At 46.4% G+C, this 137839-nt stretch overlaps 1 protein-coding gene across 2 annotated transcripts; it reads left to right on the forward strand.

The window, feature by feature from the left end:
- The first annotated feature begins 5360 nt into the window (after nucleotides 1-5360).
- LOC144093833 (homeotic protein ultrabithorax-like) lies at nucleotides 5361-121303 on the forward strand. Of its 2 annotated transcripts, none has more exons than XM_077627550.1 (3): nucleotides 5361-6044; nucleotides 44519-44587; nucleotides 116028-121303. In XM_077627550.1, the coding sequence occupies exons 1-3, from the start codon at nucleotides 5510-5512 to the stop codon at nucleotides 116324-116326; spliced, it is 903 nt and encodes a 300-aa protein (XP_077483676.1). In that variant the 5' UTR covers nucleotides 5361-5509; the 3' UTR covers nucleotides 116327-121303. The 2 variants fall into 2 exon arrangements, with proteins under 2 accessions (XP_077483676.1, XP_077483677.1); XM_077627551.1 differs by having other exon boundaries at nucleotides 44519-44539.
- The last annotated feature ends 16536 nt before the right edge of the window (nucleotides 121304-137839 follow it).

The raw sequence follows: 137839 nt of genomic DNA on the forward strand, positions 1-137839 counted from the left end.
AAATTATGTCCTACCCGCTATGCCACTATTTACTTAGATTTGGATTCCGGCTGGCGAAGTTTCGTTGCGAAAGAATTGAATATGAGCTCTGTCATGATCGCTTTGCCGCGGTACCCATGCTGTTAAAGTTTAAACAATAAATAAATATAAAACAGAAATGGGAGATAATAAAATTGCGGCCTATCACAGCCAGGGCCTCCAACCTGCAATAGAATGGGTCAAGCTAGGGTATTTAGTTGTTTTCATGCATTAAAGGATGGCCACTCAAATATATATTTTACCGAAACACCCAAGCCTTCGGGTCATAGCTCATAAGCGCTACACTTATTGATATAGTTATCATAGTACTTGTGGAATGGTTCACAACTTATGTCAACCACATCCAGCACAAATCAGTCTGCAGCCTGCTGTCAAGCGCTAATTTGTTTGTCCGTATTACATCAATCGTACGTCAAACACCATAGGCAACTCCTTACTACCAGAGAATCACAACCGAAGCTCTGAAATGGACATATCCTTATTCAGTGCAAGCTGAGGTGTTCACAGTGCAGAATATTTTTTTGTTTTGTTTTCAAAGGGGAGCATTCGGTTGTATAGCGCTGATCACATCTGAAATGGAGAATTTTACTTCGTAGAAATTTTTTATTAAGCCCAAGTAAAATGCGCTGCTAGAAGCAGAATAATAATTGCACCTTGAGGCATAAAACTATGTTAGTCAAGAGTAGATAGGCATAACAACGGATATTACCATAACTTTTTTTTTTTTTTTGCTGTGGTTTGAAAGTACTACGACGAGACGGGAAAACAAGCTCTCCGACAAGGGATACCTGGGAACTCTTATTGTTTCAGACAGACAACTGCGAAAAGGACACCGTTTTGTGCTTGGTTCACGCGTGTGTACAGCCTATTTAAACCGGTTGCATTTACGTTAGCAGAGAAACCTTGCTGCATATCCGTTGCTCGTCAAATATAAGATTAGGCCAGGCTTCTTGTACCATGTTAGTCTGCGGCGAAATACAAAAGGAAGTGGCACTCGCATTACAAGAGTTTGCATTCTAAACAAGGCCATCCTCCACAACAACCGCGTCTGCCCAGAAGAGCTTCCATTTGTTTGAATTCGTAATGAAGCCTTCCAAGGTGCCTTCAATGTGTCCCGTAAATGTACATGAGCTTTTGTGCTACATTGTACAAGTTGTACGTCTTATTATTAGTTGTAAGATGATATTTCAAAACCGGCCAGTCAACAATGCTTCCTTTAGCGATATAGATCTCCTGTAATGTGACCGCGATAGGACATTCCGTGCACGCTACGCACTCCCTTTTTCTGCTTGAAGGGCTCAACACTAGCTTCAACTCTTCCTCAGCTTGACGCTAATTTGAATGCGCATAGTTCTAGACATGAAATTTTCTATCAAGATATGTGCATGTATTATGCGTACTGGGTGCGCAGTAGAACTAGGAGGAAGGACGGTTCGGCAGGATACTGGCAAGCTATCTCAGGAGACGAAAGATCTGATTAAGAAACGTCAAAGCATGAGGGCGTCTAATCTTACAGACAGAATATAGCATAGCTATCGAAGTTAATAAATAAGCGCATGGTAGCCGACATAAGGAAGTTTAATATGGAGAGAATAGAGCATGCTCTAAAGAACGGAGGTAGCCTAAAAGCGTTGAAGAGGAAACTAGGCATAGGTAAAAACCAGATGTATGCGTTAAGAGACAAGGAGGGCAATGTGATTAGCAGTATGGATAAGGTAGTTAAAGTAGCCGAAGAGTTCTAAACTAATCTGTACAGTAGCCAATGTAACCAGAACGTTAATGATAGAGAATGTGGCGCACAGCAATGCGTCATCCCGCCAGTAACGAAAGAAAAAATAAAGAAAGCCTTAGGAGCAATGCAAAGGGGAAAAGCAGCTGGGGAGTATCAGGTAACAGCAGATCTGTTGGAAGACAGAGGGGAGATTCTGCTAGAAAAACTAGCCACCCTGTATACGCAATGCCTTATGACCTCGACCGTACCAGAACCTTGGAAGAACGCAAATATAATCTTATTTCATAAGAAAGGAGACCCCAAGGACTTGAAAAACAACAGACCGATCAGCTTACTGTCTGTTGCCTAGAAGGTATTTACTAAGGTAACCGCTAATAGAGTCAGGGCAACCTTAGACTTTAATCGACCGAATGATCACGCAGGCTTTCGTAAAGGGTATTCCGCAATAGATCATAATCACACTATCAATCAGGTGATAGAGAAATTCGCAGAATATAACCAACCTCTATATATAGCCTTCATCGATTACGAGAAAGCATTCGACTCAGTGGAAACCTCAGCAGTGATACAGACAGTGCAGAATCAGGATGTAGATGAGCATAATGTAAAAATACGAGAAGATATATGTAGGAAATGTACAGTTACCATAGTCCTCCATAAATTCAGCAATAAAATTCTAATAAGGAAGGGCGTCAGGCAAGGAGACACGATCTCGCAAATGCAATTCACCGCCGAGGCCTGGTTGGGAACAGTTGGGGATAAGAGTTAATAGAGAATACCTAAATAATCAGCGATTCACTCAAGAGATGAACTGGAAACCATGATCAATGAGTTAGACAGACAGAGCAGTACGGTGGGTCTAAAAATTAACATGCAGAAAACGAAAGTATGTTCAGCAGTCTAGCAAAGGAACAGCAGTTCACAATTGGCAACGAGGTGCTGGAAGTGTAAACTTAGGGCAGGTAGTGACAGGTGATCCGGATCATGAGGGGGAAATAACTCGAAGGGTAAGATTGGGGTGGAGCGCATATGACAGCTTGTCTCAGATCATGAATGGCAGTTTACCAATATCCTCTGAAGAGAAAAGCATAAAAGAGCTGTATCTTACCGGTACTCACCTGCGGGGCAGAAAATTGGGGGCTAAGGAAAAGGGTTCAGCTTAAGTTAAGCACAACACAGCGAGCCACGGAAAGGAAAATTATAGGTTTAACGTTAAGAGACCGGAAGCGGACAGAGTGGGTGAGGGAACAAACGCGGGTTAATGACATCCTAGTCGAAATCAGAGGAAGAAATTGGCTTGGGCACGGCATGTATTGCGAAGGCAAGATAACCGCTGGCCCTTAAGGGTAACGGAGTGAATTCCAAGAGAAAGTAACCGTAGCAGGGAGCGGCAGAAGGTTAGGTGGGCGGATGAGATTAGGAAGTTTGCAGGCATAGGGTGGGCGCAGCTGGCAAACGACAGGGTTAATAGGAGAGACATGGGAGAGGCCTTTGCCCTGCAGTGGTTGTAGTCAGGCTGATGATGATTGTGTGTATTTCTGCCTTAATTGAGGAAATCTTTAAAGAAAAAAGTGACTTTCTCTGCAAGTTTGATTACCAACTTATTTTTTCATTACCTCCTTGTTTTACTTCTTGCCCTTTGGGTACTTGTCAGAGGCTTCCGCTTAAATGCGTGCATTTGGTTTATCCGTTAAGTCAGTTTACGTGTCTGCAGTACACCATGACAGCGTACAAAACGTTCACGTCTGCTTCGGAAAGGAAAAGAAATGAAATGGTTGTCCACTTGCGTGCATATGTCTCTTTTCTATAGTATATTAATGCCAGCACCTATGCAATGTGATCAAACCAAAAGCCAGTCCTAAAATATTTCTGCTCCTGCATTAAGGTAACTTTCCATATTTTTTTCACTTATAAGCAAATTTGGCTCGTTCATTAAGCGTTAAAAGCCAGAACACCAGCTAGCTCTCAGGTGGCTCCGATGGACATCATATCTGCCTACAATGACTCACCTTTCGAAGCTTGGTGAATGTTCGGTGCAGCCGCCTGTAACGAGCATCAGCACTACGTCCCCTTGACGTTTCGTCCACTGACTTCACATATCTTCTGTGACTAAGTCGAGGACCGGTTTTGTGCATGTACGAACTTCTATCACCACCTCACTATTCGAGCTTACTGCTGCAGTTGCACGTTTTGTTTGACGTTTGTAAACGTGACTTCTTGTCGCATGCATATTTAGGCCAGATTATTCCGCTCAAAGTCGTATAACCTCATGATGCGCAGTGTTCCAGTTCTGCTCAGAAAAAAAAAAAGTGCCCTCTTTAAAGCTAGGCATTGCCATTTTCCTTCACGCGTGTATTAAGCAGTGATTTTGCATCACTTTTATCTGTCGGAGTATTGCAACTGCCATATGCAAGCGTATAGAGAAGCGAAAATGTGGATGGGTGTGTTTCGCTATATGTTTATGAAGCCAAATTACTGCAAGAAGTCCAATAATGGCTGTATAATTAGGTTTGTTAAATAACGTAATCAGACTCAAAGGTCTATATTATTAGGCATTCTTAACGTACATTTGCCAATGACTTCGTTTTATTCTTGCTTCGATTTGACACAGCTGAAGAAAGATTTTACAGTACTCTTTTCTTAATTTATTTATTTATAATTTATTCAGATATCTACAGCACCCGGAAGAAACAGGCATTATTGTAGGGGGGGGGGGGGGGGGGCATTATTATTTCGACGTACAGGGAGCTGCTTCGGCTGTTACGCTGCATCTGCCCGCAGCTTCGTACAGTCCTTCAGTAAAGCGCGTAATTCCTCCTAAACTAAACATACTTAGCCTGCTCCCAAACAGGATTTCAGGCGCTCCTGCAAAAAAATCACCGTGAGGAAATGAATCCTGCATTCTGAAGCGAATGTTTAATCGTATTTGTGCTCGACCCTCGGAGATGTACTTACCATCCCGAACTTTCCAACTGAGCCGCCCAGAAGCTCACTCTTTATTCCATTACCATCACAGGGGAGTAAAATATGGGGTCCTTGTAATATTAGACGTATCGTGATTTCCTACAACACATACGATACCGGAGCGTCCCGGGAACAACACGACCAAGAGTGCAGTGCACCCAGCTTCGCGGCGGCCACTTTTAATTCGCCGCCGAGACGTTTAGCCGGGCTGGGAAGAGGCATCGAAATGAAGCCCACCAGTGACTGATCAGAGGCCGGCGAAGCGAGCAGTAGTAAATCACCGCGCAAAGCGGCGCGAAGAAGGCAGCAGCAGCACGGCTTCAAGGTCGACGCGCACGCACCGGCTTCTGCGGCGAAGAAGCCGCGCGGAGAGAGAGCCAGTTGCGCGTGCACGGCAGTGGAAGAAAAGAGAAGCAAAACCACGGCGGCGGCAAACTCGCACGCAGCAGCAGCCGGCGTCGGGCGCCGCGTGGAAGCCCGCCAAAGGGAGCGGGTGGGGGCCACGCCGTTGTCACTCAGGTGGCGGCGAGTTGCGCCGCGTTGCCGCGGGGAGGCGCCCGCAGCGGCGGGTGCGCGAGGGCGAGGAGGCGGCCGAGGGGCGTGGGGGCGCCCTGATTGGCCACGGCGGCCAACCTTCCGGGGGCGCAAAGCTGGAGTCTCGGCGAGCGCCCGGCCATGGGCGATTTTAATCCAACACCTTGACGAGGAGCGTAAAAAAAGACAAATTGCCCAATTTCCCCCCATGTCGGAAGACGCAGCGAGGGCGGCTGCCAGATGATGAACTCGTACTTCGAGCAGAGCGGCTTCTACAACGGCCAGGGGGGCAGCGCGGCGGAACAGGCCTACCGGTTCCCGCAGGGCCTGCTCGTGCCGCCGTACCCGCAGTCCACGGCCGCTGCGGCCGCCGCCGCCGCCGCGGTCGCGGCCCGCGCCGCGTCTTCGCACGACGCCGCCGCCGCCGCTGCTGCCGGCGCCGCAGCACCCGCCTCGTACGACGCCGGATCGGCAGCCGCGGCCGCAGCCGCCGCTGCCTGCAAGCTTTACCCGAGCGACGCCGGCGGAGCCTTCAAGACCGAGTGCCTGGTCAAGGACCAGAATGGCTTCGGCAGCGCCGTCAAGGACATGGCCGCTTCGTGGCCCTCCACCTCACTGTCTCGCGCCACCGACCCTATGCGGCCCTTCGACGCGACGGCCGCAGCGCCCAGGGTCTCGGACGCCTGGACCTCCTGCTGCCAGAGCACCACCGCTGCCGCCGCTGCCGTAGCGCAAGCGCCCACCAATGCGTTCTACCCGTGGATGGCCATCGCAGGTTGGTGCGCTCCACACGTTTGCTTACGCTGCGCAAAGAAGACGTCCAGTCGTTGCTTCTCATTACACGAGCTATTCGTCTAGGAACATCGCGTCAATAGCAAAGCGACGTCTTTCAATCGTCGTATGAATAGCGCGTGGCCGATGTCGTTTTAAGCGCGGCTTATTGCTGTACGTTCAGTCGCATGTGACGTGTGAGGCTGTTTTGTTTATCAGTCCGTTCACCACTTTCACAAGCTCCGGTTAACGTATAAATATGTCGAAGATTTCCACGTATACTGTGATTTCAATCTCTGCACGTTTCGACTTCAGGACACCCATAAAGCGTGGCGTTTTGTTATTTCTCGCAGCTGTTTCGTTCGCCATTGACGTCGGGTGTTGAGAGCAGTGCGTAAAAATCAGGTTATTCAACTCGCTTACTTTTTTATTCTTTTCTTGCCGTTTCCCGTTTTCGAAGTTAATACAGACGTTTAATTGTGTTTTTTAACCCTATTCGAAAGTTACTGAAAGTGTAGTCGCATGTTGTTTTAACAGGCAAGTCGCATTGGTGTCTCGTAGAGTTCCTCTTGAATCGCTGTGAGCACATGCACTGTTGGAACCATCGGAACCGATTTAGTTCTTTAGATGAATAAGTACTCTTCAGTAACCATTAAAAAGAGTTTGGTTAGGGTTACGTGCGGTACCATGTAGAACAAGAGGAGGAGGAAAGACTTTAATGGAACAGGAGAGTATGTGGAATAGAAGAAGCAGCAGCCCAACTGGAGTCTAAAAGCTCAGATTGTGAATATGTACTGATATACGTACCTAACCATGGATAAAAAGCGTCTTACGGGCGTCCGCAAATAGAGTACCTTAGAGGGCAAGTGGGAGCTTGTAACTTACACAGGGGCGACCTTAATTCGGAACCTTCCCTAACTCAAGCTGCGTACCGTCCTGTAGCGACCAAACGCATCCTCTCATTCACATGTGTGGTCTGCGGCCCACTTCTGTCGCTGCTGTACAAAGAAAGGCAGTGATGTGAACACTAACGAGTACGTCACGCCCTCTCGCGCCGCTGTTTGCACATGCTTGTGAACGCCCGTTGAGTACAGCCGGCTTTGTTAACTCCCGAAGAAGAGTCCCCCATCTTCATCATGACCTTTCCAGCGAGCGGTTCAACGCCGCCGTTCGCAAACACATATACACGCCCGACCGAGAGGCGGTCTCTCTCCTGAATGGTGCCACACCGCGGGACTGTGAAAAGTGGCGGTCTCTCCGAAAGACCGCCGCCACTTTGTGCGTCGGAGGGGGGGAAGCACCATCAGTGCGGTGGACGTCCGGGCCACACAGGAACTGCTGTACCAGAAGCGCAGCAGAGGCGGGACCCCTAAGCGGGGAAGTCAGAGGGGAGGAGGGGGGGGGGGGTATAACCTCGAGGGGGCCATGGACTGGAGGAAGAGGAGGGTGGGCGACTATTGTGAAGGTCTGCCAAAGAGGGCCCTTCAATCGAAAACTGCCGCCGGCTTCGACAGACGGGAGTAGCTCACCGCTTGCTGCAAGCAAGGCGTCGTCAGGGGTCACCACCAAAGCCGCTCTTAAACCCGTCTCTCTGTATGCGTGGTGGCCATGATGGGTAGTTCAGTGTTCGAAGGAGATGGCTTATGGGGCCGTTTGCAAATTTGCGAACGGTTTACGAGACCATCGGCCCTCTTTTGACTTCCTGTCGTCGACGCAGCCAGTAGCGATGGGCGCCCCATGAGTTGAGCCGTGCCACTCGATGTGTGATAATGCGTGCAGGCCACACCGCGTGCACACACTGGTTCTCGAACTGTGACGTATAGCGATTGGGACGCTTGGGCGCCCCCATCGGCCATAGGAGTTGGCAGTTAGGGCCGCGTTTTTCAAGCTTTGTTCGTGCGGGTTCCCTACGTGTGTATTTGTATAGATGTGGTGATCGGTCCCGTGACAGCCGTTTCCCCCTCATCGTTGTGGTTGGGCTAAGCGGAAGCCAGTAGATAAAAAAAAGGCCTGCGTCTCCCTCGTCCATACAGGAAAGCGCGAGTGAATACAAATAAGCGATTCAATCAAAATTGTCACTATGCTTCTTTTAATAAAACAATGACTTCTCAGTTTTCTTTTCACGATGCCTGATTAAATAGCAGTGTTTGTCTTTCTTTCATACGCTTCTAAATCGGCTATAAGTTTATCACGGTGGGGTGCGCTTCTCCAAACGGGCATGCTCAGTTTACGCCGCATAATGGGCGACTAGTATCTATCCAGAATTGCACCGGATATTGTTATGCTGCGAACATAAATTATGAATGATTTGTGACTCGTCGGTAGTGGAAGAGCAGCGGCGTTATTACGGAAGTTCATAATAGGCCGCTTGCGATGCACATAATGTGAGCAGTGCAAGTCGAGCTGCCTTGTGTACGAGCGGGTGCATTTCTAGAATCCGCAGTAAAAAGTATGTTCGCTTCCTTTGCAACGATATATGTGCTTCTGTTTCGTTCGTGCTCTGCGTTGTCGTTGGCGTCTTCTTGTTCGACATTTTCTGCGATCATTCGATATGGCCAGTTGCGCTTCCTCTCCTCTCCATCCCTGGTGCTCTTGCGATACTTGCCTCGCTAATTTATGGCGCTTGTATAGGGAGTACCAAAACAAAGTGTAGTAAGGGCTTAAGTCGTCTAGACGCGCTCGAGATCACGGAGGATTAATCGAACTCTAAGATGACGTCACCGTGATTCGGGACAAATTTGTCGGCGTCATGTTATTATAGAAAGTGTAGAGAAGCATGAAACCATGCGTGCAGACCTATACGAAGAGGCGGGACTTGTTTTAGCGAAAAAAAAATTTAAAAAGAAGCGCAGGTAAGAAGGATAGCTGGCAGTCCTCAAGAGGCAGTGCAGGCTTCGAGGCACTCACCTATCACGGGTAATAAAAGTCGTTCGAGTTGCATAATCTCTTTCGGCGGCGACCCTCACGCGTTACGGCCGTACCCGGTCCCCTACATTTTTCAAGTGTATCACTTTCTCTCGAATTTCTCGCTCTCTCGAGCCGTGGGAGTATTTCAGATATTTCCCCAAGTTAGCAGAGCCCGTCTCTTCTTTCCCTGTGTGCGTGTTTCGGTGAAGAAAAAAATTGAAAACGAAAAAAAAAAAAACATACTGCCGCGTGCGGCTCGGAATACGAATGGCGACGCCGCCGAAGAGTTCACGTGGCTTGCCCGATCGTGTTATCGGAGCAGAAGCGAGGAGGAGCGGGACTGTAATCAGTGGGCTTTGACATGTGAAGTTTCGCTGGCTCGAATTGCGCGATGGCGAAACGAGCCCGTGGTGATTTCTTCCCCCCCCCCCCCCCCCCCCCCCCCCTTATATATCTTTATGTATATCGCCCGTGACGCCTCGTCACTGTCGGGCTCTTATAAATCGCTCTACTACCCTGAAGAAAACGGGTTTTTCGCGCACGGAACGCTGAGATAACTGCGGCGGTCCGGCGGCTGTTATTGGCTGCGTTTTCAGCACTAAGCAGCGCCAATATCGATCGATAATGAGGCTCGACGGAAGTGAACCTTGAGTTGAGGTCTGATGCGACTAAAGTGAGTTGCGTACCCTGGGCAAATGGCAGCATGTATATGGCAGGGTTGTATACATATACAATATCATGTAAGCGAATGATTATATTCGAGGAGGTTTTAAATTGACCATACACGGACGTTAAAAATGAAAATAGCTCCACATGTGGAAATATAAGGAGCGCATGTATGCTTGGGCCTTGTGTCTGAGCGTTCGCGGTACCTGGATAAGTTTTCTGCGCTATGCGCGTTTTTTGTGCAAACACGGCCGCAGACAGTCTCAGCAACGGAAGTGTTGCTCGTTCGATGCCCGTTATTGCTTCTTTCTCTGAGCCCGTGTGCGCCGGTGGAAGAAATTTGCAGTCGTATAGGAGAAAAAGTGAGCTGTTAATGCTCTAACAGAGCCATGTCGAGGCATCGAAGTACTTGAGAGATGTTATTCTTTTGCGGAAGCATTCATGCAGTCTGAAATATGATGCGTGCGTCCAAGTCTAGCTTACTGAGCTCTCGCAAAAAAAAAATACGATTTTTAATGAGAAGAAACTAACCATATGAGCAACACGTAACCAGTATGTCAAGAAAGTATGTCATAGACCAGTATGTCAAGAAAGGAAAATTAGCTCTGTTTTACGTCATGAAAATAAAACCGAGACTGCTCATTACAGATGCCTACATTGGGCGCTCAAGTATTTCTGTTTGGAAAGTGCTTTTGAAACCATGAAACGCTTGCAACAGCTTGGGTGTGCAATATAGTTTTTATAAGCCTTATATTGAGTTGGAACCACAATACAGCCTACAATTGTCGTACTTATGAAGCCAGAGACCATACACTGCAGTTGGATTCACAATACGGTGCATGCGTATGCTCGGTACGGTTCCATTGGCTGGCGCCGACGCGCTCACCAATCACAACAGCCGCAGAAACAATACGCGATCCTTCAACCAATAAAGTGCGAACGTTAAGGAAGTTGAGACGTGCGGGAACGGAATTTGTTTTTTACACATGTAGTACGATGATTTGCAAAATACACTCTAAAGTCTGCGTTTCTCCCCTTAATAACACGAGCGATGGCGCCAGTAGAAGGAATCCGGAGCCCCTGGTGGCGGAAGGCGGAACTAGGAGGCGTTCCCTTTAGAAACGCGCGCATAAATTTCCCGTGAGGCGTGGACAGTATCGCGTCACGAATATAACAAATGCCCAGTTACTCTGCAATGTCACACGCTCTCGTTGTTTCGTTTGAAAACAGACGTTAACGAAAAACGCGCGATTTTAGCCGCTTTCGCACATGCGGATATCTTTTGTAACCGAAGCAGGCAATAAATGGGCCTTTTTTAACGCAGCAGTGGAGGAGGGATTGAAGGCTGGAAACTGGCTTTTGGGTGTGCGTCGAAACGTTATGCGATGGTTTTTGCACTTTATGCAGCGCTGTTGCGCCCTATTATGCTTTATCGAAAAAAAAAAAAGCAACACGTCATAAAGCACAGATACTACCGCATAACGTTCCGCCGCGCAGCCGAAACACAGAACTCGGCCATCAAGGAAGCTTGCGGGCGGCGTCAAACCAAATAAATGCGCAGTATATCTAAGCATGATGTCACCTTGCATTCGGACAGCAGTCTCTGGAGTCCGTTATTCACTTCAGTTAAGAGTTGCATAAGTTCAGAAGTGCTTAAAAGAGGTGCCATTAAGCTAAAGAGCCATGCTTTGGAGAGAGACAGGAGCTATAGGAAGTGCGCAGTATACAAGGTGCTTCTTGTTTTCAATTAACCAAAATGTCGTTCCACTCGCTTGTGCTTGGCGGGGACAGCGTTAGCTTATTTTACCGCCCTAGAGTCAAACCGCTTGACAAAGACCCCCCCCTCTCCCAACCGTATATGGAGCACCCTGTTTTGTTCTCCCTGAAGTCAAGCACAGACGCCAACTCGCTGTTTCTGTCTCTCTCTCTCTCTCTCTCTTCATCTTTCCTTTCTGTCTCTCTCGTTGCACATTCTCGCGTCGCTGAGCTCCTAAATCAGGGCGATGCGCCCGCAGCTTTGAAGACACACCAGGTTCGCAAGAACGTCTGTGGCCCGGGTCGTCGTCTGCGGCGTGTTCTGTGTATTGCGAGTCACTTCTTGACTCTTTGCATGCAGCAGGCGCTTCGGGCTGAGTACGCGCTGTGCTACGTGCGAACTCTATTATAGGAGTTGCAAAGTGTGTACGCGCTCGTATAGCATGTCTGGTTCACGATGAGTGTCACTTAAACGGGACAGGTTCTTTACGAGGACTTGGCGTAGATGACTTTTCTGTCTTTCGTTACTGACTTGCTGACGCTGGCCTGCTTTTTGTTCGCGAATGTGCACGTGCAGGCTTATTTGTATGTAATGTTTGGGCTAATCTTCCCGTGGTCGGACTGTAGCATGTTCGAGCAGCGCTTGTGTTTGTCCCAGATTGCGTCATCTAGTGTCTGCAAGTACAGTTGTGAGCAGTGGGACAGGGAACAAATTTTGAGCATTATTTTAATAATAATTACTCCATCATTATGAGCGAGAAGTGTTTTTTTTTTCATCCGTCGATTAGTTTTGCCCTTAGCGTATAATATCCAACAATCATTCCCAGATTTAGTGCAAAATAACGAGAAAGTTCCCAATACTGCGCAAAATGTTTTTCCCTCATGACTGTATCCTATTTTCAAATGAATGGTATGGCTAGAACGTTTTTTCTTTCTTTTCTTAGGGAGATGCCCAGTGATGGTGTTGTGGAACTCATATAGCCTTCAGCATCTTGTTAAGCGCTAAGACAAAGTGCACATTCGTACTTCTTGCGCGCGCCTTTTCTTCCAACTATAATGCTGTCATTTTCCTTTCTTGTGTTAATTCACTCTACGCACCTCCTTCCCTTGCTTTAGGCGATTAAGTTAGCACTGTCAGGGCAGTTAACGGCTGCAAATTTGTGACAAAAACATATGCTGGCAGCGCTATTATTAATATGTGTCGATAGTTCCAGTTATCAGCCGGATGGAACCAACGGATTCCGAAGGTAGCTTTAAGTGTTAAGCATAATCAGCGCACTATATGTTAATTTAACGAGTGGGAATGATTGCGAAGCGCGTTGTACAAGCGACCAAAGAAAATTTGTTTTGTTTTAAGGCAGTTTTATTGCATCTGGACGAGGAAAGAAGGTTTTTCTCCAAACAGAAACTTACGATAAGGCACAACGTAGAGAAAATTGGCGCAGCTTGTTAAGCACAGTAGGCACTTGCGATGAATAACATTATTTGAACGAGTAACAGGGGCATCATTTCAATGAAAGCATGGGGGCCACGCCCGCACAGGGCGATAAACGTAACGCAATATATTATATCTAATAACATGGTAGTCTCCTCGTCAGTTGATCTTCAAAGGTCGGAGCTAAATAAGTCTAAAATTCGACAAAGACGCGGTTTGGATGTTGTGTTTTAGAACTATGATGAGTATTATATACATAGGTCTTAAAAAGTTAGCGTTTTTGGTTTGTATTCTGAAGCACGTATACAATTATGTGTACTTCATGAGTGGCGTTATACGCGGGACAAAATGTATTTATACTAGGTTTAATCGCTGTACCCGTTGCGGAGAGATGATTAAGCCACGCATTACAAAGACGGAACACGCGATTTAACTGAGTACGTAGAACTTAGAGTTGTCAAGCTCCTCTCAGTCATGTTAAAGTTTCGGCGGAACGCAGCAGTTATGAATGTCCTGCGTCTTTTTTGAAGAACTCTCTGCACAGCTGCAAGCGCTGCTGCAGTTGTGTGCAGCTCCCACGCGTGCTGTACCATGATGACAAGGACGCGGACAGCTGAGGTGGGGGCTGGAGACAAGCGATTGAAAAAAAAAAGCATGAACCGGAACTGCGTAGCGTAAAGGAAGAGTCGAGTGTGCCGTGGCTTCCTACTTTGTATTTGACTTTTTTTTTTAAGGCAGATATTCGACCGTAGACGTGTTGTACAAAGGCGTAGCTCTTTTCTGTCCCGTGCAGCGAGTCATAAAGTGTACGGTGCTTTTTTGCAGCGCACTGAATCTTGTTAACTTTGTGTGATGAGATCAGGGGCACAAAGCACAGCGTTAACGCTTGGAAAAAAATAAATGAGAAAGAAGGGGCTGAGCGGTCAAGTTGGACTCCTGTTGACCACTATAGGGAAGTGGTCGCAGTTCAGGGCACTTTTGTCTTGGTCTGGTTTTCAGTGTATGAAAACGCTTTATTCCTTACAAATACTAGCTTATATATTACTGCTGTGTTGAAATTGAGAGAGGCAAAAGCTTTAATGCCAGGAACATGCGAAAAGGTACCACCTCTTGCATTGTGCACATCAAAGCCTGGATTCTGGGTTCTGAACGAAAGGCCTTTTATTCTTTACAACGGAGAAGCTATGAAAGGGCGATTAATGGTTCTCGGTATTCATTGTTGATAATAGAAATATATTGTTTGTTCTGCAGTGAATTTCCTCTTTCGGGGCGTTCTTGGAATAGGGCACACTAAACTGCATCAGCTTCACAATAAGGGGAGAAAACTGCGGAAAACTCCTTTCTTGAAACACTGCATCTTTATACCCCGGCTGATAGCGTTTGTGAGGCTTCGTAGCGTTGAGAGGTGATTGTAAATACACTCATTATATAAACTCCACTTCTCGTAGGACGCTGTATCATACGACTGAATCATAACGTGGTAATTCCCTGCTAAAACCTGCTATAGCGGAGTTCGTCCGCAAGCTTTAATTAAACCTCAAGCGTGCGTCTCGCGTTGTTGGACTCTGCCTTTGTTTTTGAGCCGACCGGAAACGCTGAAACGCTTGCTTGTGTTCTGAGCAACCAACTGTTTTCAGTGGTGCCTTGGGACATGGTCCAATCCTTTCCAAATAATTAAGCCTCACATTCAGTAACGGCTGTGAAATATCAGCTTTACCATTTTTGTCTCACATTACGTGGCCTCCTACAAGAAACAACTGCAAAGACAAGGGCTGGCAGAGGCGTGGGGTCAGAGCGGCCAGAATTTGAAAGAGGAAGATCAAGGGTACGAATAGGAAACACAAGAAACTAAAATACATAAAGGACTGAGCGCTTTATAGCAGCCTGCGTGGTGCGTACAGAACTCCCCACTGCATGCGAAGAGTTGTCCACGCGCACGGAGCCACCAGCTTATAGCTGCCCCTCAGGGGATCTCGGCGGGCGACATTTCGTAACCTGTTCAAATTATCGAACGCGGCAGATATCGCGTTTCTGACGCCTGCGGACGCCCCGTAGGGAAACAATAAGAAAATACTGAAGATGCAACTGACACAGCGACAGCGTGCGTGCCTCGCAGCGATTCGAGCTGAGTAGCCCGACAAAAAAAGAATCATGCCGGCGTCGTTAGCATGCAAAACGAAGCGGCCGCAGCAGGCAGCTTTGATAGCGGATGGAGCCCCCCACAGCGAGCAACACCTGCACGCACGCGACGCTCAGCGTGCTACAACGATGCGCGCACTGCAGCTCGAGCTTCCAGGTGTTCCACGCTAAGGGCTCAGTAGATAGATGCAGTGCCTTGGACACTGCCAGAGTGAACAGCCATAGCGAGCTTTCGGTGCAGAGAAATGTTTAAGCCGCGATTGCCGTGAAATTGCATGGTACGCACGAAGGTATTAAACAGTAAGTAAACTAAACTTCCCGACTTGCACCCTTCTTCAGTGCTGAGAAAGTGACAGCCATAGTTTATCGTTTATGGGGGTTTAAAGTCATAAAGCGACCCAGGATATGAGGGATGCCGTAGTGAAGGGATTCGGAAATTTCGACCACGTGGAGTTCTTTAACGTGCACTGGATAGCGATAGCGACATCGCAGCGGTGGCGCAGTGGTTTGAGCATTCGGATTCTGTGCGCGAGGTGCGGTGTTCGATTCCCAGCGCCGCCGGTACCTAGCAGTGATGCAATGTGTACTAGCGTTCCCCTGGCACGTTGATCGGCTCATTTGGGCTGAAATGCTTGGAAAATGGGTCTATGAACCTTCCTTGTTTACACACACACACAAAAATACATTGTGCCATGGCGCTATTTGGTGATGCTGCCCTTGTGCCATTAAAATCCGCTATCATCATTATCATTATTATGACGGCAACAGGTATATCCCCCCCCCCCCCCAATCTCTTTCCTTCCACTCTTACCGCAGAGCTGTGTCACGTGGCAGCAAATGGCAAACGCTTATTAACCACTGCACACACCAGTCTTCAATTCTCATCATTGGTCAACAGGTGATCACGCTATCACGGAGTTCTGACACCGTCGAGGCCATGCAAAAAAGCCCTCCATACGACACATGCTGCCAGAGGAAAGTTCCTCCCGTCTATATTGCTGGCAGGAGCCCCGGAATCACATTCGTCTTATCGAGTTAAAATGTTGCTGAGTACTGCTTCTGTGCCGCTCGCATGAGTACACGACATAGCACGGACGTGGGGCTCGCCTTTGGTGCCGTAGGATCCAACGAAAAAACATGATTCGGACGGGTTGGTCGCGTTTCCCTGATGTGCTCGCATGGCGGGTATACTGTTCCTGTGTATTCTTCGTCTAGTCCCCGTTTGTTCGCGCTGTTTTTTTTGCATTATGTATCACCAACTCGCCCGCTTATCTATCCTGTTGGGTATACTGTGACGCACTTGCTCGAGTTTCTACTTGCTCATACTGGAGCTGGTGGTCGCGCCCCATCTCAGGGACGTGCTGATCATGATGGCGATGGTTGCTGCTGCGATTCTGCGATATTTTGGCAAGCAAACTCTGTGAACTTGTTTTTTTTTTTTACCTGGTTGTGGAACAGTTGATATGTCATTTTTCCTGCGGTGAAACACACGAAAGAAGTTATAATTTTCGAAACTCTCAAAATTCTTGCACTGTGTGCTGTTTTCACGGCAGTACTCGGGTGCTGGGGTCGCAAGCTCAGGACTGAAGAAGGAATAAAATAGAAGATCTACGGAGACCTGTGATGTTGTATTGTCCTTAAAAGAAAGCTGTTTAGTGTGTAGACAAGACGTTCAATACGTTGTTCCTTAGTGTCGCTGGCGCTTGTAACAATGTAAGAGGTGCAAACAAAGTGTCCTGCTTTGTATTATAAGAGTGATAGCCGTAGTATCGTTTAGTAGTAAATGCTTTTCAGGGAGGTGTAATAAGGGCGATTGCAGAGGGCTTGGTGCATTCAACTTCACAGAGTTCCTTTTAAGTTCCTATCTTTTTGTATAGGTCTGAAATTTGACTCGTCGTCACAACGGATTAGAACACACGAACCGGAGGCTAAGGACTTACTTTGAGCTAGTTTATTTTCTTTCCGGTTTGTTATTTTTTTTCCTGCATGCCTTTGTAAACATGGGGCTGCCACCCAGAGTTTACCGTCAAAGGCCAACTTTCGTTTCCAGGTTCACCTAATGATTGACAACATTGCAGCTATCTTTTGCCACTAGTCCACAAAGGGTCAACTTATACTCTATATCCCTCCGCCTACCGCATGCTCGCTTCACTCATATTGCCAAGAGAGGAGGATTGGCAGTTTTTCCAATGATCATATAATTATGTTTTGTATTCTATTTACGTGTTTTTTTTCCTTTCTTTTTACTTACGTATTGCTCGCCCATTGCGTCATCCAATCCTAGGCGCGGTGATACAGAATAGTCCGCGAAAACCCGGTAGCCAGTGGTCCTTCAAATGACGCAGAATGACGCCATACCTTTCCACGGATTCCATTCACGACGGCATTCGACGAGGCGCGAAGTCGCGCGGCCGCAATATAATCGACGCGGAATGCGCGTTAAGCCCGCCCAAGAGCTTTATAACGCGGCGTGGATGAGGAGCATATAATATAAGTGCGGCGAATGCCGCTTCGCTACAGCCCTCTGGAGAGAGAGAGAGAGAGAGAAAGAGCGCGGTGTTACTTTACTTGACTGCCCGAACGATGCGGCGGCGCAACTTAGAAAGCTCAGAAACCTTGTTTACTGCCTCCCTTGTAGCAGCCTCAGAGACGGGGCGACGGCGCAAGAAAGAGCACGGCCTTCTTTGTGAGTCGGCGCATGGAAAGGCAGTCGTTCATAACGCTTGCCCGGATTAGGATGAACGCGCCGCAGATACGGCGTCGATCTGCATACGCACACAGACACGCGACAGTCTTTTCCTTGTGCCGCGGCAGCCTATAGCCGCGCATCATAATGGCGGACGCTTCCCGCATACGTGAAATGAACGTCGTGTCCTCACGCGGATTACGACTGAGTGAAAAGCGAAGAGGGCGAGGAGAAAGGCGGAGGGGGATGACTGCGTGCGGAGTATTGGTGGGGAGGGGGATGGGGGACTGGCTAAAGGACGGTCTAGGCTTGGCTTGGCTTGGCTGGGTGGGTGCAGCGGCGGCGCATCTTCTTTTCCGCGGCTTGAAAGACTGAATTTGAATACTGAAACTGCGCAATCCCGCCTGGAGTAACAGGCTAAACGTATTCTTTCTTCTTTATTTAGGGTGGGCATCTATATGATACTGCGCGCTATAGGGTCCGGTACTGATGCCTGTAATAGGCGAATGTGCGCGAGCACGCGAGGCTGTGTTACCAGGCTATAGTGTATAGGCACGCTTGGAGGAATATACATGTATGTGCACTGAATGAAAGCAAAGGGAAAAGGCGGGCAGGGGGGAGAGGGTGGGAGGGAGAGGAGGAGTGCGCTGGTTAAGGAAGAGAAGGCGGGAGAGGGTAGGGACGAGGATGGGGAGATTCTTCTTCGGAACTTCTTGACCTCGCGTGACCTTTCCATAAATCAGGTCGCGACGTGGACGAGGATGTGGGTTCTCGGTGCGCCGGGGCTGTAGTAGGGTCCATCGCTTCGGTGGTGGCCCCTTGATTCAGACCGGATTCGCTCGGGCTCCTCTTCTGCTGCTTCTTCCATCTCCGGAGGAGCGGCAGGATAGAAAGAGGGCAAAGGAAGAAGCGGGTAGGGGGGGGGGGGGGGGGGGGGGGGTCCTTTGTGGCGCTGACGCTGTGCCGTCGCGAACAGTGCCAACAACTGTTATGGGCCCTGCATGGAGCTCCGACGGTGGCATCAGAACGGTGGCCTCTTGTTTTCCGCGGGGATGCCTTCTTGTCCGTAGCTTATTCGCTTTTTTTTATGTACGCACGCACAGACACGTCGAACGAGACTTTCTTTTGCGCGGGAAACAGCGCCGTCATGCGGACTGGGCGCGCAGGCCTGCTGGCCGCATGCAACGCATGCCGGCAACTCTGCTTATACACGCTTCTGGTATGCAAGCGATGTGCTGTTTTCGCGGCGTCGGCGGTTGCGTCCGGCTCGGCGGAGGCGAGCTTTTATGCCCTGCAAATCGGTTTACAGCTTGGTCGGAAGTTGTTTACACTGTGTTACTAACTTGCACTGCGGTGAAGCTTTTCCGAGTAACTAACTGCCCACGCTTGAATGAAGCCTTCGCTTTATTTTGATGGCAATGCTTTTGCGCGACCGTTGCAAAGTGGGCTCTTAGTTCGCCTGTGGGTAACAGTATTGAGCTGCAGTAGGGCACTTCTTCGTGTGACGAAGTGGGTAGCCGTAGCAACCAAGGTGGTTACGCACTGCTCTGTGGCGCGGTACTGTTTTGTGCCTGTCGCTTCTACGGTAGATGTTCAGGAGGGGTACAAAAGTAACCAGGAGTCAAAAAAGGGCACGTTTCAGCCCCCCCCCCCCCCCCCCCTCGACCCTCGTTAGTTTTAAAGCGTCCGCTAGGCCGATGATCACCGCGCATGCTTTGAATGTATTGCAATTTTCGAAACCCCTATAGCGCATGCTGCATAGGTTCAATCTATACGTACATCGCAATCGACATTCATACGTACTAGTGTGGTCAAAAGTTTCCGGGACTTGAGTTCCAGGAAAAACGTTTATTGTAGCTCTACCTCGCTACCCAGTCGCCTGATATTGTGAAAAGAGGAAGGAGCATTTAGGCCTTCAATGCCTTCATACAATACCAGTTGACTGGGTGTAGCGAGGTGGAGCTACAATAAGCGTTTTTCCTGGAACTCGCGTCCCGGAAACTTTTGTCCCGAGTAGTACATCTCTACGTTCATGCCCTTTGTGACATTGAAGATGCGGAAACTGTGTAGGCAAGCGGTTGCGTAGTCTTAGGATCAACAGCTGATACTACTCCTGCACCATAATGTGCGATCGTATACGCATGTACACTGCATGGCTACGAGAGTTGTGCCGGCAACGCAGTCTGGGCTGACCGACTACGCTCATACCGCGCACGACTACACGTAATACACCTACTGCGCGGTCCTGCCGACGCTGCGATTTATGCAGGTTGGCATATGAGAATCTCGTATCGACTGTGCGCACTGAGCGAGTCTTGGTGCGGTAGACGTCTCGCTCAAAACCACCGCCCGAGATTCGGCTCCGGGCGCAGCTGCCCCTCTATCAACGTGGGCAGCAGCAGCAGCAGCAGGAGGCATCCGCACGCTGTGCTGTGTATACGCCTGGCGGTGCTGTGACTCTGCGCGTATCACCGACGCGCACACGCAATCTCTGGCGCGCAGTTTGGGCGTCGAAAGGGCTGCGTTCGTTGTAGCTGCGTTCTTTCCGGGAGGCAATTTACGACGATGAGCGCGCGCTGTTCCGCGGAGGGCGTGGCCCCGCGTGTCTGCGCGCGCCCTCGGTGGCCCTCGCCGGACCTAGCTCTGTACACTCGTACGTCTTTCGCGACTATATAGTGAGGGGGAGGTAAAAGATGGGCTTTCGCTGCTCCGCCCTCCTCTACGTGCATGGTTTCTTCGCGTACGCGTACCTTATATAAACTTTCCTACTTTTGTCGTGGTCACTTTTGGCCACGCGTATTAAAGGCCGAAACAACAAGGAAGGGAACACTTTACTGGCGTACAGTCACCGATTGCACCTCAAGTATGAGTGACGAACATAATTTCTGTTGTTTACGAATGCTATTTTCCTAGACACGCGACCGCTTTATTGCTTTTTCAAGTTCAATGCCAAAGTATTATTATTGTTATTATTGTTATTATCCTTATACTATGGATGCCGAAGTAGGTAAGTAGGTAGGTAGGCCTCAGACGTTGCTGGCACATACCCACTGCGAGGGAGTGGCCAACACACAGGCGGTTAATTGCTGGATACAGGAAATTTTTGACGGGAAAAGGAGTGGTAATAAGTATGGTAGGCTGATGGATTGGAAGATGGAAGGAAAGGGGTCCTGTTAACTTGGAGATCGAAGACGGGACAATGGCTTAACGTGCATAATAGCATTCAATGCCTGTAAAAATGTATTTGGTTACAGTGAGCACGAACTGTGTCTTCTTCTTTATATTGGTCGCACTTGTGCACGTGCATATATATTAAGAGTGTTTGTGCTTGGGATTTTTCATGTACGGCCGTTTCTTCCTGATCATATTCAGCGTGCGTGGCGGGCGAATATTGTTATTCTGAAACCGGACACGACTTCAGGAGGCGGTGAGTGCGAGCCAGTCACCTCTGGAGCTAAACTCTAAATGGGAAGGCGTAAAATCGGAATAAGCTGTCCCCTTGCGCATTCCCTTTAAGATAGTGCGCTAAAGGACAACTTATTCCCACTTTACTTCCTTATAGGTGTATAACTCGAACAGTAAAATGGACAGCACTGAGCTTAGTATGCAGGTTCGGGCAGAAAGTTCATGGATTTAGTGCGGATCTGCAAAAATCAATTTCTTCATCGACCATGCAGGAACGCCAGCCCAGAATGGTTTGATCGGCGCCTTGTGCATCACTGCTTGTACTTTCGCAGTTGATTTCACACAGCCCTTTAAAAACGTATCGTATCACGTATTGTTCTCAAACATTTGACAGCGTTCTAACGATTGTAGCTCGATCGCAGAGCGGCGCGGTTCAATTTATGTGGTGTTGGCAGAGTCGTTCGAGCAGTCACGGCGTGTTCTGCGCGCTTCGAGCTTTCGCGAACGTATATTTGGATGCTATACTGCGCGTAGCACATAAGCAACTCACCTCTGAAAACGAGGATAAAGTGAAATTCTGAACAAAGGAAAGGGCGTTCTTGTTGCCTTTCTCATAGTATAGTTAGCCTTTCATTATAGCCAACTAGGTTCGGGTATAGTGTCACGTACGCCGTGCCTAACTTAGCGATAGTACGGTCAACTGATAGGCGCGAGAACATGTAGTTCAGAGCAGCGCCTTTGCGTGCGTTCTCGTTAATTTTCCCTGCGACCGAGGCATGCCACACTGTTTAATTTATCCACGCCTGAGAAAGTGAATTTGGCCAACGGCATGAAGCGTATTAAAATGCAAGGCTAAACTCTCTTGTGGCTCTGTGTACACCCGGGAAAGTGTCCAACTTATAAAGGGACGGCAGAGTTATATAGCGTTTCGGGTCGCGTTGAGCCCACAACTTTTTGCGGCGTTAATCTGCACCCTCGAGTTCGTTTAATTAAACGCTCGCTGCGGAGCACCGTAAATTTCCGGGGATGGAGCGCAATTCAGCTCTTGAATCTCCCTCGCGGCACGTGGTTCGGCTTTATTTTGTATTTGCCTAAATTATGCGCAAGTCTCCGGACTACTCTGCCGCAGAAACGTTCTTAAGTATCCTGCAACTACATCATGTAAGCTACCTTATTATGCTTCTGCAAGGTTTAGATTAAAGCACGTAATTTTTGACGCTCTCTGTTTTCGTATGCACGCTATGTGCGGAAGACCGTCTTCCTTGAGCCCTCAAATCTTTCAGTATAGTGCTACTGCTTACTTTGCCTCTTACACATGCCATACAGTTTCACTATAGTAGGATACAACTCAAGAACGAAGCGGCTTTTCCCCGTCGAAGGACCCCCTTCCAGCCAATGTCGTCCGCCTATCCTCATGACCGTGTGACAACGCAGGGAGAGGACTATCCCCAACCATAGAAGGAGGCGACTGTCCCCTTTCATCTGCCACTCCCTGCATTATCACACTAACAGGCCTATGAAATTCGGTCTTCGCCATTGGCTGAACGGGCGTCCTTTGACGGGGAAAAGCTGCTTCGTTCTTGAGTTGTATCCGACTATAGCTGAAGACCATTGGCGGATTTTGTAGAGAGGAGGTGAGGAGGGCTACGTCCTTTCCCTCCCCCACCGAGAAAAATATTGTCTTTGTGAAAGCATCTGTGACATTTTTTTTTATTTTGTCGTTGTCGAACAGTGCCTAGTGCACACACCACCTGCAGCTTCTTAACACCGTACCGCGCCTGGAAGAGTTCCCCTTCCATGCCATGCTCTGGGGATCCCTATATGGACAAATGATGGTGCCATAACCAAGCACCGCTAACGTGTTTCGCACCACCTTGAAGCCCTAAACATGCGGAATGGTTCACTAACAATGCGTGCACCGGGTGAGCGGCTTATTAAAGGACGTTCACCACCTCAGGTTGCGCGTGCAATATGACGATTTTATGTCAGTACTTGCCTTACAATACCAGTGGAAAGTTGGAAACATGAAAACAGAAGGCAAAGGTCATATAGCGTTTTTATCTCTTTTACCGTAAATCACCCCCCCCCCCCCCCCCCCCCACACACACACACTGTTTTTTTAAACCCAAGTGAAGACTATGCTATGTGAAACACGTAACTGATATCAAAGAAAGTTTCCTAGATCTGGTTACGTCCTAAGTTCATCTCACGGCGTACTAATATCGTCTGATGACGTGCTGATTTTATTGGAAATGAATAGAATGAAACTGACCAGTGTCCAGTGCGTTTCGAAATAGCAGACACACGTTGTTATGCGCATTTGACTGCACGAGAATAATTTGCGAAGAACTCTCGCTTTTCGATTGTTTCCTCTCATGCATTCACTTGCAGGAATGATTCATAGACACGTACAGCCTATCTATCGTGAAGTACAGCAGCGACTTTAGCTCGCAACAGTACAAGCATTTCAGGAATGAAGAGCGCTATCATGCTAATGCAGTTCCCTCTGACGGCGGTTGATAAAAGTTTTCTGTAATACAGCGAAGAAGTGCAAATTTATCCATATCATTAACCAATATGAACAATCCTGAACTTGCAAAGTTAAGTGCTGGCGGGCCTGTATGACTCCAAATGTAACCACCTTCGCAATTCTCTTTTGAAGAGATGGCGGTCGTTGGCGGTACCACGCTTCCTATAGTCGGTTACAACTCAAGAAAGCAGTGGCTTTTCCCTAAGGATCCCATTCAAGCCAATGGCGTCGGCCGATTCTCATGAGTCTGCCAGCGTGACAATGCAGGTAGCGGCCGATGAAAGAAGATAGTGACTTCCCTCCATATTTGGGGATAGACCCTCCTTGCGTTGTCATGTCATTCCCTGCATTATCACGCAAGCTGGTTCGTGAGCATCAGCCGACGTCATTGGCTGGAAGTTGGACCTTTGTCGGTGAAAAGCCGCATCTTTCTAGAGCTGTATTGGGCTGAAGTAAACGTAAAAGTGACGTCATTGTTATTTTCTCCGTTTTGTAGGACTCTCTATAAACGCGTTAAGTGCCGTCACGTGCCACTATGTCAAATGTTTTTTTTTATTTCTTTTTGCAGGCAGTGAAGATAGGGCAGGCTTACAGCTCTTTAACGCCTGAGCATCTCGCGCAACTAAATAACAACAAAAAATAAATCATATTCGTGAGAACTGTGTCCGTAATGTCGAGCTGCTCTTAAAAGGGGGCGCAACTTTTTTGACCGACGCCTCTCCTCGTCAAGGCGCTTCGGCGGGTGCTTATCCGGCAACGCGCAGTCGTGTCGGCGGCCATAAACGGCCCACTGGGTGGCGCTGGTGTCGCCATAACGCACTTCCCGCGCTGCCGCGTGGCGCCCCGGGTTCCGACGGCCGTCCTGCGCTGCGAGGCCCTGCGCTTGAACGGCCGCCCCATTTGGCTTATCTCAACAGCGTTTCCGTCTCGCTGTCTCGGCCGCCAAATGGGGCCGTTTTCGACGGAGCGTTACACGGGAGCCCATACAACCTGGCACTAACGCGGCAAAGCGCTTCCTGCCTCGCTTGCTGGAAGGGTTGGGGTGGGCGCGCTCGACCACGGCTCGCCTGCCGTCGAATAACACGCATCCGAACATGTTCTGTGCTCTGTGGATTGCGCTGTGCGGGCAGCAGTGCTGGTGCGAGAAGTATATCGTGTGTCACTGAGATTTAATGAGTCATTGAACTGTTCGTCATTTGGTATAAATTAGATGGGCATTTGAACCGTGCCAGAAATTAGATGGTGTTGTCAGTAGACATTGTTGCTGTATCTCCATCGTACGCGTAACTTAACCCGAATATGAGTTGGCTGTATTCAGTGGATTTCGTCCCATGGTCGGCAGCGCTGATGAAAGGCACTCTTTAGTATATATACTTCATACACTATCTGCTGACTGACTAGCGAGGTGGAGCTGCAATAAAAAGTTTTTCCAAAGTATTTTCGCATACTTGTCGCTGAAATTAACAATTTACTGAGTGACTCCTCTTCGGTGTAGATATCGATGACGACTACGTCACAATGCAAAAGGTGCAAGTCGTTAGAGAGTGAGGGGCTTTCGTGGTATTCATCCGTAACCTGTCGTTATGTGTCAAGGCCCGACTGTAAGTTGACGTCCCTTCTCTCGAGACAAGAAGTAAAATGATGCCACGGCTGTATGCCGCTGGCGGGAACTTTCACGTGGGGAAAGGCAACCATTTCAAAGCAAGGTTAATTCGTTGTTGTCCGAAATGAGTGCTTGGACAGACGGAGAGGGGAGGCAGCCGCTATCTCCGATGCGTTATTCCCCGCGGTTTAATACACTGATGCATGCGAGAGCGCAGAGAAAGTATTCTGGTGAGTTATAATAAGACGCCGATGATTCCTACTTATGACGGAAGAGAAAGTAATATACAGCGGCTGTAGTTTTTACCCCGCATAAGTCCACAAGAACGAAAAACACCCGATTGAACTTCGAGGAACGGAGCCACTTATGTGCTGGAAAATGTTGCGACAGATAGTGAACCATGTTGCGTTAGGAGCTCTAGGAACGTCATGGTGTATGAACTTGCGTCTTGCCAGCGGATGTATACGAAGGGCTCTTCCGGCTTCTGCCCAGAACCAAAATCGAGTTAGTATCTGCTTCTGCTATATAATTCAGTATTGAAAATAGGTGGCTTGGATTTCTACAGCATAAACGTTCGTTCATAAATTACACACTCCCTCCTTTATGCATACCGCGCAACGTCCATCGCGCGATTAAACACGCGTCTGCCTCTTCAAACTCACTGACGCGCACATGCGCCCTTAACTCGCTCCCGCCCTTCAGTCTTGTTCTCAACCAACCGGTGAAAGTCGCCTTAAGCTCGCAAGCATCCGCGGCACCGATCAATCTCTCCTCGTTCCTTATATAAGGACAGGGCCTGCCCTCCCGGTTAGCGGGGTGCCCGCCGTCTCTCGCACTCGACGTTGCATGCAACCCATCTTCCACGGTTGGCGTTCGCCCCGCGCTCTCTGGACGGGGCGGCGCGCTCTCTCTCACTGGTTGCGCTCTCTGTTTTGTTCGCATCATCCATCCCGTCGCTGCGCGGCCTCCTCGGGCGGTGGCTGCATTCTTCGCTTAATTGGTAAAGCGGCGTGGATAAGAACGGCCCAGTGACGGATGGCCGCCGCGCCCTCCTCTCCCTGCCCACACAGCGCTTGCTGGTTTCGCATTAGATGCGCGCCCCTGCCGGAGCGGGACGGACTCTCTATCGAGAAAGGGAGAAGGACGTCGGGAAGGAGAAAAGCGGGCGCTGATGCTATCTCTCTCTCTCTCTCTCTCTCTCTCACTCCTCTGTCTCTGTCTGTGTGCAGCGCGAATCACGAGGGACCCCGGCGAACAATGTATTAAAAAACGCGCATAAATCGCCGAAGCTCGTTGGTTCCTGTCATCCTGGAGGGCTTGTACCAGTGCTACCCTGGGTGCCCTTTCTGTTTTGCTTCTTTTTTTGCTATAAGCTGCAGCGGCCGCCGCCGAGCTCTCAAGCATTCTTCACGCTGCGATGACAACCCCTTTGCTCGTTCCCTCTTCTTTTTAACGCCCCCTTTCTCTCTCTCTCTCTTCCACTTTGAAGCATCATTGTGCACTTCGCTCTCGTTCACATGCATCGAACGAACGCGAATATGAATTTTTATTTCTTTTTTTCGATTCTCTTTGTGTGCTGGCACATGTTAGTAAATGCCTCCCCTCGGCCATGCCAACGGATACAGCAGGTCTGTGGATGAAGCCCGTGCATAATGCATTTACGGCACGCACATCTGCAATCGCACCGAGATAACTTAGACCTCCGGGTCGGTTCTTTTATCTTTGCTTTTCACTGAGAGCGTGGTGCTGGTGCACGTGTGTGTGGAAGCCCTACCAGACAGCTCATGCACGTGGTTCTCACTCTTGATGATAAGCGTTTCTGGGAATCGACGCGTGCATTCTTTTCTTTCCCTGCTTGTCCGGCTGCCCTAGTGAGGAGCGATCAGGGGGCGAAGAGGGAGTTGACCAGGAACGCCACGGGAGAGGAAGCGAGGACGGACGCAGCCGTTAGAACGCGCGACGCGGGTCGTTACGGCGAGCGATAAGCATCTCAACGGCGGAGTCCTCGTGTTGCGACACCTCGTTATACGGCCTCTCGGCGCCGATACCGAATCGCGATTCTTCCTTTTTTTCACTCTCATTTTTTTTTTACTCACGCAGAGCGGCGTTTTGTATGCGCCGTCGGAAACTCGACCCTGCCACGCTAGCTGCAGCGCTTTGCTGGTTTAGATCGGCGAAAAGGCTTTCTCTCTTCCAGCGTGTTTCGCTTTGTGCCACGTCAGGTGCGGTTTAGTCAGATGAACGATTAGGGCGGTTCGCTAAGGTCTCAAGAACGAAGATTTAGGTTTGGTACAAGGTGCTGCTGATCCCTCCAAGGTGTTTCACATTCCACGGCTCACACTACGGATTGCAGTTCGACGCGTATTAAATGAATAAAAGCAACTGCCTCCGCCGCACCACTGCTGGATCGCGGATGGCGTTCACTACAAGGCAACACTTTCGTACAAAGCTGCTGGGGTAGCTTCTGGCCTCGTTTTGAAGCACGTGCTGTTATTTCCTTCAGACGCCTCACGCCAGTTACGTAATAAGTTGGGGATTTAAGGTGCATGCCGTAGTTTACCGGTAGGGTGTAAGAAGGGAGAGTAGAAGGTGGGTTGGTGAGGTACGCGTATTTCTCATGCATTTTATTTATCAAGGTCGGAATTCAGTGGACACAAGGGGATAGACGGGGCGTATGAAGGTCTTGTTTCAGTAACAACCTGCTTCAGTAACTGTATTTATTGTCTTCTGCGCATGTTGGCCTGAGCGAATTGAACGCTGCTGTCTAAGGGAGCGACTCGAGTGGATTGTGAGAGGCTGCTATACTTTCCAAATGTCTACTGCGAGCAATAGTTGCCTCTGCATGAAAGTATCCTTCCAGCTTACACAAACCTGACTCAGAACTACGTGCTCCCATAAGCGAGCTAGGACGCTATTCGAGACAAAACTGACTCTGTCCTCCATATCGTTGGAACAGTGTAGGGGCCTTATGCCAGCTGAGAGAGCTTCGCGCGATCACGTCCGATTCGCTCCGTCTTGAGAACGCGACGACGGAGAAAACGAATCAAAGCAAAAGCAACAGCCGCACAAGAAAATAGTCCGGCTTTCCCTGCTGACCAGGCGTCACGTCCAAGCGGTTTATTCCTTCCACTGCCTCGCAGCGGCGCGCTGAATCGGCAACTTGGCGACGTGTTCGTGCGGAATTAACGCAAGGAGAAACTGTTCCGAGCTAAAAACCCCTCCAGCAGCCCCGAGAGCCCAAAATAAGCAAGAAATAAGTTCGAAACAGGGGGAGCTAGTGTAGCACAAAGGGAGCGTCGGCGCTCTCGAGAGCGATGCGGGGAACGAGGAGTGGGGGGAGGGAAATAAGAACGAGGCGGGCTCAACTGCGTCCCATTCCGCAGAGTCTCCTCCCGAAGGAGTCATTTTGGGAAGCCTAAATAGATTTTTTCCCCTCCACAATGGTCATCCCTGCGGGCCGGAACGGCCAGATCGGCAGCGAAGCCACTCATCATTCGAGAAAACGGGCTCCGGGTTCGAATGCACGCCGTTCAAAGAGAGAGAGAGAGAGAGAGAGCTCTCTATGGACCTCCTGCATGTTTGTAAACAAACGAGGTGGCGCTGCAGTCGCTAGCGAGCTCGTGGTAGGCAAAAGGTCGGGGAATGGCGTCGCGGATAGGTGTTGTGCGCGGGTTTTCAAGGCTTGTAGGCGCGTTTCCAGTTTCTGCGAATCATAGCAATGGTCGATGCTTCCAACTTATTAATTTGTCGAAGTACACGAGCTCGCGTTGTCCACGTGCGGCCTATAAAGAGAAATAGTTTGCCACTGTATATTGTATATATGGTTAGTAGTAAACATGTAGAAAGCGTTCCTGCCGTTTATTTATGCGCTAGGCATTGAATAAAACAAGTTTTGACACTTTGCACTAGCCGGAATGATTTTACTTCGGGACAGTAGTGAGGGGAAGTGCTGGCGTTGTTTCGTCGGAGCGAGACATGCGCTCATCGTCTGCTGACATACGTACGTGTCGCGCTGTGCGAAAAGTGGGGACAGCGTCGTGTCCCCGATCTCCTGTCTCGCTTAGCACTGTTTTTAGCCGCATGACCACGCACCAGCCAGGCCGACTTGTCCTCTTGTTAAGCTGATCGATTTGGTGAAAATTTTTGATTTCTAGAATTTTTTTCTTTCCTAGCCCTGAAGTCTAGTTTCGTGACAAAAAATTATAGCAAAATATTGAGTACAAATTTATAAATTACGCTTTTTAGAAGTGTGGTCGTCAAAAATTGTGAGGTAATTTCTTTGATTTCAGTGCCGCATTTCTTTGACCAAAGCGATAGCGAAGATGCCATAAACTTTAAGGTTCGTTTTGTGACCTCTCACATTTTCTGCGACTGGATCGCTCACCTTCGTAATTCGCATGAAAATCAAATGATTCCATTTGTCGCAAACTATTCCTGAGACGTTGAGGAGCGTAATAAACCTCTCGATTTTTTTCCCTACACGTGCAGTACTGTGTTAGTTATTTCTTGTAAGAAACGTTTTCATGTAACTATGCATGCATAAGTACTGATCATATAGAAAAAGAACTAATCGCGTCATCATACAGAACAGGGCTTTATGCACATGCTGGCATAAAAAAACTGCGCACTATCTACTCAATTATTTGAGACCTAGCTTGGGGGACTTGACGACGGTGTTAATTATAATACCCAGAACTGCACAAGGTATAGCTATAAATAAAAGGAATAACTGAAACTAGCGTAGGAATTTCATATTTGCACCAAGTTTACTTACATATCGCATGCATGAATAACGAAAACACTTTTCATGCCGCGTCCCCTCTCAATCTCGCCACGTGTCTGTTAGTTGCACGCTTGCGGCTGCTTCTTTCCAAACAAGCTTCGCGATCATGTATTACCTCATGAAACATGACACATGCATGATGCAATGAAAAAGCATATGGCGTTTAGCACACTTAAGGTACGCTATTCTAAGCACACCAACGCGACCGCGCAAGATTGACACAACTTACCAGACTTCTTTCTACTCGAATGAAATAATTACGTCGTCATATCAAGAAACAGTTTCAAGTAACTATTAAATGTCACAAAACGCGCCATTTAACCATGGTGTGCTATTAACAAAAAAAACGCATTCCTTGGGGGCGAGTGAACCTGTCGGCGCCCCGTGCACTCCGGCTCAAGGTGATAAGTACGTGTGCAGCTACATATGTCTTTTTTTTTTCCTTGAGAAATTATCAGCCTACTATCCTGAAGTTCAGGTGAATGAACGCAGTAACTTGCATGCTATTAAGTGCATTGAGTGGCAGTGCCTATCGACTCCCAGACTTTGCGCTTTACTACCGTGGCCCAATGCCTGTTAGCCAGTTTCCGAATGCGGCATTTATGCGCGAGAAACCTATCGAGGCTAATTTAATATTTTTTATGCTACTACGCGGATCCAGCAGTGACGCAGCTGGTCAATATATGCTGCTTCTGCAGTGCACAGGCTTGAAGCAGCCGCCGATAACTGCGGCAGCTGCGGTAGGCACGGGCAAGCGGAACCTGTTTTGCCTACCATGCGAAAGTCGCTGCTAACATCAGCGCCACCGCATCTTCGTGACGTCGCGGGGTGAAGGAGGTCCATAGATACAGAAAGGTTTCGCGACCGCACGTCCTGCAGGCAGGCGACCGTGAACGGCCGTAAGGATAGACAGATAGAGCGAGCGAAGAAAAAGCGTCGGGCGAACGACACTCTTCAATCGAAGCCGCGCACTTTTCGAGCCGTTTTCTTCCCCCATTATTTATTTACGTTTGCTCCTCTTTTAGGTCCTTAATTTCTTTCCACTTGGAATCCCGCGCACAGAAAATCGCCTTCTGCACTCTTAATACCCGCCAGGGGTGGAGTTGAGGGCAAGGAGGAGTGGGAGGAGGGTCCGCAGTTTTTCCCAGCCATAGCGCCAGCCGTTCGTCATTGTTGGTCACAGCTGTCACTGACTTGCGCGGCGGCCCGCGCGTGCAGAAACAGGGCGCAACCATTTCCTCTTCCCTTCCGCTGGGCGGCGATCCTTCTTTCTTCCCTTCTTCGCCCTGCCTTCCTTCCAGCCCCGTCCTCTGTTTTCCCAGCCTTAGATTAGCCTCCGCTGCTGCTGGCTTCCTTTCCTTCCTTTTTTCTTCCTTTTCTCGCGCCAGCCTTTCCGCGCGCCCCCTTCTTTTTCCCTCCGGCGTGCTCTATTTCTCTGTTCCGCTTCCCTCGAGGCACCCCCGCCCGGGTCGGGGCTTGGGAACGCTCCCTCCCTCCCTATTCCTTGCTTTTCCTTTCTTTCCCGCGCCCGTCTTCTTCTGGGGTCGGTGTTGCGCTCCGGGGCTTGGTAAGAAACGGGAGAAAATGGGGAACTACGGCGGCGGGGAACGAGAAGTGGAAGGAACAGCAAAATCGATAACGCCCACGAACAATAGCAGCACGTACGTGCTTTAAGGGACTTTGCCGGGGCTCGATGGGTGCCACTGAGAAGCGTGCGGCGGCGGCGGCGAAGGGACCAGGGGGAAAAGAAAGGAGCCCCCGCGCACAAGAAAACAGCCCGGGCCCTGCCGGCTTCTCCTGAATGGCGGATGCCCGGGGGAAAGAGAGCGGGCCGCCTTCTCTTCGAAGGGAGGGTAGAAGCGGGAAGAGGGGAAGAACGCCAACCATTTTCAGGCTCGAAACAAGCGGCCAATGGGGTAACGTCGTTGGGCGAAATGTTTCCAGACTATGGCCGACGTTAAGATGGCGATGGCGAAATCGGAGGAGAGAAGCAGAAGAGGAGAAAAAAGGGAGGGGGTTTCGTTCTCGGCACAACAAAAGAAACTCTCCGAGGCCTCTGACGTTCGCGCAACGTCTACGCGCGCAAGTCCTCGTTACTGCGCTAGCCCCCGGTTTGCCCGCCGGGCTTATATACCCGGTGTCCTGCGCCGCACGACATTTTCGTTTGCCCTGGCTCCGCTCTGTGATGAAACTTCGCTCGGAGTTTAAGCGCAGCTTTCTGATATACCTAAGTGCCTCGGGGCCGTGCGGCCGGATGATGATGACCTCAGTGGTCCGACATTTTACAGGTTATCATGTCAGAGTCATTCTTATCGTTCTTTACGAGTGAACCACAACGGTGCTGTTCTATTATGAACTAGCGCCAATCCGATGTGGTCGTCTGTTACTTTACAGGCTATAACTGAACGAGCTGGGATATTATGTGGGACTCATTTTTAATCCTCTTCGCCTGCTGGCCTACAGAAGGTCTGCTTTCAAACGGTGTTGTCAACCTCCTCTTTGACTGGCATACACCTGGCATGCGAGAATCATATTGAACGGCAATAATGTTTGCGCCTTTTTTTTGCGCAGGAGGCTGCAGGCGCAATTTTTAGGCGGAATGTATGGTCTTGTCGCTTGCAGTTGCGTTCTGAACTTAAAGGAACCCCCTGTAATGTGTTTCAACCGGCTGGCCAAATGCGCAAATTTTCTGCTGTCATTCTTTGCACGAAATTAACAGGCCACAAAATTCAATGCGTTCTCCGTACGATTTCGGATTTCAGCAGACACTGATTCGCGTAAGGAATTCAACGGTTTGCAAACTGGTGAGCAGTACAGAAACGGATTAAAGGCATTGATGTATATGGGGTTCCGTACAGCTATACGAAGCTGCGTTTCGAGCAACGCGCTTGATACAGGAGCAGATCCTATCGTGTTGCGAGTCCTTCCTTCTGAAGAATGGCGCATGGCGTTCGACCCCTGCGTTCTTCTCAGCCATATGCGGAACCTCTCTATCGCAACACCTGCGTGGCGCCATTGTGTATACGCATGACTATTTCACCGAGTTCAGACCGGCCTCGCGAGTTAAGCGTCGGCTTTATGGGCAGCATGGAGGGAAGCGATAGCTCATCTCTGGAAGGTCTCCTTGTTTCCGGTATCTGAACGGCATTTTCTGCTCCCATCTGCGCGTTTCAGGCGTGTTATATATCCATCAGAACTGCGTGGTTTCCATAAAGGCGTACCATGATATTGGAACGTCATCTCTGCACGAACATCAGATTGATTTACTCTCACAATTGTTCCCGGTTTGCACGGTCCGTGCAGATTGTGCGATAGCTCGGGAAGGTAAACGGCAAATGGCATCTGTTGCGCCATCTAGTTGCGAGTGTACACAGAGCTCCGGTGCGATGTGTGAGAGTGCATCGAGCGACCGTAAGTAGCAATTCGCGCACCTAGAAATGATACGAGAGCGGTCAGAAATGCAACGCCGCGAAGTGCATCATATAAACTGTCCCCATCGTGATGTAGGTAAAGTCCATCGGCTGAAAATTTCATGAGCGCCTGCATGTTAACTACTGAACACTAATAGCATAAGTAAATGTGCTCCACGTGTTCAGATGTGGACAGAATGAGAGAGGAAAGCAGCGTTTATATTTATTAGTTTTAATGCTTACTTTATTATGTGTGCTCAATTAATAACACTGTTTGCCTGCTGCAGTCGATACAGGAGATCATCTGTGAACATGCATGTTTCATTAGCTGCGCCTGTGTGATTCTTACTCTGCTCGCTTGGAAATTCGTCTAGAAGCATGTAATTATTTTGAGCCCATTAGTTGGGCTGTATAGCTTTGAAAGGGCAAAAGTAGATACAACAAGCAGGAATACTTGGCTAGCAAAAGGAAGCACTGCTAGCACGGAAAGAACAGTATGACATGCGTGTGGCCAGTAGCGCTCTTGGTGACACGCAAATGCAGATGGATTCAGCAGATGATCCTTCCCTTGTTTTCGTAAACCTAATGTCCCCTATCACATCTGTGTGGTGGCCGGTTTCATATGTGGCCTGCGAAATTTATACTGTTTTGGTTTTCATATTACTGTCTGGTCACATCTTGTATAAATGTGGCTGAAATTTGACTTGGGATACGACGCCGTAACACTTTCTCATAAGTTGAAGCCGATTAATTATTTAGAATGCCTTTGTTGTCGAAGCGCACTTGCAGTCATTTCAGTATGGCAGTGCAAAACAGGCATGATGCAGAGAGGATAGCAGACGTCACCGTGGATTCTTAAAAGTGATTGGTTCGTACTTGAAGCCAGCGCACAAAACTTGGGGCACCCTTCAGATCTCACCATAATCTATGTTACGATCTCCACATTAAGAATTTTAGCACTTTTAATTTCGCATGAGAGGTTACCTTTGCTTGTATTTCTCCAGTCGCTGTAACGTTTGAGCTCCGAGCATTCTTCTAAAGTGAGTGCGGTAAATAATTCATAAAACTTGTGATTAAACTAGCAACGTCAGACAAGGCCATTTCGGTTTTAGATTCGATGTCTTAAGTTATACGCTCCGTCATATCACATATCACACGCATCACAGGAACATATGTTTGTAATAGAATAATTTGGCGCTTAGTACCATGCTCATCAATGATGTCTATGTTAGTGAGCTCCTTGCAGTTGCACATAAGGTGGCCACGTATAGCCGCAGGTTGCACATCTGGTCACCGGTTGACACAGCAGGCGCGTAGTATACAGGCAGTCAGCACTGCACTAACACTGCTTTATCGCTTCTACGTGTCGCAAAATAATATGTGCATGTCATGATGGCAGTGTCTGCGAGCAGTCTTTGAATGAACAGTACTGGATGCGCACCTATATGGAGTGGACTAAGCTTCATCGGGAAAAATAATAATAAATCTGAAATACACACAAGTATATAACCCTTGAAACGTATTTTGCAGAAATAATTGATATATCTTTAGTCCTCCGTGTGACAAAGTTGACACAGCTCAGCTAACTTTTGTAGCCTGTTAATGAGCATTTTGATTGATCCTCCGCTGTACTGAACTGCATTTCACATGCGTGCCCTTCCTTAGATACGTTATTGATATTTCTGACTCCCTGAAGCGAAGGATGTCGTCATGCATGCTTTCCGCATTTCCGTTGCACTGAAGTTGTAATGATTTTGCTTGTACACAGATGAGTCGCTGTTATTAGTTTTAAATCCGCTGCGGTGGCTTAGTGTCCATCGCGTTCGGCTGCTGAGCCGAAGAACGCGGTATTAAATCCCTAGCGCGGCAGCTGTATTTCTATGGAGATAATAATAATTGTTTTTTTGGGGAAAGGAAATGGCGCAGTATCTGTCTCATATATCGTTGGACACCTGAACCGCGCCGTAAGGGAAGGATAAAGGAGGGAGTGAAAGAAGAAAGGAAGAGAGAGGTGCCGTAGTGGAGGGCTCCGGAATAATTTCGACCTGCTGGGGATCTTTAACGTGCACTGACATCGCACAGCACACGGGTGCCTTAGCGTTTTTCCTCCATAAAAACGCAGCCGCCGCGGTCGGGTTCGAGCCCGGGAACTCCGGATCAGTAGTCGAGCGCCCTAACCACTGAGCCACCGCGGCGGGGCACATTTCTATGCAGATGAATCGCAAAATACGTTATAAATGATCCTAGGTGTTTGGTCGCACTCATTCAGCAGCCATTCGCTACAACAAGCCTCACAATGAGTGCACTGTGCAGCGTATGAAGGTAAAAACGCACTAAATAGTTTAGAACCGTTGGAACGCCGAACTCGGAACATGTTACACGAATTTTAACGTTGCAAAGCTGCACATGGGGTATGAGAGACGCCGTAGTGGAGGGCTCTGGATTAATTTATACCACCTGTGATTCTTCAATGTGCACTCACATCGCGCAGCTCTAAGGCGCATTTTGCGATTCATCTCCATAGAAATGCAAAATGCGCATTGTTAATTTTCTCGACTTTAAGGGGGCCCTCAAATCGCCGTGAGAAGCAAGCGTCGTCGAGGACAAATAATGTAGAACTCGCCCAGCTCGCCATTTTGCTGCAGTACTTTTCTGCTGCAACGGGCTCTGTCAAATCTGTTAATGATTTCTCTCATAAAGAACTTCAGTTCGTCCAACATGCATGGCGGCGTTACGGCGCACTGCTTCTGTGGTCAGCCTCGCAAGATGGCGCTTGTCTTTAAATTACGCAATTCACCCACACTTCTTTGCCGATGATGGCAACTTCCTACGACGCAAATAGTCTTTCGTTGCTAGAGTGGGTAAATGAATACACAAGATATGTGGGTGTAATCGCTGGCTGGTTTTCGAAACCATCCGGCATGAGAGCGGAGCTGTAGACCAATGCCGCTCGCGTTGAAGACTTCCGTAGACAGGGTGAACAAAAAGAGCAATTTTTTTCCCGCCTAGCCCTAAAGACATAAGCAGCACAAAGTGATTTTTCGGACTGTTTGCGCAGAAAACAAGCGAGCTAAAAACGTCGCCACTCCCTGCCGCTTCAGCTTTAACTGGTAAAGCTGGGGCCCTTTGGTATTTATGTGTAGCCATTAATGTCATTAATCGCATGATATATAACTATCTGCATAGATTTCAAAATGGTATTTACTGGTGGTAAACGAGAAGAACGAGGTCGCATTTTTCTATGCACTGTTTTCCCGCAGTAGGCGCTCCTTTTGGACTCAGTTTGTTCGCAAACAGCGGGAACAAAGCGTGTAATGAATTTATGCAATGGCACTACATGATACGATTCTTTTTATCCTGTTCTATTCGATTCTTACCATGTAGAACTTTCTTAGCGGCTGATCCCAGTGAGAGCGACAGCGCGGAGCAGTGACAAATGCCAAACAAAACTAGAATGAAAAAGAATTCGAATTGAAATGAAATCGTTGTATAACTCCCGTTACCGGTCCCCCAACCCTAGCGGGATAACAAATAAATACGTCACCAAACACTTATAGTAAAGGGTTACAATGCTAAGACCGCCACGCACACGATTGTTCGCGCTTGGAATGTCTTACACCGATAATGTCTTACACGCACTTAGTGTTACCTCAATAAAGAATCTGGTTATCTGACGGGAATTAGCCCTTGGACAACAAAGTACACGTTGAGACAATCTACGAAATGACGTGTCGTGTCGATGAAAAAAAAAAAAAAGTCCTTTAAGCATTCCTCCACAGCGTAGAAACTTCCTGTTGCCGAAGCTTCCTTGTCTCTCTGGCGACATAACCATAATGAAACGACACTTAGAAACTTTTGTATTTCACTACCGTGGAGCCATTTAAGTATCGCCGCCTCTGAAGTATATATCTACTGCTTAAAATTGGCAAGAATATGTGACGGTGCTTGCGAACCACTCACGAAACATGCGCATACGACGCGGCGCCGTGCGCGCCAGTTTAGCATTGAGTGCTTCATGGCGCGGCCGTACCTTAACGGCGATTTCGCGCAACTCGCCAATAGAGGGCAGTTTCCGTTTGAGAATAAGTGTTTGTATGCCATAAGAACGCATGTCATGTACGCACGTGAATAAAGACGATATTAGAATGAACGCCAAGTATGGTAAAAACAACTCTCTTCACCTGCTGCAAGCGCTGCAACTTAACCCGAAAATGATGACTCATTTTGAGCATTGTTCCGAAATGCATCGCAAATAGTTGCATGTCCTATTATAAAAGTATGTGATTTGTGGACTTTTAAGGGTCAAGGTGAACTAAAAAGTGCGCTCTTTACTGTGCCTAAACGTTTAGCAGCGACGAACAGCTGGGCATATTATAATCCATTTCAGTCGATTCCCTTTCTTTCCCAAAAAAGCACGTGCCCCTTTCCAACATTTTATTGAATATATTAGATAGCAAAAATAAAAAGAAAACCTACTCTGTTTTCAATTTTCGATACCTGCGTCATATACGGCCCGTTATAGATTATAAAGTGAGGCATTTGTTTGCGAGCTCGGACTTTACGAACCAGAGGCGCATATGTTTCCTTGCGGCAGCCATAAAACGCAGCCATTGCTTTCGCCTTTACGCACACAACAAGCAAGGCGGGTTGCGGGCACCGTTTCACGCGCGGTGTATATTCGAAAAGAATGGCTCACTTTCAATGGCCATTAAATGCGTCACCGTTTTTTCCAATAGAACGACATTAAAATACTTTAGGCGCGTGCTGCTTGCACCTTCACTCGATTTCCCATTCTTTTCCTGGTTGGGGGGGGGGGGGGGGGGGGAGGAGGGGGAGGGGGTATTCTACACTGCAGCTGTACGTGGTTCGCGCCTTCAGTCTTCTTTATTTCTTCCTTTACCGTACACGTGCACGATCGGGAGGCCATAAAGGGCCGTTTTATGGGTTGTTGCGGCTCTATCAGGCTACCCAAGTATATATATATAGACGAGCACAGTGTGACCCGGGGACACACAAAACCCAATAAGAAACATCGTGCGAGAGAGGTGCTGCGCCCTCGTCCACTGCCTGCTCGCCTCGCGAGTTGCCCTTGAGGCAATAAAGTTTACAACATTGGATTCGATGGCTTGTTTTCCCGCCTCTTCAAAGTCGTCGCGCGTGCATGTTCGGTTATTTGCGGTCTCCAAGGGTAGAAGGTAGATGGGCATCGCAGTATACGCGATGACGTGGCTACGACTATTTCCGCTGCCCTGGCCGCTGCTTCGAAACGCCCGGCGGTATGGCGTTAAAATGGCGGTTTGTATGAGCGTGCACTGCAGGATGTGGCTTGTCAGCAGTTCGAATTTTCGTACTTTAGTTTGTTGATACGATCGGGCGGAGGTGTTTGCGCTTGTAGCGGTATGTGCAGTTTCTCGTTTCAGTAGTAAGGCTCTGTAAAAAATGTGGCGTTTTTTCCGTATTTTTCACGACGTATGTTTTAACCTACTGCAGCGTCATAAATAAGGCTTCCTCACGACACGACATCCTTACTTCATGAGCCCATTTTTCTGGTTATGCTCAGACAATGAAATCGTTTATTTATCTTCAGGGATACTGTTGGTTTCAGTCAGCTAATGAATAAATGCAGAACGAGTGACTGAATCAAACAAAATCATCTGTAACCGTGGAGAACTCGTGGTTCTTAACGTGTGTGCTAGTCGTATTTCTGACCAGTTCTAACAAGATTTTATTCGGTAAGTCGTCTGTCAGGCGAATAATACTATAAAGAACTCGGGTTCCTCAAACGATATGCTCCTCGTATTTCTGTCTGATTGCTTTCTCGAACGTAAGTACTACGTTCTGTACAATTACGGTTCCAGATTGCAGTGAGCATCTGTCGTCAAAAAACGTACTGCTCGAATACAGGCCAGAGGCATTACGTCATGTGGAAAAAATATTAATTTGTATTACAACCCTCACGACCTGCAGGATGGGAGCTTTTGAAGTGCACACTAATGCAGTAATGTTTCCTCATATGAAAGCAGAAAGTTTTGTCATGCTGGTTATTTTACCGTAGTCCACGAGCACTAAGCAAAAGCTCAGCAACATAGAAGTAGGGCCTATTTGTAACACACTGGGAAACACCGCGCATAAAAAAAGGGAAAAAAAACAGAAAAAGATGCACTAGTAGAGGACAAGGCTAACAAGAGCGCACTAACAACCGAAGCAGAATCCGTAGACACGTCTTGTGGGCGAGCATGCACGCGTCTATTCAGCACTTGTCAGAATCCTAAAAAACAAAGCAGGACATGACATGATGAGGCTGCATTCTTGAGACAAATGCCAAAATAAAAGTAAAATAAAAGAGATGCACGGAAGAGCAGCGAGAAATGCCGATAAGTGATTATACACCGCGTGAAATAGTGACATCATCTTGAAAGACGGATCTGCTATGCCGAGCTATGCGCCAGTCATTAATTACTTGCCGCTATTATGGTGGACGCCTCTAAAATCTTCGTGTCAAGTTTTTGCTTCCCGCGGCAGAATATTTTCGCAGAACTCAAGTCAGGCACACACTCGTCCTCGCGACACAGCTGCGATGACCGAGTCGTTTCAGCATCCGCCTCGCATGCGGGAGGTAAAGGGTTCGATTCCCACCGCCACCGGGTGTACCGCACTGGTGTTAAAATCGGCACAAGCTTGGCGCTGATCTGGTGCTCGGCTTATCTGAGATGAAATGCGTGGGAAATGAGCCTCTGACCCCTCCTTGAGCAAACAAAATACCTGGTGCCTTTGCACTCTTTGCTCAAAAGGTGCCCTTGCGCCAAATAAAATGATTATCGAAATAAACAACAATCATCCTCGCTGTTTTTCTACCCTTGAGTTCTTTGCAATGCAATTGAACTTCACTGGGATCTAGATTTGGCTCGCGCCTTCCGCTGCATTGCAAAGAGTACACTATGATAGAAAAAGCATCAAGGACAGTGAGGACATGCGTGTGCTCTACTAGAGCTTCCAATTAGCCCAACTTTCCATTCTGCCCGACTTGAGTGCTATGCTAGAATCACCAGCCGCGGAATGACTCGTGCCTAAGTACGGCATCAGTTTCCTTATTTTTATTCTACAAAGAACGCAGTCCCTTAGGAATTTCTTAGGACTTTTCAGATGCGCCTTTCATGATGTGGCTACTATTTCACGCGGCAGTCACGTGTCTGTGTTTCTCGCCGCTGTCCCGTATTTTTTTTTATTTTTGTTTTGACTTTTCTCTTCAGAATACAGCCTCGTCATGAATTGTTTGGTTTTTAGGTTTCTGACACGCGCTGAATAGATGCACGCATGCTCACCAAGGAGAGTAGTAAGTGGTTTTTATTAAAGTAATAATAAAAAGGAAGGAAAACATTTTTTGCTAGCCCCGACATCTGCCATCAATACTGAAGCTCCTGAGCTGGGGCAGCAGAAATAAAGGATAGCAGGCAGAATGGAGAAATGAAATGAAAGAGCTGAGGGGACAGGAAGAGAGCATAGGGGGAGAAGTAATATGCACAAACTATTTACACAATAAGAATAAGAAAGAGGAGAGGTGTCTGGCGATTCCGCTTCAGTTGTTAGTGCTCTCTTGTTCGGCCTTTCCTTCATAAATTTGAGTTGCATTTCTTTCCTCTTTTTTTTTTCTGGCGGCCCAAGCAAAAGCCTGTAGAATACACGGAAAGCATATGACGTTCAAAATAATTGTGACCAAAATTAAGACCTGACGTCGGCAGAGTTCTTGCGTGTCATCACTAAAGAGACGAAAACTTTTCGATAGATGCCTGAATGCCCAGACGGATAAGCCATTGTTTAGGAAGGTTTCTCCAAGATATTGATAAAACTTTATGAAAAGATACGTTGAAAAGTTTTGGCATATATGCAGTGATTTATTAAAAGCTTTCCATTTCCTTTCGTACTACGTTACTTTTTTTTTATCAAGATCCTTGTTTTATCAAGATCCTTGTTGCCATGTTTCCCTGCAATACAGTACAACATCATTTCTGAATGGGAACCAGTTTATGAACGCAATTTTTTTCACGTATTGTAAGATTTCACTATAACAAAAAAAAAATATTCGCAGATCTCCCGTCGGCAGGCTTGCATTCTTTTGCTATTAACGTTTTTGCTGCTGTCAAAAGTATTCTCCATTTGTTTTTCATTGCAGTCTTAACTGGTCGATGCGAGTGACGGAAAAACTTGCTGCTCATCGGAAGAATGGACCATTACCTTCAATATTTACATACTAACGGTACCTTAAAATATTCCAATATTCGAAATTTTTGTCCAAGAACGTTGAACATGCATAAGTTCAAGCCTCTTTTTAATCGTGTTTCAGCATAGCTTGGCGCATCCGTATCCGAACTTCCAAGCTCCTCTTAATCATGCACTCGCCCACCGCCCCATTGAGGGGGCTTCTCCATGCAGAAGCACTTAGCCACATAATCTATATAGCGCTGTTTATGAGAGCCCGTCTCTATGGCCCATCCTCGGAGCGGTCTGCGCTGCGTAGCTTGCCTGGCCGAGCGATATGCACTGCCATGGAGGCATCTGTGACGGTGCGGCGCCGCACCGCCCTACAGGAGGGTTATTTTGGAGAAGTACTTAGGCGAGGCTGATAGGGTAGAACTTCAAAGTTACCGAGCAGCGTCTGGTAGTGGTGTGTTTATTGTCTGCTCAACAGTCTGGGCGAGTTGGGCACTTGGGCGGCGGCCTGCCCTCAGATGTGCGCGCTGTGCATCAGGCCTATAGCGTTCTTCCGTGAAAGGCTGCGTGAATAAACACTGTTGCATTTCGTTTTCGCAGCCGTTCGGCACGTTTTTCATTGGCGCGCGTACTCGAGCTGTACGAATGAATACTTGCTTTGCATTGTCGAGTTTTCGTGTTTTCATCGCGAATTTTATGCCATTTCTTTGCCGCGGAGGTGGCACGTATTATTTCTTGAACTGGTTTTATAGTTATGAGTTCTGAGTATTCATGGGAGAGAAGGTGCGGAAAGGGACGTGGATAGAATGGGGCAATATAGCCTTTGTGAAGAGTACAAAAAATATCATCCACAAATGAGCAAATTCTTATAACAGAAAATGCTGCCAATCCAGGCGAAAGGCACCGTACCGTAGAAACGATGAGAAAAAAAAATATCACTTACTGCATGCATGATGAATGATCCAATGAAATTCGAACTCCTTTGAACATGTCTGCGTTTCGCCTCAGGTTGAAATTGACAGATCTGAGCGATATATTAGTAACGCCATAAATCTCGCACAAGAGACACCTGAAGAGTTTTGCAATGCCGCTGTGATAAAATTTTCAGTGTAAAACCGCATCTTTTTCTGGAATATGTGCGTTATATGCCTCCTCCCGTCTGCGCCCCGGCCTCTTTCTTTCTCATCTTTCTCTTCATAAACAATCAAGCACCTTCTATCTTGCGCTTAAATGGTAATGGTACTTGTATGTCGAGTTCGCCTGGAAGCTCTGTAGCGCCATACCAAGTTTTCATTAGTACCTAATAGAGTGTTGCCAACTGAGGTGTATTGTATATATGTTTACCTGCTTCTATTAGCAAATCGCTTTGAGAATTAAACGTAATCTGTAATACTATTAGCAAATGGCTTTGAGAATTAAACGTAATCTGTAATACTACAAAAAAGCTTATTGCACACCAGTGAGCAAATATAAACGATTTCGCCTCCAACCGCCCCTTTGAACTAGATTAGAGATCTAGTTAGTGAAGTTGTTGCGCTCTTCGTTTTTTGCGCTTAATTAAGTAGTTGGTTTGGTTCATGGCGGTTTGACGTCCCAAAGCGAATCAGGCTATGAGAGACGCCGTAGCGAAGGGCCCCTGAAATTTCCACCACCTGCGGTTCTTTAACGTGCACTGACTCAGCATTGCACACCACACGGGCCTCTAGAATTTCGCCTCCATCGAAATTCGACCGGCGCGGCCGGGATCGAACCCGCGTCTTTCGGGCCAGTAGCCGAGCGCCGTAACCACTCAGCCACCGCGGCGGCTTTAGTTAAGTTGTTTATGACACTAGCGTCGTTCACAGTGGTAGGGAAGTGAGGGGGGTCATATGACCTACATATGAAGTAAGCCAATAGTGACTGAAACCAAAGAAAGCATATACGGGAATGCTTATATCTTTTTTTTTGATTTGTAAACTCGTAGTGTTTATCATTGGGAGATAATGTTGTAATTGCTTTATGACTGAAGGTAATTGAGTAGAAAGTAGAAGAAAAAGCAATCGCGTGCAATCACAAGCAATCACAGTGTATGCGCCTCCGCACTTTGTTTTCCACCTTTTTTGATTTTTTTTTTTAAATCGCGAATGAAGGCCATATGTAGCAAGCTGTACGAAAGTGTATACTGGAAGAAAAGCACATATTCTCTTTGTGTCCTTTACCACAGTTGTGACAATCTGTCACTGCGATAAGCGATAAGTTGCTGCAAGCCGATCGATCGACGCACGAAAGTCGGCGATACAAAAAGAGCAGAGTTTCATAGCGAATATATAATAGCATTCAAAGTCACGCATGATCGCATGAATTTATGCAGTGCAGAGCATAATCATGAGGCCGTCGTCAAGAATGCTGAAGTGTTGCCAAAAGACACGGCTTGTTTTAAATGGAGAACAATTCGACGTTGGGAAGAGTTTTAAAATGCGAACACTGCATTGTTTCGCGGCTACTGAGAATTAAATATCAACCAGCCAAGTTAAACACTACGTTGTACTACTTTTCCTAATTGTTTCTTCACTGTTATGCATTGGAGAAGACGATCTAGTCCGAAACCGTTATATATATGCGCACTGAAGTGCGAATACAATTTCAGAAGAGCGCATTCCGAACGTTTTTGTTTTTAAATTCTACACTTTTGTGTCGCTTACTTCCACGTTTTCTAGATCATTTCGGGCGACATTCCCTCTTATGAGTCGTCAACACTTGCTTTCTTGAAAGCGGGATTTTTGACGGAGCATGTTAGAACACAAGCACATTGTTCGTCTATATTCACATAGTCATGCATGCTATGCTGAGTTAAATGTATACAAGAAATGCAAACAAATTGGTCTCTTGTTCTGTGTGATATTACTGTAACGTGTGCCTGTTCTTTGTATGTAGTGAAGTGGCGCCCTAATTTCTTTCTTCTTTGGTTTCAGGGCTGAACAGCTACATCGCACGTGAGTACTATGCCCATCACATCTCGAGCCAGTCGTCTACGGTTTTCGGTCAGTGTAATTTCATGTAACAATGCGAATTTGAGCAGCAATACCCTGTTTATGATATATATTAAGGTGACCCCATAGACGCTCATACGTGTGCATGATGTTCGTCGTTTACTACGCAAGCAGGTGCCCGAAGGTAGTATTTGTCCGGCATAACTTCTTTTTTATAAACAAAGCCTTTTCGTCCTGCCAAAGATAGCTACCTGTAAGTTGGAACAACTGTGATGTTACATACAGCATAGCTGACGCGAGATACTAAGACATATATATATAAAAGAAAAATACAGGACTTGAGGTGCGCTTTGCTTTTGCCTTTTCTATCTCGGTCGGTATCGTTTGAACAGTACTGTTATGGCAGGACTATTTGAAACAAATGGAAACAACTTGTTCTTGTGTGTCGGGCAAAATCGATCGTGGTGTTCTTATAGCCTGCGCCCAGTTAAATGCGCGTGACGTCTTGCAGACCTGCATTTTACGTTACACAGTGCAATGCAACTACTCAGAGTAGTTCGTGATCAGGCCGTCAGCTTCTGTGTACGTAACAGACTAAAAAAAAAAATGTCATCAACGCAAGGCGTACGTCTGGGAATATTATCACAGAAGGCGATGCATAGATTACTCCTGAGATTACTTTTTGATGTTTTCTTTTTATAGATGTTTCTTCATTCATATGTGTGCGCAAATAACCATGTGCGCAACTACTTATCTTGCCATATAGCAATCGGAAAAAGCAAAACACCTGCCTGAGCGCAAATTATGAATTGCGCTTGGTCTCAGTTTTCACGCCTTGTTTATGCATGCGCTGAATTAAGCGCCGCCGTTTCACAGTGTTCAAATGTACGGACAAGGCTAATGTCTGGCTAATATGTTAGACTTCAAAAGTATGAAACAATACAGTCTACTTTTCTACTATGCCAACGAACTAACAGTTTAAATTCAAAACCAGTATGATTAAGCATGGATATTTCAGTGATGTGTTACAGAGCTCATTGAAAAGAAAAACAACAAATATCAACAAAAAATGAAAAGAGGACAAGAAAATTGAAGCACCAGCAGCAAAATGAGAAGATTTGACCGGGGTAGCTACTCTACCAGAGCAATTTATGTCACTTAGAAGACGCCAAGACTGTCGTTTGGAAGTGTTAATACTGGCTTGTATTTCCTCTCCGGAAGCTAATATGTTTGCGCTGTTTTGTTGGCATTTCACATCTCTTGTTCTCTTTTAATTTGTTGTCGATAGTACACTGAAATACACCAAAAGAAGAGAATTATAGTATAGTGAAACACCAAAAAAAAAAAAAGAGCTGAACTATGATATGTGGCTATCATCTCCAGCATCCCTTAGTTTAAATAAAATTTTATACATTTCTCTCCTAAATGTGGAAGGTTTCAATGCCGAAGATATGAATCGCAGAGATGTGATGAGTGCTCTCCAGACGATCGTAAAGGTAAACAAATTTAAGCTTAGATTTTGAAGTCGTTCTTCATTTCACGCATGACTGTACGAGTACAGAAGTACAGAAAAGCACGATTTTCTATTCGATAAGAAAATTAATATTAGAGGATTTTTGCTCATTGCGCGACGTGAATATGGTAACTGAGAGACTTGCAAGAGCTCGCGTAGCACATTTGTTTACTTACTGAGCATTTCGTGCACGAGAGCGGCTCGCGCATAGCAGGATTCACACCTTAGGTTACCTAACGGCATCTCTGTGTCCGCAAATAAACATATGCAGAAATGAAAGGTGAAGTTGTATGTTTAATTTAGGTTCGTGTGGTTATTATAGGGTACGGCCAGTTTAGCAAATTATACTTAAAAGCTCGTTCCTAAATATATTGTTTCTGTGCATACTGCTCTTTTCATAGTACGCAGAGCGGATTGCAGAATATCTACGCATAATTTTTGTCGAATCATCATCGCGCGTGTTATAGGAGGAGTGAAAAACTGTAAAAGTCGTACCGACGCACAAATGAAAAGGGAAAAATCATTTCAATCTTTAGCCCATCTGACTGATATCCGCTCTCTTTCTCCATTGTAAACGTCTTTAAGTCGCGATAATTTTTTTTACCTAAGAGTGCTTGCAAACAGTTGAACATATTATTCGAACACAAATAATGGGATGCCATGAACGAAAAGGCATATCGTCTTTCAGTTCCAAAAAAATTTCCACAATCGCAAAGTTGTTCCAACTGTACATGACATATACCTTATTTTGTATACTTAGAAATAAATCCATTTAATCCTACTGTAGGCTTTTCTGAATGTCTTGGGCTCCCCTTCCCACCAGAAACAAATGAGAAAGCTCGGGTATGCATTAGGTAATGACCCCGTTGTGATCCGGATTAGAGATAGAAGTAACGGATTGCAATGCTTAGCAATTCATCATAAGATTTCCTGCTTACTATCTGTAACCTGTCCATTACGGTAAAGTTTCGTTCTAACCCCTGTTTCATTTCTCATTTTCATTGATGTTCAACCTTTACCATCCACCCGAACGTCAGGGTTTTCGTCATACTCTTAGGTGGCTCATCTAATCAGGTCAATTGAGCTCGAGGTCATGTGGCTTTGAAGAACTCCTTAAACCGCAAACTAGTGGTGTAGTGATTGGCAAACGAATCTGAACGTCAAAAATTTGCCACTTAAATAATGACTAGAAAAAAATCTGCTGCATTATACCACCGGACACAAGCTAAGTAATGCAAGTGCACTGCTTAATGACGCCTCACGGGGCCAGTGGGGCTTGCATTTAAGTTACACCACATCCACCGCGATGGCGCCCGAAACTCGTAAGATCGAGACAAAGTTAGTATTAGCCTGTCGTGCACGTATAAGACCAGTCCTGGGTGCACTCTAATTATGTCTGGTTTCCCTTCGCTAAACAACGCCAAATAAGAAGAAGTGGAAATAAAGGCAGATTCATTCACAATTAATATAAGCAAGCTGACTCGTTAACTGGCCTATTTAATAAGCTCGCATGCTCATCTTGCAGAACAGAGGTAAACTAGCTCGCCCGAGATTGATGCACGAACTTCTTCATAATCAGTTAAACATCAATGCATCTAGGGAAAGCTACATTTCAGAAATTTGAGCTCCACGCCATAAGCACTCGCACGCAAACGAGTACACATTCCGGCCCGGCTGCTTCAAGTCCTCATTCTTTCCACTAGCCATACTTGATCGATTTATCGGAAGCCGCACATCATTAAACAACTTTTTAACGTTGATCGAAGAATCGTTACTGACGCTGTAATTGCAACTCGAATGTGGTTGTCTTATTTGGTTAGGGGAGTGTGCACAGCTTCTGGAAAATAGAGATCAATGCTCATTGTCTTCGCTCACGCTTACTACATGTAGTTGTGCCGTATTACATCCTATTCCCCACTCTGCTGCGTTTTGCATTCATTTTTCGTTACTGTAAACAGTGTCCACTTCCACTATCTCTAATGGAAAAGTTCATTATTTACAGCTCGGACTAGTATACAGTACACTGAAACAATCTCACTATCAGAAAACTATGTGTGGCTGCTTCTTGTACCGAGCTAGTTTGCTTTATTTTTTATTATGTTTTGTGTTCGTTTTAAACATCTGCCCGTCCTGCTGTAATCCGATATGGAATTGGCAGTATGTACAAATAAATAAGACACATAAATATTATATGAATAGCAAGACGTAATCTGAACCCTTTCGTTTAATTTCTGCTGGTTTCTTGCATCTAGAACTGCGAAATGTCATTAGCCCGACTTGGCGATTGAGCACTTGCGGTACGCGTACTAGCATGTGGACTGACGTACCCATGATTCCTTCAGTGGCATTCTTTAGCTTTACAGTTTCGAAGAATGAAAGAGGCTCGTCTGAATAGCCCTAATGCATTTAACTGTACGCACCCAAATAGCAAGAATGAATGCCTTAGGAAAGCTAATGATCGTTAAAAGGTTGCCTTGTACTGAAGGAACTTTCCTAACTGTTGTTACGCATCGGTCCTAGGTTGGTTAGCATGCGAGAGGTTGTGTGTAGAAAAATGAAATTAACAGTATTGCCTGAATTACTAACCTCAACCACAAAACGCAATGTATTTGTGTGTGCTTCTCTGGGCTACTACGTTCATTACAGTATATCTTGAACGATCACTACAAGCATTGCATATCAAAAACTGCTTGTAAAGATGACTCGATACTCTTTTTCGTAAAAGTTTTAGAAATGGAGCGCGTTTTTTTCTAGTTATTGTGGGTTCAGCATTATTAGCGACTAGTATTTGTATCCTTCTGATCGTTTTACCCAAATGTACTTTCAGATATATGGATAATCTCCATTAATTTTTAGCTGCTTAGTTATTTCCTGTCAGGTTAGTAACTATAACGAGTTACTTTGCTTGAGAGCAGGAATGGAAATGCACTGCAGTCGATTTAGTAGGCGTCAGAGCAGAACTTCTGCTCTCCTCGTGCAAATATACGTGCTTGAATCGCAACGTTAACTCGCAAATTAACCACGCGAGAATCAAATAATGCGGGAAAGAAAAGGGACTAGGTTGAACGTTTCCTGTACCGATCATACCGCGCTCTAGTGGCGAAAACCATCCCGTACGTTGGCCACATTTTCTGCAAGCCATATATGCATCGTGGACAAAAATAAACGTCGCTCTCCTTACCTACTTCACGTCGGCCTGTGTGGTTCGTATCCGAAATATCCCCAAGGAGACACGCGCACGCCTCAGAAAAGTATACTTTTTCGCATTGGGACACCAACGAGACTGGCTTCTACATAGCCACTAGTCGCGTTAGGTCGGACACTTCCTTCTGCCTCAATTTTTTTTCGTGTTTTCTTTCCGCTCGTTTGAACGTATTTTATTTCGAACAGCCTATAGACGGCGAATGTCACTCAAAGCTGAGGTTTTTCTAAGGAGACGTTCGAGACTCCGAGTCTTTGGCTAGCTCTGTTTTCACCGCTCGAAAGAGTACGAAAAGAAAAAAAAAAAGAAGGGAAGGAAAGGAGCGAGAGAAGAAGGAAAGACACGCTGAAAGCAACTCAAAAGCCCTGTGCCAGGACTCGCCGGTTATAAACGCGTAAATTGTGCGAGGGCGTGCGCGTTGCCCGGTTCCTGTCCCGCGGCGCGCGCTGTTTACATCTGCCAGCTCTCGCAGTGACGTCGACGACGTCGTTTCAAAGCGAATGGCCAATCACAAGCGCCAGAGGTGTTTCCTCTGCGAGCCAGCTCCGCCGGATTCCGGCCTATAGCTGCTTTTTTTTTGTTTGCTTTCTTTGTATCTCTCTCTCCCTTTCGCTCACTCAAAGTTCCTCACTCGTCAGTGAGCATTCTGCGCGCTTTCAGGAAGAGCGAGAGAGGAGGATTACAGGAAAGCCCGCCACACTCGCTGCGAGGAATAAAGAAAAATAAATAAACGAAGGACACGAGCCTAATGGTTTAGCTGAGAAGCGAAGATACTCATGCACTCGCCTCCATTCCTCCTCCTCCTCCTTTTTCCTAGTGTACGCTTCGCCGTCGAAGGCACATTGGCAGCTCTTTGTTCTGCATAGTGTCTTTCAGGGAGACGGGAGCCATTAAATGGCAAGGGAAATGCTTGTTTTTCCTCATATCTGAATCTAATCGGCAAAGTGTTTGTCCGTCCTGTGTGTGAGTCCCCGCTGAATGAGTAATGGCCAACGTTTTGTGTTTGGACATCCGGCCTGATAAAAATTTTCCGCGTCCTGTTAGCGCTTCCGGTGTATAAAGTTACACTTTGCATTGGCACGTTCTGTATACTTACAGGAGTTCTTAGCTATCCGAACAAAGCCCGCTCCTTTTTGCTATGCTCTCATTAGGGTCGTATAAGTCCTGTTGCGCCCAAAATAAACGTTGTAAGTACAGTGCGTCGGCGAAGCCATCTGTGGCATTGTTCATTCGCGCTGTATTCATTGTATTCATTCATTGTTGTATTCCCAGCCGCCTCTTGGTTACCTTTACGCGAAGCAAAAACTAAAGTTCGATTTCAGCTGGCCTCTTACAATCATAGTTAATCTTACTATGTGTAGCGACCCAGATAAATATGCGCTATGGCTAACTGCTTCCTTGACGAACATGCACATGAATTTGTTGTTGCACAGCAAAATTTAGGCTTAGCTTTCTACCCGCGCGCGTAATTCGCATCAGTGATACAGTATGCATGCAGCGACGTGTGTATTCCTGTTATGGGTTTGTCACGTTACTTTCATACTTCGGGGCTTCATCTCCATATGCAGTTTTCACCTTTAACGGAGCGGGCCGCGCTTATCATGATCAGCGTGTCTGAGAAGCTTGGAACTGTGACCGATGTATACCATGTCCAAGAAAGATCAGCTGCAGAACCCTTCGTTGGTTCCTCGATCAACGTAGAACCCAGGCTGATTGGCTGCTGGGCTGTCCATGTCTTGGGTACCTGCAATTAAGTAGAAATACTGATTACAATGTACAAAGGAGGATGCACTAGAATAGAGTTGTTTTTTGCTACTCGCTATAGCGCGCTGTCATGATGGAGTACATTGGATGAAAAGCAACAAGCGCGACAAGTTCGAACTCAACTTTAGCGTTCGTGTCGTTGGACACGTCCACTCGGTATACATAAACACGCAAGGTGGATGCACAAAATTTTTAAACGAAAGGAGCCACGTCTACGTTATATGCATCATCGACTCATGACTCTTGATTTGAGTTACTAAGAGCTTGCTCGAGCATTTCAAGGGCACGTTGTTTTCCCCAAATTATATATATGAAATCACTTCCTCTGTTCTCACTCCTGATGTTTGACTACCGCGCGACAGCCGGCAGAAATGCTCATTTTCGGGAACCTTGGCATTACAGCGATTTTCTCCCGCCTCGGCTTCGGGAGGTGGTGGGTTCGACTCCCACTGCCGGCCGGCTACCCACCGGTTTCCTCAAAATGGGTACAAGCTATGGGCCGGCCTGGTGCTCGGCTTGCCAGGGTTACATGGCTTGGCAAAGGAGCCTGCGCCTTAAAATTCCATCCTTGTGGACTTTGAAGAGAAGAAATTCTCTACTCCGCATTATTCGGTGCGTGAGAAGCGTGATCTGGAACACAGAGGTAGCGGGGAAAGCGTGGTCAGTGGCGACATTAATAATGGTTATTACATGCCACTGTCGGTTTTCGCTGTCTGCATGTAACGTTAGGTTACGGCGTTATTTGCTCTGTTTGGCTGGGGCTAGGCACTGCAGTGTTCTGAAATGCGGGGTTTTTAAATAAGAAAAAAATTTGCCCAAGAAAATTTTGGTGTTCACTACTTGTGAAACATCCAGGCATTTTGTGACTTGATATTTAGAATCTTTTCGTGAGAAAGCTATGCTAAGAATGTAAAGGATTGGCCTCAGCGGTGGCAACAGATGCTTGTTGTGAACTAGTATTGGGATAGAACATCGAAACAGACTTAATGATTTCAGACGGCGAGCATTTCTCTGTAAAGAAAATAACGGAGTGTCTTGCTTATGTCTCGGTTATCCTAACTACTTTAGGATGTTAAGAAATTCAATAAAAAAGAAACAAAAAAAGACAATTTCGGCCATGGCCGAGCACAGAACCAATAAGACATCTTTTTATTGTTTATGTCGACATTTTGTCGCTCTATTAGCCGCGGCCTGAAGATATTATTTAAAAGGGCTTTACGCCTTAAAAGCGAAAATCGAGAAATTCGGGAGGCGTGGTAGACAAATTTGAGTTACCAAATAAGGCTGCATAATGCAATATATCGAGCTTTACGATTTGAATCCTTGACGTATTAGGAAAAATTGCCCAGCGAAAATGTTATCCGATAGATCTCTTCCACGGTTCTTAGGTGCGCCTGCGTTTCACATATCCCTGTTCCGGGTGGGCCTGATGTGCCCTAGAACCCTATATTTCTCTAGGCAGTATAACTAAGCGGCACCCTATTCTTCCCGCCATGCTCCGGGGTTTCTTAGTTCCGACTTGGCTCAGTCGCTACAAATCGAAGTGGTGGTGTTTGAATTAAACGAAACCACGCACAACCGAAATAGTGCGAGTGGCAAGACATGGTTATGCAAATTGGTGAAAAGGGTTAACGTCGTGGTCAATTTGTAGAAGAGTGCTGGACTTAGTAGCTGTTCATGTAGTTCACAGGGCAGCCGCTGTTCACAGGGCAGCCGCAACTCGCTTAGCAGCTAGGAAGTATTTTTGCCGCCCAGCTGAAATTTCTTTCTGTGGGTGGCCTGTAAGGTTGTGACAGTTTTCTCAGAGCGTCAGAGAGGATTTAAAGGTACGTAGTCCTCACAGCCTATACAGGTGACCTTTTCACCCACGTGGCTTGTATAGCAATACATGGGAACTGTATAGAGCGAACGCTTAACCTGAATATAGTATAGCTCAACGCAGAAAGCGTGGGAATGGAAAGGTTCAGGAGCTTGTTGCTGACGCAGGTTAAATGATCGTTAAGCTGTGGCGTTTTTTAGGAACTTACTGTGCCGCTGTAAACCGCTGTAAAGCGAACTCTTGTTTTTACGACGATGAGTACACGCATCTTTTCTGCAGTATGACCCGCCTACTTTGCATTGGGGTGGAGATGACAACTAAGTTGGTATCGTCCCTGCAATGATGGCAGCAAAATATAAATTATATAATATATAGTATACCGCATAGCAGTAGCCTTCGCTTTCTGGAAACAAGGCAGCACGACTGCTCCCTATTTTTTTCCTTTCAGTGACGCTTCTATAGGAGAACTCTAAACCTGCTATTAAAAAAAAAGTGTCCCATTTTAGTGTGACGTGATTATAAATGCTTCCATCGTCGAGCCTATCAACTACGAAGTTTTTTAATGCACAACGCATTAAAGAGTCCCTAGCCTACTTTTTGAGGAGGAAAAGTTACAATGGGGCTGGACAGGGTTCCCAACAGGACACAAAGGTATAAGCCAGCGCTGCACGTCGTGGGCGTTTAGTTAGTATATTATCTTAGACAAGCACTAAAGTTTAACACAAACCTGCTTTTGCAAGCTTCTTTTATTCTCGTGACAATAGCGTTATAGTCTCCAAATCTTAGCTCTTGCTGCAATGGGTAGTGTCGTAAGCGCGAAAACCATTACATTCTTTGCTGGCGTAATTCATAAACGCGTTTGACGGCAAAACATCTTTGCTGTTTCACTAAGCGTACGTTGTTTCCGTGCGACCAAAAGACATTGCCTTGTATTTTCACCCTAATATAAAATAAATGCTTTCTTAACAGAAAAAAAAAGCCCTGAGCCGCTAGTTAAGTATTTTCTCCTTTTCATTCAGCAACGGTAGCAACTAAGCACGTTGATACCGAAAGAATTGAACGTTTTTGTACTTGTCGGCACAGAATCTATAAAAGCAGATACCTTATTGTCTGGTCCGTATTTTTAATTCCAGTCCGGCATTAGTTGCCATATGTTTTCTACCGTGTTGGATTGTTCGAAAAACGTTATGAATTATACAAGTGTGTCTGCGCTTGTCAACATTTGTTGCGTGTGTCAACATTTGTTCAATACCGAAGTTTGCAGCGTAAATAACTAGTCCCGGTAACGCGCGCTCTGTTACTTTCTTGCCCCCCCCCCCCCCCCCCACCCCCACCTTCGGTATTAGCGTCATTAGAATAGAGTGAGCTGAATCGAACTGAACCTGCATGCGCTTACAGCATTCTGGTTGGAAAAACTGGCAGCCCATAGTAGTCAACGCTTTGAGACAGGTTAAAAACGCGCCTTCTTATTCGTGAATCATTCGCCGTTCCATTTTGGGTCATCAGAAAAAAAAAATGTTTCTTTTTTTTTGCCGGTTTGAAATAAAAAGAGCCATCGGATTCATCTAGTCAATGGCGAGAAATCACAGACAACAAAAATATTACGCAAGACTAATGTGCACGCATGTTTTCTCACAGGCCGTTGCACAATTCTTGCGTCAGGTGATTTTTCAGCTGTGAGGGCAGCTCACGGGAGCTTCGTTCCTCAACTCTTCCCACTTTTTTGTGCAGCTGTTAGGATGCTTCTCACACAGGGGTGGAGGGTTTTCAACATCTTTGTAAAAAAAGGTCTACATCCAGGGACTCCGGAACTTTTTTTTGAGTGCGGGGCAAGACTTGGAGCTTATTTTGTTATTTATTTATTTAATGCTCATTTACATAATATTTTTTAGTGTTCAAAGCTTGATGCAAACTGTCACGTTGTGGTGACAACACTCCAGCAGTCAGGAAGGCTACGAAAAGGCTTCCAAAATAAACAGTTTAAGGGGCTGACTCACGTCCATTAAGAACTGATTGACTCGGCGGCGGCGATAGCCACAAGCGTGCTCAGCGGTCATCAAACGGAATGTCATGCAGTTCTTGGCCGCGCTCAATTTAAAGCTTGCAAGGAACCTTCGGCATAAAGAACCAAAAGCAACTACAAGAATATGGAAAAATGTGGAAGCATTTGCACGTGGCCATGATCAATGGAGATAAGTCTGGTCGCATCTCGCGTTACAAAACAAAATGATAAAGCCGCGTGGCGGCGTTTGTGAGTGCGAACGGACAAACGGTGCAAAGATTCACGGCAATATAAAGTTAATTGAAATGGGGAGATTTATAGGTGGGATGCTTTACGCACGAGGAGTGATCAATGACATTAAAAAAGTTTGTGCTTACTTTGTTTAAATTCTGCTAATCATGATCATGTACACGGAGTCATACAGTCGACTTCTGTTAGGACATGACTGGTTTAGGTTACTCATATAGGAAATGCTTTACTCAGCCTCACTGTGCTTTGAATTTAGAAAGTCCTAGAGCTGAAGTGTTTCAATTCTCAGAAATCTGATACAACTGCAAGGAATTGGAGACGGGGGGGGGGGGGGGGGTCGCTGCCCCCAGTTTTAAAATGTTGGGGGGGGGGGGGGAAGCGACCGCCCACCTTGCCCCCCTTGTGCCGGGGTCCTTGTCTACATCTTTGCAAATTTCGTTTACTGAGCGCCAGATCAAAGGCAGTCATTCATTCTATGAAAGAGAAAATATTTTTCCCTGCCTTTATTTTATTATTTCATTCCTGACTCTCTCTCAGCGGAGGTCTCAGGTTATGGCCTTGTTCGACAACGGATCATCTTGCATATTTTGCATGAAAGTGAGCGTTTGCATCGTTATTCTCGCTAACGACTTAAAGCGGAGGAAACTGTCGACTCATCAGAGTAGCTGCGTCGACAGCTCTCGGCGCATCTGCCGCACTACACAAGAGAGAAAGAAAGGAAAGGAAAAGAATAAAAAAAACGCACGCAAGCAAGCGCGTCGGCTGAGTCTAAAAGATCCCCTTTATATCATTACAACATTGGGTGTAAATCTGTTCAATGCGCAATATTCTGATCACGGCTCAATTTGCGGCCAAGTGATGGGAGGCGGGAATGCATAAATACAGCGGTAAACAACAACGATATGTGTGCATTGTCGTAATATAAGAGTCCGAGCCCTCGTGCACGTGGAAGCATGCCCCGAACGAGAGCGAAGCGCGGAATAAGAGAGTATGCGCGGCCTTTTACACGCGCATACGCGCTTACACGTGAAGCAACGTGGCGAGCCATAAAACTGCCACTCAGCGCGTCCGCGCGATATCAAGTCGGCGGCTGCGGCTCGAAATTGTGGTGATCCGTACGGTTATCGATGTTTATGGAAATGGCGGCCCGTTACGTCACCGCGCTACAGAGCCTCTGCCATCGCTTGTGTGTGGACATATATCTGTCTATACAAGAAGACGATGTTCGCTTTATGTATACGCGCAAACGGGCAGCTTTCTTGCGAAAGGATACATTCCGTACCCTTTCTTCTTACGCATTCCTCTTTCCTTCAGTATGTAAAACTATACACAATGCGCGGATTTCGCGTATAGTAGATAGAAGCTCACACCTCTTCATCTTCTTTATACGCGGGAAACAAGAGCTTTCGATGGAGAAGAAAGGGAGATCGAGAGAGAGTAAGGGAATGGCTTGTAATGTACGCTAGCGGTATATGAAAGAAAGCCGCTCGCGCGGCTCCAGGCTTCTCCAGCGCGGCCACGTCCGCAGATTTATCGGCGTCGTAACTTCCTCGACACGCGCTTTCGGGGCACGTCGATGAGACTCGGGGACCTTGCAGACAGAAGCCCGGCGCACGCGCCACACCGTGCAACAGCTCAAAGACAACGGCCTTCGCGGAATTGTTCCTTGGCCGCGGTGCGCAGGCATACAGAGTGCATACGCCTGATCTCACGACAGAACTGTGCAGCGTAGTACAAGTATAGACGTGAGCTAATTGGAGACCACCAACCTAGTGTATGGACTCTTCGGTCGTAATAAACGTTCCGTTATTCGCCTTATATACCGTCTTTGTTATCGCATTGTTCGCGTGCAGTGATTGGCTGTTCGAGTAATTCCTGCCAATCGGGAGCCATTGGTACGGGGAAACAGCTTTGTGAACGGCTCTCAGCCTTTCCTGTGCTGCACGCTTTCTGCATGTAGGGTCGGGCGTAGGCGAGTCTCGTAAGCGCGTTCTTGCGGCTCGCTTAAGGAACACGGGCTCTTTTATGATTTCCGCGCCGTACAATTAACCAAATGGCGTGGGTGCGGGCAGTGACGCTCGTCGTGCTCGCGACGTCGGTGACACACGGGACGACATGGCGGACGCATTGTGACGAGCGTTTTCTTTTATTCTCTCTTTAGCTGGCGTAAGCTAAAAATTTCTTTTCGCGTCGCGCGCCGCAGTGGATTTCTGGTGGTTGCCGCTTCTTTTGCGTATGCACAGCGAATGCGTTTTTCCTCGTCTGCTAACTATTATAACGGCCGGCTGCACAAACGTGCCCTCCGGATCCCAGGCAACATCACTGAAGAGCTGGGCCCGAACAATATTATTCGGACTCCGGGACATGAAGGGCTGGCCAGCAACACCGCCTCTGATGCCGAAGATGGAGCTCTTACCAACCGAGCGGCTACCAGTGGCATGGACACTGTGCCAGTCCCTTCAACCTACAACGACGCATTGGAATATTTTTGAGGCAAGCGAGCGCGTCTTCCTGCCACGCACCCACGGCTCACTAGCGCGCAGTCCATTTACTGGCGCCAATTACAGATAGATGATACATTTTTCAATCCCCACTAGTAGCACAAGATACATCCCGTTCTATTTACCTCCGCTTGCCCGTAGTGCTACGGCACCCTCACTCCTCACAGTCTCGCCTGGGGCTGCCGATACAGCCCCGGTGGTTTCCAGCGTCCCTAATCCCAACTTGTAGCAGTGGGAGCCAGCGCGATTGGAAGACCAGCTGCAGCTGATTGACCGGGCTTGCACGGTGGCCACAGCGACTGGACTCCTGAACTGATGAGTCTCCTTCCACCATGGTCGCCAAATTCTTGGTCAATAAATGTTTTCCTCCTCCTCCTCCTCCTCCTCCTCCTCCTCCTCCTCCTCCTCCTCCTCCTCCTCCTCCCACTACTTCTGCCTCCATAGTAGTTGAGCAGGGGAGGAGGAGCGGTGCACTTCGATAAAATTGGATTCCGTGGCTCTGAGCCGAAAATTGCGGTTTTGTTGCGTATCCATGCGAGCAAAGTGAAAAGCTGCACTTCGCAGTCAAAACCCGAATTTACATTCACTTCTACTCTGAACATGAAAAGACATTAAAAGGTGTTCTCTCTTTTGATAGAAGGCTGCGTGAAGAAAAGAATATGAGACGCGCTCATTCATTGAGCGAAATCGCTCTCTCCATTTTTCTAAAAATGTTCACTTCTAGGCCGTCGACCGCTCCGCCTTATATTTTCTGGTCACGGTTAATTTCTATCATTTTCTTGTTTTTTTAGACTCCTGAATTCTTTCAGTGGTATACTGAGAATAGTTTAGCAGTTGTGTAGATTTCTTTTAGTAGACAAGTTTTTCTTTTCAACTTGCGTTGCTCACGACAGTTCGTTGTTCACGCGCTGCAAACGCTACCTGGATTTTCTATGGATTCTCCTACTTCTCATTCTTTTCCTTTGTGGCCTTTGGTACTGGTCATTGGCGCCTAATTGAGCTGACTACAATGACATGACACTATCAGCCCTCATGTCACGGGTAGCCGCTTTTAGGGATTTGAGAGCAAAATAATCAATTGCAAATGCAATAGTCATAAAGCGTGGCGAACCCGGTTTGTATTTTCATTTCATTTCATTTATTTTTTTCCCTTAAAGGCCCGAAGGCATTACATAAGGACATCTCAAGGAATGCGCCGAAAATTTCGGCGAATTCCGGCGAATTTCGGCGAATATTTCGCCGAAAATGAATCCACCAAAAACTGCGGCTGTCGCCAGTGCATTTTTCCCGCAAACATTTACTCAGTTAGACTGTGTCCCCTGATTCCCCCTCTTTATATAAACACCTGGTACTAAACTGCGAATTCAGGAGGGTGATGCACTGCGGTACGCGTTTGAGTTCAATGCTGGCAATGGTAGCACTGTCTAGCTTAGTAACCGCTTTATCGAACATCGCTCATTACCTTCACCACGTACGCGTGGAGCGGAAGCTACAAATAGGAAGAAATATCTTCAGACATCCCGTTCGTCACTCACGCGGGTTCGAGCACGTTTGTTTGATTGCCATCCTGTCGAGATCCACTCTTCAAGAGCGCTGGCCTCCACTGTTTGTTTCCCCTTCCCGGCCGTCGCCTCGCTACCCCGTGTCTCAGCCATATTCGACCGCGGTGGTCTGATTCCCGGAATGCGCTTCTCCCACCGTTCTGCTACACTTAAGAGCCACGCGCGCAGCCCTGCATACTTGGCGCCGACGGCAATTCTGCTCGGAATAATAATAAAAAAAGACGGAAAATAAAGCCAATAGTGAAATGAAAACATCTAACCCTCGCGCATTCCTAGAGATCTCCAGTCTCAAAGCCGAGCGAAATGAAAACACGCCAAAGGAGAGGAGGTAGGTTTGGTGCGAGCGAGGAGGAGGATGGGAGGCCTGGAAGCGAAGCGTGTATTTCGGGCCGAAATATGAAACAGCGTGGTGTGACGGCGCCGGCGGCGCGGCTCTCTCGCGGCTCAAGAGAAGAAAGACGCCGCGCGCGTTCCCGCTCGCTTCGCGCGCACACCTCCGACTCACGCCCGGCCGATCCGGTGCACGCCAAGCGAGCCTCGCCCGCGTAGCAGCAGCCGCCGCTCAAGCTGCAGCGGCGGCACAGCAGCAACAGCGGGGAGCAAGCGGCAGCAGGCAAGCACACGAGGCTCTCCCGGCTTCGAAACCCGGGATCCGAACCCCCCTCCCCACACCCGCTCAGAGCGCGCGCAAAAACAAACGCAAGGAGGAAGGCAGGAGAAGAGGACCGCGAGGGGGAGGTTTCCCCGGCTGCCGCCGCCGCAACGCCAGAAGAAGCTGCGGCGGGAAGAAAGGGCGGGAGGCAGGCTTTAAGCCGCGGCTGCCGCTGCTTGCCGGGCGCCCGAAGCCTCGGCTATAGGAACCTCGGCGCATGCATGGTAGCCGCGCGCGCAGTTGGTGCAAGAAGAAGCGAGCTGCTGCCGGAGGCTGGCTCGCGTGCCGCTCGCTTTCTCCTCTGCCCTGACCGCGACGCCCAGCAGCAGCGGCGGCAGCAGCTTCGCTCGGTTTGCGTTGTAGCAGCTGGTGTCACGTTTGCGAAAAAGCGGGCCACGGAAAAGAAGGGGAGGCGGCTCCCGCCTTCTTCTTCGCTCTATCCTTTTCTGTTTTCTTCTCCTTGGCTGCAGCGGCGGCAGCAGGCAGCCAGCCAAGCCAGCCGCGGTGAATTAAATTTACGAGCGCCCGGCATAGCGGCAGCCGCGCTGTCCCTTGATGCGGTGCGGCGGCAGCAGCGCCTCATCCTCAAAGCGGCGGCGGCGGCTTCCGCGGGGCCTCGCTCCCTCGTCCTCGAGCCATGCCGTGCCCTTCGAGCTTGCTGCGTTGATCTCAAACGGCGGGTCTTGATGCCGGAACGCGCGGTTCCGAGAAGCGAGCGAGCGGGCGGACGCGCGGGGCCCTGTTTTCCTGATTGGTCCAACCCACGTAGTATTTGTTTGGATATTTGTGTTTTTTATCCTAGCTGCGTATTTTTGGAATGATTTATCTTGTGGAGCGAATAAGTGCGTATATTACATGTTGCGGTGTTGCGTGGGCAGTTTTTGGGTGGCGGCGCATTTCAACCGGCCAGAGAGGCCCCTGCATCCGCTGTGCAACCATGGGAGGAAACTGGTTGGGGAATTGTAGCCAATCACCGATCTTGTCTATCTGTACAACACAGCGGGAGCTGCGCGACCGCTCGGATACTTCCAAGAACATGGCCTTCTCTTTTAAACTGAGTGCGGTGTGTCGTTGCTCACCACCGATGTGATGAAACTGGGATATAAGAGGGAGGGTGCGCCCGCTTTTTTTTTTTTTCTGACGTCTTCGAGGTTTTATTGTGTCGCTGAGAAAGACCGCACGGTATAAATGCAGTCATTAGGTACTTGAATAAAGACAAAATCTAGGCCACATTTACTATACCGACAACCTTTGCTGTGTGAATCGATCCTGATATTCTAAGTACGTACTCATACTTTTTACTGCCACCACCGCTTCAACTGCTTGGTGCCCAGTGTCCTTGATATCTATTGGTATTGGGGCCGTACTTCTAAATTGGTTACCAATTCTAACGTGGAGCATGGTAAAGGTACGCATAAAGCACGAGCCCCAGTGAGGTGGCGGAAAGAAAGGAACCCCTCTTTCAATTTTTATACGGTGCTAGTGTTCCAGTGAGAGGTTGCATACGGACAATGAAAAAAAGAATATTGCCAGCACTTCTGAACTAAATGTTCCATCCATCCGTATGAAGCAATCGGCCTCATGCCGGCTTTCACCAATCTAAAGTTCGAAAGCGCAGCCTGTCTGTGGTGCTGAAACATGTTTTGCACATAATGAGCAAACGTTCACTGGTTCTAGTTTTAAATCACGTGCTAGTCAACGTCTGAGTGGAGCCTTAAGGCTTTAACGCACAGCCGAGTGTCTACACTCTTGCTCCTGAACTGCATTGCGCTTTCTTCTCCCGTTTCAAAGCGGCGCTTTCGGTTCGTACACTTCTGAATCGCCATTTGCGCACTTCGCTCATGTCATGGCGGGGTAGATATCCATTAACCGTTTTCCTTCACACGAGCGTCACAAGCAGGAGGGGCTGACGGGAAAAGAGCGGCAGTCAGAGCTAGTATAGAGTAGCGTGCCTGAAACTGCGGCACGTCGTATTTTTTACGCGTGTGCTAAACAGTGAGAAAGTATAAAGCGCGACCATTCGCTGGATAATCATGAGCGTGCTCAAGTGCCCGCACAAAAGAACTACCTTTCATTACAACTGTAATGACAAGAAGAGACTGCGCGGAGGCCCTGGTAAACAATATTCGATCATCAATATCCCCGTCTGCTGAAATTGCCTTGGAAAAGTGTTCCTGGGAGCGACTCATCAAATGGCGACTCATCAAATGGCGACCCTTGATTCACAGATTTTACAGTTTTTTGTTTAAATGGTGCATCTAGCGTAAGGGAAGCTTCGACGAACGCTCCTCTCATCTTAATCCTTAAGAAAGGAGACTTTAAGAATTTCAAAAGTTACAGACCGATCAACTTACTGTCCGTTGGCTGCAAGCTATTTACTAAGGTAATCGCTAATATAGCTAGGACAGACTTAGACTTCAGTCAACCAAATGAGCAGATAGGCTTTCGTAAAGGCTAGTCGACAATTCACACTGTGAATCAGGTGATAGAGAAATGCACGAAATATAAGTTAACCTGCCCCTATATACAGTCGTCATAGATTGCGAGAAAGCATTTAACTCAGTCGGAACCTCAGCTGTCACTCAGTCATTACGGAATCAGGTTGTAGAAGAGCCGTACGTAAAAATGCCACGTGCCTAACGCCCCGCGCGGCCTCCACGCTTAGTCGAAAACGACGACGAACGAAGCGGTGGTTGGCTCTCGAGGCGCTCTGACTCTGGCAAACAACAACAACAACGACTCTGTGACCTGGACCCTGGCTCTCTAATTAAAAGCTCTCGGTCTTGGGTTCTCCCCGGCGCCTACCTGCACGGCTCCTCAGGTAGTGACAATACCTATAGCGGGTGCACAGCTTTCATAGTCCTCCATAAACTCAGCAATAAGATTCGAACGGCAAAAAGTGTCAGGCAGGGAGACATGATCTCGACAATGCTATTCACCTCCTGTTTACAGGTGGTATTCAGAGGCCTGGATTGGAAAGAGCTAGGGATGAGAGTTAATGGAGAATACCTTAGTACTCTGCAATTCGCTGATGATACTGCCTTGCTCAGTCACTCAAGGGATGAATTTCAAACCGTGATCAATGACTTAGACAGGCAGAGTAAAACAATGGATCTGGAAATTAATATTCAGAAAACCAAAGTAACGTTCAACAGTTTTCAGAACAGAGTTTACAATTGGTAGCGAGGTGTTGGAAGTTTAACAGTACCTCTTGCTGGGCTAGTTTGTGTAACATTGTGTAACAAAAGTAAAAACGGCGCTAATTTTTACGAAAAACCACACAGAAAGACCTGACAGGACGGGCGCTGGACCAGACAGGACAGCGCCCGTCCTGTCTGGTCTTTCTGTGTGGCTTGTGTAAAAATTGGCGCTGTTTTACGTTTGTTACACAGCGCTGGAAGTGGGAAGGGAATATGTCCACTTAGGGCAGGTAGTCGCCGCAGATCCAGATCACGCCAGTCAACTAACTATAAGAGCATGAATTGGGTGGACAGCATTTGGCAGGTTCTCCCGGATCATGAATGGCAATTTGCCAGTATCCCTCAAGAGCAAAAATATATGACATCTGTATCTTACCGGTACTCACTTATGGGACAGAAACGTAGACGCTAACGAAAAGCTTTCAGCTTAGATTGAGGAAAACGCAGCGACCTATGGAAAGGAAAATTGCAGGTGTGACGTAAAGAAACAGGAAGCGGGCAGAGTGGGTGAGGGAACGAACGCTGGTTAATGACAGAAATCAAGAGGAAGAAATGGGCTTGGGCAGGTCTTGTAATGCGACGGCAGGATAACTTATGATAGTTAAAGGTGACGGCCCATGATTCCAACAGAAGGCAAGCGTCGCAGGAAGTGGCAGAAAGTGGATGAGACAAAAGTTCGGTCGCGGCTGGCACAGAAACGGGTTATAACTGCAGAGATATGGGAGAGGCCTTTGTCCTGCAGTGGCCGTAGTCAGGCTGATGATGATTATTATGATGGTGACGGTTATGATTCCTAGATGCCTTTAAGCAGGCTTTCGAAGTTGTTTACTTAAGCGTCTTTCGTTCGCCGCAAGCTCGTTAAACAGCATATGCTGCTACACCACACGAAGGCTCCCTAGGCGTCGTGTATCGGATTCCTTGCGAATCTATTTTCATTTGAATCACTATAGCGCAAAAACGAGACATGGAGATGAGAAAGCATGGAGGAAGGAAAAAAAAAAAACTCAGGAGAGGTCGTTATGTCACAAGCTTTTGAAGCCGACTCTCCCCTGCTTTCCCCCTCCCCCTACTTGGCCGCCGTCTCAGCGCGCTTGCGCATGCGCAGCACACAATGAAGCAGACGGCGCCGCTGCGCCCAGCGTTGCTATTGGCTGCGCCGTCGTCCAATGACTCCCAGTAGTGTTTGCGAAAGCGCGTGATTTCCGGCACACTTTTTCGCGGGCAGCTCGGATAGCGACGGCTTCTCCTGAGTTTTCTTTACTCCATGTGAGAAAGACAGGAACGACTCGAAAAATTTCTCAGTTTGTATTCTGGATTGTCAAACGCAACGACATTACAGTCCAGCCTTCCTGCGTGATGAGCGAAGTCATCGCTATTCACTCTCTCATAAACTGATGGAACACTGGCGCTTGAAAAGCTGCGCATCATATTTGCCTTTTAGCATGCCCTTGGGTCAAGTATCAGAGAGCAGTTTATATATGACCCGCCATGGCGGCTGAGTGGCTTTGGCATTCGGCTGGTGAACCCTAAGTTGTGGGACGAACTTCCGGCCTGGGAGGCTGCATTTCGAGGGAAGGCGAAACGCAGAAACGCCCGTAATAAGCTATCTGATGTCAGGAAACGTAAAAGTACCTCAGGGGGTCAAAATTAATCCGGAGCCCCTTCAGTATGGAACCCCTAATAGCTCACGTGCATCTTCGGGGCGTTCAAGCCACCCGTACCAGTCAGACCCGACCATACAAATTTTCATCAAATGGTCTTCAACGGCATGATTGCCACAGATAAAAAAAAAAATATTGCAGGAACTAGCTTGAATTCGTCATTGAAACTGCTGGCAATAATCATTTATCACCTGAGACTTACACTGAATTCGAGTAATTGACAGTGGCTTTTTAATTCAGTTATGATGCAAAGTAGCATAAGCACCAGCTATTAAAACTGTTGTGCTCTGACGTGAAGGACACGGTTAATCGGTGCTCACTAGGAGAGGCTTTTGTCCTGCATTGACCGTTGGAATTCTCATGATGGTGATGACTTGAAACTGTACTATATCATGTCGTACTACATAAATAGAGGACTTTTTTTCCTGAAAAAGTTGAGTGTTTGCACTAATGCCTTTTGTGGAGCATATATTGTGCTTCAATGATCTGTCTGTGGAAAATCATTAAAGTTTCTTTGAACAGTTTACTACCAAATGTCATGAGCACATCCTGAAGGTACAACGACGCTGTTTGTCGACGGCAACGCCGTAGTGGTAATTTTATCGTGCAGCAAGGGAAAGAAGGGCGTTATCAAAGTGTTTGCAATTATTTTTGTTTTACACTACAGCATTCATACACGAGTGGGGACAAATATAGTTAGCACACCATTTCAGTAGGCCAGAATTTCGCTCAAGGAGAATATAGCTGAACGAGGTTTGGAAGCGGGTCTAGTTAATCGCCCTGCGAAATTGAACTAATTCTTGGAAGCAACGGCAAGAACGCATGCGTGACACCAGCACACACCTTGCATGATGCAGTTTCGGATCTCTTCATCTTAAGCACTTACCTAGAGCTAGCGTGTTTCATTTTTTAACGTTATTAAAGTTATTGTCCACGAAGCTTTATTTCAGTATCTAAGGATGATTAAATATGTATGCGAAAGATCATTAGACATGAGGTGAAAAAGAGAATGCAGTTGCTTCATGTTCGCTGAGATTGTTTGTTGTGCTTTTTGGCTGCACGTAAGGTGCAATAAGCGGTACGGTGTCAAGAGGCACAAGAGTTTTGCCACAAGACACCTACCTCACAGCGCATGTGGAACATTGTAAGCACCTGCCGTCTATCGGTCCATGCTGCATGCTGATCATGATTTACTTATCAGCATCTCTTCGGCGCTTGGAATGCAGTGTTAGGTTGCGACAACTTACCCCATTTAATTAGCGATGAGCTCATGTTGCGGCCTCAGTACCATTCAGGGCCTGGAACTCTGCCACGGAACGAGGGCCTCACTGCAATTAAGCGGATTGTAGTTACGTTTAGTGCTTGTGCTTATTGTCCCAGATTGCCTGCAGACCTTTTTTTCTGGTGCCCTTCACACTGATTGTTATCTTAGAGCAAGGCAAAACAAAAATCAACGAGCGTGTAAGCTTGCTCGTTCGTTTCGACAATAAAAGAACGCACCTTAAAGACCCCCCGTAACACGTCATTGCTCACGCATGGAACGATCGCAATTAGCAAATGCAGATCTGTTTTTTTAGGAGTTTTTTAGCGCAGTCAGCAGATCTATTTTTTCCTTTTGTTCCTGTCTTTTAGCCTACGTGTTTTTTCATGTTCGCACGCTGAAAAAAAAGGACACTCGTATTATAAAACGATGAAGCTGCCTGGAAAGTGATTTTCAAGTGAATTGCACTAGTGGCGCCATCTAATTTGCGTTCTCTATTGAAGTCAAATGTAAAACTTATGATTCGCAAAAAATAAGTACCAATACACCACAACTACTTTATGCTAAGTGCGTTATATTTTGTGTAAACAGATTTTAGACACTTCTAGCTTATTTAGTGCGCCTACAAAGCGCTAGTACTTCGTGTCACCTGTCAATATGCTGTGATGTTTGGAGCAGCTTGAAAAATACATTCACTTTTGAAAAACAGTTCATGCCGCTCTTGTAAGAAATATATTGTACGTTTTCTGTCAAATACTAAACCTGTCGGATTTGTAAGTTCACGACATGGTACACTACCATAGCGTAGCCGTAGCCGAAAGTCGAGGGGAATACCCAGACTTGTTATTTTGCCATTGACCCAACTATTATTCTCAGAGTAGCAGGTAATTATTGCTGGGACCATCTGTGGTTTGGAACTTCCCTTGAATTTGCTTCCTTTTTTTAGGAACAGACTCGAATGACAAGCTTAATACATTAACGAAAGACACTTGAAAGTCGTGCCCCGTTAATTCGTACAAAAAATAGCTCGTAGTTAATATCAGCTTATGTACGTAATGGTAGGCAGTGAAATGAAAATAAGTCAATATCTTGGGAACTTGAAGTGTCCTGTCTTGGTCTCCATTATTCCTAAAATAATGTGACACAGTTCGAAGTGTCTATAAGACGCATCATGGCGACTTATGGCGTGGTGACGCATCTCCTAGTACGACTGCTAACATATCACAAACTTGAAGTAAGCTTTCAGCGGAACACAAGCTGCAGAGAGGGCCTCATTAGCAACCACTCATGCAATATGATGAATGGGAAGTCCCGTTAACCTGACACCGTTATAGTGGAACGCATGAAAACACAAAACAAAGCCATCGGTCTGGCATTTGCACTTTTGCATTGCTTTTTGCTGCAAATATCTCCTTGGGAAAAAAAGCAAATATCTCGTTGGAGAAGTGGAGGTTTTGTTTTCATAGCTCTTCATATTAACGCGACAAGACTACATATGGCCCGCCAATATACTCTGCGCATTTTCGCCCGGTCTATTGCCTGGACAGCGAGCATCAATTTTAACTAGACGAAAATACATAGATAAAGTTAGGTTCCCAGAAAAAAAAAAAAAACTAGCCATAATTGGAGTCTTCCATTTCAATAGGGCACACCTGTATTCCTTGCATCCAGCCACTTGTCTCGGTTTGTGATGTCTCCTGAATCTTGGAGAGCTTTCAAGATTTTCTAAGATCTCGCATAGCAGAACGCGCATTCCACTTCAGTCTTCGTGATCTGTAAGCGCTGCACTCAGGATGCACTCTTCGCGCGATCTTTCACCTCCACATAAGAAAAAAAAAAGAAACGGCTGTCGAGAATCACTCGCATCTATAGGCCCGTAAAACGGGGCTTTTCACCGTTCCTCATCAGTCAAAATACTGCCTTCAGTAGATGTGGCCGTGTCACAAGTAAACAACTAAGTACTCTCAGCATTTTCTTCAGTAAAGATTCAAGTAAAGATTACCTGCAGTCGCCGATTAATGCAGCTTGACATAGGCGTTTTTGTGAGACAGCTCTAGCAATTAGATCGTCGGTTGGCATTTAAATATTTTACGTATTTGTATCCCGTAAACCAACCATCACACTTTGTTAGCTGAGATGAAAGAACGGTAATGTGTACGGTTCCGACTGCTCAGGGCTTGACTAGCAGACTTGGAGAAATTTGCAGAAACGCGAAACTATCTTTTACCAGTCTGAACAGTCTTCAAATATTTTTTTTCTTGGGTGGTTGACTTCTACACTTCGCCGTGAATCAGTGTGGCTGCCAATCCTTTGACACGTACTAACAGAATGAAAAGAATGTTTTCAGAATATAGATATATCCATCCTCTTGACAACAATGTAAAGTCAGATGTTTCTAAAATCGTCAAAGTTGGCGAAAAATTCGCTCTTCTCGAGGGCTTATGTAAAATACCAGTCATTTAACTATCCATCCAACAGTTATTCAAGTATTTCTGTTTATTCACCACCTGTCGATTTGTGCTAAAAGATTCCTAATGAATAATGAGCCTTGTTTAGGCTCCTTTCTAATGTTCTCTTGTTCGCGTAAGTAAGTGTTCCCTAGCATGGGACTCAAACGTATTTCATTTATTTTGGGCGCATCATGTGAATTTAATCAAAAACGTTAGCTTGTCGATTCGGCATTAGCCAAGACAAAATTTCGGTCATTTCTTAACCGTGTAGGTGCATCCTGGTCGGATTTTAGGTAAACAGATGTAGTCGAGCTCTGGCTGAGCTTTTTCTGGAATCGAGGATTGTTCTATCCAAGAGGAATGGAATGCGAAAGGGAGCGTGCAAAACACAGTGCCCAAGTACCAAAATAATGACTGAATGAAAAGAAATTGTACAACCGTGGCCCTTTCAAGTAAAGATCACGGTACTCCCGATATGGTAATTAATAGCCCAAGCATTTCTTCAACTCGAATATTCACATTCTTCTGTCCGCGTTTGAATCGGCCCGTTGACATTTCATTTGTCCCTTATGGGACATTCCACCGTTCGAGTAAAAGAAAAAGTAAATAACAGGCATTTTGCATCAGACAGAACATCGACCCGGAATTACGCAGTTCTTAATATTTCCGTGAGCCTGAGGAAGACTGGCAGCATCCGTTGAACGCTGAGAAATGCGACGCTTTGCGCACACATTTGTTGGCTTTAATGTTAGTTCTTTGTTGCGTAGTTTCAGTCGAAGAAAGGTAATTTCCACCAGGCTATGTATATTCAAAGCCCATTATATCTAGTGGCATGGGCGGAGACACCTATATTTATTTATTTTTATTCTGTACCGCGACAACATTCATATATATATATATATATATATATATATATATATATATATATATATATATATATATATATATATATATATATATATATATATATATATATATATATATATATATATATATATATATATATATATATATATATATCCAGACATCCTGCAACTTCGGCTGCATTCTATAAAGACTCGTTCAGACATTCCAAAAGGTGAGCGAGGGAGTAAGGTTGAGCGTCTTATAAGGTGTGTGCACGTCTCGTTTCCAGTCTACGCCAACGATCAGGTGGTAATTAAGTTAGGCTAAATAATGATAGACGTGAATGTCGCTCATCATCAATATGTTGTGCTTGAAATCATTAACTGGTCCTTTACCTTTCACCAAAGCCCCAAGTTGTGGATCGGGTGATGGGTGGCCTTAGACCTTTCTACCTTTGTTGTATATATGAATTTTGGTTTTGGCGTAACTCGACCGTGTGTAACGCTCCTGACATTCTCAAATAATATTAGGGATTAACTATTATTTGAGTTGGCGAGAGAGAAAGATTTTTTACCGGGCGCAACACTTATGCGCTAAAAATTTCCTGACCCTGTCCCACCGGCAACAGCTGGTGATCAAGCTGAACCGAAATCAGCATTGAGAAGTGTTCTTGGAACGAGAAGGGACATATGGAGAGAAAGGGATGGTGAGGGCAGCTGCACTAGAGAACAGGCTATTTCCATAACTTGGTCTACGGTTACATTTTTATGTACAGAGCCTTGTGTCTTAGCCAGGTAGGTACCGCTGGCAAACTCAGCGAGGGAATCTAAGCTTGTTCTAACATAACGAAAGTAAAATATTTTTGGAGGTGCCACAGCCCGCTATCTCCGAACGGCGCTCTTCGAATAGGAGCACATTTCTCGCTACAGCGCTGTTATTATTTCAGAAAGTGAGGAGAGCCGGAGAACCCCAAACAGTCATTAGCGGCTTAGCCGTTTCTTTAAACTTTGGGCAGACCACTTGGCGCCGGAAGGTGCAGGTGAAAAAAGGAAGATTGTTTGAGGGAAAGCCCAGGGGGAAAGCCGACAGCATTGTAACAACTACATTAGATGGCTTAGTCTTCTCGTAATGAATGCCCGCGCTTTTCCAAGTTTTCATTTATGTTTAGATGCGTGCAAGAGATAGTTTTGGTTAAGTTATTATAACGTCGCTTATAGCGCACCATTGCATAGCTGTGTTTAAGTTGGTTTCATTTCTAAAACTTACGCATGACAACCGGTCCTGTAACAGGAGAAAACACTGACTAGTACTATTTTTACATTTTATTTAGATTTTATTTTATTTTTTAGATTTTTAGATTTTATTGGTTGAAGACTGTTGTGGGGGTGAAAGGGAGGGGGCGGCATTAGCATAAAGGGATTTTGGACTGTGCTGCTGAAGCAAACCGTACATGCGAATTTTTTTTCAGCTAATGGTATCTTTAGTGCTCTGGAAAGTAATTACAAAACGTGTTCTATTGTTGGGCACGGTGATTTTCAAGCTTTGTATAAGTCACACTGGTAACCGGTCTCCAAAATTACTGCAAAAGCTTTTCGTGATTTAAAAGCTGCTGTAGGCAGTTATCTTTCTGTCTTCATTTTCTTTTTTTAGCTTGGGTGAGTTGTTGTAGAATTCCTGGTTCAGCCGACGAGATTGACATGTTTGGAGCAATCTGGAACATACGCACACTAACTATGCATTCTGCCAGCGATGCCATCCTTTATGATATCGTGCTCCCGCTCTCTGTTATGCTAATAAGCAGTGACTTTGGTCGATATAAATTCTAAAAACTAGGAGCTTGGAATTAAGGAGCTGCAATCTGAAATTGTAGGTTTTAGGGGTCGGAGTTCGAGGACTTATATCTCGGAACTTCAATGAATATCTATTTTTCAGATAATAATTCGGTAGCAACACAGGTGACACTGCAAAATATATTTACCGCAAAATGGGAAGCACTCGCACAAGAAAGATGGAAGCAATAGTAATGCGATAACTCGCTACTAATTTATTGGAGCGCTTATACGTTACTTGTGTAGAGACCGTATTCGCACGCGCTAATTAAATTTGTTTTAAAGCGATAGGCATTAACCAATTAAGTTATCGTGTCATACCCTTAAGGCAGAGAATAAGTGACCCCTCCAGTTTCTTTTTTTTTAATACAACCTTTCTTCTTTTTCTAAATCCATACTGCGAGCAAACTTCATCATATTCCGGCTACACCCGATTTATACCGGAAAACTAAACGTATTCTTTCAACACAAAAGATGCAATCAGGTAAAATAGCCGCTACGTCAACAGAGAACTTCAGAAGCGCTTATGCCGTAAATTTTAGGGGACGCATTTTTTTCTGGCCCTCCCTTAATACTCTTCTAGCAGTTGGCACTCAAGACAGGGCTTCACATTTAGATCAGGTACAGCATTACTAGTTAACAGCAAGGTTGAGAGAGTCGTAAAAAGGCCCAGCAAAGCGACACGGAAAAAGAAGAAATGCAAATGAGAAATCCCAGAAAAGCGATTGTTAATAAAAAAATGGATCAAGTAAATGGGAGCGTATTGTACCGATTTCTTTTCGCGGATCTCAGAGGCAACGCTACACCACATTTCGCTCCAAAAGGGCGGTAACCCGTCCTTTTCGGTGAGGGAGTCGGGAATTTCGGTCGAGTGGCAGGATGATTTTAAAATAATTTTCTCGGCAATAGATGGGCCTTTTTGCTGCGGGATAAACGTCGGCATAACCAGAAAGAGAGAAAACATCAATCTGTACTGGCAACAATAATTGCTCGCAGTTCTCCTCAGTAATCCTCTCAGTATAGCTCATGGCAGTGGGGAAACTCTCTCAATACCAGGCTCTCATGAAGGCGGGCTTCATGAAGGCTGCGAACTTCACTACGGACAGGTAGCTCCAGTCTGAAAGTGAGCAGTCATTTCGAACACACGGACTAATTTTGTTGTTATTTTTACGCCTAAGTTGAAAACGTCTTATGGTCATTGCAAGCTCAAAGCGGAAATACTTACAAAACAGTAAAAAGTGTGTCTGTCGCTCTTCAAAAAATAATCACGGATTGAATGCGCTTGCTGTGTCCCCTTTTATGTTGGAGCTGGTTGTACATACACTGACACACCTTTACGCGCGGCAGACTTGGGACATTTTCAAATGTCAGGCTAAGTTCGGCACCTCTAGTTCAGAATATCGAGCGAAGCAGTAAATGGCCTTTTATTTTCGTCCCATTCGCAGAACAAGGTACAACAGAGCTGCAGTTCGTTGAGCCAAGTTTTTAAGAGCTGTAAAAGTTGCATACCATGGGAACTGGATTGTATGCAAAAAGTGAGCAAAAGAATTAATTCCACATAGTCTACACCTTGCTATATGGATTAAAGAACAAATCTGCGGTGATTGCGGAAGTAAAGCAGTACGTTATTCTGCTGAGAGCTCTTCAGGCAGTTATTTGCATTAGAGGGGCCCTAAATTCCCATTGAGCCCTTTGTTCTTTAGCTTTCTTGCCTATGTAACGTGGTTTATAAACCTCAGAAACAAAAATTACCACTCGTGTGCGCGTAAAAGACAGAATTATGGTCGCAGCGTTGTGTGCTGAATGTAACACTTCATGCGACATCCCGTTTTGAAGCGTAACAATTGTCCTCCAGCGAGTGTTGAATAATTTTTCTGCGAGAATGTAGAAAACTACAGTTGAGTAAATAAACAAATGGAAGCTCTGATTGCCTTGCTCAGCATTCTTCGATTCTGCCACGTGAACATGGCTTCAAGAAAAGTGCCATTAGGAAAACAATGTCCGTTTTGCGCTGTTAAGATAGAACACGTATATTTCAAAATACTTTCCAGAAAATCTACCATTATTTGCTTTTCATCAAAATTGCCATCATTTACGACTTCCTCATCAGCAGCCGTTGAAAGTGGAGCAAATCATTGTCATGTTAATGCAGCTACTTGGGCGCTTTGGTGATACAAGACATGATAGCTCGCAGCACTCAAAGCAATGAAGAGATAGAGCTTAGGCATGTACGCAGAGCTCTCTTGGAAGGCGGTTTTCTTCAGACGGAAGTCACACACCTTCGGAAAAAGACGCTTGTTTTGAGGCGCCTCCCGTGCAAATATATCGAATAGCTCGAAGACGAAGCTGGTAGTCACTAAATGTACGCGGTTAGGAGGGTGAAAATTTGACTACCTGTTTGCGAAGTAATTTTGTCTCCCTCAACTGCGAAGCTCGCTGCTGAAATTCCTCGATATCGAAAGATTTCTTCAGAGAGTAGCATTATGGAGAGCAGAATGTAGGGCGTGTTTTTTTTTTGCATTTCATATTTAATATCCCTTCAATGTTCACATTGGTTTGCCACTTATTTGATGACTTGTAACTGAAATATAGGCCATAGATGTGAAAGTAAGCCGAACCGCCTTTGGGTGCAAGTGCGATTTCTTGCGCTTCAAAGCACATTCATTTTATATAGTTCCGATAATCTCGAAAGACGTATTCCAGTAAGCTTTATTTTATTCATTTATTTACAGTAAACTGCTGACCCTAATCTCGGACCTAGCAGGAGGGGCAAGAACACATAAAAGGAAACACAGCAAAAAATATCGCAGAAAGCCAAACATGAGTAATAGTAAATAGCGGGGAACAAGAGACAGCTCAGCGACTCACAGTAAGCAATGTTAACGTTGGAATTGATGATGTTTAGTACTTCAGAAAAGAGTTCATCTCATTCAGTTACTTTGCGCGGATAAAAATGACTATTTAAAAATTCTAATGCTAAATTCGAACGCCGATTCTAACGCTGTACAGTGTTAGCATTAGTGGCAACATTTTAGCTTTGTTGTCTTCCTCTACTGGTGTTCCGATTTGATACGCTTAACTGCACCGCTCTATAAAATTTTGTACTGCCCAGGCCTACATTTCTCACGTTAAAAAAGAGAGCTAGTCTCCTTAAGTGCGAGCGTGAGTGCGCGTAGATATAACTGCGAAATGTTTGTGATTTTTTTTTCCGGGGCAGTTCATGCCTGGAGAGTATACTGTTGGCACGAGCTGAAATACGAGTGCATGTCTGAACAAACACCTCTTACGGGTGCCCGCGCTCGGCGTCACTAGTTTTTTTTAAATAATTTTTCTACGCAGCATAAACACGTTGCTTATGGTGTGCAATAGGCATTTTCACGTTTGAACATCATGGCAACGTCAAGTGAACCTATGAATGAACGTGAATGTATGAAAGATCGTGCTTGCGTACATGGCGTAATTCATTGCTTGGATAGTTATCCAGTTGGAAGTAAGTTGTCATGTCAGCGTAATCAATGAGCCAATTTTATATCCACAGATAACACGCATTTATTGCTCCCCATATGCCGTTGATGTTCTGGACTCATGTTTTCACTCATGTTTTCAGTCGTGAAGAAGAGGAATAGGTAGCGCCTAAATGTCTTCAGATAACAGTGTCGGTGCTACCCCTTACCTAGTTTTTTTTTTATATACAGATTCCTTGATTTTGTACCACGTACAGATATCATAGGACATTAAGTGAAGCTCACGTGACTTGTACGTGCTTCGTGACCTTAGCGAGCATGCCGGAGCTGAGCGCAATCGGTCAGCGCTTTACCATTACTCTCAGGAACTGGTTCTTGATGGCCTGATCCAAATGCGACAGCCGCTCACCTTTTTCTCCCCGTATAAAGTTAGGTTTTCTTCTCTATTAACTATCTCTTATCCCCCGCTGTGCAGTGTTCTGCGAAACACTGAGCAGGGCTTTTCTTTTTAGTTATCGCGTACAGTGGCTATGGTTCGTTGAGGTACTCTGTCAAACCCTCATTAGACTTGCGCCATTATTTACAACTGAAAGCAAGGGCGTGCTGTCGGCCGCCAGTCGACGGTAGGCAATGCGATGCACGAAACTAAATCTATGCCGGGCCCGTTTAGGGACGCCGACATCGTACGACTGGGTAAATATTTGCTAGCATGTGCGCGCCTGTATGCATGTTCGTGGGTGCGTCTCATGAATGCTTTATTTCATTAGCCTCTTCCCAGTAGACAACTAGCTAAACACGGAGCCAGCCTCCGTGCAAGCCGTTTGAGTTTACGGCTGTCGTCGCTGTCGCTCTATCTTTTTGATATGCGGAACGCACTGTTTTGTGTACGTGAAGATAAATGTAGAGAGACCTAATCCATTCACAAAGCAGTCATTAGTTTGGTTCTGATAAATACGCGTATAATAAACAACGTTTGCATCAGAAGAGAGTCAAATTAAGAAAACCTGGCAGGCGCGTGGTTCTTTTCACAGTAAGCGCTGTGTTAAGCCGCGCGACGACTGTCGGCTATCGAGTTCTCTTGTGAAGGCTCATAGCTTATCACTGTAGCCAGCGTTGGCTTCAACCATCACGACCGTAGCCCTCGAGCTGTTACGCTCGGAGCATATACCTAATAAGGCGTGCCAAAGGGTTTGTGTCTAATTTTCTTATATTCGGCATATTTATTTGCTGCTACAGACTTTTTGTTTCGCCACAGTCGGTTGGTCTGAGTCATAAATACATACGGTGCTCGCACAGCGCATATCGGTAGAAGCAATGGTAGGACCTGCATTGTAGGTGGAAGTTTAAGCTCAAGCGCAGTCTGCGCGGTGTGAACATTACTATCCAGTTATTGTCGCTTTCGTTCTTTGCCATGCTCTTGGTTCATCTGTGAGCCATTCACAGCCCGTGAACGTTTTCATGTATATCATTAACTGAATGCCGCCACGCTCACCTGAATGAAGCTGGTGGTCATTCGCATTTGCTCTCATGCCAGTCGTGACACTTCTATGAGCTTGGAACTTGTTGGACTCTCATTCCTCCTGAGGATTACAAAATAGGTCAGGCTGCTGCCAGTTGTAACACGTTTGTTGATTTCAGATTGCCTATTCCAGACCTTGTCCTGAATGGATATTCGAGAGATGACATGTACCGTCATATGGCTGTTTTGTGTCTGTTACGTCTACTTTCATAAAAAAAAAGAACGTTCTTAGTGTAAAACACGCCCATGCATTAGCAACGCTTATGACTGCTCTCTCATCGCCTCCTTAGCTGAAGACTGCGATATGTATGCTTGTCAGTCGAAGGTACTATCATTAATGCTTATGTCATGATATTCGGGAAAGTATGGTTAAATTGTCCGCAGTGCTTGAGCCCGATTAAACAAAGCAAAAGCAGGGATCGGGCTTTCCTGGATGGCATTTTTTTGTTTATCCCGACCCATGAAACGGTTGAGAACAAAAAAAAAAAGAAATGACCGCTACATCGCTCTTTTTTTTTTTCGAGGTGCTTAAGAGGCAATTTCGTATTATCTTAATTCATGTAAAGCTTCCATTCTGGTGTGCGCCTTTCGAGGCAGGAAAAAACTGCACCAGTTCAGCAGTCCTGCTTCTTAAAGGCAACTGAATCATACGCTATGCAGTGAGAACTTCTATAGCGATTAGCAGTTTCCAGTCGCTCTTTGGATGGGGCAGTCGCGCCGTTCCTCTCGTTAATTATACAATTTTGACGTTTCCTATAAATTGTGTTTCTGTTCGTTTCGGAGGCATTTTAAACCTGACATAAAACGTTGCCTTGAAGATATACGATGCCCGGACGGCGCTTCTATACCTTTTTCATAAATAAGTCTCTGTCATGCGCCAGTGGACAGTTGAAGAGCGTAATTATTATGAAATTTCTACAATTGTAAAGACTTTTGTTTACCGACAGGTACCATTTTGAGTATTTGCGCCGTTTACCGAATTAGTGCACGACATCGCTTTCCAAGTGAGATGTTACAAATATAATTAAAGCCATCTATATTTATCTTTTGAAACGTTCACATCCTCTCTGTTGCAATCTCTGCTATGGCTAGATGTCACTGTGGCCCTTACTTCGCCTCATATATTGCTAATTTTGTTGTGTAAACTTCTGATGCATATATCTCGTCGGGCGCACCTCAAGGATCACACCTTGGTCCACTCATCTGCTTGTTTTTCATTAATGAACTACCAATTATCATTACGTGATAAATATATTTCTTTACAATTCAACGATCATTGAGCATTGTATTTCATCATAATGGCCAACGACTCATTTCTTTCATCGTGTGCATGGTCTGTCATTATCAAATGTGTATTACATTTCACAAAGCTGTTGTGTCCATATCTTAAAGAGCTCAATCAGCCCTCTTCAACTGAAGTTACAGTGGTTCATCCTTCAAAAGAGTTTTAGAAAGCGAGCATATCAGCATTGTCCTCGCATATAATTTTTCGTGTTCGTAGAAGCAGTGTGTGAGTTATCTAAAATTATCTAAACGTTATCTAAAGTTATCTGAGTTGTCTGAAGCTTATGCGGTGAAAATTTTGCAGGTACATGCTAATCCTGTATACGAACACGTACTTAGGTACGTGTTCGTTTGGTACTTGAGCACGGTTATGGATTTGGCTGCCTCGCAACAATTATGATATTGATAAGATTTTGGCATCGTCAGCTTTGTCTTAGTTGAACACAGCTAGCCCAACACTTTTAATCTGATGGTGAGAAATTGTTGCAATTGTGGCGGCGATCATCAGTCTACTGCAATTAGACTGAAGAAGGATGGATAGCTGGGAAAGTTAGTAGTAACAGGGTATGTTATTAGTCTCTCGAAGTTATTTACTGTTTACGTTTACGTGACCTCAACGATTTCACTTTGCTATGCTATCTGGATCTCGAAATTTCATGCACTTTAGTTCATGCTTGTTGAATGCATTCTAATACATGCGGCCATTATGTATGTGTTACACAGAGATTAAGTACACCGATGCACATAATAAAGGCTGCAACATTGTGAGTCACCAAATAGGCGCTTGCAGTTTTTGAGCCGTCGATCGTATCACAACGGTTTGGGAGTTCGTCAGTTATGACGGTCGGCTGTGCAACATAGCCAACGTGTCGGTCGAATAGCGAAGACGGTTCTAAGGCAAAACAGTCTTGAGGATTCGGTTTCTGATTTGTTTGCGGCTGGTGTGGCTGCCAAACATTTCCACATTTTCGTGATGCAGGGCAAAAATATTCGTGTCTGAAATTATCCCGTAGTGAGTCCCGCATTGTTAAGTTTTACCATTTGTCAATTATTGCTTTGTTAATTAGTTCAATATTAAAGAAAGGAGAAAATATTTATGCGGACTGTCGTAATATAGCCGCTATTACGGTGCCGAACAGCGAAATTATGATAGCTATTTTCTCCAGGAAACAGGTTAGTAAAGTTTTCTTTTTTTTTTCTCTCGCTAATACTTATGCGATGTATTGCACCGCTCGGAAACGATAACCATTTCTCAAAACCACTCGTTCCTCTAAAACGTGAACCGCTCAATATAGAATGGGGTAATATTGAGATCGATTAATTTTGGACAAAATACGAGAAATTTTAGATGAAATTCTTATAAATTTGAAGAGCATAAACTCAACAACGACACCCGTGACGCACGCTGTACATTACGTCTACATTATCCCTTTGTAGCCATTTATGTCTCCGTGGATAGCTGATTTAATGTTCGTTCAAAGAACTAGCGTGGAATTCACGTCACCAAGCACGCATAGCGCAGAATGAAGTTAGTTCCTGCCGCAAAGGGTTTCCGGCAGTTCTGAGATGGGCCTTCAGCACTTGTTGATATTGCAAAATTATCATTTTTCGCTTCTAAGGGCGTGCTGTTGTTGAGTGAAGCCATTCAATTCTGGCATGTTCGCCGGTGCTCTGCATGTTCGTGTGTTCTGTCCGCAGCTTTAGTTGGCGTCATTTTCTTCCTGCCATCGACACTGCAGTATCAGCACCAGTGTACGATAACTTATCCTTGTGGGTGCAGAGTTTGAAGATGTGCCTTTCGATAATTTCGTTAGTAATAGGCCAGACAAAATGGCCTAAATAAACCACAATTAAGTAGCTGCTGCACACAAAACTTATGCGATTGTATGCTATTGTATGTTATCCTACCGTCGTGATGGCGTCTTTATGGCAGTTACTCCGCTATCAAACCCAAAATATGATGCCATGAAATCACAAGAGATGACTCAATCCTATCAGGTGGAACACCTTTGTTTCTGGCACAGATGTATAGTCTTGCAAAAGCACCGAAATATAGCTCGACATAAAAATTCTCAATTAAATCGTTGCAGGTGACGTCCGGATGCGCTTCTGGAAGCAATATTTATAGTTTACGATTGAACTGTTCTTGGTATGACAGCATTGTGTCTGGGTTTCAACTTTAGATGGCGTGCGGGGTCTGTACTCGTACTATCTCAAGATCCCGTCCTGGCAACAGAAAGCGCTCACAAGGCATCTGAGTCGAGGCACATAAATGCACTGTATCCATTGGGTCGCTGCGCAGAATTTAACCTGTACCAGTGTATACGTCAGCTCCATGAATCAATTCACGAGATTTTTTTGCGAACGTTTCGCAGCAATGAAACATTACTTTTCTAAGACTGCTTTTCCAAAACTCGGCATGAATTATGTCCGTAATCTCCATAGCTCACGCAGCGGAACTTGATCCACCCCGGTTATAGGCTTGATTTATTTGGCATATTGTTAGGACAGGCCAACATTTTCTCCGGAATTTCATGCCAAATTCTTTGTCGCATGACTAATGTCGTATTTTTAAAGAAGCGAACGTAGGTATTGACGAATAAAATTCCAAAGTATACGAGAAGGAGCGTGGGTTGTGAGTGGAGGGCAGGGCTAATTTAAGCTAATCACAAGTTTCAGTGACGAGTCAACGAGAGTCACCGATGACCATAGTCGTTCTCATAGCCGATGAGCGGGAGCCGCGAAGTGCTCAGAACTAAGCCGTTTCAAAATGACGTTTATAGTGAGTGAGCAACACGCTGTCGTGTGCTTAAGCATTCAATGCTCATATGAATAAGTCGCCTACTGCGCATGCATGATGTTTGTCAGCTTTTTTTTTTTTACGTGTATATACTGGTCCGAAGTTCAAATTAAACTGTTGCAGCTCAGCGCTCATGCGTTCCGTGTGCCTACTTCGTGTCCTCGTCTTTCATTGCGCTGTATATTTTAATCATGAATCACAAACATGCCCAACCGCCACCTTAGTGGATTCAATGCTCATTGCTTTTGGCATTAATGCCCGCTGTCAGATTTTTCTTCAAGACTACACGCAATCTGTGCGGTGAGTTTTCCTTTTTTTTCTGTTTTAAAAACGTTTCACTTTTCAGAATAATCTTAGTGTCCTCTTTGTAGCAGAATACTTTCGGTATTTTATGCAATGTAATTCCTTTCTTTTGAGAGCGATAGAAAGGGCTTACGTAGTGTGCGGTTGTCCGGCAAAATGCCTCCAGGAATTTCCTGAGTGGCTAGGAAGGGAAGCCTCAAAGAGCAGCTTAGGATGGGACGGAAATCTATTCCTGAGCTTTGGAGACAATTTTGCCGTTCCCGCCGCCTCCATCTCGGCAAATGGCCTCCGAGCTCTGATTATCATCTCATGTGCACTTCTGTGCCCAGCTTGCACTCCGCTGCTTATCACGAGGTATGTTTTACTGTGACAGCAGCACCAGTGGCACTTGGCGAAAACGCCGGCGTCGTCTGTGTGAAGGCCATCCAAGTAGTCATCGAGGACAAGCAAATTGCTATCGCAGCTTTCAGATATCAAGTTTCATGATCGTCCTATCAATTTGTTTTATGTTTCAATTGCAACTTGGAGGGTGGATTAGCTGGAGGGAAACAAGGACATGAGAGGGACACAGTGCTTCTCATGTCTTTTAGTCTTTCTTTGTCTTTCTCGTGTCCTTTTTCCTATCGCGCTAAGCAACACTCCAAATCATGAGTTACCAACTAGCCCAAACTTCCACTTCGCTCATTTGCCGCTGATTGGCCTTTTACCATTTCGCCCAGTCCGTATAATTGCACCACTGCGAACTTGAGCGGTGAGTGGTGATGTATTGAGCGTAGAAGTTGTAGTGGGGATAAGAACTTACTTATCATTGTATTTTTAAACTTAATTTTTCTATGTAGTTTTGGTCTTGCAACTAGAATCAGGATATTCTATAGTTGAAAGAAGTAAAGAACATTACACTTAGAACATGTAGACCCTAATGTTTGTGTGATGCCTGTTAGGTTGAATACTTGTTCGCAGCTCAGAAACACAAGCGTGTGCTACAAGAACACACGCAAGGCTTTCGGGCCTCCAACTTGCGGGAGCTTTACTCCACAGAAAGCCCCTTTATAGTTACTACTATATTATCATTAGTAAAGTCGAAGAGTTATAGCTGCCACGGTAACTGTTACGCACACCCACTCAACGCATCCACATACACCGGCTCACTTTACAAAGCCTTGTACAACAGCCCACGGCAAGGGATGAAGTGCACCCAACAGTGCTCTTCTTGACTTTCCTTCATCTGGTCACTGCCTTCATAATCCCTTCACAAGCCCCGTCGTCGCGTGTGCTCGCAGAGAGAGCGTGGCACCGTGAGCAAACAAAAGGCGTTCACTCTTACGTGGCGCCGCATTTGCTGTTGCACGAAAATAGCGAAATGACTGGGAAAAAAGACCTTGCATAGCCGTATGTGGTTGGCGCGCGCTTTTTCACCCTTGCCTCGGCCCTGTATCTCGCCTGAGATCAGCACCCGTTGCAGTTGTGTACCCGCTTCGCAGTACACTCTCATTCATTGACCCCGTAAGTTGATGACGCTGATGCCGCCGGTTAGGAAACCGTAAAATTTAAACGCCAGCCTGTCAACGTGTCCGCAGCTGCCCGTGCATTGCGAAGCTATTGCTTTACCACTCCGTTAGCGTCGGACCTGGAAGGCACGGTTGTAAAGTGCATCCACCAAGCTCTTCTGTACGGCGCTCAGAGCAACGCTATCGCGACCGTTTGTTCCCATACGCGTATCACGGTGCGTTGCACTCGGCACCGGCAATTTCCGCGAGAACGTTCCCCGTAATAACATTCCAAAACGTACGTACGTTCGGATTTCGTTTGCATCTCGGGGCTGGTCGTTGCGATATACCCCTTTAAAGGAAGCTTCCTCCTCCAAACAAGCGAAACCTAATACGCCCACAGCGCATGCCCTCGAGCAGTGTGCATATGTACCCATACATGCGGAGGCAGTTGTCGTCCTGCGCGCCCATTATACGACGGAGCGAACTCCATGGCGCAATATCGTTGAATCGGGCGCGTTCGGGCATATAGACCTCCACCGTTGCGCGCAATGCGGGAAAATAAGGAGGGGGGGCACACCTCGATGCATGCCTGCTCGCGCACAGTGCGTACAAGCCGCAGTGTACACCGCCGCGGGCTCGCATACACGACGCCGATTCTGCATATATGGTCGCCGTAGGCGACGACGCGCAACTGGCCTGCTTCCAGCGCGGTAGCGTTAGTGACGCTACGCTACGACGACGTCGTCGTCGCTATAGCGGAGAATACACTCTTCTCTCTCTTTCGTTTTCTTTCTCTCTCTTTCTGCACGCCTCCGAAATTGCAGATAAGGCGGCCCGAGCCATTCACTCCGTGCGTTCGCATGCAGATATGCGGCATAATACGCTGATATATTATCGTAACAGCCGAGCGGGAAAAACCCTCCCATTCCTAGGGGCCTGCCGTATACACACTTCTGCTATGCACGCTGCAGTCGTCGCAGTCGCTACGGGTGCCGCCGCGTGGTTCGCGAATATGCCTCCGGAATGGAAATTGGCTCCGATATCTTCGGAGGGGGGGAGGCCGTTGTCTGGCGGCGACATCTCTTGACGACTATGACGATGACGACGACGCGGTCTGTGCTTTCTTCTACCTCGCTTCTTCTTCCGCCTTGGGCGAGCGTTGCCCCCTTCGTTTCCGCACTGTGCGACAATCGTCTACGTGCGCATATAGCGGGCGAAATTTTCCTTCGAACAATCCCGGAGAGAACGCGGGAAAAGATTAGAATAAAACGAGAGAAAGGGACAGAAGTTTGTTTCGCCTACGGAAAGTTCGCGTCGGGTTCGCTTTTTTTTTTGTTTTGTTTTTCTGGGCGATGGAGCTCATGCCCGTTTAGCGCTCCGCGCTCGGAGTACACAGACCGTCGGAGTCGACGGGACCGTTCTCTGTTTTCATGTATGCAAATCATATACGCGCTGCCGGCCCGTGTCAACGTTCCCGCGCCTCGCACTTGCATATATATGGACACGGGTACCTATACCGTTGAATCGTCCTGCAATGTAAATCGGGACTTAAGAAACCGCGCAACGTGTCCCGCGTCGTTTCTTGAGGGGCTGCGTTTTTATGTGTTTTCTTTTATTGTTCTCCTCGTTCGCTCGCGTATACGCCGCACGCCTTCTGTGCATTGCTCCTTTCTAAAGCACGGCAGCCGTCACGAGGTTCTCGCTCGCCTCGCTTGCGCAGCTCAGAAGACTGGCGCATGCAAATGACCTCCGGATTAAGAAAACGACAAATGTTCATGCGCTCTGACATGCATGGTTTCCGTGTCGTGCAAAGAAAAAAGGCGAGACTTCCAACAGAATGCCACGATACTTGGTTCGGGACGATGTCTCCCATCGCTGACAAGAGGCGCCCCCTGTTTGTCTCTTTTTTAAACCTTCGTCGTTGAGCGTTTACCGCCCTCCCATTACCTGGATTGCTGATAAAACGGTACATTTCCGGGCTTTCCTACTTCACGCCACATGAACCTGATCAAAATGAGTCTCATCTTTGCCGTTCCCACTGATACTTGATTCGCTCAAAACACATCGTGTTTACAATGCGCGGAGTACTTTCGCCTGTGCCCATCGTATAAGCGCATTTCCTCCCGCGAAATTCCTCCCAGTGCGTTCCCCTTGCATTGCAGAATTCTGCAGCTGACTGACTTTGTGAATGCCTGTATGCTTGTGCAACGCTCCGACTCGCATCTCGGCACATCACGCAAGCCTATAGAGATGCGTGGTGGCCTCGCCTCGCAGTACAACGCCCCGCGCTTTCCCGCTCCACACTGGGCGAGAGTAAAAGTATACTGCAGTTTTTTTCGCAATACAGGCAACCGTGACCTTTCAGATAAAATTATATGGCGCAAGCCTCTTTAGACCACGGAATGAAGTGAGCTGGCGTTCAGAACACTAACGCAAGATAGCAGTTAAAGAGTGATTATGGGTCATGGACATTGTAAAAAACTTTGAACCCATTCGTGCAATCGGCCAGTCAAGCCAGCGCTAACAACTCCGCAATCTGACGCGCCGTCAGCACCTAACAGCTGCGCTGAAGGGGAGGACAGAAATTTTACACCGTGTATTTGTCATGTATTTCTGCACCCAGTTAAAATGCAGAAACGCAGACAACGTTGCGTTACAATGTCGCTCACATTTCGAGTTTCACGTTGGTCAAGGTAATGTTTTTTGTAATCTGGGTTATAGCGGATTAGTTGTCCTGATTATGACAGCCTCTCAGCCTGTACAACTGTATGTCGAAAGGGGAAGCACGTTTGCTACTAATCAAACATCCTGCCCCGCAACCGCTGACAGCTCCAAGTCCAAAAGAATTAGCCTTCTTTTTTGTTGGTTGCTCTTCATGAGTTCCCCAGAGAGCAGCTAAAGCATTTGCTCCTTCGATTGCGCAGAATTATCATGGGGCGCACGGCAAAGGTGTTTTTCACCGCCTGATTATAGTGCTACGCCTTGATAGTTTTATTCCCTGAGATTAGCGCAGATATACAAACACTGTACACAAACTGTTTTTCGCGGCTTCATTCACTGCAGAGGTTTAAAAATAAATGAGGAACACGTTATTTCGCGAGCCGACCGAACGAATCACACCGAAATGATTAGTCTTTCCAGAACGTGGACACCGGTACAGATTACGTTATAGTTGCGACGGGTGCTTGCAGCCAAACGGCCTCGACGTTTACTGTGTTTGCAAGCCAGCCACGGTGAGTTATGTTACTGTCTTGTGAGCTACGCGTTTACAAAAAGGAGGAAGAAATAATAGAAAGCATGCGATGCGAAAGTCGACTACCCAGCCATAGTGCGAATAATCCTGTGTAAGCATGCAACATCGCTCATCAAAGCGCACGTGTTTGCAGAAGCTTCTAAAGGCAGGACTAAACTACAATACACCTCGTTGGACTTATATGAGAATGTGCATATGAATTCCTCATATTAGCACGTGGTTTTGTCTCAGTCGTGATTATAGGGCGTGTTAATGGCAGGCTACACATTGCCACCACGTGATAACCTATAAAGGTGTCATATAGCAAACTTACCCTGACGCCAAGCACAGCTTAGCTCTTGTGTACCTAAATTTATTTTTGTTTGAATCCGTGCTAAGTGGTTCATGGGATAAATATTTCGTGACCCGATCCGGTATAATGCAGTTATTCTATTCACATTCGTTTTCCTCGTTTTTCGTCATTGACCGAAGAGTCTCTGTATAGCATTAGCGGTTATGGGGATATGTCACTCTCAGCGGAGGAGCAGGGTAAGAATTGATTATAACTGAAACGAAAATAATCGTTATTTTATCGGCTGTGCGTGCAGTACACTTTTTTTTCAGAAATTCAATCAGTTTATAGCATTGCATGAAGCGTCCTAATCGTCCTGCACGCTTCTTTCTGCGGCGCATTTCTCCGTTCTGTTCGGCTGTTGAACTGGAGGCGGATGACGATTGGTTGCTGCCCGAAATTCGTCACCACAAGGTGCGCGGTGTAGAGTGACTCTGCGGACAGGCTTTTCAGTGTGTACCAAGTGACTCTTTGGCGTCGCACTCTTGCAAGGGATTTCTTCAATCAGGTCGAAGGTGTGACGGAGTTTCTTCTCTCCCAAAGAATACATTTTAAAGTAAAAGAGCGCTGTCCAGAATTGGTTGGGAGTAATGCATAGGATTGTTGGAGACCATAGAGTTATCCTTCAGGATTATTGGTTTCCCACTTCTTTATTGTCAAAAGACGTCAACATTTATGATAACAGGCAGTGTGCGGTAGTAACTTCTGATCATACGAGGCTCATAGCGCATACACTAGCTTAGCTGCTCCTAATTGAAGCAAGCTACATGGAACAACAACGTGTACCGAAACCAAAACCGAACAAAATTAGGAAACCAGGAACTATACTCCTGTTTCTCTCTCTGTCTGCAGTAGAAACCATTTATGCTCAAGGATAGAGAAATGGGGGCTCGCTATGACATTCATTTGAAAGAAGCCAACAGTCACCGAAATCAAGGGAAACATATCGAAATGTTTTGTTGTTTCCTTAGTTCGCAGTGTTGACAATGCGAAATTACTGGTGTCATCATCTTTTACGGCAAAGATGGTTGATAACGCAGTTTAACATGTGCAGCGAAACTATATATGTACAGTACAAAACCAAACCTTTACTTTTGCTAGTTTTTATATCGAATGCTCTGGGATGGGTAGTCTGATGTACCGCCTATATTGTTTGCCTTCAAGGTAAATTGTGGAGTTTTCGCATAAATCTTTTTCACCTGCTCTTGCTGGTGGCCCTCAATGTCCTGTGTCTAACGCCTTTCTGTGCGCTCTATCATTATAATTTGTGTTCACTTAACAAGGAGCAGGTTCTAAATACTCGTCGCGAGATTTTAACATCGTGATCATGATCTTCGCTTCTGTCTGGCTTTCTTCCGAAACAGCTCTAACGTAGAACACGATCGGCCGTTGCGTTCCAATGTTTGCCTTCTTTTTTCTTTTTTTCCTCCTCGTCGCGTTCTGCAGCCAAAGTGACCGCCTAAATGTATCTACTGATACAGGGTGCCCGGCAGCCAATCGTAAGCTTGCTCCAGTCCTGTCTCGCGTCGCCTATTCGCTGCTCGTTTTTCTATTCGATCTTTTAAACGACGGCCTCGGTGCCTACCACTGGCGCCATTGTCTATTCTGTTGGCGCGTAGTTTCGTGCATTTCCTTTTTCCTTCTCTCTCATACACTCTCCTTTTTTCTTCGCTCCGTGCCCCCGCGCGAAAAACATCTCGGACCTTCTTTGTCTGACTTCGCGTGATTCTGGTCGCTCCTTTTCTCCTCCCATCCGAGGAGGGGCCCTAACTTATAACTCGGTACGGTCATAAATCCAAGTCGATATCCTTTCTGCGGCCACAGATCAGAGGACACCGACTTCGCGGAAACGTCGTCGCGATGAAATATTTCCTCGCCTTGAGTGCGCCCTCCCAAGCTCAGTAATTGCCGCTTTCCTCGAGAAACCGCCTTCAGATAAAAGAGGAGGCAGAGGAAATGCTCGGACGCTTTCTGTTTTTTTTTTCACTCTCTCTCTCTATCTCTCTCTCTCTCTCTCTTTTTGTTGCAAGGGAGTTGAGAGAGAAAGCCTTCAGCGTCTCTAGTCTGACCTGTCAGGAGCTGAGGAGGATTCTTGCTTAGCGAGACGATTTTTCACGTACCCGATGTGTCCTCCGTGATGGCTGGCGCCGTCCAACGGCGCTGATCCCATCGGGTGTCACGACAGCCCTTGACAGGCGGAGAACCCTCGGTCTCGCTTTCAGCCAAGACGATCCAACCGTAGCCGAGCCAAGCCGAGAGCCCTCCGGGTGCGCGCTTCGTTTCCTCCTCCTCCTCCTCTTCTCAGGAATCTTTCAGGACCTGCGCTGTGAAACCAGAAACAAACGACGAAAAAAATAAAGGAAGAAAAATCAGGACTCAAGAAACAGGGGACAACAGGCAGGAAAAAAAGGGGGAGGGGTTCGAACTTTCGCGAGGTTCGCGCGCTCGGCGCCATTGTCAGCTCAGTGTTTGGCCAAGGTTGTACGCTGCGCGGGCTTGGCCGGCATCCGCATGTCTTGTGCAATGCTGCAGTGTATTCCTTTCACTGGTGATCCTCCTGAATGGCGACGCAGCGCGGCACCCCTTTTGACGTCACCAAATTTTGCGGGTAAATACCGATATTCGGTTCTTGGCTTGCCTCTCTGTTGGCTCGTTGCTTCACGAGTCCGGCGGTATTAGGGACCGGCAGAAATCTAGAAAACGAATGCTGCATCTTTGGAACTGCATTTCTCAAGAAACCTTTTTGATAATGTTTTCCGATGCGATTATGTGGTAATATACTTACTTCATGTGGACTGGTATTGCACTGAGCATTAGGTTAAATAACCACACTGTACTAGACCATCTCAAGCCCAGCTTCAAAGATGTTGATTATCATTGAGTAAGAGTAAATATGTACTGCTACATTCGTTGCTTCAGCTTAAAAGCTTAAGGCGCTGAGAACAGATGAAAGGCTAGTTCTGTCTTAGAGAGGTTTCAAGAGGGTTCACTGCGAGCTACAGGTAACCTGAGGAGTGCAAAATATCGCTGCATGGCGCATGTTACAGTGCAGCGTTATTCACTTTACTTCGAGGCCATGTTATTATTTAGCTGAAAACATCCTTATTCCCACTCCGTTCCGAGCTAAGACATTTTGTGCATTCAGCGTACACGGACAGCCTCTGAAATGGCCAGAACTCGAGAATTTTTTCTCCTGGACCGCAACTCTCTGGACATGTGTGAAAGCAGTGGGTAGCGAATATCTCCGTGTCACAAAAGAAGGCAGCGTTTGAGCATGGATTTTTTTAAATTCTCCTTGCTGTCTGAAAGCACCTGTGATAGCCGTTTCTTAGCAAGCATGTTCTTATACCACTAGAGAACTTGCGTTCGCCTTGTGAGCCCTTTTTCATCGCCAGGCCCCTACACTTACGAAGCATTAAATTTCAGCATTTAGCGGGCTTTTTTTTTTCAATAGTATATTTCATTTCCTGGATCAGCGATAAAGTATTTGCAAAGACGTCCATTGACGACATGAACAAGCAGAGGACATTGATATTGACTCATGCCGGTATCTAATTACGCGCCGGTTGGGCGCCTAAGCGTCAATCTTTTACGATGAAAAACTAAGGAGAAATGTTTGCAATCGTTCCAGCATTTCTATAGCAAATGCCAACGAAGAGATATGTTAACTTGAAATGATATGTTATCATGAGAGATATGCTAACTTGAAATTAACTGGCGTTAGTTCCTGCGCTCAGTAACTCGGCCCTCTACTATATACGGTGAGAAGTTCTATAAATACCGTTCTTCTAGCCAATATTCTTGAAATTCGGCCGAAGTCCGTGCAACCTCTAATTGCCTGACGCTGAACATTTTCTTTTGGAAAGGTGACGCGAGTTCGGCCGTCTTGGTTAACTACTGTAGCAGGCGCAATGTGTACGCATTAATAGTAAGTGATAAGTACGCTATCTATGTTTATCCTAGCCATTGGTGCCGATTAATTATATTGCTCGATTTGTATTATAAAATAGGCACACGGCACGGTCCTAAAAGCGGGAGTGTGCAAATGCTGAAAATTTTCAGTGTACTACCATTGCTTTGGTAAATTTTTCTTAGAATATCTATTCTAGCGTTGAATGTTTTCGTCTTGTGAAAGCAAGCGAAAGAATGGCGGCGAGGCCTTAGAGTATTGTGACACCTGACTTCTATCTGCCAGGAAGGCAACGCTGTTTGCGGTTGAAGGTGATTGAAAACTGGCCTAACTCCGGAAAATGCATTTCGGCAACAATTCAAAGTTCACCACTGTTCTAGTCGTCATGACAACAACGCTAACGTGAGAGAACTCCGCATGACAAAACGCATGGAGGAGATTTTTCCGATCAAGCGGTTATGTGACGAAAAACGGCAACAAAGCAAAAAATAAGTGTTTGCGGCACTCGCAAATAACTTTGTATTAATTCCACAGCGGTAATCATTACGCAGATATTGCAGACATGGTGAGCCTAGCGGAAATAGGAAAGCTGCGCGTGTAATAACTGTGTACAGTCAAGTATTGTGACGCGAGCGCATATTCTAAATTACAGAATATCAAATTCTGAAATGGAGCATAATTGGAATGATAAATGCTTCATTCGTATTCGGAGCATTGGATAATCGCGGAATTCAAGAACGAGGCACGGTAGTAGCATGGCAAAGGTACCTCAAAGGAAGATCCAGCGAGCCTGATTAAAATCTCGGTTGATTTGACGGAATCGTATATTTGATTGGATTGGTGATGGCGATAAGTGGGTTTTAGCAGAATATTCAGTCACTACTTATATCGTTATTCAGAAAAATGGTAAAATCTGAAGAAAGAATTAAAATTCACGGTCCCAGCTTTAACTCGCAAATTCCAACTTCAGACAACTATTTTACAGACGCCGTATAAGTTGGTATATCTTTTGCGCTTAATCTACATTGCTATGTTACATAAAATTTAACTGACTAACTAATCAATCTGGAACACTGAATCGACATGGTTGCTGACGCGACATGGTTGATAACCATCGCTTTCAAACTATCTCTGGTTTCTTGCACACCTTGTATTTAACGCAAGTGCTTTTCTTTAAACGCTTCTTTCTCCTTGGGTTGAAATTTAATAGGGGTGTGCGAATATTCGAAGTATTTGAATAGCAACTCTAATTAGCTCCTATTCGATTCGCTGAACGACTCAAATAGACCATACTTAAAATTGTTAGAAACAAATCAGATACGTCCTCAAGTTATTGAAGTTTTAGAATGACTAGGACGAAGTTCGCATATGGCAAACTCCGTATAGTTTTTTTTTTTTTTTTCAAAGACTGTTTAAGAAACAAGGCCCACTTCCATGCCTGACAGAATGCTGCCGCGATCAATCTGCGCCTCTGAGTTCCACCTTGTGGAGATAAGCGGTACGCGCGGGAAGAAGGTTCCAGCGCCTCGAAGCGGTCAATTCGTGAAACATCGCTCGCGATGCTTATACATATGGAATTTAAACACTGCGGGGTGCGACAAGGCCTAGCTAGTTTTGTCAAATCCTTCCTCGGTGTCCAGTGTTTTGTACGCCATGGCTTCCAACTGTCATCCGTCTCATGAACTGATATTTGGCGCTAGTTTCCTCGCTGCCGTCGTCAATAGGAAAAGGTGATTTTCCTATGCGAATGGACATGACGGTCATGGAGATTTCGTGTCGCGTGCCCTATAGTGGAGAAGAATGTTGCCTCGCTGTACAGCTGCAGCTTTAACTCCATGGGTGTTAACGGCGCTGCTTACGCTTCACTGTTTTGTGTTAGTATTTGTTTCTGTACGAATATTCGCGCAAGTAGCGAAAAGTCATGCAACTATGCGATTAGTACTCGAGTCGCTTCTTTCACTATTCGATTGGTATTTGAGCCGGGTTTTAACTACTCTCTTGTGAATCCATTTCGTAGCAAGGCAGGACTATTCCTATTCCATTCGGTAGCGGACAAGTGCCATTCGCACACTCCTAAAATTTAGTGCCAAGAATAGAGGCTCAGGCAGTTTTGTCAACCATTCAGACTTCCGTCTGCACACAACGTGTCGCATTGCCTCTTGTACGCGCTCTTGAGGTCCTGTGCTCAGATGCCTAAATGAGAAACGTGGCTCGCCACATATTACAGGTAAAACGTTTTCTTGTATGTTCGCTTGCATATGTATCAGCAGCGCGAACACACAAAACCAGGAAGAAGAAGGAGAATATAGTACAGAGCGCTGATGTACTGCTTTCTCCTCCTTCCTGGTTTTGTGTTTGCGCTGCTGATACATATGGATCGCAACCAACAAGCCCGGCAGATGGTGATGTTCGCTTGGTTCTCTGAGCTTAATCACAAGTATTCTGTTTAGCGTAAACATTGGAACTCTTTCAGAACTTGGTTCTACTAAGTAAAGTTTGCTCTAGACCATCATGGAGATTTGTCGAGTCCTGTAGTCTGTTCATGACAGTGCATGGCCCGCACTGTCAAAGGAGTTTCCGAATGCGGAGTGAAAAGATGGCGGCCTGCTTGCAGATAAGCGTTGTTTCGGCAGCCTTTCTAGGTAGCGCTAGTCAAAGCTCACAGTCTGTATATATATGGCTCAGAATTGCTCGCGTCGGTGTTGCGACCGTGGTGGCGGCTCACAAATGCACACTCGCACGTGTGCAAAGTCTATGTATATACGAAATGTATGCCCCTTTTATGACTTGAAATTGTGTTTAACTACGACTCGGCGCCTTTGATCTTATACAGTCCTGTTCATTTGCAGCGAAGGTCATTTCTACCTTTGGCCTCTTCCCATATCCCACTTTAGGATGCCGTTCAAAGAATGCAGCCAACAAAACATTTTTATATAGCGCTCTTAAATGCCTCATAAAAGCTGGAAAATATTTTGATAAAGAAACGTTGCCAGTGCAAGGCGGGCAAGTAAGTATATAGTCGGGCATAGCCTTACATTATGCTGTTACTGGAATTCTCAACGCAGCGGCGGCAGTGCCTTGATATATAGCTGTCGCGAATTTTGTGTTCCTTCGGGCTCGCCTTAGTACTAGGAATTTTGTTTGTTGTCCGCATGATTTACAACGGCCGTATATTTCCCTAACATCGCGAAAGAGTTCGCGTTGTATATCATCTGCTCTGGGTCCGCAAAACATGGATGTTCCGTCTCTACGGCTAGGTATCTTTTGGCAATATAAAATTTGAGCCCGGCTACTTTAAAACGTTAACATCTACCTGCGTTATGCTATTGTGTTGAAGCACCTTATACTTCTTTTGTGAGCCGTGGCTGCACGGTTTTCAGGCTTGCCTTGGTTCGCTCTTTAACTGTAGGCTTGGAAAATATTCTTCACGGCAAATTCCACATTTTGCTTCACAGTTATTCGCTTTGCAATCGGGACCTAGTGTGTCATATGCATGGGCGTTACATTCGGAGAGCACAGCGGCCGCACGGAAAATTGAGATGCGGAAAGTTTTCTTGCTTCTTTTTTTAATGTCTTATGGTTTTATCTGAATGATGCGAATACATTCAAACATTGGTTTGCCGGGTGCAGACTGCTGGAAAGTGGTATGGGGTGGGAAATAACTACTACAGAAATGCAGCGTTAGACCTGGCGATAATCAAAACCCGGAATCACATAGCTAAAATAGCTGCATGTTCAAGTCACTGATAACTTGGCATGAAAAAATGTTCTCACATTAGATCCCCACCGCTATGGTCGACAAGGTGAAGGTTAATTTACGTTACACCCCTAAGCTCTGCATGCATTAATTTATCAATGCATATTTCATAGCTATTGGGTTGGTTAAATGCGACATCTACCCACGGCATCCTTACAAAAATTGTAGCTTGCCAGCCCAAAGGATGAAAGTACCAGGCACGTATCCAAGAGGTGGCCCGAGGCAGCCCCTACCGCTGTCCGCCCCCCCCCCCCCTCCTCCCGAAATAAGGAACTACTTTGGGTGTCTCCCGAAACAAAGCCCTGTCTACGTGCCTACAATGTAGAGCCCCCATCAAAAGTATCCAGCCCAAGGGGTTTGCTTCTAAGCTGTTTAGCGGGGCTCCGTTGCACATCTAGCAGTCCAAAGCTTGGTAGAATTGAGGACGCGAAGCCATTCCTCTTTCGATAGGTTACTGTCGCTGAAGATGCATAACGAGGCATGCCACAGGCCTCGCAAGCAAACCCCTTGGGCTGAATACTTTTTCCGGGGGCTGTACCTACCGTGTAATAATCCGCAGATATCTGGATCTGTTTCAGAGCGATCTTGAGTTAATTTTTTATGCATGTTGCGTCTTTTAGTTTTCGTCATCCGCAGATTGTCTCTTGCCTTCCAGTCGCGTTCTAAAAAATGCCTCCGGCCTTTCAGCGCCAGAACGTTTTGGCGTTAAGGCTGACACCTTTCTGATATCACTGTATGAAGCGTTCGCCAACGCTAACGGCGCCGGCTTCTGACTTTTCATGTGCTTTCGTAATGGCAGCTGCGATGGAATGGTTTCGCAGTGTTAGGCTAGGGCAGGTTTATAGCGGCTGCTCAGATTCCATGACTTGGGATGATAATATACATGACAATATAAGAGGAAGGAATTAAAAAAGAACTTGACCGACAGGTGGCTTTGTAAATATTTAGCCGATGCAACCTCATGTAAATATATCGCGGTTAATTGTCCTTCTTTGTAACAACTGTCTCGCAAAACAAACAACCACTTCTTAAATGATTTTTCTCAAAAATTAAAAATGTTAACGATACCAAGGTACGTTTCTCTTATTTTCTACCTAATAAAAAATACGAAGGAGACCACCCAGTTTTATAACTGGCCTGTTTTGAAAGATTAATATCCAAAACGAAATTCTATATTTTGGTAAAGTATATTACACCACTCAAAACAAAGCTTAAACAAAAGGAGCTAATGTAAACCCTGTACAGCTAGCTTTATTTACTGTCAGTTATCTTCGCAAAAATCAATTCACAATAGGCAGAGCCAGTACGTTGTTCGGCTATCCTTTCTACATAACTCACGTGCGGGACATGTTTCCAATTGGCCCGACCCAAATACTGAGAAACACACCGTCTTGGAGGCTTTTTTTTTTAAGAATGCTCAGTAAATGGAACTTCTTTGATTTGCTATGATTCCTTACAAAAAACTTCAGACAGTCTATAGACTGTCCATAGACTTCTGTCTATAAAGTCTTTAGACTCTCTATAGAGGAACCCTAGAGAAGTCTGTAGGCAATACAAATCCTATAGATAGTCTATAGACAATCTATAGATTTATGGCCGTACACTTTTAGTAGACTTTTCACTACAGACAGTCTATAGCCTATGAGTAGACAAAAATAAATATCTATAGGAAGGTAGTAGAGTCTATAAGAAGTCCATAGAGTGTCTATAGACAATTTTTATAGGGGATGTTCGCGATGTTTACATCTTACAGCGTTCCTCAGCGAATGTATTGCTCTCATTCGTGCTAATTTTAAGCTTAGTGATAGGCCCACCCATTCTACTTGAGGCAGGTATGGTCAGGTCGGAATGAAACGCGAACAGCGCCAGTGAACGAAACAAAATATTTTACCCGCAAACTTTCAGCTCCGTTATTCAACAAGCCTGATTCATGATTTTTTTTTTGGGGGGGGGGGGGGGGGGGAGGGGGGGGAAGGGTCTACCGAATTACGTATTCATAAACCTGTTTTAAAAGAAATACTCGCTGCTAAATAGAAAAGGACGGCATTTGCGTGTTCGCGTTTCATTCCGGCCTGACTGCACGTAGAAATAGTTATACTTAACACCCCATTAACTTTGAACAAGAAGCGAATCAGTTACTACAGTTTTTTTTTCTTGTGTCTTAAAAGATCAGTTGGAGGTCCCATAATGTAATGGTCGTGGTCATGCAGGTGCTTGTTCCTATCGCCTCTTGATTGAACAGGGGTAGGAGTCAATTAAGCTTAGTTGATAAAATCCTTCCGGTGTCTGGAATGCGCGAAATCATGCAAAACAGAAGGATTTAATTCCTATTTACGTTTAATCTCAACTTTTTGTGACAGGAGGAGGTTGTGTGATAACTGCAAACCGATAATTTAGGCTTTCTTTTGACACTTGTGTGACTGTTGAACAGTTCTTGAATATGGGGACATAAGTTCTTATTTTACCACTATACAATGCAGAGTTGATAAGGATGGTGATATAGTGATTGTGAGTAATTACATTATTTTCAACGGATATGCATGAGAGTACATTTGGGGGCTTCCAGTGAATGCCGCACAGCCACTGAAGAGGGTTATCACGTGCTCACGAAAGTACTCTGCATTTCATCTATATATAATGGCGCGGCAGTGCGGATAAAAGGTATATATAAAACATGAACTTGCGTTTTCCGAGGTGGGAACTGCGGCGTAGCAGCTCTATTTTGAAGTCAGCATGCTTCCTTCATAATTCGAGTTTAGCTATGATCGGTATACTTTTAGTCCATCGTTCAAATATCATCAGCAGCTAAAATTCCAGATTGCCGAACATATGATGCAGGCTTCAGGGTTTCTCTCACAGCACATCTAAATGCGCAGTTTTTGCGAACATAGTCCTAGGATTTCAAGTCTAGCTCTTTCCTAGAAATCTAACCATTTTGGCAGTGAAATTTATCGAGCTCACACCTACCAGGCGACGGAAACAAAGTTTTTCAATTATAACAGATTTTTGTATGTAAGAACAGAGGGCTTTAGAATAGAGTACCTAAACTTAGCATCCCCCTATTAGTTCGGCATATGCCGGTAGTGCGGTGTGTACTCGCGAGAGCTTTAAAATTGGGGCCGGCCGTATGTAAATTGCGTTAACCGCTCGTAGCGTCACTACGTCTGAAGAGTGAAAAGCTAGATTGCAAGTCCGCAAATATAGTTTAGTTATACTTTCATTTAGGTCAGCATAAACGAAACGCACTAATAGTAAAAGCGGATTTGGTCAAATTTATAGTCTGGTACCACTTTTATAAATGATCACTACCAACCTGTTCGAATATCCCGCGCTTTCTGACATGCCTCCTTGGAAACAATATAACGCGTACTCCCTAAGCCTAGCAGCTGTCTATATCCAGAAGTAATATTAAAATTTGCGCCATTTCATTGCTGGAATTTTGTGGTGCGGGCTTCCTGAGACAAATTAAAAGCTTCGCACCACCATTTATTCGCCGCGAACGAGAGACACAGGGAAGCGATAAAATCGAATTCTCAGTGATGCAGCCGGGTCCTGCTTTGAGGGACGCCGCCATGTTGCCCGGCTTTGTCTTGCTTCAGGGGACCACGCTACTTTGCCGCTTTTAAGCTAGCGTCACCCGCTAACCAAAACACCCGAGGGACATTTAGGTTCTGCACACACGCATTGGCGAGCCCCTATTGCCCTGTTCCCCATAACAATAGGGTCACCCCATTCTAAAACTCTCTAATGCTGTGCAAATGAAATCTTCTACCTCGAGGCATATTGAGAACATTGGCACTCTAGTTACCTTGTATTCTCGGCATGAGGACCTGAATATAGCTCATGGTTTGTGGATGCCCTAAAGTCCTATTTGTGTTCTTGTTTACATATGCTTTCTCGTTGACGTGCATGGTGTTTCTTACGTTAGCGGCGGACTAAATGCGTGCTATTTGCATCTAATGCGGCAAATCTATTAAAACAAGAAGGAAAGAATGCTACACATCGTGCATGTTATGCTACGCTGTGTGCCATTCTTTTAGAATTCACACCGTAATCTGCAGAATCTTTCAGCTGTTACCTATTGGCGGCCGCTTTAAGAGGCATATGAATTGTGGTATTAGTTTACACGGGGTGTTGGAATATTCGGTTCTTCGATAACCAGTTTTTCAGTGTTTATTATCCAGTTAATAAAATGTTATTAGCACACTGCGATACTTTGGCGATGACCACCAGATTAGTCATTAGGGAACATATAGTTTAACAAGCTTATTTTTTAGCCCAGCATGCTCTTTTTTTTATTTCATTTTATGCATGTTCATATGTTGATGTTACAAAACAACCCCCAAAATGAGACGAACCTTTCCAGCGCTTGACGCATCATCACTAAGCGACATCTGGCTTCAGTTTTCTCATTTCAGGACAGAAGGCAAAAACGCGTTACACGACACTGGCGCTTACATGTTTCACGTGTTCCTTCTTTATATCCTGTGGTTTTGTGCTGGTCCTATCCTATAGAAGGGCTCCAACTGGGCCAGTTAACTACCGTGGCAGCATTTTCAGGGAAGTATAGAGGCTGCATAGAAAATAGAATGAGCAATAGAGGGTACTATGTAATAGCACTAATTCCCATGCATCATCATCAGCAGCAGCAGCAGCCTGAATGCACCCACTAAAGGGCAAAGGCCTCTCCCATGTCTCTCCAATTAACCCTATCCTTTGCCAGCTGCATCCACCCTTTGCCTGCAAACTTCTTAATCTCATCCGCCCACCTAACCTTCTGCCGCCCCCTGCTACGCTTGCCTTCTCTTGGAATCCGTTCCGTTGTCCTTAAGGACCAGCTGATGATCTTGACTTCGCAGCACTTGCCCTGCCCAAGCCCATTTCTTGTTCTTGATTTCGACTAGTATGTCATTAATCCGCGTTTGTTCCCTCACCCACTCTGCCCGCTTCCGGTCCCTTAACGTTACACCTATCATTTTTCTTTCCATGGCTCGCTGCGTTGTCCTTAACTTAACCTGAACCCTCTTCGTTAGCCTCGACGTTTCTGCCCCGTAGGTGAGTACTTGTAAGGTACAGCTCTTGTATACTGTTCTCTTGAGGAATACTGGTAACCTGCCATTCATGATCTGAGAGAACCTGCGATATGCGTTCCACCCCATTCTTATTCTTCTAGTTACTCCCCTCTCACGATTCGGATCAGCGATCCTTACGTGCCTTAAGTAGACGCATTCCCTTACCACTTCCAGCACCTTGTTGCCAGTTGTGAACTGCTGTTTCCTTGCTAGACTGGTGAACATTACTTTGGTTTTCAGCATCTTAATTTTTAGTCCCACCGTTCTGCTCCCTCCGTCTAACTCCCATGCATACCTATACGAATTACGAGGGGAGGCCCAGAAGTCTTTATACTTTGGCACTGCATTTTGCTACATGAGTCTGCGATCTTGTCAAGCTTTAGAAGGGTGTTTCTATTTCGTTTTGGAGGAATGATTGCTCCACGGTGCTTAAACATAAACTTCTGACCTGCTCCTTGTGACATTTGCGAGCCTTCTCCCCTCCGTGCAAAAATTCCAGAAGTTAGGACTTTGTCGCCGTGAAGAGAATTTACAGTGAATTGCAAGAAGTGAAAAAAAAAATGATGTTTCAGTATGTCGAGAAATATTGCATCAATGGACTTTTTGAGGTGCAGTTCGAATTTCACTTTCATTATTTTATCAAACAAGGTCTACAAAATTTGTGGACCTCCCTTCGTAAAGTGTGTACAAATCAGAGGCATACATAGAAACCTTGTATCAGTGAGAAGTTTCAAAAGCTTTTGCCGCATATTAATAGCGAAAGCACCAACGCGTTGTAAAAAAAAGCTTATCACCTGATTGCCCCGAGCCCGCAGGCTCGTGTCAGTTCTAACTTCTGGCTATAAGCAATTTCAGTTTGAAAATTAGAACTGCGGATTGCCCGAGAACACATGCACAACGTGTCGTTTTTTGTACAGAAAATTAAACACTAAAAGCTGCCTCAAAGTGCGCATCCACCTGGTCCGTCCTATAACTGCTTTAGGCCTCACTGGAATAGGTCGTGATTCTCGGAGGCCACAGGTGAACGCCGTTGTCCACATCCGTGGCTCATGATGGCGCATTGTCGTCATTCTCCTTCGTGAAAATGTTCTGTGCGCTGTCAACGGGCGCTTGTTTCCGAAAGGTCACAGAGCCGCAAGAAATTTTGACTCCAACCTATGATTTAGTAGATGCGGCCTAATGTGCTACCTACTAGACGAAAATCGCAGCAGGTATGTCATCCCAGTGCACGGTTAGGTCGGCTAATTTGTGCCGTAATCTATAAATTATTTTCCTTGAGCTCAAATGTCTATCCCAACTGTATTCGGATCCTCTCGGACTCTGCGCATGTACAGGTCATTAGATGATTTTGACCGGGGCTGCTATGCTTTCGAAGCAGTCCTGTAGGCAAGCAAGCAGGTTAAATGAATTACAGGCATGCGCTGTCCTTAGCAGTTTTGTTTTTATGAAACATAGAAATCGTTTTTGCGTAGAAAACTATAAACGGGCGAACGAAATATTCAATGTGATTGACAGCTGCCGGAATTACAATTTGTTTGCGCTCGGTATATACTGATGGGCGGTATTTTTGCCACAAAAGCTAACTTGAACTTGGAGCAAATAACCATCACTGCACATACATGTGCTTTGTCTCTTTTTCAGTTTGGTACGCATTTTTAGTTCTTAACCTAGCAGTGTTTCATATTTGTTCAACTTCAATGCCTTGACTTTTTTTGCGTGCTGCCAGTTTTGAAGAAAGCGCATGCGCAAATGTGTTTGAAGGATGTGTTGAGGGCGCTGTTATTTTTCTCGCTGTGCATGCTTGGAAGAGGTAACGAAAGAGAAAGCGCTTCTTTGGAAAACGGCAAAGGCCCGTTGAAGCGTGCTCGCGTCCTTCCCGCTTTTCGCTCCGGCGAGTAAAAATTTAGTCCGTGACTTTTTTCTCTGCTGGGACGCCGGGCATCTCCGACTCGAGCAATGCTCGCCCGCTCTTAAATTTGGGAAGGCACGCCGACGAGCTGGCATAACGCGTTGACACGGTAATAAACTATTTACCGAGTCAATAGGTGCGTCGGCGAGGCAGAACGTACGAGGCAGCGCGGCCGTGACAAAGTGCCACCGGTTCTGCCCGCGGCGCAGTTGTGTTGCGCTTGAATTAGGATTTACGGCCCAGGCGCGCAGGTGGCCGTCGTCGGCAGCCGAGTGTCGGGACCGTGGTTGGGACTCCGCGGCTGCCTTCCCTAAATCCGACCGCGGCCTCGCGCGCTCGCCATGTTTGGCTGGCGCGCTGCATAGATTCCGTGTAGCCGGCGTCGGTTTACTTAATATGCCTCCGTAGTGAGCAGGAGCAGACGTTGAGGTCGTTCTGATCGTTCGAACTCTTTCTGTAAGCGCCCGTGAATGGGGCGCAGAATGATAGCAGCTCTTTTGTCTGGGCAACTATTCTTGTCTTATTTGATAGCTACGTCCTCAGCGGCCTTTTTCCGTAACTGTCGTCTTAGCGGCAAATCAAGCGCTGTCGCTCGCTGGAACGTGCATCGACTTTTCCAGTTACACGGCTTAGAGATATATCGTGACCAAATAGCTTTCGAAAGCTTTCCCCCGACAGAGGAGAGAATTCGGGTTCTTATCTGTGACGTTTCCGGCGTCGTAGTTGGCAATGCACGGAGAAAGCTGATGAATGCTGTCCTTGGCTGGCCACCCTGGGAGGAAAAGAGAAGGAGAATAATTAATGATGTCTTAGAAGAAAATTGGAGGATTTGCTTTGAATTCTTTTAAGTTGTGAAATAAAAAAGAACTATAATTGGGCACAGGTATAAAACAAGGGCAATAAATTGGACGCAAGGAGGACAAAAGTGCTCCTCCCTGATTATATCTGCGCCTACGTGCTGTTTTCTGTTATTTTCTGTGCTCTTTTCTGTTTTCTGTATTCCTGTTATTTTTTTGCGCCCCAGAAATTCACTCTGTGCATCGTGGGAAAATCTGTTCGCGCTGCGACGCTTAACAGTGAACTGGAAAGCTTGCCTCACAGAAACTACGATGAAAAGCTGTACCACATCTACATTTTGGACACACGTTGCCTTGCTGCCTTTGGCGCCACATTTTTGGGGAACGCTTTGTAGAAGGACATGATCAATCGAAAACCAAAAGATGTTAAATAGCAATGCTGAATTGGGGCGATCTTGTATGTGATGAAAAAAAATGGAAAGTTGCTCCAAAAGGCACTCCAGTGTTTCAATGTTACTACAAGGAAGATTATATCGCTGCTGAATTGGTCCTGAAGTCAGATTTCTACTGTTCCGTTTCTAGAAACGTTCGAAAAGGCGTTCAATACAGATATTCTTGTCATTTTGATTTTCGCCTGCGTTCTTGAATTGCTCGGTCATTGCGTATATCACTCATTTTCTCACTACGTCCTTTCCTTTGCACGTCCAACTGACCTGTTGCGGTGTAGCTGTCACGTGCTGTTTTCAACAAATTCGCAGCGCGCTTCACCGGATACTCTTTTATGCAGTATGAGAGTCCCAATTTTTTTGCTTGAACGTATCTCCAGGCTGTGCGTTATTTTACGTAGCGGGCAGCATTTGCTGCGCTGTGACTTGACTCGGAGTATTGATATTTTCATAAAAAAGCTACTAACAAAGCTTTCTTTTAATGTGTCGGCACACAGAATAGCATTAATTTAGTGTTTGGGTCCGACGTGAACTAAAGGCGCCCTGAAATTTGGAACGTACGGGGCCAATTTACAGGGTACTGATCACGAAACCATGCATTCATCGGTAACACTCTTTACTGAAGATTTTATTTTTTTACACGTGCGCAATCTGTCAATGCGTTGCTCGCGTTCTGAATTACTTTGAAAGTTAAGTAATAACTAGAGGCTTTTTCTTTCCGTGTTTATTGAATGGCTCTGCAAAACACTGAATCTGCAATAGGTAGGCTTCTTATGAGCTTGGTCCGAAGAGCTAGTTAGTGCAAGTCCAGCATTCTTGGATGTCAATTTTAATTGGGAGGCAATATGTGGAATAGTATAATGATACTGAAGGTACTGGCTCTTTCTTCTAATGCGTAGCAAAATCTTTCTTTTAAAGTTTGACTATCGCTTGCATCAAGTAGCTAATAGTGCCATAGCAAACCAATGGGGAACGTTTTTCACGATCGCAAGAACATTAACAGCAAAAACAAAGCAAAGCTAGCCTGCCGAAGGGAGACCTGCGAATATATTCTTTGTTATGGTGAAATCTTACGACATATAAAAAACTGCGCTCATAAACTCTTTCCCGTTGAACAATGCGCTTGCCCACAATTTCAGGGTATGCAAATTAGGAGAGCAGCTTCCTTAAGCGACCTTTTGAACGAAACTGCTATCCTGTGTGCATATACTTGTGCGTACGTTTAAGCGCCGACCATTTCCGTGGCTCATCTTAGGCTTTGGTATTTGCAAATGTGTAATACGGCGGTAATGTTTTATTTGCTGGTGGAGTGCGTGGTAAATCGAATCTCTTCTGGCAGATATTTGCAGCGTATCTCTTTGTGTCCATAAATGCTTATACGTAACTTTAGCCACATTGTCTTCATGTTCACTGCATAAACTTGCGAAGTCATCGTTTCTTTATTGTCTTACAGTATATAGTAATATTCGGTGGATATTCAATGAAACAAGTGCGTTAGTTTCAATTATTTGCTGTAAAATGCAAAATTCGTGGTCATCTGGGCAGCGCAATGGTAAAATCCCGAACCAAACAAATTCTTGCCAGTACGAATTATTTTTGTGCTCCTGCGAGCTTTCGTACGATTCAAAGCGTTTGACCTGTCTCTGCCGCGAAGTATCTTGAATACGTAGCACTGCAGGATGGAACGTTCCTGAAGTAGCGGTACGCAAGTATCCTATACACATAATAATTAGAATTTATAATTTAGAAAATTAGAAAGCTCTGACACCTGCCGTGTCTAAGCACATTAATAATGTCGAGAAGATAACACAGCGGCAACCAGACGACGACAGGCTAACAGATGAGCGTCCCCTTTGCGTTATGAATCACTTGATAGCCTTGCTCAAGCTGTTGAATGTACAGCCAAGCAGAAGTTGTGGGCCACACGCCGAGCTGGAAGCACTGAATTTAATATTTGATCAGGTAGTACTGCAGCATGGAACATATTTGCAGTAGCGGTCCGGAAGTTTTTACGCCTAAGAACAACTGAAAATTAGAAAGCTCTGACACCTGCCATGCCTAAGCACATTCATAATGTCGAGGACACAGTGGCAACCAGACGACGACAGGCTAACAGATGAGCGTCCCCTTTGCGTTATGTATAACTGTCAATAGCCATGCACAAGCTGTTAAATGTAAAGCCAAGCAGAAGTTGTGGATCTCATGCCGAGCTGGAAGCACTGAATTTAATATTTGATCAGGTAGTACTGCAGCATGAAACGTACTTGCAGTAGCGGTCCGGATGTTTTTACTCCTAACAATAACTTAAAATTAGAAATCTCTGCCACCTGCCATGCCTAAGCGCAATAATAATGTCGAGAAGAGGACACAGTGGCAACCAGACGACGACAGGCTAACAGATGAGCGTCCCCTTTGCGTTATGTATCACTGTCGATAGCCATGCACAAGCTGTTGAATGTACAGCCAAGCAGAAGTTGTGGGCCTCATGCCGAGCTGGAAGCACTGAATTTAATATTTGATTAGGTAGTACTGCAGCATGAAACGTACTTGCAGTAGCGGTCCGGATGTTTTTACTCCTAACAATAACTTAAAATTAGAAATCTCTGACACCTGCCATGCCTAAGCGCAATAATAATGTCGAGAAGAGGACACAGCGGCAACCAGACGACGACAGGCTAACAGATGAGCGTCCCCTTTGCGTTATGTATCACTGTCGATAGCCATGCACAAGCTGTTGAATGTACAGCCAAGCAGAAGTTGTGGGCCTCATGCCGAGCTGGAAGCACTGAATTTAATATTTGATTAGGTAGTACTGCAGCATGAAACGTACTTGCAGTAGCGGTCCGGGTGTTTTTACTCCTAACAATAACTTAAAATTAGAAATCTCTGACACCTGCCATGCCTAAGCGCAATAATAATGTCGAGAAGAGGACACAGTGGCAACCAGACGACGACAGGCTAACAGATGAGCGTCCCCTTTGCGTTATGTATCACTGTCGATAGCCATGCACAAGCTGTTGAATGTACAGCCAAGCAGAAGTTGTGGGCCTCATGCCGAGCTGGAAGCACTGAATTTTAATATTTGATTAGGTAGTACTGCAGCATGAAACGTACTTGCAGTAGCGGTCCGGATGTTTTTACTCCTAAAAATAACTTAAAATTAGAAATCTCTGACACCTGCCATGCCTAAGCGCAATAATAATGTCGAGAAGAGGACACAGTGGCAACCAGACGACGACAGGCTAACAGATGAGCGTCCCCTTTGCGTTATGTATCACTGTCGATAGCCATGCACAAGCTGTTGAAAGTACAGCCAAGTAGAAGTTGTGGATCTCATGCCGAGCTGGAAGCACTGAATTTAATATTTGATTAGGTAGTACTGCAGCATGAAACGTACTTGCAGTAGCGGTCTGGATGTTTTTACTCCTAACAATAACTTAAAATTAGAAATCTCTGACACCTGCCATGCCTAAGCGCAATAATAATGTCGAGAAGAGGACACAGTGGCAACCAGACGACGACAGGCTAACAGATGAGCGTCCCCTTTGCGTTATGTATCACTGTCGATAGCCATGCACAAGCTGTTGAATGTACAGCCAAGCAGAAGTTGTGGGCCTCATGCCGAGCTGGAAGCACTGAATTTAATATTTGATTAGGTAGTACTGCAGCATGAAACGTACTTGCAGTAGCGGTCTGGATGTTTTTACTCCTAACAATAACTTAAAATTAGAAATCTCTGACACCTGCCATGCCTAAGCGCAATAATAATGTCGAGAAGAGGACACAGTGGCAACCAGACGACGACAGGCTAACAGATGAGCGTCCCCTTTGCGTTATGTATCACTGTCGATAGCCATGCACAAGCTGTTGAATGTACAGCCAAGCAGAAGTTGTGGATCTCATACCGAGCTGGAAGCACTGAATTTAATATTTGATTAGGTAGTACTGCAGCATGAAACGTACTTGCAGTAGCGGTCTGGATGTTTTTACTCCTAACAATAACTTAAAATTAGAAATCTCTGACACCTGCCATGCTTAAGCGCAATAATAATGTCGAGAAGAGGACACAGTGGCAACCAGACGACGACAGGCTAACAGATGAGCGTCCCCTTTGCGTTATGTATCACTGTCGATAGCCATGCACAAGCTGTTGAATGTACAGCCAAGCAGAACTTGTGGGCCTCATGCCGAGCTGGAAGCACTGAATTTAATATTTGATTAGGTAGTACTGCAGCATGAAACGTACTTGCAGTAGCGGTCCGGATGTTTTTACTCCTAACAATAACTTAAAATTAGAAATCTCTGACACCTGCCATGCCTAAGCGCAATAATAATGTCGAGAAGAGGACACAGTGGCAACCAGACGACGACAGGCTAACAGATGAGCGTCCCCTTTGCGTTATGTATCACTGTCGATAGCCATGCACAAGCTGTTGAATGTACAGCCAAGCAGAAGTTGTGGGCCTCATGCCGAGCTGGAAGCACTGAATTTAATATTTGATTAGGTAGTACTGCAGCATGAAACGTACTTGCAGTAGCGGTCCGGATGTTTTTACTCCTAACAATAACTTAAAATTAGAAATCTCTGACACCTGTCATGCCTAAGCGCAATAATAATGTCGAGAAGAGGACACAGTGGCAACCAGACGACGACAGGCTAACAGATGAGCGTCCCCTTTGCGTTATGTATCACTTTCGATAGCCATGCACAAGCTGTTGAATGTACAGCCAAGCAGAAGTTGTGGATCTCATGCCGAGCTGGAAGCACTGAATTTAATATTTGATTAGGTAGTACTGCAGCATGAAACGTACTTGCAGTAGCGGTCTGGATGTTTTTACTCCTAACAATAACTTAAAATTAGAAATCTCTGACACCTGCCATGCCTAAGCGCAATAATAATGTCGAGAAGAGGACACAGTGGCAACCAGACGACGACAGGCTAACAGATGAGCGTCCCCTTTGCGTTATGTATCACTGTCGATAGCGATGCACAAGCTGTTGAATGTACAGCCAAGCAGAAGTTGTGGGCCTCATGCCGAGCTGGAAGCACTGAATTTAATATTTGATTAGGTAGTACTGCAGCATGAAACGTACTTGCAGTAGCGGTCTGGATGTTTTTACTCCTAACAATAACTTAAAATTAGAAATCTCTGACACCTGCCATGCCTAAGCGCAATAATAATGTCGAGAAGAGGACACAGTGGCAACCAGACGACGACAGGCTAACAGATGAGCGTCCCCTTTGCGTTATGTATCACTGTCGATAGCCATGCACAAGCTGTTGAATGTACAGCCAAGCAGAAGTTGTGGGCCTCATGCCGAGCTGGAAGCACTGAATTTAATATTTGATTAGATAGTACTGCAGCATGAAACGTACTTGCAGTAGCGGTCCGGATGTTTTTACTCCTAACAATAACTTAAAATTAGAAATCTCTGACACCTGCTATGCCTAAGCGCAATAATAATGTCGAGAAGAGGACACAGTGGCAACCAGACGACGACAGGCTAACAGATGAGCGTCCCCTTTGCGTTATGTATCACTGTCGATAGCCATGCACAAGCTGTTGAATGTACAGCCAAGCAGAAGTTGTGGGCCTCATGCCGAGCTGGAAGCACTGAATTTAATATTTGATTAGGTAGTACTGCAGCATGAAACGTACTTGCAGTAGCGGTCTGGATGTTTTTACTCCTAACAATAACTTAAAATTAGAAATCTCTGACACCTGCCATGCCTAAGCGCAATAATAATGTCGAGAAGAGGACACAGTGGCAACCAGACGACGACAGGCTAACAGATGAGCGTCCCCTTTGCGTTATGTATCACTGTCGATAGCCATGCACAAGCTGTTGAATGTACAGCCAAGCAGAAGTTGTGGGCCTCATGCCGAGCTGGAAGCACTGAATTTAATATTTGATTAGGTAGTACTGCAGCATGAAACGTACTTGCAGTAGCGGTCTGGATGTTTTTACTCCTAACAATAACTTAAAATTAGAAATCTCTGACACCTGCCATGCCTAAGCGCAATAATAATGTCGAGAAGAGGACACAGTGGCAACCAGACGACGACAGGCTAACAGATGAGCGTCCCCTTTGCGTTATGTATCACTGTCGATAGCCATGCACAAGCTGTTGAATGTACAGCCAAGCAGAAGTTGTGGGCCTCATGCCGAGCTGGAAGCACTGAATTTAATATTTGGTTAGGTAGTACTGCAGCATGAAACGTACTTGCAGTAGCGGTCTGGATGTTTTTACTCCTAACAATAACTTAAAATTAGAAATCTCTGACACCTGCCATGCCTAAGCGCAATAATAATGTCGAGAAGAGGACACAGTGGCAACCAGACGACGACAGGCTAACAGATGAGCGTCCCCTTTGCGTTATGTATCACTGTCGATAGCCATGCACAAGCTGTTGAATGTACAGCCAAGCAGAAGTTGTGGGCCTCATGCCGAGCTGGAAGCACTGAATTTAATATTTGATTAGATAGTACTGCAGCATGAAACGTACTTGCAGTAGCGGTCCGGATGTTTTTACTCCTAACAATAACTTAAAATTAGAAATCTCTGACACCTGCCATGCCTAAGCGCAATAATAATGTCGAGAAGAGGACACAGTGGCAACCAGACGACGACAGGCTAACAGATGAGCGTCCCCTTTGCGTTATGTATCACTGTCGATAGCCATGCACAAGCTGTTGAATGTACAGCCAAGCAGAAGTTGTGGGCCTCATGCCGAGCTGGAAGCACTGAATTTAATATTTGATTAGGTAGTACTGCAGCATGAAACGTACTTGCAGTAGCGGTCTGGATGTTTTTACTCCTAACAATAACTTAAAATTAGAAATCTCTGACACCTGCCATGCCTAAGCGCAATAATAATGTCGAGAAGAGGACACAGTGGCAACCAGACGACGACAGGCTAACAGATGAGCGTCCCCTTTGCGTTATGTATCACTGTCGATAGCCATGCACAAGCTGTTGAATGTACAGCCAAGCAGAAGTTGTGGGCCTCATGCCGAGCTGGAAGCACTGAATTTAATATTTGATTAGGTAGTACTGCAGCATGAAACGTACTTGCAGTAGCGGTCTGGATGTTTTTACTCCTAACAATAACTTAAAATTAGAAATCTCTGACACCTGCCATGCCTAAGCGCAATAATAATGTCGAGAAGAGGACACAGTGGCAACCAGACGACGACAGGCTAACAGATGAGCGTCCCCTTTGCGTTATGTATCACTGTCGATAGCCATGCACAAGCTGTTGAATGTACAACCAAGCAGAAGTTGTGGGCCTCATGCCGAGCTGGAAGCACTGAATTTAATATTTGGTTAGGTAGTACTGCAGCATGAAACGTACTTGCAGTAGCGGTCTGGATGTTTTTACTCCTAACAATAACTTAAAATTAGAAATCTCTGACACCTGCCATGCCTAAGCGCAATAATAATGTCGAGAAGAGGACACAGTGGCAACCAGACGACGACAGGCTAACAGATGAGCGTCCCCTTTGCGTTATGTATCACTGTCGATAGCCATGCACAAGCTGTTGAATGTACAGCCAAGCAGAAGTTGTGGGCCTCATGCCGAGCTGGAAGCACTGAATTTAATATTTGATTAGGTAGTACTGCAGCATGAAACGTACTTGCAGTAGCGGTCTGGATGTTTTTACTCCTAACAATAACTTAAAATTAGAAATCTCTGACACCTGCCATGCCTAAGCGCAATAATAATGTCGAGAAGAGGACACAGTGGCAACCAGACGACGACAGGCTAACAGATGAGCGTCCCCTTTGCGTTATGTATCACTGTCGATAGCCATGCACAAGCTGTTGAATGTACAGCCAAGCAGAAGTTGTGGATCTCATACCGAGCTGGAAGCACTGAATTTAATATTTGATTAGGTAGTACTGCAGCATGAAACGTACTTGCAGTAGCGGTCTGGATGTTTTTACTCCTAACAATAACTTAAAATTAGAAATCTCTGACACCTGCCATGCCTAAGCGCAATAATAATGTCGAGAAGAGGACACAGTGGCAACCAGACGACGACAGGCTAACAGATGAGCGTCCCCTTTGCGTTATGTATCACTGTCAATAGCCATGCACAAGCTGTTGAATGTACAGCCAAGCAGAAGTTGTGGATCTCATACCGAGCTGGAAGCACTGAATTTAATATTTGATTAGGTAGTACTGCAGCATGAAACGTACTTGCAGTAGCGGTCTGGATGTTTTTACTCCTAACAATAACTTAAAATTAGAAATCTCTGACACCTGCCATGCCTAAGCGCAATAATAATGTCGAGAAGAGGACACAGTGGCAACCAGACGACGACAGGCTAACAGATGAGCGTCCCCTTTGCGTTATGTATCACTGTCGATAGCCATGCACAAGCTGTTGAATGTACAGCCAAGCAGAAGTTGTGGATCTCATACCGAGCTGGAAGCAGTGAATTTAATATTTGATTAGATAGTACTGCAGCATGAAACGTACTTGCAGTAGCGGTCCGGATGTTTTTACTCCTAACAATAACTTAAAATTAGAAATCTCTGACACCTGCCATGCCTAAGCGCAATAATAATGTCGAGAAGAGGACACAGTGGCAACCAGACGACGACAGGCTAACAGATGAGCGTCCCCTTTGCGTTATGTATCACTGTCGATAGCCATGCACAAGCTGTTGAATGTACAGCCAAGCAGAAGTTGTGGATCTCATACCGAGCTGGAAGCACTGAATTTAATATTTGATTAGGTAGTACTGCAGCATGAAACGTACTTGCAGTAGCGGTCTGGATGTTTTTACTCCTAACAATAACTTAAAATTAGAAATCTCTGACACCTGCCATGCCTAAGCGCAATAATAATGTCGAGAAGAGGACACAGTGGCAACCAGACGACGACAGGCTAACAGATGAGCGTCCCCTTTGCGTTATGTATCACTGTCAATAGCCATGCACAAGCTGTTGAATGTACAGCCAAGCAGAAGTTGTGGGCCTCATGCCGAGCTGGAAGCACTGAATTTAATATTTGATTAGGTAGTACTGCAGCACGGAACGTACTTGTAGTAGCGGTGCGGAAGTTTTTACGCCTAAGAATAACTTAAAATTAGAAAGATCTGACACCTGTCATGCCTAAGCACATTCATAATGTCGAGAAGATGACACAGTGGCAACCAGACGACGACAAGCTAACAGATGAGCGTCCCCTTTGCGTTATGGATCACTGGTGATAGCCATGCACAAGCTCTTGAATGTACAGCCAAGCAGAAGTTGTGAGCCTCACGTTGAGCTGGAAGCACTGAATTTAAGATTTGATTAGGTTGTACTGCAGCATGGAACGTACTTGCAGTAGCGGTCCGGATGTTTTTACTCCTAACAATAACGTAAAATTAGAAAGCTCGGACACCTGCATGCCTAAGCACATTAATAATGTCAAGAAGATGACACAGTGGCAACCAGGCGACGACAGGCTAACAGATGAGCGTCCCCTTAGCGTTATGGATCACTGTTGATAGCCATGCACAAGCTGTTGAATGTACAGCCAAGCAGAAGTTGTTGGCCATACGCCGAGCAGGAAGCACGGAATTTAATATTTGATTAGGTCGTACTGCAGCACGGAACGTACTTGCAGTAGCGGCCCGGAAGTTTTTACGCCTAAGAATAGCTTAAAATTAGAAAGCTCTGACACCTGCCATGCTTAAGCACATGCATAATGTCGAGAAAATTACACAGTGGCAACTTGACGCCGATAGGCGAGCAGATGAGCGTCCTCTTTGCGTTATGAATCACGGTCGATAGCCATGCACAAGCTGTTGAATGTACAGCCAAGCAGAAGTTGTGGGCATACGCCGAGCTGGAAGCACTGAATTGAATATTTGATCAGATTGTACTGCAGCAAGGAGCGTACTTGCAGTAGCGGTCCGGAAGTTTTTACGCCTAAGAATAGCTTAAAATTAGAAAGCTTTGACACCTTCCATGCCTGAGCACATTCATAATGTCGAGATGATGACACAGTGGCAACCAGACAACGACAGGCTAACAGATGAGCGTCCCCTTTGCGTTATGGATCACTGTTGACAGCCATGCACAAGCTGTTGAATGTACAGCCAAGCAAAAGTTGTGGGCCATACTCCGAGCTGGAAGCACTGAATTTAATATTTGATTAGGTAGTACTGCAGCACGGAACGTACTTGCAGTAGCGGGCCGGTACTTTTTACGCCTAAAAATAACTTAAAATTAGAAAGCTTTGACACCTTCCATGCCTGAGCACATTCATAATGTCGAGATGATGACACAGTGGCAACCAGACAACGACAGGCTAACAGATGAGCGTCCTCTTTGCGTTATGGATCACTGTTGATAGCCATGCACAAGCTGTTGAATGTACAGCCAAGCAGAAGTTGTTGGCCACACGCCGGGCTTGAAGCACTGAATTTAATATTTGATTAGGTAGTACTGCAGCATGAAACGTACTTGCAGTAGCGGTCCTGAAGTTTTTACGCCTAAAAATAACTTAAAATTAGAAAGCTTTGACACATTCCACGCCTAAGCACATTCATAATGTCGAGATGATGACACAGTGGCAACCAGACAACGACAGGCTAACAGATGAGCGTCCCCTTTGCGTTATGGATCACTGTTGACAGCCATGCACAAGCTGTTGAATGTACAGCCAAGCAAAAGTTGTGGGCCATACTCCGAGCTGGAAGCACTGAATTTAATATTTGATTAGGTAGTACTGCAGCACGGAACGTACTTGCAGTTGCGGTCCGGAAGTTTTTACGCCTAAGAATAGCTTAAAATTAGAAAGCTTTGACACATTCCACGCCTAAGCACATTCATAATGTCGAGATGATGACACAGTGGCAACCAGACAACGACAGGCTAACAGATGAGCGTCCCCTTTGCGTTATGGATCACTGTTGACAGCCATGCACAAGCTGTTGAATGTACAGCCAAGCAAAAGTTGTGGGCCATACTCCGAGCTGGAAGCACTGAATTTAATATTTGATTAGGTAGTACTGCAGCACGGAACGTACTTGCAGTAGCGGGCCGGTACTTTTTACGCCTAAAAATAACTTAAAATTAGAAAGCTTTGACACATTCCACGCCTAAGCACATTCATAATGTCGAGATGATGACACAGTGGCAACCAGACGCCGATAGGCGTGCAGATGAGCGTCCCCTTTGCGTTATGGATCACTGTTGATAGCCATGCACAAGCTGTTGAATGTACAGCCAAGCAGAAGTTGTTGGCCACACGCCGGGCTTGAAGCACTGAATTTCATGTTTGATTAGGTAGTACTGCAGCATGAAACGTACTTGCAGTAGCGGTCCTGAAGTTTTTACGCCTAAAAATAACTTAAAATTAGAAAGCTTTGACACATTCCACGCCTAAGCACATTCATAATGTCGAGATGATGACACAGTGGCAACCAGACAACGACAGGCTAACAGATGAGCGTCCCCTTTTCGTTATGGATCACTGTTGACAGCCATGCACAAGCTGTTGAATGTACAGCCAAGCAGAAGTTGTGGGCATACGCCGAGCTGGAAGCACTGAATTTCATGTTTGATTAGGTAGTACTGCAGCATGAAACGTACTTGCAGTAGCGGTCCTGAAGTTTTTACGCCTAAAAATAACTTAAAATTATAAAGCTTTGACACCTTCCATGCCTGAGCACATTCATAATGTCGAGAAGATGACACAGTGGCAACCAGACGCCGATAGGCGTGCAGATGAGCGTCCCCTTTGCGTTATGGATCACTGTTGATAGCCATGCACAAGCTGTTGAATGTACAGCCAAGCAGAACCTGTGGGCCACACGCCGAGCTGGAAGCACTGAATTCAGTGTTCCTGATGCCCTTCGCTCGAAAATATATAATGTACGTCTCACAGAAAATAGGAGACAGTCTGCATTGTTCCAATTCCGGTGTGACGACGTTCCTGCGATAACAAAAACTGCCATTCTTGTTGGTGTGTCTACTCCGCGGTGAAACTGTACCTGTTTCAGGCATGGATACGACATCTTAAGCGCTTTAGAGCTTCAGACGTACTGCTATCTCATGTTAGGAAGAAATAAAGTGCTTGTCATCCCCGCACCAGTTTTTCTTTTGTTCTTATGCAGCCTCTCTGGCGAGGCTACAAGAAACTCGTTCGCGATCACGAGTTTGCGTTACCCTTACACTCGTCAGCTTCGTTGACAGCGGCTTTTATGCTGTTCTTCACTCGAAGCGTGCAATTCATATCCCTGTCACACGTGCAGCTCAAACACCTTTGAGAATCAAACCTGTTTATTCAAAGGCGCGCTGCGCTGCCGCGCAGAATAAATGATATGCGATTCCCTCAGAAGGTCCCGGAGGTGAATGTTTCTGCCCGAGATAGCTTTGAAGCGGAAAATAGCAGCCTTCGAAAAGCTGCGATTGCAGCGCCATCCAAAGAATAGAACAGAAAGTATTTTATGCTAAGAACAAAAACGAAGGGAAACCTAAGCAAATGATGATGTGAAAACCTTGTATAACCATAAAAAAAGCTTGCATAGTTTTGCTGTCTCGACAGGTGTCCGTTTCTCTTCGCAAATTTGTAATCTGCGTAAAAATGGAGCCGCGAAATTGAGAGCTCATGATATTTAAAAGGGGAAACAAATATGGCTGCTGGCGAGCAGGGGTGTCATCACTTTTCTGACAGAGAAAGTGAGGACAGAATAAATGATGGTTTGGTTTTATGGGGGTTTAGCGTCCCAGAGCAACTCAGGCTATGGGGGTCGCCGTAGTGGAGGACTCCGGAAAATTCGGGCACCTGGAGTTTTTTAACGTGCACTGACATCGCACCGTACACGGGCCTCTAGAATTTCGCCTCCATCGAAATCGGACCGCTGCGGCCGGGATCGAACCCGCGTCTTTCGGGTCAGCAACCACCGCGGCGTGTTCAAAAGAGTAAATTAGATACTCCGCTAGAGTTTTTAAACCGGCTAGCGATACCTTACGCAAGAGACGTAGTCAGGACTTTTTTTCAGGAGGGGCTAAATGCAATGTCAATGTCTTGTATCAATTTGCCCGTGGGGGGGGGGGGGGGGGGGGGGGGAGGAGGTGCTTGGATACGTTCCGCTTTCCGTGCAGAGATTTCTGCTAAGTTATGTTGCTGTGATGGTAGTTGGTTTACACTTATTTTTGCTTTAAATGCGCCAGGACGGGGTAGAACACAAAGGAGGACGATGGGAAGATGTACCGCTCTCAACTGACAGTTTAAAAACTCTTCGACCTTGCTACGTATATCTGTCTCACTATAGATGATCTTTAGCGTTGGGTGATTTTTGCGGTTGTATTAATGAATGTGCAAAGAGTAAATCAGAGTAAAGCAAAATAAAGTGGACATTGCCGACACATTGCCCTTTATTATGATCCTTAAAGCAACTAGGTCTAAAGATCAGAGGCAGAATGCTGTGGACACCAGTGCGATGTAATAAAACGTCTCAATGAAACTTGACTATAGTAATGACGAAAGTGGGCTGTTTTACATGGGTTTCCATGCAGTAGATTCTGTGAATTCTAAAAAAAAGACGGGTCGCCTAATGTTTATGTGTATGAATGTGACTACGGCGACACGTGTATTGTTCGAAGCGATATTAGCCTTAACGCCGAGTAAATTGAAACCATTGGGCAACTGTCAAAATGACGAGGCGCGAAATCTACTGTGAATGATTTTTTAGTTATTTTTGTTGGTCTGCATCCACATTGATCAGAGTGCAGTAATGTTTCTGTTTTTGCTTAGGTTTTTAGTACACGTTGATGTAAGATACTTGTGGTGCAAGTGGCAGTAAGCTGTTGGCAGGGAAGCCGCACAACGTTTATGCGTACCGTTCTATCGTTCTTAATATTGTGCTTTAGAAAGAAGAACGGTGTGTTGCCTTCACATGGATGAAACTTTACACTTGCAAGGGCTCGAATTATTGTATATCTGTCAGCGTGTTACTGAAATAGTGAGCGCCTATAGGCAGTTCTTAGTGAGAGTGAAAAAGGCTTCATAAAACCGATCGCAAGTAACTAATTTACACTAATAGTGTGATTGCTTCAGCAAGAAAAAATATATATTGATAATTATTTTATTGTTGACAACAAAAATTCAATATCTGCATGTTCATAGGCTCTAGTCAAGAATTGTACTGAATTCACGCGTTCTTTACGTTCTTCGTGAACTTAAAGGTGATTTAAAATGGGAACCTGTCCTGCAGCAAAATTGGCATCCCTCCCGCAATTTTTGTCATTTTCTGTCTATTTGAATTTTTTTTCTAGTTTTTGCAGGTCTGAAAGATTTTTCTCGCAGAAGAAATTGAGCCTGGAGCACTTGTCGATAACGACCGCGGTGTAACTTTATTGCTTCACGTTAAACTTCTATTGGTAGTATTTTATTCCGTCAGCTAATGTAAAATTAATGTTGTTCCGTAGGACAGAATAGCTGGAGGGATGCGAAATGACTTAGTGCGTTCCAAGGCTGAACGCATCATTCTCTTTCCATTGCACATACATGCACGCACACACACTACACACTACAGATGTGACAGGTTTTCAGGTGTTTGTATGCCTATAGGTATCCGCAGGATGTCTCTCACAGGCTGTGTCCTTTGTCTCTTCTCTCCCCGTGTCCGCAGGTGCCAGCGGCTTGCGTCGCCGAGGCCGCCAGACCTACACCCGCTACCAGACCTTGGAGCTGGAGAAAGAGTTCCACACCAACCACTACTTGACGCGGCGGCGGAGGATTGAGATGGCGCACGCCCTGTGTCTCACCGAGCGTCAGATCAAGATCTGGTTCCAGAACCGCCGCATGAAGCTCAAGAAGGAGATCCAGGCCATCAAGGAGCTCAACGAGCAGGAACGCCAGGCCCAGGCAGCCAAGGCGCAGCAGGCGGCGGCCGCGCAGGCTTCGGGCGACGCCGGCGGCAAAACGTAAGATCCGACCGGTCTCTCACCTCCTCCTCCTTGTCCCCCCTACCTGGAGGGAAAGGAACAGACAGCAGCGACTTGCCCTCCAACCCTTTGTAGACAGGCGGCAACCGTACTACTACTACTACTACACCACACTACCACTACTGCAGCGGGCGAGCGCGCTCCTCGCGAAGCCCATGGCTGCGTCGCCTCCCCCCCTTCCCGCCACTGGTTCTCGCGTACATGTACGCTCGCGCGTAATGTGCGGCGCCGTCCCGCGCCGCGTATAGTGCGTACATAGCTGCGTTGCCGCGCTGCACGGACGCCGTGTATGTCTGTGCCCGTGGCCGCCACGCGGCACGGGTATCGTCGACGGCTGTGGCGCACACTTTCGCGAGGTGTCCGTCAATATCGCGGTTGTCTGTCGTCTGTCACTACACAGCGACTCCCGTGAGAAAGGAGAGCGCGAAAGTGCAAGCGAGGAAGTTTGGACTCTATTGTTCGGCCCGCTCCCTCCCCACTATTTTTTTTTTTGCTGTGTGCGCTCTTTGTTTTTCTTTTTTTAACGGTGGTGCGTGTTGCATCTGAGGCACCCTGAAGCCACAAGACTGGCTGCTCGGATTGAACCAAGACTTTTGACAGAAGCGCCTCTCGTCGGCGTTTGGAAGACGTACTTCCGTGCGGCCATCGTTTTCTCGTGGACACGCCCTCGACATCAGTGTGGCGACGGAACGTTCGCCATGGAGGAACACTTGTGCAGCTTGCCCGACGCTATACCAAGGCCGAGACTCTTTCGCTTTCTTTTTTCTTTTTTGTCTTACAACTTAGTTTCACGTAATGTGTTTGTCGACCTGCACCTGCATCGATCGCTGCGTGTGTGTGTTTTGAAGCTTCGCGAGTGCAAGAGTTGAAAAAGGCAGAGCGACGACGTGTGCACAGGACGGGGCAGAGGGCAACCACATGGAGCGAAAGGTGGATCGCTGTCCGCCCGCGACACCACCTGTGGCAAATGCGCGGATGCTCTAAAAAACTGTGTTGTGACTCTCTGATCTCCTCGGTTGTAGTGTCAAGGGCGATGCGCGACGACAATATTTACGGCTCTCCATTCCTAACCAGTGTTTTTTTCACAGGAAGGACTTATTGTTTCTTTTTGTTTCGCCTTGTCACCAACTGAGCCTGAGTGACTTTTTTTTGTTTCGATTTCTTTTTTTGCTCGCATTAACTTGTGGAGCTTGGTGCGTCTTAGTTGCCATTTATAAGCATGGCACCGCCAAAAAATACGTGAAACCTGAGATATACGTTGCTCTGTGCACCTCATTGCAAGCGTTTGTTAAGGGACCCGCGAGAGGATAACGTATTTCTGTAATGACGTAGGAGGCTTTGGATAATTGGTTATGTAGCTTTAGTCATTCACGTCGGTAATAAAGAAATACGGCACAAGGCGGACCAGATATTTCAATACTGGAGCATTTTCGCGCCTAATCTTTGAAAACGACTCAAGGATAAACAGACAAAGAAGTTCACAGCATTGTGCAATCAGAAGCAGTGCTCCAATCAAGCAAGTGATCAAGAGTTTAAAGCCAGCGACAATGAAAAATGTATACGGGGTGTCCCTCTCATATCAAAAAGATATTGCAGTCACCTCCTGCGACGTTCATTTGTACGTTTCTTCTTGTAAGTCCTCTTGAGCGTGCTGTTTGTCACCAAAACGTATTCGCAGTGCAAAGTCCTGCCGCCTTGTTGACGGCAATGTGCGTTCATGCAACCTTCTAGATATACGTAAAACAATCTTCTACGCCGAATACCGAGGATACGTGACGTTGGGGTATTGTAACAGTGTACAGATGGCATATTTCTGGTGCACTGATATATTTACATAATGTTCGACCTGCGTAAAATTATTTAGAGTGCTTGGAACTGGTACGCGCATTTCCTCTCATATACGTATACACTCGCAGCAACCCTTGTGCGAGTAATGCTGTGTCGCGAAAAGCGATTTATTTGCCTCACATCGCTGCGTTTCACGTTGCTAGAAACGCTTTCAAATGATTCATCAATGAGAGACAACTCTCTGACTTTTAGCCGCTAATATGTGGTATTCTTGGTACGTTGTTTAGAGACAGATACCTTTGCGGCGTATTTCAGATGTGCTGTTTGAGCTCGAACTGGCAAAAATGTACTTGATCAGCTCCCTGACTTGAGATTTGCGGCTTTCCTTTAGTACTTACGTTGTAATCCTCGTGTGGAAAAAAAAAAAAGCACGTTGGAAGGAAGTTTAGTCTTACAAGCAAATATAGACTACTCTGTGTGCGAGAAAGCTGAAATTCACAGCAGCAAGCTTCCATCACTTTTAAAATTATTTCTAGAGCCAGTGAGTACGCAGAGAGTTGATGGTCATGATGTCAAAGATTGGGAGTGCGGACAGGAATTTTTTTTTTCATATTCGACGTCCAGAGATGGTCAGCTTCGATAGATGGGAAGCGAAAGAAACCCTGTAGATATTCCTCCCTGCACTACTTGCGATGGAAGTTAATGTGACCACGTATTGGTCAAACCTTCGCGCGTGTTTCGCAAGCGACTTTCTTGTTTCTGACGTATGTCTGTACTTTTCTGGCATTGTGTGTTGTCTAGTGTAGTTGTTGTTCTTTTGGTGGTTCCGTCATCTATACAAGAACACCATGTGTACACAAACACTTCGAGGCACACCTACAGACACGTTCCTAATTCGCATGTCCACGAGAAAGGCATCAGAATGTAAAGTATCATGACAGAAATTCTAGAACGCACGTGACGAAGAAGCCGTAACCTTTTGCATTTCATTTGCCAAACATTTTTTGTTTAGTAGCAGCAAGTTCATTCATACAGTTTTAAATTTTTCCAACAGGAAGAAAGTTCAATCGGGTTGACAATTAGATGTTATCTTTCGCTTCTAGTGGTTGTCTTGAATGACGTCAGAATGGAAAATCGGAATGACATTTTGGGAAGCGCCCGGCTCTTTCAGACAAAGATAACATTGAATCTACGTGATTGCCTCAAGCATAGCCTAGGCTTTGCTTTGGATCGAGCGAGGCGTTAAGAAATATGTCATGTTATATGTACAATCAAAGATCCCTTGTACCAAGTACTCTCTGCACTATGCCTCTGTGCTTATTTTGAATTCATTTACTATCGTTGAAGTACTTCACGCTAAACGACGCTGAACGTGTATAAAACCGTGGTATTTTCATAAATGAAGAAACTTTCCTGTGCATATTATTGGTATGTCAAGCAACGAGCAACACTAAAGCCTTCTTGGTACATCTCGTTTTAGCAACGAGCATAGTGCCTGTTTTTATTTAGGGCATTAGATCGATCTGCTTAAGCATTTCAAACGTACAGTGTTTAAAATAAGGAAAGAAGTGAAGTTTGAAGAAAAATTTTGATTTATTTTACGATGTGGGACTTAGTTGTATTACGTCGACTAGTGCTTTTGAAGCAGGAATACAGGCCTGGTACGCTGATCTGCTTTGTAAATCACTGCTTTGCTACAAATTTATTTTTCAGTGTTCAATTATAGCAGCATTGGCTTTCTCACCTTGCCACTTAGTCGTTTGATCCGTGTTTTTTATTATTATTATTGAGCAGTACGACGTATGCATTCTGCTCTTGTCAGTCGTAGCTTTGTTCGCTGCTGGCAGTCGTTCTGGGACGAGTATAAACCGACATTATGTGTTCCAGCACATGCGTGTGCACAATTAATTTTTTTAATCTAACAGGAGTGTCATAATAGCAGTTTTCTTTATAAGCGTTAGCCAATTACAAAAATAAGTAAACACTGCGAAAGAATGCCACAAATGGGCTTCTACCGCACGAGGCGGATTTAGGGGTGCTTGACGGCGGAACTTATCTCTCATCTGTCAAGGCAACTGTGGTCAAGACCGTTTCCCCAAGCATCTCACACCAGAATAGCCGAGCACCAGGCCGGGGGAAACCTTGTACCCATTAGAAAGCCGGTTAGTCCCCGGCGGCACTGGGGATCGAACCCAGCACCTCCCGAATGCGGGGCGGATGCTCTACCACAAGGCCAAATACCAGGCATAAATACTATGATATTTACTTTGAAAGCGCGGTTTCACTTGCTCCTTTCGCTTTCTTTTATTTGTGCCCCATCATTAAGAGCAGAAGGGAGCCCATCAAAATATAGGCGCTGTTTGGTAAAGGATTCGAATGCAGCAGCTGGAAATGAACGAGTGCATTTTATTCTCTGATCTCTGACAGATACGTGCTTCATATGCACAGTTTGCACATACCGGTTATACGTAAGCACCGTAGATCCCGAAATTCCGTGCTTTCGCTGGACTGTTGGGGCAAAAGAGAAAGAAAGAGGATTGGAAGATGTATGTGTATTCGCAAACATTCCATTGCATTGTTCACAACTCGCACGAGAGTCACAGTAGATTTTTTTCTAAACATACCTGTAATTTCAGCTTGATCATGAGTCGTCTCCACAGCTTGTTAACTATATTCTGTGCACTCTGAATACGACATAACGTTGCATGTAACAGTGGGCAGTACTTGGGCTACGCTTGATTGCATCCGGTCGTTCTCTACGCGGCGCAGGGCTTCTGTCTTCAGGATGATTGTATTCATGGTGGTCCCTCATCTCAAACTTGAGACCCAGCTGAAGTTAATGCGTGCACAAAATATTGCGGTCGGATCCAAAGGAAGTCACAAGGAAAATAAGTGAATACTTCTTAAGCAACTGTTTGTTTGGCATCTTGAGAGTTCTGAACATTTGTGAATCACAGAGAAGTAAATTTCTGGGTTGCCGTAAAACCTGAACTACTATATTTAAGACGGAGAAACTGCTCTCACTCTCGGTTACATACGTTCGCTAATAATAGCTATTATATTATGAGTCCACAGAAAGGCATAAAGACCAACTTTGCCGCCCAACTCGGAATTTCGAATTTCGACAGCAACCATGGCACCTCTTGTTTTCCTGTGCGTATTAAAAAAGAAACATGTTTACGGAGCTGTGAACAGAATGTACATGCAGATGCTTTTCTCACGTGGTATTGCATATGCATTTGATTGACGACTTCAGAGTGACGTCCTGTGTGTACCTACTTAGCACCTTGAAATCAAAGAAAAAATTTGTAGACAACCAGCAGGTCATAAAAGCCGTCGTCAGCACTACATGAGGCTTTCCCGGAGAATTCTGTATATCTCTTTCAGATTTCCACCGACGAGTGCAGAGATATCGCGCTAAGCACTCTGCCACTCAGCTGTAAACAATTTTGTTGAGGTCAGCCATGATGCCTCTTTTATGGACCGCACATGGACTCCCACACGCCAGCTCTCGTTTCCTTGCACATTCAAGTGATCTCTTGTGTTTGCTCTTCAGATTTTTGTGACCACCTGTTGTTTCTTATCTACCACATCTTTGTAGTGAAGCGTTTGAGTGCCTGTCTCTTGTTTTCACTTCCATGCATACTTAAGAACCTCGAGTACCCGAATTTTCGCAGCGTTGCCGCAGAGAGAAACGCTGCGGTTGTCCTGTTGAGTGTTTGACTCATTTGTTTTTGATGTTAGTCACATAAGTGTGCGGAATATACGTGTATGTAATACCAATATACGTAAAATTGCAAGAACAAAAAAAGCAAGGGAAAAGAAACAAAAGACTTGTTCAGTCGCCGCTGCACATTCGAGCGTATTCAGGAAGGAAGCTAAAAAGACCACTCTAGCTTTAAAAGCGGCACGCAACCAGTTGTGATTGCTCACTATACGTAAACAGAACAGATTGTTGTATAAACTTAGCCGCAAACCTATTTTGAAATTTATATACTGATATACTATATTTATACATCTAGACGTCTCGTACATCTAAAGTCACATTTCTTTTAGTTCAAGTCTTGACACTTCGGGCGGCGCAGTGGCCGCTGGCCCTACACAACATATACGTAATCGCGTTCGGATGAGCCAAAAAAAAAAAGTGTTGCGAAAGCCACCCACCGCGTTCTATGTTTTTTTTTAGTTCATAACGAGTGTGGTTTTGAGCGTTGTTTTCATCGCGGGTGTTTGTTTTTCTGTACAGAGCAGGTGTTCATATTGTTAGTGACATCTATGTTCGCCTCATTATGAATTGCGATGTAATTATGCCATGTCTCTTTTTTTTTCGTTTTCATTTGCGTGATGTGATGTGTGACTCGATGAAGGAATACAAATCTGGATTACATCACACTGAAAGTTCCTGTGTCCTGTCGTTCTTGATTCTATGTTTCAAACACGCACGCACATTCGCATTTCGACCTACACTCAAAACTTGAATGTCTGCGCCTGGTCAGCTCACCGACAGAAACGTTGTGTATATAGACGAGATCTGTACTCAATGATCATAGTGCCCAAGACACCGTGTCAAGAAACGGGATATCACTCTCAATTACAGTGTGACTCACTTGCGCACATCATACGCATGCGCAGTGGTGTACTGAGGATGCTCTTGTCATGTTGCTAAAGCTATCAAGCCTCGTGGCACGGCTTCCTATGTGCTCTTTATGTGACATCTCCTGGGATCAATAGTGCGTTTAAGAGACATATGCTGCACTGTTTCTAGTAGCTTATGTGACAATATTTCTGTATCTTCTTTCCTGAAGTACCGCCTAAGCACTGCTTTATTAGCACTTTTTTTTAATTGTGGGCCACATATTGCGAAAAAGTAAAAACATAGGCCCGCGACTTTTGCTTGCCATGCAAGGAGCTAAACTTGTTTATAAAAAAGCGACAAAGTACTGAACTCCGCGGACCAACACGCAGTCTTGAGTGCTTCTTCTCCATCTTTCGCGCAATTTATTTCTTCAAAGTGGCACCGCACCAACTCGCCCAGCTGTCTCTTCTGCACTATATATCCCTACTGAAAAAAGCTGTATGATGCAATAAATTTGTACAGTTTTTGTCATTGAAATGTCGTAATTATCATACAAATGTCATACACTCTTTCAGAATCATACATTTGTCCTACAAATGTTCGAGTATGTCAACAGATTGTATGACATTCGTACGTCGAAGCCTGTATGAGGTTATGGCATCATACAGCTTTTTTCACTAGAATATAGAAGATCAAATAATGGTTTTCTTACTTAGATCACTTTGGCTATATGCCTGCCTGCTAACCAGTTTAGCGGCGTGAAGGGTGTAGCGTAAATTGTGAGAATTGCTCGGCCTACAGCCATTGCACTACACGAATCTAGTAACGTTCAATCAGACAAGCATGCACTCGCTTGCCTTATTAGCAGCATACCTGGCTGACGTGCAACGATCGTTAGGAGAGCGCGAGAGAGCGCGGCTGAGGCATTTGCACAATAGCGCTGGACGCGCACTTTTCTTCGTAAGACATATTCCCGGAGCTTCGAGCGCCGGAAATTACCCCCTTCCGCGGCTCTCCCTATTGGAAACGAAAAAAAAAATAGAAACACGAAACGAAAGAATGAAGGGCAGCACACCGATCGTGTCCATCACATCCGGCGAGCCATTTCCGGTGTCACGCACCGAGTGGCGACGAACCCATTCCCTTTTTGGAGGCGCGCGAATTCCAACGGCATTGGGCGGTTCGTCACAGCCGCGCGTCTGCCTTTTGCCGCGTCACGTATGCCGCGTTGCTGGCGCACTTTGCGGCTTCGCTTTGCCAGTACGCCGCGCTCTATGCAAAGTGCGCGCGGATTCTCCAAGAGCCGGCGGCTCGGCGAGGGGGAGGGGAAGGAAGGACGGACGAACGAGAAAGGGGGAAGAACAGCGCTCTCTCGGGATCGTAAATCATGGCGCACAATGAAGGAGCTGCTAGATCCGCCAGCGCTCTCAGCCGCGCAGCTCCACCGCCGCCGCCGCCGCCGCAGCTCGTCGGGGGAGACACCCCCCGGTATAGCGGAACGCAGCGGCGCGTGTTGTCTCGTCAGGCTGCCAGACACGAAGGCCGCGGGTTGCGACCTACAGCGCGTCGAAGTTGGCGGCGACGATTGTGCACGTGACACGAACTGATACGGATCGGCGGGGGAGAGTCCTGCGAGGGAAAATAGTGATAATAATCACCCACAACCCTGTAACATTATAAACGCGAACCATGGGGCCAGTGCTCACTTCCAGGACGTTTAGCGTCATCTTATTTTTTTCTCAAATGAACCATCGTTTGCATTATCCCTGCCGATGCGGATGATTTTTTTTTTTAAAGCGAAAGCTTTACTGGCCGCGAACTTACGATTTCGTGGTGGCGGTGCTCCGAGGAGGCACATGACGTCACAACGCGCGCCTCGCCGCGGATATTTCTCTCGCTCCCTAGTCACTACTGCGCATGCGGCACTAGTAGCACCGAGCCACAGGTGTTCCGCCGCTGCGCAGCGCCGCGCCTTTCCTCAAAATCCAACCTTCAGTTTTCTCTTTCTTCCTTCCCTGCCTCCTTTATCCCTTCTTTTACGGCGCGGTTCGGGTGCCCACCGAGATATGTGAGACGGCTACTGTGCCATTTCGTTTCCTCAAAAACCAAACTTAAAAGTGAGCCGACGGCGTTTAAAGAGTTCATTGGCGTTGACAACTTTGCAAAGGCAGTTCATTTTACGAAAGGAAAGGCGCACAACCGGCTCCGTGGGTCAGTGGAGACCTCAATCTTGCTTTCATGTACGTGGCGTTGGTGTCAAACTGCAAAAGCCTGCTTTGATTTCGTTCCGCACATTGGATAGGCACCGCGCCCTCCCTGCCACCCTGGGAGGTGGCATGCAGTTAATGGTTGATCGCGAGACATTGATCACCAAACGAAGGCTGCGGCCTATCTATTGCTGCAGTGCCGCATGTCAGCCACAACGCTGTAAGCGCCAAAGCATTGAGCCCACATCTCTCTCTCACCACCGCCACATGTATCAAAACACGAATGAGGCGTCCGCATATCCAGGGAGCCAGTTAGTTATGCGTCTTTTCTTTCCTCAAAGCCATCGCCATCTAGAACATTGTCAACGCCAATGCCAATGAACACAGTGAACACCGACTTCTTTCGCTTTGTATATCCTGGATTAGTTGAGCTAATCCACATTAGTTTTCTTTTTTTTCATGAGCAATTGAACTTGTGGGACTCTTTTGTCGCGGTCTCTGGTTTTAACATCGTGCGCTCTTAAATAGGTATTTTTTTTTCGAATGCATTAAGTTGTATTAACTGATGTCCTTTTTTTGCTTTATGTTCCACGAAAACTGAATTGACATCTTTTTGAGATATATTTATAACTAACCGTGACGCCGGATCTTTTCTTCATCCTATACGTCCCTCTGGCCTCGCAATGCGGTCGTACCCAGTACCACGTTCTTCTCATTTTACAGATGGTATCAAGCTAGAAATACATAGCAGATTGTTCACGGCCTTCGCAAGCCTCAAGTCCGGCTTAATCCCAACTTGAGCCCGAATGTTGGCACCGCAATAATTGCTTTCAGATGTAAGCATTTTAGTAATTTGATAAGCTTTGATGTTCACTTGGGCCTCACAGCAAACTTCAGACCTTGAAGTCATTGCACGTGTGTATGCCAGAACTCTTTTTGTTTTCTCATATTTTCTGGACCTGTCATTACTTCACGGGGCCAAACCCAATCAAGAATCTTGTAGCGTCCCTGACCTTGAGGGTGCACAAATGAAGTAAACATGGCCACGACTGGGTTTCGAACCCGCGGCGGCGAGAACAAAAGAGCTTCGCTGGCCACTGCGCGAGAGCACTATGCTATCGCCGCATACTCTTGACATAACTGCGACATACTCTCGAGCTGTCCATTCCACATCTTCGCCTTCATCAATTTCTATCTTCGGCACGATCAGATCAGCTTGAAATCGATCAGAGCTTAACCTGAGCCTAATATCGCCGCCAGACGTGCCGACGACCCAGCAAAGCAAAACCATAATCCAACCAAGCTAAACACATGCTGTCACACGTCTGCTTGGTTCGTTGAAACTCTACCACTTTTTTTTTTATTATCGCATTGCGACTTGCCCTGCACATCGTAACACTCGTTTTCTAATGGATGTGAAGTGCTCCTATACAACTGTTCACATGTGCACGGTGGTGCTGCAGTGAAGGCCGCGTATGCGCCTAAGGAAAGCAGGATAGTTTGAGGATTGTAGTACGCTTGAACTTTTGTGGTATTTTTTTATGTGCGAAACTTCTATTAACAAACAGCCATCCACCCGTTAAGGTATTTTCTGTTTTGTTTTTTGCCATCTAGAACACATACAGGAAAATTGCTGCGAACTCGCAATGCATACAGTTGTGTACGAAGTGTCCTTAAGGGTTGAGGGCAGTCAGTAGCATCTAGTCTCACATCACTTGAGAGTCCGCACACTGTATATATGCCAGAAAAGACTAAACGGTGTAAAAGGGTTCGTGTTTTCGAAGACCAACTGCGTTACCACAACCATAAGTTCCTTGGAGAAGAACTATTACTCACGTGAAGAATATATCTAGGAAAGATGATTCTCCCGTCGCCATTTTTCTGTCCATGGACAAACGGTTCATCGCGCCTCGCGAGGGCTAAGTTCAGCATTAATTGAAAATTTTACAATTATTGGGGAAGGGGGGGGGGGGGGGGGGGTGGACGGCAGATTGCAGTGGTTATACGGAGGCCACTGCAGGCAGTTGGGTAGTTGACGTCCATTGCCACTGTGGAAATTGCGAAGTTCCTCTTTCATATACATTCCCGGTCCCTGGACACCGTACGCAACGTGCCGCAACCCTCTGGTCACCGAGTTATTTTCGTAGTACACGTACACGCGGCGGCCCATAAGCTACCCGGAATGATGCGACGTGGTCCTCGCGTGACCGGTGGATGCTGCGCAGGAGCACCTGCGCGTTGTGTCCAGCCCTGATTTCTCGTCATCATCCGGCGCTCGCCAAGCGTGAGGACCCGTGTCCAGCTGGAACCGAAGAGTCTGACGCTTTCGTCCATTCTTTCTCGTCCCGTGCGAAAACAGTCTTCACCAGCAAATGTCCCCGTCACGCCTCGTTAATGGCGCGACGACCACTGCGCAAGGCCCTGGCGACGAAAGACATCCTTTATAGCCTACGCAGCGGGAGAGTTCTTTCCGTGGAAGCTGCGCCTGATTGAAATGTCTGTTCAGTCTTGTCCCTGTGCGAATAGTGGGGCGGGGGGTCATCGCTCGTGTGCAGAGTGTGCGTGATTGAGGTGGGCCAGTGCGGAAAGCTGTTCGTGGGGCCGTATATATATATGCGAGATGTCGTCCCGCGCTGACAGTAAACGTTCTTTGGGTAACTTTATTTTTTCATTTGTCCCCGCGGTGGAGACGGACCGGGTGAATAACTGGCACATCCGCAGGAAGGAATCGTGCGCGACTTTTTTTCTGTTTTTTTTTTATAACTCGCACGTGTGTAGATGGTGCACGAGGCACAGTATGAGTGGAGAGTCAGAGTACGTGACTGCCGGCAGGGCAAGTATTTTATTTTCGTTTAGGGTGCACACTTTGAATGCAGCTAAGGGGGAACAAACACTCGGTGAGCACACCGAAAAGAATAGATAAAAAGAAGTAGCGCTTGTTGAAGTGAGGGCACAGTGCTTATGACACAAGCGAGCGATTTATACGCGGCGTTAGTCACCACTTTCAATCGGTCCCACGATAGCTATTTCTTAGAACCTTCGGGGAGGACATAATGCCTGTACAGTTGACAGGCATGTTCAGGCAAGCTGGGACAAGTGGGGTCGGCAAGTGGACGCTGGCTCTATTCGCCGAAATGTGGAGCATGTAAAATTAGTAGCGCGAATAAACTTCATGAGGCACGGCATCGACAATATAAAGGGGTAAATGTACCTGGGGCAAGGAAGTTAATTCCTTTAGTACGCATGCAGTAAAAATGCTGTTTCTTCCTTTCTTTCTTTCTTTGATTTGTCCTTTTTGCTTTTTTCTTTGTTTATTTATTTCTTACGTTTCCTTATCCTTTGTTCTTCGACGCCTGGTAACAACCTGATCTACTATTCTTTCTGAATGACACTATACTCTTGCTGCAGTGGAGACATGTGTCTAGTGACTGCATCGTTCTCTGGTAATCATGGTACCATGACTTAAAGAAAAAATCCACGTTCATTGCGAAAACTGTTACGAAAACGTGTTTACGTATGCGCGACGTTTTCACCAGGAGGATCTCTCGTCAGCAGATTTTAATGCTGTTTATTGCATTGCTTAACGAATCTTGTAATGCATATAGCGGGCTTGACGAATTGAAGAATTTTCGACATCGCAAGTAATTCCTTCCTTTTATATCGTTCCTTCGACTTCTAAGCTCTTTTTTCGATTGTTTGTAAGCATTGTAATGCAGAGCAATTCACCATCAAAACTTTTTAATCGGTTAGTTAATACCGGCTTCTCAAATTCTCAGGACACTAGCCTTTGTCCTGTCTCTCTGCGTCACGTCTACATCTCTTAATCCTCTAGCATTGTCATTACCTGTTCAAATTGCGCGCTTTTATTCCTTTAAGCCCGTCGAGCAAAACTGTTCACGCTTTCGGGATAGCTCATCGAAGGCGAGTCCAGCAAGTCTAAAGGCTGGTCTATTCTGCAAGCCGATTGCAGAATGGTTTCTTACTTCTTCTTTTTTTTTTTTTGCCAGAGGCTTTGCACAGGAGATAAGGCAGTACGCCAATACCGTCGTACATCATATGGGTGCAAGACAGGAGGAGAACGGGGGAGGTGGATAAGAGCGACGGAGCGATGCACTGGAATCCTCCCCCGGGAGGAGCCGCATGAACAGTGCGCGCGATAAGACGCCGTGCAGGGTTTTGATCCCTGCGAGGCCTCGGTCAGTGCGTGGGCGCCCATTATCCCAGGTGCACTGTGAACTCTGCGCACATACAGCCAAGCGGGCGGGCAAGCGAGCAGGCAAACCGCAGGCTGACCGGGCAGAGCCCGCATGCGGTGCAGAGTGACGACCGTGGCCAAAGCGCCGACGGTGCTATAGCCTCCACTGCTGCTGCTATGCGGGGCGGAGTTCTCCTCCCGAGTCGCTCTATATGGGAGGCGGCAAGGCCGACGCCATAAAACATTTTATGAGCCGGAGACAAGAAGGGATTAAGTTTTACGGCTTCTGCGGTGTCGTAAAAAATAAGTGAATAAGCCGCGGGCGCATGGCGAAGCGAAGAAGGCAGCAAGAAAGGAGGGAGGCGTTGCGGTGGACCACAGTGTGACGGCCCCGCTGGCCCTCTCTCCCTTCAGCCGCCCTGTCAACCCCCTCCCCTCCTCGTGGCCCAGCACCTCCACCCCCGTACGGTTTCTTCTTTGCACGGAGTACGATTGCAGCGTAGCCCCGAGGCGTGCTGTAACTTCCGCGTACATGCAGGCATGCGCGGAGAAGCCTCGGGCGCACTGGAGCAGGGAACGCGTAATGGCCGCTTATTCCGCACCCGCGCGCAGTGCTCGCTCTTTGTTGTAGGAGGGGGGGGGGCGGGGATGCCGGCGCTCTGATAGGAAAGGTGCCGTTTCGGTATTCCCAGCATTCCTGTCGGCATTATGCGGAACTTGCACCACGGCGCTCGGCTCAGCGTCGCGTCGTAATACGCAGATCGCGTGTGGTCGGAGTACACGCGAGCCGAGATGCTGAACGGAGCATGCAGTGTAGAGTGCATCCACCGGTGTGTGTATACAGTGGATCAGGCTGTGAGGTTGCACTCTGTTGCACACTATATATTCCCATAACTTACACGTATTACCTTAATCCATTACTGTGTATTTTTCCTTGGGCCGCCAATCAGTTTTATTCTCGTATTCTTCTCGTTACTCCACTAGAAGCTTCTTGCCCTTTTGACGATGTTTGCTTTCCTGCTGCTGCTCTAGTGCCCGCATCGCGAAGAAACGATTCACGAAGGGAACCTAGGGGAAATAATTGATGAGGCTCGCTTTCTTCCGGCGTCGTTTGTGTATTATTTTCCGGGCAGAAGAATAAGGAATGACAGGGTCACTGAGGAGATTGGCAGGTGGAAGATTGGTTCGTTCGTTTTTATGGGAGCCAAGTAATGTTCAATAAATATTAATGACTCACTAAGTGACCCTGGAATTGGTTTTCCTCAGCCCACAGGCAATCCTACAACTGAGCTCAAAGTCCTTCGTTTGTTTGATGAAATTTTAGTGCGTTCCGGACGCCGGGAAGTCGGTAAGAGTGGGGCCATGTTTTCTCTTTCATGTCACTGTAACTTAGACGTTGTTTGCGGGCAGGCGTCTGTTTTATCTGTGGCTATACTACGGATAGCATATGTGCCGTTAGGCGAACATAATGCGCTGAATACTGCTTGCCGTATACTTTTGAACGTTAAACACTGATTAGCCTATATAGGAGGAAAAGGGAGTAGGCTATACTTTATGCTGCACTCCTTTTTAGGGACAGGGTATGCTGCCCTAGCCATGGGGTAGATTCCTGCCACTAAAAATAGGGAGTACTTAGTGTTGGCAACGGAAACTAATTCCCTCCTCCAAACATGGGAAGTTATAGCGGTTATGAATATTTTAACCCAAGGTCCAACCTCATCTATTTGCTAATCTCAAGAACTCTGCTGTTGCGGTTAACGGCCTCTCCCCATTGCTAACTCAATCACGTTACTGTGCCTTGCAGTGGGAACATGTCTCCGTTGCGAAGAGTAAGCATTCCGTATATTTAGTGATCGATATCTTATCCGAAACTTGGGAAATGTACATACCCTGCCTCTAACAGGAACTGCGCTATAGGGCAGCTTAGATCCTTCATACTCCAATATATAGGCTTATTCGCGTTTAGAGTGCAGTTTCCTGCTTTTGTTCCAGTGAAAACAAATTTTCTCGTGAAGAGCATTTCTTATGCTTCATTATCTCTTATGCCTGCGTGTATGGTCGAATGACTAAATTATTCGAACAGGCGCCAAGGACAGCTTGTTTTCTTGGTCTAAAAAAAAAAACCGGTAAGGGTAGGCGCTCAGAGGCTCATTCACAGGATTGCATCGCCCGCAGACTAGCATAGAGCGGTCGTTCACATTACATTTGGCAACGCCAGAGGCCCCAAACAGTCGTCGGCAACGGGCAATTCCCGGTATCTTATTTACAAGAACCCAGGCACTTAGGAGAGGCTCGTTGGCTCTTCTGTATATAATACAAGCCTATGTTCGCCATTCGGTGGAAAGCTCTAACAGGGGCCGTGCCGCACATCTCTAAAATAGACCGCTGCACTGCGCGACTGCCTCCTCCTCTAGACACACCCAGAGAAGCCGCGGCGGCGGCGGCCACAATTATCGTGTTTCAGCGCCAAGGGCCGGCACATCCTCGACGTGTCTCTCCCACGCCGCCCGAGGAGCGCGGGAACTGACGCGGGGCTTTCCCTTCCGAGAAGCGGCGGCTGCTGCGGATCCCGCCGGCTGCAGACGATGGTGGAATGCCCACTTTGAAGAAGACGATCGATAGCGCAAGCCGCCTTAATGCGCGTCGTTAGCTGCGCTGCGTCGGCCTTCTTCGAAGCAGTTCCCTCCCCACTTCGCCTCACTCGCACCGAGTTTGTCTGCGTGTGTGTGTGTGGCGGAAGAAAAAGGAAGGGGGGGGGGGGAGGGAGAGTCTCAGCGGGTCACGTGCCTGCGACGTCGCCGGCCCCTACGACCAATGGCCTGGTTCCGTTTCGGCCCAGAGGCTGCATAATAAGTTCGCCCGGGAAAGAAGAGACGGCCGAGCGCCAGTGGCGGCAGCACCAGCAGCAGCAGCAGGCAGTCGGGCCGAGGACGATCGATGCAATTGCAGCGGCAGCGCATAGCGACTAAGTGTATTTCCTCCCTTCAATTAGCCTGGTGATGCGGGCCGACGTGTCTCCCGCTCGCGCGCAGGCCGTGAGCTTTTTTTCCGCCGCTGTCGCCCCCCTGCTTTGCTGCGAGGTCCGTTTCTCTTCGCCCTTTATCTGAGTTGTCTCTCTCTCTCTGGCTCGCGCCTGCGCGCGGCGCTGGGACCTCCGGGATAAATGGGATGGACGCGAATGACGCATCTGCGGATAAGAGGAACCCTTTGCCTCGTCGTACGCGCAAAGGGGGCGGGGCCTCCTCGGACGTCGGCTACTCGCACGCGAGGAGGAGAAGGGGCATCTTAGATACCGGCGCGAGACAAGGAAGCAAGGAGGCGTTGGTGGCCATCGACTATTGTCTTGGTTTTCTTGTTTCCGGGCCACTTAAACCCTCAGTCAGTACTCGCACGGTTGGGTCTTTGCCGGCCGGCATTAAAAACAATTACCATTTCTGGATGGGAAGTAGCCTTTCCTTAACTTCCCGTCGTGACCTGTATTTTTTTTCTTTCGAGTCACAACCAACTAATGACGCTTAAGGGCGTAGCATCTAATGGGTGCGCTGTGTCATGTCACGTAACGGCCGTCTTGGTGCAATGGAGAAGCAGCTTCGTGAGACGTCACAACCAGACGCGCTTGGTTTCCATATACGGAGCAGCTTCTCTCTTTCCCTCTCTCTCTTTTTTCTCGTCTTTCCATTCGCCGTCTCATAGATTCAGTTGGCAAGCGCTTCTGTGTGTCTAAGCCTGCAATGAATTCCCTATACATCTGCTCTTCGGCATTGGTATTATTGTTACCGGACGCGCCGTGCTTAGCAGCCGTGTTTGAGTTACCCGTTCTCAATGAAACCTCCAAAAAACATACAGATATTTAACGCCCGATAGGACGAATGGTGGTCAGTCAAATGCTGTTGCCGCTGGCGTGCTCATTACTGGTATCCGCAAACGTCTCACACGCCGCGTCAGCCAGTTTTAATCAAGAACCGCAAGAACTTTACCAACAACGAGCTTTTTACACATGAACGACAGCACTTCTATAACATCGAGTACTGGTTTTATTTTAATCTTTGGGTCTGTGCCACAGAATAACTCCAGCTGTTTTTTTTTTTTTGGTCTTTAACGTCTTCGCAAAGACACCTTGTATCATAACAGCCTCTTAGCAGCACTGGGACGTCCGAACTGCAGCCTCCTTCGATGTGCGATAGTCCGATCCGGCGACACGCTTAGTACATTTTCTTTACGTCTGGTTGACGCGTCTGTCTCTTTCAGTACTTTTGACACTTGTAACTTGACTTTGCAACTACCAGTACAGAGTACGGCTTTTATTAGGACGCTCTATCGAATACACACAAAGTCTGTGTCACTTTTTATTTCTCCTACGGCCTTGAAGGCATTTTTGGTGCGCGCAGGAAGTCAGACACCCATCATACACGTCACCCAGCGATTAAAAAGCCCTTGCCGACACAGGCGTCTAGTAACTATAATAGCGAGGTCATCAGGTTGTTCCCCTCAGTAACCATGTTGTTGTAGAGCCTCCTACGCATCCCTCCGCTCGATTATGCCCTGCAGGGGCCGTATAATAGTGCCGAATGGCCCCCATTGCTGGCTTCCGATGGGACGAGAAAACCGACTACTATGCATATGGAACCGTTCTCCCAGTGCTGCATAATTTTGTGGCGAGAGGAAACGAGATGGGAGGAACCATTTCCGCGGACGTAGCAATTGGAGCGCTTGCTTATGCAGCAGTTTTTTTTTTTTTTTTCATGTGAGCTTCTGCGTGGTCGCATTCTGGCGACATATCCTGCCGATATGTGATTGGAAAATTGTGTCATAAGGTTATGTTATGCATGCGAGGGCGCATTTCCCGACAGAAATAGATTTACTACGTCTGCACATCCCTGCGGAAGGTAACCAAACGCTCTGTGCACAACAGATAAATTAACAGGTTGAAGGAAAATTCAAAGGATGTCAAAGCGTGTACTCTTTACCCATCTTGCGTATTATGCATGCTTTCTAATTATTTTGCGAAGCTTCATTTATTATTCAAGGTTGCTGAGCTTTATTATTCCCAAACAAGCGCAGTGAGTGGCTATGATGAGTCTTAATATTACTGCCGACCAATCGGACGCTGTCAGGTTGTAAGTATATGCTGCGAAATGTGAATGTACATAATAAATCTGTCTACGTTATATCGACTAGCATTTAAATTAGTGCCCTTGTGGATCTCAGCGAAAGAAAAAAAACCATGGTTGAGGCAATCTTTCTAAACAGAACCCATGTCCACGTTACTAGTTGCAGACTATTCCAAGTAACACGCGTCGTTATGCTTGACGCTGGACTGATGTGATTTCTCAAGAACCAAAGTGCATGAATGTCGACGGAACGTTTCTTGTGGCATTCACAGATCTCCCTAAAGAGTCCACAAAAAGATTGTGGTGGCGTTTAGGAAGAACGGTTCTTAACACAAAAGCACATGCAGCAACATTCAGTTCTGTCCACTCTGGTCTTCGAGCGTTTCGCTCGAACACAACCTAAACAAACCCACGCACAAGCCGCCTCACTTCTGTGTGCCTTACTTGTGTCCTGCAGCAGCAAGTTGGGACACCTTTGCGGCTTGCCGTTTTATAAGTGATGCCGTTCCTGTCGACAAGACGACGTCGTCACCGCGTCAGCGTTTTTCATGTGCAAGTTCGCGTGCCGAGGCGTCTAAAGCCACATTAGTGAATGCATGAGGTGAAGCACCCGGGCGGAAATTTGTATTCCACGTCCCCCCCCCCCTTCTTTTTTTTACTTTACTACTTTTCTCGAGCAAAACAGCAGCAGCTCTCTCTATGCGGCTCTGAAAACGTGGGCGAACCGCGGTTCCGTTCTGGCTGTGGCGAGAGACGTCGACTTCTTTTGGCTCTCCGCGAGAGTCGCGTCGTCGCCGCCGCAGACTCCGTGCGCTTTGAGACGCACCGACTCAGAAGTGGCAGCGCAGTTTGTCAAACGAGCCTCTCCCTTTTTAAAGAAGCGAACAAAACTCCGTCGCGTAGCGAAGCCAGCATACAGAAGCGTGGCGAAACGCAGCTGAGCGACGCGGCGACTGCTGCCGCAGGGGGAAAGAAACAGCATAGGTGTGTCGCGGCTGTGGCTGGATCCAAAGCGGAGCGCGAGGGCTTGTTGCTGGGAGGAGGAGGATAGCGGCGGTGAGGCGCTGGAAGGAGATGATAAAGTCAAAAGACTCGGCGTGTACCATGATGGATACCTTTTTCAAACGTGTCGGGCGTGTTTGCGGGCGGCCATTAGCATAGGAGACCCTGCCGCCTCGGCCGCTGAGCCGAGCGGTCGACCCTCGCCGCCGACTTGTATACTACTAGCATAGCGACTACGGCGCCACACGGCAAGATTATCGCCGGCTCGCGCTCCTGCGATGCGGTTGCGTGGGCGGAACTCCTCCTCCGTCTCACCGTGCTGGCCGAATGGCCAACCTGTTTGGCCCGGCAGCGCCAGCGACCATGCGTGCTTCGCGCCGTCTATGCCGCGGGTCGCCCGGCGCCGCGCGTAGTCCGCTGACCGTCGCGCCATCTGCCGAGCAAGCCGGGAGGCTTCGCCGCCGCTGAGTTGTCTGGAAATACCGGTTCCACAGACTTTCGCGTTGCACAAGGCTTGCAGTTTGCTTTCTCTTTCTTCTTCTACTTCTCATTCTTCTTCATCTTGTACTTGTTCCTTGGCTCAGGCCCCACCCTGCTTTCTTCTCCGACTGCGTCGTTCGCGTTAGTGCAGAACGCGTATGCGTTACGCTCGAATGCGTATGTATTGCTATTTGTTCCTGCTGTATGCAGAGTTTAGTTCTGAGTCATTTTTCGCACTTCGGCAGCGCACCACGGTCAGTCGCGTTCGCCGACACACTCTTTTTCCCACTTGTATTTGTTGCCTCGAATTTCAGGCATCTATACCATTAGCCTTTTTGTTATTTATAGCCCCGTCGAATGGCTCTTAAAGCCCTGTTTTAGCTTACCGTCTAGATCTAGACATCAGGCACCCACGATGCCCTCCTAAGGTAAGTACGGCAGTCGTTATTAGGGGACCTAAGTTACGGTGTCGAGCGCACGCCAGTTTCTCTAGTTCCTGTGGCGAATGATAAGGCATCATTAAAACGGTACCACGCAAACTGCTTGGGTGGCGTCGCTGAAGATTGGAGCATAATTATAACACATAAAGAAAGCAGTCGCTACTTTGCGTAACTGGCGTGACATGCTACATTTGGCAGGTTTCCTATCATCTTTTTGCCTCTCAGCTAAGCAATGGTCGGCAAATAGACAGCTGGTTGCGTACTACGTGCAAGTTTGTTTTCGAGGACGTATGCTAATAGGTTCCGCATGGGGTTCATCAGCGCTCGGAGGCGCAATTTCTTCATTGCAAATACACCTGGCGATCCCTACCCGTGGCCTTGTTTTAAGAGCGATGTCTATCGGCTATCAGCTTCGCATTCATTTTACATTACGCAAGAATGAATCGCGCTTACGTAAACAATAACTGGCTTTTAGTAGCGCATTTTGTACCATATGCCATTGTTCGCTTCTAGGTTGCCGCCATTATCCAGCTTCGGTGGTGCTAGCAATAGCGGCCAGGCCGCGCGAGTTTTCTTCTTCTAAGTCCAGAGGGGTAAAAATGAGAGCTTCGTTTGAACGACGTCTTGCAGCACCTAGCCGGTAGGAAAAAAAAAATTAAATATACAACTTCTTACAAGTCAGTAAGCTCGGCCGCGTTTATCGGTGCCTCAAAGTTCTCTTCAAGATGGGGTTCATGGACGTAGTCATTATCATCCCAACAAATACACTGTTGGCAAAACGCGCTTCCCAGAAGAGACTTGGGACTTCAAATTCTTGGAAAAGGAAGCGTATTTCGGAGGCCAATCATATCTGCGTTTTGTTACGCGCTCTCTGCTCCTCAGGATTCGCCACTCACATCTTACTCAGTACAGGGCCCGGATCGTCTCCATTCTTCCCGGTCACCGCTGCAAATCCTTCCTTTATTTTTGTTTGTTTTATAGGCATGGCCCACGGTGGAAGAACTGTTGCATGACCTCATAGCAACAGAAACAGGGAAAGCAGGAGGCGAAGAGACAAATGAGAGTGACACAAACTAAATCACGAAACCCATCACTGCATCCCAAGCTCTGCCACGTAATGCACAAACAAGCTCTTAGCCCGTGTGCGTGCGTAGCCTTCGCAACTTCCCCCGGTCTGGTGCTTTCGCGGTGCGCTCCCGGAGGCAAAAGTTGGGCGCTTTCCGTTCAAAGTTCCAAGATGAATGGGCAAGGGTGAGCGCAGACACCGAAGAAGGGACCAGGAAGGAAACGCGCTGCCTTCCTCGCTTTCCACGCGACGCCGCGTAGCGTACGCGCGACGAGTGCGCGGCTGCGGCTAACGACGCTACAAATCTCGTTTACTGCGGCAGCCAACGCGATCAAGACGGCCGCGCCGCCACCGCCGCCATGGCCGCCGGAGCTGCGGCAGTTCCCCCTTCACGAGGCCTGGCCCTGGCGAGCTGCAAAGCACGACAGCGCAGAATTCCCCCCCCCCCCCCCCCCCCCCCCCCCCCATGCACCAGAGAGGGCGCGTGAGCTGAAGAAGAAACAAGAGGCGGGGGGAGAGAGAGGGTCACAGCCTCAGCGTGAGGAAGGGTGGCTGCTGTTGTGTGAATATATGTGGCGTGTTCGCAATGTGCGAAATCCCTGCCAGGCTCAGCATAGGAAACCCTCTTATG

Source organism: Amblyomma americanum, chromosome 6, assembly GCF_052857255.1.
Source record: "Amblyomma americanum isolate KBUSLIRL-KWMA chromosome 6, ASM5285725v1, whole genome shotgun sequence".
In the NCBI taxonomy this organism is placed as follows: domain Eukaryota; kingdom Metazoa; phylum Arthropoda; class Arachnida; order Ixodida; family Ixodidae; genus Amblyomma; species Amblyomma americanum.

Excerpts from the sequence above, each read along its gene's own strand:
- LOC144093833 (XM_077627550.1), top strand. The coding sequence starts at position 5,510 with ATGATGAACTCGTACTTCGAGCAGAGCGGCTTCTACAACGGCCAGGGG. Across the intron at positions 6,045-44,518 it reads CCCGTGGATGGCCATCGCAG|GGCTGAACAGCTACATCGCA; the intron begins GTTGGTGCGCTC and ends CTTTGGTTTCAG. Across the intron at positions 44,588-116,027 it reads CCAGTCGTCTACGGTTTTCG|GTGCCAGCGGCTTGCGTCGC; the intron begins GTCAGTGTAATT and ends CCGTGTCCGCAG.